The sequence below is a fragment of the Salmo trutta genome, chromosome 16 (genome assembly GCF_901001165.1).
Source record: "Salmo trutta chromosome 16, fSalTru1.1, whole genome shotgun sequence".
Lineage (NCBI taxonomy): Eukaryota > Metazoa > Chordata > Actinopteri > Salmoniformes > Salmonidae > Salmo > Salmo trutta.
Genome location: NC_042972.1, coordinates 24080198 through 24187221, shown reverse-complemented (window position 1 = coordinate 24187221; position 107024 = coordinate 24080198). Strand labels below are relative to the sequence as shown.

The following is a 107024-nucleotide window of genomic DNA, read 5'->3' as shown; positions in this document are numbered from 1 at the left end:
TCTGGGCTCTGGATGGGCCACTCAAGGACATTCAGAGACTTGTCCCGAAGCCACTCATGCGTTGTCTTGGCTGTGTGTTAGGGTGGTTGTCCTGTTGGAAGATGAACCTTCGCCCCAGTCTGAGGTTCTGAGTACTCTGGAGCAGGTTTTCATCAAAGATCTCTCTACTTTGCTCTGTTCATCTTTCTCTCCATCCTGACTAGTCTCCCAGTAACTGCTGCTGAAAACAATTCCCACAGCATGATTCTGCCACCACCATGCTTCACCGTAGGGATGGTGCCAGTTTTCCTCCAGACATGACGCTTGGCATTCAGGCCAAAGAGTTCAATATTGGTTTCATCAGACCAGAGAATCTTGTTTCTCATGGTCTGAGAGTCTTTACGTGCCTTTTGGCAAACTCCAAGCGGGCTGTTGTGCCTTTTACTGAGGAGTGGCTTGGTGGAATGCTGCAGAAATGGTTGTCCTTCTGGAAGGTTCTCCCATCTCCACAGAGGAACTCTGGAGCTCTGTCAGAGGGACCATCGGGTTCTTGGTCACCTCCTTGACCAAGGCCCTTCTCCCTCGATTACTCAGTTTGGCTGGGCGACCAGCTCTAGGAAGAGTCTTGGTGGTTACAAACTTCTTCCATTTAAGAATGATGGAGGCCACTGTGTTCTTGGGGACCTTGAATGCTGCAGACATTTTTTGGTACCCTTCCCCAGATTTTTGCCTCAACATGATCCTGTCTCGGAGCTCTATGGACAATTCCTTTGACCTCATGGCTTGGTTTTTGCTCTGACATGCACTTTCAACTGTGGGACCTTATACTGACAGTTGTGTGCCTTTCCAAATCATGTCCAATCAATTGAATTTACCACAGGTGGACTCCAAGTTGTAGAAACATCTCAAGGATGATCAATGGAAACAGGATGCACCTGAGTTCAGTTACGAGTCTCATAGCAAAGGGTCTGAATACTTGTGTAAATAAGGTATTTTTTAAATAAATGTTTTAATACATTTGCAACAATGTCTAAATCTGTTTTCGCTTTGTCATTATGGGGTATTGTGTGTAGATTGAGGAACATTTTGTATTTAATTAATTTTAGAATAAGGCTGTAACAAAATTGGGTGAAAGTCAAGGGTCTGAATACTTTCCGAATGCATGCATGGCATATATATATATATATATATATATATATAAATAATGATTTGATTATATAAAATCCCCATTCATCGACTAAAGATGAAATCAATCATTAGATATATCTATATATAACTTTTTTTTCCTTCCTTGCCAAGTTTTGGTGGTGGTTGTTTGATTTTCCTCACTGTGCGTGCCCATGATCTGCTGTGTACTGTTTTGGACATAAATGTTTGTTGGGATGCGGTTGTTCACTGGATGGTGACAGAAGTATCCCTGTTCACTGTAGACCTGGGTTCAAAAAGTACTTGAAAGCATTTGCTTGAGTCTGGCTTGAGTGACAGATGGGTGGGTTTTGCACTTGTGGGACTCTTCTATTGTGCCAGATAAGCTAAATCAAATACTATTTGAATCCAGGTCTGGTTCACTGTGCTGTTACCTTGTTTTGGTAGTGTGTACTCTACCAGTTTACTTCTGCCACCCATGGCTTTGATCAATCAGTCTGTTTAGGCCATATTAATCAATATTGTTATTTTTTTTTATCCCCACTGAATAGTGATGCTTTTCACACAGTGGATGGAGTAAAAATCAATTAAAAAAGGCCTGTTTCTTTGTGTTATTTATTGGATAAGTAAGAGACAATGCTGTTTTTAGAAATATGCTCATATGATATGCAACACTGGTGATCGCCCATACATGCTATTAAATTCATCTGGTGGTATTGGTTGTTTGTTTATCTCACCTGTTTTGGTAGTTCAATTTATAGGATGTTTTTATTGATTGCTTAGATACTTACCTGTGTTGTTTTCTTGTATTGTTATGTTGGTCTGTTGCAAAGTGCCTTCCCAATACTGATTGTGCACAGCAGTAGATTTGAAATGCGAGATGAAAACGGACCTATTTCTCTAAATGGTCAATCATGCGCAGAGTGACTTGCAATGACACTTTTGTACACATAACATGCACACAAAGAAGATGTACATTTGTATATGTATGTTGGTATTTTATCATTGTACTCGTCAAGATTCTTCAACTTTAAACGTTTTTAAGTTAAATGTTTTGTTATAAAACCTTTGGACATATTTCAATATAAGCATACTTTTCTATAGACGTCTGTTTTTGTACACTGTTTTTGAGTCTGTCATCTCTGTCTGATTGATACAGAGTTGGAGATTAAATAAATATGTATTTGAAACTGTTTGAGTGTGTTATTGTGCCATAGTTTTGGATGAGTTGACTTTGATTTACTCTTCATGTCACATGGTTCACTTATTTCGCCATATCACTATGACTGGATTCAAGCTCTTCATGTGGCCATAAGTAGAAAATCAACGCGATGTCACTGCAGAATAGATTAGTGCAGAATAAAACATTGTAGCGTAAAGGCTACATTATTGATGAAAAACAGGTTAGTGTAATATACATCTTTATATTTACTCCCTTCCAGACAAACTGCACAGACATCTGCTACATACTGGTGGTGACATTCGGGTGTTGGAAAGGACAGAGACAGACATGTAATTCTTTCCCAGGAACATTGTTTTGTTTTTAGTGTCATGTCATTGGGGTTGATGTCATGGCAGGTTTCAATAAGTTAATAAATACCACACTGACATCAGAAATGGTATTGATCTAATAGGTTTACAGTCAAATGAAATAGAGGGCCCTAATCTAGTGTCTTGTTATATAATCAATGATAATATACCATATTCAATCGACATGTTATATCAAGTAGTCCTTACCTAAACATATCTTTCACTTGCATTTCCGGACACAGATTAAGCAGAGCATGCATGCTTTTTAGTCCAGGACTAGGCTTCATCTTCCAGGAAACTGGTCCATTGTTTAACAGCTTTGGGCTTTCAGAAATAACTGTATAGTACATAAAAAAATATACACTACCATTCAAAAGTTTGGGGTCTCTTAGAAATTTCACAGAACAGCGCAAACTGGCCCTAACGAGAATAGAAAGAGTGGGAGGCCCCGCTGCACAACTGAGCAAGAGGAGTGTCTAGTTTGAGAAACAGACGCCTCACAAGTCCTCAACTGGCAACTTCATTAAATAGCATCCGCAAAACACCAGTCTCAATGTCAACAGTGAAGAGGCAACTCCGGGATGCTGGTCTTCTAGGCAGAGTTCCTCTGTCCAGTGTCTATGCTATTTTGCCCATCTTCAACTTTTCTTTTAATTGGCCCGTCTGAGATATGGCTTTTTCTTTGCAACTCTGCCTAGAAGGCCAGTATCCCGGAGTCGCCTCTTCACTGTTGACGTTGAGACTGGTGTTTTGCAGGTACTATTTAATGAAGCTGCCAGTTGAGGACTTGTGAGGCGTCTGTTTCTCAAACTAGACACTCTAATGTACTTGTCCTCTTGCTCAGTTGTACACCAGAGCCTCCCACTCTTTCTAATATGGTTAGAGCCAGTTTGCGCTGTTCTGTGAAGGGACTAGTACACAGCGTTGTACCAGATTTTTAGTTTCTTGGCAATTTCTCGCATGGAATAGCCTTCATTTTTCAGAACATGAATAGACTAATGACTTTCGGAAGAAAGTTCTTTGTTTCTGGCCATTTTGAGCCTGTAATCGAACCCACAAAGGCTGATGCTCCAGATACTCAACAAGTTTAAAGAAGGCCAGTTTTATTGCTTCTTTAATCAGCACAACTGTTTTCAGCTGTGCTAACATACTTGCAAAAGGGTTTTCGAATGATCAATTAGCCTTTTCAAATGATAAACTTGGATTAGCTAACACAATGTGCCAATGGAACACAAGAGTGATGGTTGCTGATAATGGGCCTCTGTACGCCTATGTAGATATTCCATTAAGAATCTGCCATTTCCAGCTACAATAGTCATTTACAACATTAACAATGTCTACATTGTATTTCTGATCAATTTGATGTTATTTTAATGGACAAAAAAAATATATATATTTCAAAAACAAGGACATTTCTAAGTCTACCCAAACTTTTGAACGGTAGTGTATACTGTATATACAAATGTTCTCAAAATGTTGTTTCCAAAACAAAGTCAGCCTTTTCGGTGTCTGTCCCCCTGTTCTTGTAGTGGAGTTTGTTAAAGTCCTCCATGATCTCCACCATGCTCTTTCCTTTGGTCTCTGGGATGAACATGCAGTATGCCACAAAGACCAGGAAGCAGAACTGGCCTAGAGCATCCTACATGGGCTCATGAATAATGTTAAAGATCAAACAGACAGTAGGATCTCAGAGATATAAAACCGTCAGGGAATAGTAGTCATTCGGATCACTGATATTATGTGTGTATGTTGACTTGGAGCAGTATCTTACCACTATGTAGGGGAAGAACATCCCGATGAGGAACAGGCCTAGCCAGTTGACGGAACCGCTGATGACGTAAGCGGACGGTCTCCAGGCCTGCAGGAAGAGATCTGCGGGGAGGGCCATGGACACCCCGGCTAGAAAGATAAGAGTACTATGACAACCAGGTCAGCCTGGCATTAGCTCACTCAATTCCAAATACTCCGAACTGGAATCGTACACACCAAAATGTGACATAATACATAAGACATTTATAAGCATAGAGTACTCACAAGGTCTTAGTCCATAAACACAGATGACAGAGAATATAAGGGTGATGTTAACATAAGGGACCCATGAAAACAGGTCTTGTTGAGAGAGAAAGGACTGTGTTAGTTCTCATGTCAGCTGACACAGAAACCCTAAATGTTGGACCTTTGTTTACCTTGATGGACAGTATAACAACAAGGATGGACATGATGACTCCCAACAACAGGTAGCCATAGCCCATCAGTATCTTCCTGCCCGCACGGTCTATCAACAGAGACTGGGACACAACAAGGACAGGAGGTCAATATGGCCACTAAAACAAATGTTATTGTATTGTTCAGTTACAGACAGTGATGTTATTCTCCACTATGACCTACAGTATGTTATGGTACTCACACAGAGACTGATGGAGATGAGTTCTGTTGCTCCGATGCCAATGGACAGGTAGTGCATCTTGTCCTCTGCTACTCCAGATTCACGGAAGATGTTGAAAGCGTAGAAATAAATCTATAGAACAAATTTTGGGTCAATGTGGAGAAGATGAGATGAAAGGAGAATGATAAGATAATATAGAGAATGAGAGGGCTCCCACTTGCAACAGTTACAAGCATTTCTTCTGAAAAAGGAAGGGAATGGATAACCTCTTAACTTCTACGTAGAATGCAGAATAACCTCATCAGGGAAATACAACCTACTGACATTGAACTCGTGACTAAAGGTAGATTCAGTAATGTTGCAGTAAAGGTAGATAGAGTAAAAACAGACTCACTGCGTTAATACCACAAAACTGAACACAGGCACAGGGGATGACCAGAGCCAGCACTTGCCACCTGACACAGCGAGAAGTCAGCACGTCCCACACTGTCTTAGACTTGGCTCTGCATGCTCTCCCTCTCCTTCTCCATGTCATCCATCTCCATCTTCAGGTCATCCTCCTGCCACAGCCACTGCAGGACTATGACAACAACATAAACACAAATCACGTTATACAACATCATATACACACCTCTTCTCGTCATCTCTGATGATATGATGTGTACTGATGTGTTATATTATATGTGTACTGTTATGTTGTACATTATGAAATGTATTCTGTGTTTGATTATTATATGGTCTAGATTTGATCCAGGGACATTCTTTCCCCAAAGCCAGCTTAACAGATAAAATAAAAATGTCTCACATTATGATATAGCCCTGGCCTAACTGCATACCTTTTTTTGAGCCCTCTGTGTCGCCTTTGTCGATGTACAGGTAGCGAGGTGCTTCTGGGAAAAAGAGCAGGGTCACAAATTTGATGATGGCAGGGCCACATGTCATCTGTACCCATCACCTCCCTACAGAGAGACAGGGAGAGAGTGACGAGAGACGGGGGACGGGGGAGAGAGACGGAGACGGGGGAGCAGAAAGACAGAGAGAGACGGAGACGGGGGAGCAGAAAGACAGAGAGAGAGACGGAGACGGGGGAGCAGAAAGACAGAGAGAGAGACGGAGACGGGGGAGCAGAAAGACAGAGAGAGACGGAGACGGGGGAGAGAGACGGGGGACGGGGGAGAGAGACGGGGGAGCAGAAAGACAGAGAGAGAGACGGATACGGGGGAGCAGAAAGACAGAGAGAGAGACGGAGACGGGGGAGCAGAAAGACAGAGAGAGAGACGGAGACGGAGGAGCAGAAAGACAGAGAGAGAGACGGAGACGGGGGAGCAGAAAGACAGAGAGAGAGACGGAGACGGGGGAGCAGAAAGACAGAGAGAGAGACGGAGACGGGGGAGCAGAAAGACAGAGAGAGAGACGGAGACGGGGGAGCAGAAAGACAGAGAGAGAGACGAGACGGGAGAGAAAGACAGAGAGAGACGGAGACGGGGAGCAGAAAGACAGAGAGAGAGACGGAGACGGGGGAGCAGAAAGACAGAGAGAGAGACGGAGACGGGGGAGCAGAAAGACAGAGAGAGAGACGGAGACGGGGGAGCAGAAAGACAGAGAGAGAGACGGAGACGGGGGAGCAGAAAGACAGAGAGAGAGACGGAGACGGGGGAGCAGAAAGACAGAGAGAGAGACGGAGACGGGGGAGCAGAAAGACAGAGAGAGAGACGGAGACGGGGGAGCAGAAAGACAGAGAGAGAGACGGAGACGGGGGAGCAGAAAGACAGAGAGAGAGACGGAGACGGGGAGCAGAAGACAGAGGAGAGACGGAGACGGGGACGGGAGAGAGACGGAGACGGGGAGAGAGACGGAGACGGGGGAGCAGAAAGACAGAGAGAGAGACGGAGACGGGGGAGCAGAAAGACAGAGAGAGAGACGGAGACGGGGGAGCAGAAAGACAGAGAGAGAGACGGAGACGGGGGAGCAGAAAGACAGAGAGAGAGACGGAGACGGGGGAGCAGAAAGACAGAGAGAGAGACGGAGACGGGGGAGCAGAAAGACAGAGAGAGAGACGGAGACGGGGGAGCAGAAAGACAGAGAGAGAGACGGAGACGGGGGACGGGGGAGAGAGACGGAGACGGGGGAGAGAGACGGAGACGGGGGAGCAGAAAGACAGAGAGAGAGACGGAGACGGGGGAGCAGAAAGACAGAGAGAGAGACGGAGACGGGGGAGCAGAAAGACAGAGAGAGAGACGGAGACGGGGGAGCAGAAAGACAGAGAGACGGAGACGGGGGAGCAGAAAGACAGAGAGAGAGACGGAGACGGGGGAGCAGAAAGACAGAGAGAGACTTGGTAAGAAATGACTCATTTCAACCATACTGTGTCTTTCTTCCATCCTCATTCCATCTTTGATACTTGAACATCAATATTACTCAAATTTCCCTATTAGAATACATTATTTGTGTTTCACATAACTTTTAAAATCCAGCTTCTGTCAAAATGATTTTTTTTTTGTCATAGAGAGCTTTGCCATACACTTGTAAATTGTGCTCCAGAATTATTCAATTTCTGGTAATTGGTCAGATGAGCTGTTCAGAATATGTACTTCTGCCCAGCTGGACCGGGACAGGGTAATCCAGTGCATATGACAGTGAGGCTGGTCCGAGGCTCAGCGTGGGTCAACTGGAACATTCAAATCAAATCACATTTTATTGGTCACATACACGTGTTTAGCAGATGTTATTGCGGGTGTAGCGAAATGCTTGTGTTTCTAGTGCCAACAGTGCAGTAATATCTAACAAGTAACATCTAACAATTTCACAATACACACAAATCTACTAAGTAAACGAATGGAATTAAGAATATAGAAATATATGGACGGGCAATGTCAGAGCGGCATAGACTAATATACAGTAGAATAGAATACAGTATATACATACGAGATGAGTAATGTAAAATATGTAAACATTATTAAAGTGACTAGTGATCCATTATTAAAGTGGCCAGTGATTTCAAGTCTATGTATATAGGCAGCAGCCTCTATAATGTGCTAGTGATGGCTATTTAACAGTCTGAAGAACTTGAGATAGAAGCTGTTTTTCAGTCTCTGTCCGGACCATTGACCGTCGCTGGAGGTCCCAGACCGTGGACCGCCGCAGGAGGTCCCAGGCCGTGGACCGTCGCAGGAGGTCCCGGACCGTGGACCGTCACAGGAGAGCTGGCACAGGACGTACAGGGCTGGGGAGGCGTACTGGAGACCTGGTGCGTGGAGCCGGCACAGATTTTACCAGACTGATAGCACGCTCCTCAGGACGAGTACAGAGAGCTGACTCAGGTGGCATCAAACTGATAACACGCTCCTTAGGGCGAATGTCGTGCATCATACACCAACACAACAACTCTCTCCTTTCTCTCTACTCCAATTTCTCCATCAACTCACTGAAGGTCTCTGGCTCTCTCCGTTCACTCTCCTCCAATTTCTCCATCTTCTCCCAGACTGGCTCTGGTTCACTCCTCGGCTCCGCTGACCACCCCGTGTGCCCCCCAGAAAAATGTTGGGGCTGTTTTTTGGGCTTTCGTTGTGGCCGCGAACCCCGGCGTCGTCACTGACCTCCCTTATCTCCTTGCGTCTGCTTCCAAGGAAGGCTTTCGTGTCCCTCCATGATTTCCTCCCATGTCCAGGATATCTTCTCCTCCTTGATCTCCTCCCAAGCCCAGGATACCTTCTCCTTCCTGTTGGGTGGATTACTTGAGAAATGTAATCAGTTACTGTTTACAGATTACATGACAATAATAGTAATTTGTCACGTAATTCATTGGATTACTCAAAATAAATAACATTATCTAATTTCTTTGGGAGTACTTCCTTCATTAACCAGCATCTGCCTCTTGAGTTTATGTTGCTGACCAATCAATTTCCTTTCTAACTCTGCCCAGCCAACTCCCCAGCATCTTTGGGTAAGTGCTGGCTCAGCTGCCTGCTACCTCTTCTTGATAACATGGCATCACTGCTAAAAGGTCAGCTTCACTGTCAAACAGATTGTGGTCAGTAAAAGAGTAAATGGTCGTTTGAATATCTTAGCCACCCTTACCATAAAAGGCTGGTATGATGAAGACTTCAATAGACACATGTAACAGATCCAAGAGAAAACAGATTATTTCATGAGTTGGATGACTTTTAAGTCTGTCGTTCTGAATTAAAGTGTTTCAAATTGCTTGTTGTTTTGGGTCAGTCGTTTGGAGTCCAACCGGCAGTACGGTACACAGCAGGTTACTTTGGGCATGTTGGCGTGCCGGGCTGTTGTGTCGGCTCAGGACCCCGCATTTCACCTCACTCAGTCAGTGTTTACCTCAGACGTTTTTAATTTACCCCCCTATCCATCCCAGAGTGCAACGCAGTGTTTACATTCTGACGTAGAAGTGAAGTAGGGCCATTGTGCAATACTGAATGTAGACTATTCTAATCTAGCAAAAACACATATATCTGTCTGCAGACAGACAGGTAGATTTTAGTGTACTCATTTCCACTGAAACTAGAGGTTTAGCTGAGTAAGCAGCTGATTTGTCATGTGTGTTACCGGGATGAATCTGTGTTGACAAACTAAAAATGTTCCATATTTCAAGATCCTGATTAAACATGAGATGATTCTGTTCTCAGTAAGCGGTGGTTTGATGTTATTTTAAAAAAAACTTTACAAATCTGTGAAAAGGAAGGTCGAGGAAACATTTTTTTACATTTTCTTTGGAAGTTATCTAATTTGGGACTCTGTCGCTATCAATTGAGGTAATCACATTCTGAAAAAAATATATGTTTAACTAAATTGATACTTGATGGTTCATATAAATGAGACTACAATGTCATAACATAAAATAGTCTAGACTTTTTCCCTATTTTATTATCATGAAATAGCCTACCCCAAATATGTCATGAGTCATGTTACACTATGTAGAATTGCAGTAAATTTGCTTCAAAACAACAAAACATTTCTTTGGGCCCCCAAATGAAATAAAATGATGATGCTATATTTAACGTATCTCAATGAGGAGTAATTAAAGTATGCCCAAATGCAGGGACCTGTCAGCATTCTTGACGTCCACTTCTTCCAAGTTTTGCTGGTGCAACTACTTATTTGAAATCTGATATGCCAAGTTGTGTCACGCCCTGACCTTAGAGAGACGTGTTTTTTCTCTATTTGGTTAGGTCAGGGTGTGGGGTGGGCATTCTATGCATTCTATTTCTTTGTTTTGGCCGAGTATGGTTTCCAATCAGAGGCAGCTGTCTCTCGTTGTCTCTGATTGGGAATCATACTTAGGCAGCCTTTTTCCGACCTGTGTTTGTGGGTAGTTGTTTTCTGTTTTGTAGTTTGTACCTGACAGAACTGTTGGCTTTTCTTTTTGTTATTTGTTGTTCGTGTGTTTCTTTGTTTAATAAATCATGAGCACTTACCACGCTGCGCTTTGGTCCACTCCTTCTGACGAAAGTCGTTACAGAACTACCCACCAAAAACGGACCAAGCAGCGTGCCCAGGAGGAGCAGGGATCCTGGGCCCGGGAAAAGAGAGAGTGGAGGACATCCTGGACCTGGGAGGAGGTAATGGCAGGGGACAAGACCCTGCCATGGAAGCAGGTGGAGACAGCGAGAGAGGAACGGCAACGATACGAGGAACTAGCACGGCAACGACGGAAGCACGATAGGCAGCCCCCACATTTTGTTTTGGGGGGGGCACACAGGGAGATTGGCAGAGTCAGGGTGGAGACCTGAGCCAACTCCCCGTGCTTACTGTGGGGAGCATGTGAACTGTCAGGCACCGTGTTATGTTGTGATGCGCACTATACCGCCAGTGTGCATTCATAGCTCGGTGCGCTCTGTGCCTGCGCCCCGCATTTGCCATGCTAGAGTGGGCATTCAGTCAGGATGAATTGTGCCGGCTCAGCGCTCCTGGTCTCTAGTATGCCTCCTCGGTCCAGGATATCCTACGCCAGCCCTACGCACTGTGTCGCCAGTACGCCTTCACAGCCCAGTTCGTCCTGTGCCAGCGCCCCGCACTTGCCGGGCTAAAGTAAGCATCCAGCCAGGACGGGTTGTACCAGCCATACGCTTCAGACCTCCAGTGCGCGTCCACGGGCCAGTATATCCTGTGCCAGCTCCGCGCACCCGGTCTCCAGTGCGTCTCCTCAGTCCGGTGAGACCTGTTCTGGCTCCACGTACGAAGCCTCCAGTGATGATCAATGGTCCGAAGCCTCCAGTGATGATCCATGGCACGAAGCCTCCAGTGATGATCCATGGCCCGGAGCCTCCAGTGATAATCCATGGCCCAGAGCCTCCAGTGATAATCCATGGCACGAAGCCTCCAGTGATGATCCATGGCCCAGAGCCTGTAGGGATGATCCATGGCACGAAGCCTCTAGTGATAATCCATGGCCCGGAGCCTCCAGTGATAATCCATTGCACGAAGCCTCCAGTGATGATCCATGGCAAGAAGCCTCCAGTGATGATCCATGGCGCGGAACCTGTAGTGATGATCCATGGCACGGAGTCTGCAGCGAGGGTCTCAAGTCCGGAGCCTCCAGCGACGTCCCCCAGTCCGGAGCCTCCAGCGACGGTCCCCAGTCCGGAGCCTCCAGCGACAGTCCGGAGTCTCCAGCGGGGGTTCCCAGTTCGGAGCCTCCGGCGATGATCCACGGTCCGGTTCCTCCTCCAAGATTAGATGCCCACCCGGACCCTTCCCTATAGGTTCAGGTTTGCGGCCGGGAGTCCGCACCTTTGGGGGGGGGGGGGTACTGTCATGCCCTGACCTTAGAGAGACGTGTTTTTTCTCTATTTGGTTAGGTCAGGGTGTGGGGTGGGCATTCTATGCATTCTATTTCTTTGTTTTGGCCGAGTATGGTTTCCAATCAGAGGCAGCTGTCTCTCATTGTCTCTGATTGGGAATCATACTTAGGCAGCCTTTTTCCCACCTGTGTTTGTGGGTAGTTGTTTTGTAGTTTGTACCTGACGGAACTGTTGGCTTTTCGTTTTGTTATTTGTTGTTCGTGTGTTTCTTTGTTTAATAAATCATGAGCACTTACCACGCTGCGCTTTGGTCCACTCCTTCCGACGAAAGTGTTGAGCGTGAAAAACCCTGGCACCTACACTACCATACCCCGTTCAAAGGCACTTAAATATTTTGTCTTGCTTATTTACCCTCTGAATGGCACACATACATAATCCATGTCTCAATTGTATCAAGGCTTAAAATTCCTTCTTTAACCTGTCTCCTCCCCTTCATCTGAGTGACATCAATAAGGGGTCATAGCTTTCATCATGATAAGCTGTAGACCATACTATTTACAAAGATTGTTTTCATCTAGATTTTTCGTAGCTGTCTATTTACCACCACAAACCGATGCTAGCACTTTTCAACATTTTTAGAAATTAGTTAAAAATGTAAAACTTAAATATCTTGAGTCAATAAGTATTCAACCCCTTTGCTATGGAGCACAAATTTGCTAAACAAGTCACATATTAAGTTGCATGGACTCACTTTGTGTGCAATATATGTTTAACATGATTTTTTAATGTCTACCTCATCTCTTGTACCCCACACATACAATCACCTGTAAGGTCCCTCAGTCAGTGAATTTCAAACAGATTCAACCACAAAGATTGTCCAATGCCTCGCAAAGAAGTCACATATTGGTAGATGGGTAAACATATTTAAAGCAGACATTGAATATTCCCTTGAGCATGGGGAAGTTATAAATTACACTTTGGATGGTGTATCAATACACCCAGTCACTACAAAGATACAGGTGTCCTTCCTATCTCAGTTGCTGGAGAAGAAGGAAACTGCCCAGGGATTTCACCATGAGGCCAATGGTGACTTTAAAACAGTTACAGAGTTTAATGTGTGTGATAGGAGAAAAGTGAGGATGGATTAACAACATTGGAGTTACTCCACAATACTAACCTAATTGTTAGACTGAAAAGAAGGAAGCCTGTACAGAATCGAAATATTCCAAAACATGCATCCTGTTTGCAGTAAGGCACTAAAGTAAAACTGCAAAAAATGTGGCAAAGAAATGAACTTTATGTTTGAATATGAAGTGTTATGTTAACTAAAAAGCAGCATTCCCCAAGAGAGGATGACTTCCACTTCAGCAGTGATGAATTCATGAACGTCTTAGACAAAAAGATCATGACCATTAGAAAGCAAATTACGGACTCCTCTTCGAATCTGCATATTTCTCCAAAGCTCAGTTGTCCTGAGTCTGCACAGAACTACCAGGACCTAGGATCAATGGAGATACTCAAGTTTTTTAATCCTGTATCTCTTGACATATTCATGAAAATAGTCTTGGCCTCTAAACCTTCCAGCTGCATACTGGACCCTATTCCAACTTAACTACTGAAAGAGCTACTTCCTGTGCTTGGCCCGCCTATGTTGAACAAACTAAACGACTCCCTATCCTCCGGATGTGTACCAATCTCACTAAAAGTGGCAGTAATAAAGCCTCTCTTGAAAAAACTATCGGCCTTATTCGAATCTCCCATTCCTCTCATTTATTTTTAAGAAAAAGCTGTTGACCAAGGCTCTGCATCTATTCTTGTGCTCATAGACCTTAGTGCCGCTTTTGACGCCATCAATTACCACATTATCTTGGAGAGATTGAAAACCTTAGTTGGTCTACACGGACAAGTTCTTTCCAGTTTAGATCTTATCTGTCGGAAATATATCAGTTCGTCTCTGTGGATGGTTTGTCCTCTGACAAATAAATTGTACATTTCGGTGTTCCTCAAGGTTCTGTTTTAGGACCACTATTGTTTTCAGTAAATATATCTTGGTGATGTCATTCGAAAACACAATGTCAACTCACACAGGTGTACATTTCAATGAAACATGGTGAAGCCCCAAAATTGCCTACCCTGGAAGCCTGTGTTTCAGACATAAGTAAGTGGATAGCGGCAAATGTTTTACTTTTAAACAGAGATGCTAGTTCTAGGTCCCAAGAAACAAAGAGATCAAGAGATCTGATCTGACAATTAATCTTGACGGTTGTACAGTCGTCTCAAATAAAACTGGGAAGAACCTCAGCATTACTCTGGATCCTGATCTCTCTTTTGACGAACATATCAAGAATATTTCAAGGGCAGCTTTTTTCCATCTTCGTAACATTGCAACAAATTTGACACTTTTAGTCCAAAAATTATGCAGAAAAGCTAATCCATGCTTTTGTCCCTTCTATATTAGACTACTTTAATGCTCAGATAAAGCACTAAATAAACTTCAGTTAATGCTAAATATGTCTGCTAGAATCTTGAATAGATCCCCAAAATTTGATCGTATTCCTCCAGTGCTAGCCGCTCTACACTGGCTTACTGTTAAGGCTAGGGGTGATTTCAAGGTTTTACTGCTAACCTACAAAGCATTACATGGACTTGCTCCTAACTATCTCTCCAATTTGGTCCTGCCGTACATACTTACACGTACGCTACAGTCACAAGACGCAGGCCTCCTTATTGTCCCTAGAATTTATTAGCAAACAGCAGGAGGCTTAAGCTTTCTCATATAGAGATCAATTTTTATAGAATGGTCTGCCTATCCATGTGAAAGACACAGACTCTTCTCTTCATTAGGTCCTATGATTGAGTGTAGCCTAGTCCAGGGGTGCTAAGGTGAACGGCAAGGCACTGGAATGATGAACCGCCATTGCTGTCTCTGCCTGGCCGGCTCCCCTCTCTCCACTGGGATTCTCTACCTCTGACCCTATTAAGGAGGCTGAGTCACTGGCTTACTAGTGCCCTTTACATGTCGTCCCTAGGAGGGGTGCGTCATGTCACGCCAGGCTTTTTTGCACTATACTCAACTTGAGTGGGTTGAGTCACTGATGTGATCTTCCTGTATGGTCTTGCGCCCCCTCGGGCTCGTGCAGTGGAGGAGATTGTCGTGGACTATAGTCAGCCTCGTCTCAGGGTAGTAAGTTAGTGGTCTGTTGATATCCCTCTAGTGGTGTGGGGGCTGTGCTTTGGCAAAGAGGGTGGGGTTATATCATGCCTGGTTGGTCCTGTCCGGGGGTGTCGTCGGATGGGGCCACAGTGTCCCCCGATCCTCCCGTCTCAGCCTCCAGTATCTATGCTGCAATAGTCTATGTGCCGGGGGGCTAGGGTCAGTCTGTTATATCTGGTGTAATTCTCTTGTCTTATCTGGTGTCCTGTGTGAATCTAAGTATACTCCCTCTAATTCTCTCTCTCTCTCCCTCCCCTCCCCTTTCGTAGGACGTGAGCCCTAGGACCATGCCTTAGGACTACCTGGCCTGATGACTCCTGGCTGTCCCCAGTCCACCTGGTCGTGCTACTGATCCAGTTTCAACTGTTCTGTCAGAGGCTATGAAAACCTGACCTGTTCAGTGGATGTGCAACCTTGTTCCAGACCTGCTGTTTTAGACTCCCTCTCTTTCTCTGTCTTGATCCCTTTCACTCTCTTTCTGTCTCTTTCTCTCTCTACAGCACCTGCTGTTGTGACATCTGAATGCTCGGCTATGAAAAGCCAAATTACATTTACTCCTGAGGTGCTTACCTGTTGCACCCTCTATAACCACTGTGATTATTATTTGATCCTGCTGGTCGTCTATGAACGTTTGAACATTTTGAATAACAATCTGGCCTTAATGGCAATGTACTCTTATAATCTTCACCCGGGACAGCCAGAAGAGGACTGGCCACCGATCAGAGCCTTGTTCCTCTCCAGGTTTCTTCCTATGTTCCTGCCTTTCTAGGGAGTTTTTCCTAGCCACTGTGCTTCTACATCTGCATTGCTTGCTGTTTGGGGTTTTAGGCTGGGATTCTGTATCAGCACTGGGTGACATCTGCCCATGTAATGCTTTGTAGGTTAGCAGTAAAACCTTGAAATCAGTCCTTGCCTTAACAGGAAGCCAGTGTAGGGAGGCTAGCACTGGAGTAATATGATCAATTTTTTTGGTTCTAGTCAGGATTCTAGCAGCCGTATTTAGCACTAACTGAAGTTTATTTAGTGCTTTATCCGGGTAGCTGGAAAGTAGAGCATTGCAGTAGTCCAACCTAGAAGTAACAAAGGTATGGATAAATTTTTCTGCGTCATTTTTGGACAGAAAGTTTCTGATTTTTGCAATGTTACGTAGATGGAAAAAGCTGTCCTTGAAACAGTCTTGATATGTTCTTCAAAAGAGAGATCAGGGTCCAGAGTAACGCCGAGGTCCTTCACAGTTTTATTTGAGACAACTGTACAACCATCCAGATTAATTGTCAGATTCAACAGAATATATCTTTGTTTCTTGGGACCTAGAACAAGCATCTCTGTTTTGTCTGAGTTTGCAGCCATCCACTTCCTTATGTCTGAGACACAGGCTTCTAGCGAGAGCAATTTTGGGGCTTCACCATGTTTCATTGAAATGTACAGCTGTGTGTCATCCGCATAGCAGTGAAATTTAACATTATGTTTTCGAATGACATCCCCAAGAGGTAAAATATATAGTGAAAACAATAGTGGTCCTAAAACGGAACCTTGAGGAACACCGAAATTTACAGTTGATTTGTCAGAGGACAAACCATTCACAGAGACAAACTGATATCTTTCCGACAGATAAGACCTAAACCAGGCCAGAACTTGTCCATGTAGACCAATTTGGGTTTCCAATCTCTCCAAAAGAATGTGGTGATCGATGGTATCAAAAGCAGCACTAAGATCTAGGAGCACGAGGACAGACGCAGAGCCTCGGTCTGACGTCATTAAAAGGTCATTTACCACCTTCACAAGTGCAGTCTCAGTGCTATGATGGGGTCTAAAACCAGACTGAAGCGTTTCATATACATCAATGAGTACAACTCTTCATATTGGTGGTTGCTGCATCATGTTATGGGTATGCTTGTCATCGGCAAGGACTAAGGAGTTTTTTTATGATAAAAAGAAACGGAATAGAGCTAAGCACAGACAAAATCCTAGAGGAAAACCTGGTTCAGTCTACTTTCCAACAGACACTGGGAGACAAATTTACCTTTCAGCAGGACAATAACCTTAACCACAAAGCTATATATACACTGGAGTTTCTTACCAAGACAACATTGAATGTTCCTCAGTGAGCTAGTTACAGTTTAGACTTAAGTTATCGCTACTCATTGTGTATTTATTATTCATTTTATCATTACATGTTATTACTTCTCAATTTTCTTCCTTTCATTGTTGGGGATGGCCTGTAAGTTAGCATTTCACTTTTAGTCTACACCTATTATTTACAAAAGCATGTGACGGATAAAATGAATTTGATTTTGATTTGATGTTTTAAAAGTTGAATGAACATTCAAATCTGTTGCTTGCCGGCTACAACTTGACAATCTACCCTGCACCTTAGAGACTGTTTTGCCCTGTGTACAGTCGTGGCCAAAAGTTTTGAGAATGACATAAATATTAATTTTCACAAAGTTTGCTGCTTCAGTGTATTTAGATATTTTTGTCAGATGTTACTATGGAATACTGAAGTATAATTACAAGCATTTCATAAGTGTCAAAGGCTGTTATTGACAATTACATGAAGTTGATGCAAAGAGTCAATATTTGCAGTGTTGACCCTTCTTTTTCAAGACCTCTGCAATCCACCCTGGCATGCTGTCAATTAACTTCTGAGCCACATCCTGACTGATGGCAGCCCATTCTTGCATAATCAATGCTTGGAGTTTGTCAGAATTTGTGGGGTTTTGTTTGTCCACCCGCCTCTTGAGGATTGACCACAAGTTCTCATTGGGATTAAGGTCTGGGGAGTTTCCTGGCCATGGACCCAAAATATCAATGTTTTGTTCCCCGAGCCACTTAGTTATCACTTTTGCCTTATGGCAAGGTGCTCCATCATGCTGGAAAAGGCATTGTTCGTCACCAAACTGTTCCTAGATGGTTGGGAGAAGTTGCTCTCGGAGGATGTGTTGGTACCATTCTTTATTCATGACTGTGTTCTTAGGCAAAATTGTGAGTGAGACCACTCCCTTGGCTGAGAAGCAACCCCACACATGAATGGTCTCAGGATGCTTTACTGTTGGCATGACACAGGACTAATGGTAGCGCTCACCTTGTCTTCTCCGGACAAGCTTTTTTCTGGATGCCCCAAACAATCGGAAAGGATATTCATCAGAGAAAATGACAACCCCAGTCCTCAGCATTCTAATCCCGGTACCTTTTGCAGAATATCAGTCTGTCCCTGATGTTTTTCCTGGAGAGAAGTGACTTCTTTGCTGCCCTTCTTGACACCAGGCCATCCTCCAAAAGTCTTCGCCTCACTGTGCATGCAGATGCACTCACACCTGCCTGCTGCCATTCCTGAGCAAGCTGGTGCCCCGATCCCTCAGCTGAATCAACTTGGCGCTTGCTGGACTTTCTTGGGCGCCCTGAATCCTTCTTCACAACAATTGAACCGCTCTCCTTGAAGTTCTTCATGATCCGATAAATGGTTGATTTAGGTGCAATCTTACTGGCAGCAATATCCTTGCCTGTGAAGCCCTTTTTGTGCAAAGCAATGATGACGGCACGTGTTTCCTTGCAGGTAACCATGGTTGACAGAGGAAGAACAATGATGCCAAGCACCACCCTCCTTTTGAAGCTTCCAGTCTGTTATTCGAACTCAATCAGCATGACAGAGTGATTTCCAGCCTTTTCCTCGTCAACACTCACACCTGTGTTAACGAGAGAATCACTGACATGATGTCAGCTGGTCCTTTTGTGGCAGGGCTGAAATGCAGTGGAAATGTTTTTTGGGGATTCAGTTCATTTTCATGGCAAAGAGGGACTTTGCAATTAATTGCAATTCATCTGATCACTCTTCATAACATTCTGGAGTATATGCAAATTGCCATCATACAAATTGAGGCAGCAGACTTTGTGAAAATTAATATTTGTGTCATTCTCAAACCTTTGGCCACAACTGTACATAGTCATTGAACACTGGTCACTTTAATGTTTACATGCTGTTTAACCCACTATATGTATATACTGTAAACTCTTAGAAAGAAGCGGAAGAACCCTTTTAGGTTCTAGATAGCATCTTTTTTTCTGAGAGTGTAGTCATTCATCTCTTATCCTGTATAACTACTGCTGTACACACCGTTTCTATTCATGTACTGTCCATACTGTATAGAGATATATAGACACACCATACTACGGACTCTGACATTGCTCGTTCTGATATTTCTTAATTTGACTTTTTAAATGTTTGACTTTAAAAAAAATTAATTGCGTATTGTTTTGTATTTCTAGGTATTATTACTACACTACCAGAGCTAGGAACACAAGCATTTAGCTGCACCTGCGATAACATATGCAAATCTGTGTACGCGACCAATAAACTTCGGTTTGACTTGACCCTGCTTATGATGGCTAAAGCAACATGGTATACTTCAAATACTCCAACAACAGTCCTGTAACCTCAACCCCACCATGTGTTCTTTCTGTCTGCTCACATGATATGACAATACTCTGTCGGATCTGTATAAATTGGATTGGAGAAAAAGCTGCTGCTGATGAACTGTTGATCACAGTGCTATCCATTAGAATTAGGTCACTTCCTCCTCTGGCTGGGAAGTGATAAGATATCTCCTTGTTCTCCTGGGAAACTGGACACTTTGTTTATGCTCTCACACTTTGTATGCACCCTGCTGTTTGCACCTTTTGGCACACACTCAATTGAAAAATTGCAATACTGTAATACTGTAGTGTAATTGTGACATATTCACGTAATAACAATAATAATAATTGCATTTTCTTACTGTAACGCTAATTTGTGCTCCTATGTGGCTCAGGCCATATAGGTTTTTCTTTGTGATATCTTTACAGGCTCAGTCACATGCCAATGTGAAATGGCTAGTTAGTTAGCGGTGGTGCGCGCTAATAGCGTTTCAATCAGTGACGTCACTTGCTCTGAGACTTGAAGTAGGGTTTCCCCTTGCGTTGCAAGGGCCGTGGCTTTTGTGGCGCGATGGGAAACGATGCTTCGTGGGTGTCAGTTGTTGATGTGTGCAAGGGTCCCTGGTTCGAGCCCAGGTTGGGGCGAAGAGAGGGACAGAACCTACACTGTTACATTGGTGCCGTGACCCGGATCATTGGTTGCTGCGGAAAAGGAGGAGGTTAAAAGGGGGGTGAGTGTAACCGATGTGAAATGGCTAGTTAGTTAGCGGTGGCGCGCGCTAATAGCGTTTCAATCAGTGACGTCACTCGCTCTGAGACTTGAAGTAGGGTTTCCCCTTGCGTTGCAAGGGCCGCGGCTTTTGTGGCGCGATGGGTAACGATGCTTCGTGGGTGTCAGTTGTTGATGTGTGCAAGGGTCCCTGGTTCGAGCCCAGGTTGGGGCGAAGAGAGGGACGGAACCTACACTGTTACACCAACAGGCAAGGAGGTATCAATCTTAAATCAGATTACATCTTCACTTTTATCCCTCAATGCTGTTCCTCATTATGAAGTTTATATTCAACTCCTTAGAGCTGATCATCAGACAGCTTTCTTACCTCTGCTGGAGAAGCCATGATGGAAACTTGCATCCCATATTAAAATGATCCCCCAATTCCCAATACCAACGTCAACAGGAAAAGCCTCCAGTACTGCACCAAGAATATAAACAAGGATGTCTTACAGTAACTAAGAATTCTAAACTGAGTTACGTCTCAATGAAACAAAGAGCAACATTACAGACATGATACAAGTTTGATAGAGTACAGTCAACAGTCAAATAAAGTTTTGTGCAAAGTTTTTAACTCAACAATTGTGTTTTTTTTATTGTAATTGTAGGATGTCTCTCAGTATAAACAACATAGGAGTAGAAATGGCAGAGTGCGAAGTCTCTTTTTTCAAAACTATTTATTGAATAATTTCAGTATGAGCCTCATCATCAATTATGTGAGTGATGTGTTGTTGTCTTACCAGATCATTGAGTACTTTTCCCATCTTTTCGTCTGAGGCTCCCTGGATGCTGGCTGGAACAGGAGAGCAGGTGGACAGTTGGTTGATCGCCTGCTGCTGCTGAGGGAGATGGAGGGACACAGACACCAAGGAACATTTAACCCCACCGATACCACGGTCCTATCCCCGAAACTGTTATTAATCACATCTTCTGGGTTGTAGTGGAAGAAAACCTTGTTGGAGAGGAGGAGGAGGAGAGAAAGAGAGAGGTGGGGGGGTAGAGAGAGAGAGCGCAGATTAGTGATCACTGAACAGTGAGAGGAACAAGACTGAACCAGGAACATCTTACTGGTCCAAACTGGATCTCACCAGATTCCTTCCCACTGATAACAAGCGTTGGCCTTATGACTCCATCATGTTTGTTTTTACTCCGGTTTGGTATTAGGTTTAATTTTCATAAGAGATGGACGGTTAGGAAGGTGTCTTGATAAAACAGGAATAACGTACTTATTGTTCCGTGAGTCACTGACTGAACACATCAATGTGGAAGCTGAACAGGACAGGCGCTGCCCAGTTCCAGTTTAACATTGAGCACTTTGTAAGGAATAAAGAAATCAGTCATTTCCAAATATTCTGGTTGATACTGTATGTTTTGTATTGTAAAAATATTGTGCATAGTTTTTAAGTTGCCTTTTCGTTTGTTTGTGTTGTTTTGATTACTGAGAATCAAGCAGTACATTGTTCTGTACTGGTGATTGCTATTGACAACATTGTCCTGTACTGGTGATTGTTATTGACAACACTGTCCTGTACTGGTGATTGTTATTGACAACATTGTCCTGTACTAGTGATTGTTATTGACAACATTGTCCTGTACTGGTGATTGTTATTGACAACACTGTCCTGTACTGGTGATTGTTATTGACAACACTGTCCTGTACTGGTGATTGTTATTGACAACATTGTCCTGTACTAGTGATTGTTATTGACAACATTGTCCTGTACTGGTGATTGTTATTGACAACACTGTCCTGTACTGGTGATTGTTATTGACAACATTGTCCCGTACTAGTGATTGTTATTGGCAACATTGTCCTGTACTGGTGATTGTTATTGACAACATTGTCCCGTACTAGTGATTGTTATTGGCAACATTGTCCTGTACTGGTGATTGTTATTGGCAACATTGTCCTGTACTAGTGATTGTTATTGGCAACATTGTCCTGTACTGGTGATTGTTATTGACAACATTGTCCTGTACTGGTGATTGTTATTGACAACATTGTCCTGTACTGGTGATTGTTATTGACAACATTGTCCTGTACTGGTGATTGTTATTGACAACACTGTCCTGTACTGGGGATTGTTATTGACAACACTGTCCTGTACTGGTGATTGTTATTGACAACATTGTCCTGTACTGGTGATTGTTATTGACAACATTGTCCTGTACTGGTGATTGTTATTGACAACATTGTCCTGTACTGGTGATTGTTATTGACAACATTGTCCTGTACTGGTGATTGTTATTGACAACATTGTCCTGTACTGGTGATTGTTATTGACAACACTGTCCTGTACTGGGGATTGTTATTGACAACACTGTCCTGTACTGGTGATTGTTATTGACAACATTGTCCTGTACTGGTGATTGTTATTGACAACATTGTCCTGTACTGGTGATTGTTATTGACAACACTGTCCTCTACTGGTGATTGTTATTGACAACTTGTCCTGTACTGGTGATTGTTATTGACAACATTGTCCTGTGCTGGTGATTGTTATTGACAACACTGTCCTGTACTGGTGATTGTTATTGACAACATTGTCCTGTACTGGTGATTGTTATTGACAACATTGTCCTGTACTAGTGATTGTTATTGACAACATTGTCCCGTACTAGTGATTGTTATTGACAACATTGTCCTGTACTAGTGATTGTTATTGACAACATTGTCCTGTACTGGTGATTGTTAGTGACAACACTGTCCTCTACTGGTGATTGTTATTGACAACTTGTCCTGTACTGGTGATTGTTATTGACAACATTGTCCCGTACTAGTGATTGTTATTGACAACACTGTCCTGTACTGGTGATTGTTATTGACAACATTGTCCTGTACTGGTGATTGTTATTGACAACATTGTCCTGTACTGGTGATTGTTATTGACAACACTGTCCTGTACTGGTGATTGTTATTGGCAATAAACTAAAAGAGAATTGATCATTAAAAAGAATAAAGAAACAGGCAAAGGCTTATCTCCAATTATGTACCATACTTCTGACCTGATATACTAACTCGAGATGAAAATAAAACATATACTTTATCATTCAGTCATTTTCATGTGGATATGACAAATATAGTGTATCTAGCAGTTGATTTTCATAACTATTATCTTGCGAATGCGATACCAAAGAATATTGAAAATATGTTTGTTATTATTGCTGTATGTACTGATAACTATTTAATGATCCAAATTAGATCATTTGATATTCTAATTGTTGGCATATGAATGCACTATTTATGATTTACAAAAACCTTTGTGATGCTAATGTACCTGACCGATAGTACAATTTCCTGCCATAATAAAGAATATGCAATGACATAGGGGTCTCCCTTTATGTCCAGTGTTTGGCATATTGTGTAATCAGTTAGTTTATATCTTACTCAGTGTTCTCTGCTGGTCCTCCATGTGGCTCTAATATGGTTCACATAGACAGATACCTTGCATGGTCTTGTTTATTTGGACAAATCTGGGGTCTTCATGTTCTTGCCATAACAAATGTGTTGATTGAGTTGTCTAAAGGATGTCTATGGAATGGTAGACCACTTGTGACCAAAGAAGAAAGCCTGTAAATACTTATTAACTTACAAGATCATTTATTTTCCAACATAACAGAATGATATTAAATTACAACAACAAGAAGATAAATCATCATTTATTGTCACAATCTATTCTAAACAATGAAATAGAACATACCATTTTCAAAACAACAGACAGTTGGATCATTTAATAATAATGATTTGTGAAATTATATATATATACAGTATAATATTTCTCTGAACATACAGCAGCTTTGGATAGAATTGTTTCACTTTGTTAAAATATCATCCACCATATCGTTATGATAACCCTATGATACATGGGGCAGCAGCAGTTGAACTGTACATTTACCTGAACATAATTTTTTCACCATTCCAAATTTGATAACAATATATTTTTTCTTCATTTTCATCACAAGGCAATTTCTGACTGATACAACTTTTAAAAATCCTTTCAAGATACATAGGACCCCCGACTAGAATATAGCGACAGGGTTATGACTGATTTCAAATATTTTTTTGGAGTATCTTCTTTAACAAAAACTGGTCACAGTAGAATTCAAGAACAGTATTTCATACTAGCTGCTGTACATGGTTCAAATTAACAAGTAAACAGAGCACATCCCTTAAAGCCAAATCAAATCAAATTGTATTTGTCGCATGCGCCGAATACAACATGTGTAGACCTTACCGTGAAATGCTTACTTACAAGCCCTTAACCAACAATGCAGTTGAGAAAATAAGATTGAAGAGAATATTTACTGGATAAACTAAAGTTTAAAAAAAAGTAACACCGTAAAATAACAATAACGAGGCTATACTGTATACAGGGGGTACCTGTACCCAGTCAATGTGCGGGGATACAGGTTAGTCAAGGTAATTGAGGCATGTAGGTAGGGGTAAATTGACTATGCATAGCTAATAAACAGCTAGTAGCAGCAGCGTAAAAAAAGAAGGGCTCAATGCAAATAGTCTGGGTAGCCATTTGATTAACTGTTTAACACTCTTATGGCTTGGAGGTAGAAGCTGGAAAGGAGCCTTTTGGACCTAGACTTGGCGTTCCGGTACCGCTTGCCTTGAGGTAGCAGAGAGAACAGTCTATGACTAAGGTGGCTGGAGTGTTTGACAATTTTTAGGACCTTCTTCTAACACAACCTGGTATAGAGGTCCTGGATGTCAGGAAGCTTGGCCCCAGTGATGTACTGGGCAGTAAGCAGTACCCTCTGTAGCACCTTGCGGTCGGATGCAGAGCAGTTGCCATACCGGGCGGTGATGTAACCAGTCAGGATGGTGCAGCTGTAGAACTTTTTGAGGATCTGAGGACCCATGCCATATCTTTTCAGTCTCCTGAGGGGGAATAGGCATTGTCGTGCCCTCTTCACAACTTTTTTGGTGTGTTTTGACCATGATAGTTTGTTGGTCATGTGGACACCAAGGAACTTAAAGCTCTCAACCTGCTTCACTACACTCCCATCAATGTGAATGGGGGCATGTTCGATCCTCCTTCCCTGTAGTCCACAATCAACTCCTTTGTCTTGATCACGTTTAGGGAGAAGTTGTTGTCATCGTACCACACTGTCAGGTCTCTGACCTCCTCCCAACAGGCTGACAATGTTTTAGCAACATGAAATCTTATTAAAATCTGTTCATATACACCACCAGAAAGAATATGATGCCTTTTTTCCTGAGAAACGAGCACTTAGATATGGTCATTTGGTTTTATATATATATATATATATATATATATATATATATATATACTGCTCAAAAAAATAAAGGGAACACTAAAATAACACATCCTAGATCTGAATGAATGAAATAATCTTATTAAATACCTTTTTCTTTACATAGTTGAATGTGCTGACAACAAAATCACACAAAAATAATCAATGGAAATCCAATTTATCAACCCATGGAGGTCTGGATTTGGAGTCACACTCAAAATTAAAGTGGAAAACCACACAACACGCTGATCCAACTTTGATGTAATGTCCTTAAAACAAGTCAAAATGAGGCTCAGTAGTGTGTGTGGCCTCCACGTGCCTGTATGACCTCCCTACAACGCCTGGGCATGCTCCTGATGAGGTGGCGGATGGTCTCCTGAGGGATCTCCTCCCAGAACTGGACTAAAGCATCCGCCAACTCCTGGACAGTCTGTGGTGCAACGTGGCGTTGGTGGATGGAGCGAGACATGATGTCCCAGATGTGCTCAATTGGATTCAGGTCTGGGGAACGGTCGGGTGTAACGATTGGCGTCGGGTGATGAAGAAGGGGACCAAAACGCAGCTGGGAGCGAACACATGTTTATTCTTACACTGACCTGGTGCGGGGAGCAGGGACGGGCCGGACTGGCCTGGGGACACGCACCACCAACCTGGTGCGGGGAGCAGGGACGGGCCGGACTGGACTGGGGACACGCACCACCGGCTTGGTGCGGGGAGCCGGGATGGGCCGGACAGGACTGTGGACACGCACCACTAACCTGGTGCGGGGAGCAGGGACGGGCCGGACTGGGGACACGCACCACTGGCTTGGTGCGGGGAGTAGGAATGGGCCGGACAGGACCGGGGACACGCACCACCAACCTGGTGCGGGGAGCAGGGACGGGCCGGATAGGACCGGGGACCTCTGGCAGCTCGGGACAGTCTGGGCAGTCTGGCCACTCCGGCAGTTCGGCGCAGTCTGGCCACTCCGGCAGCTCAGCGCAGTCTGACCACTCCGGCAGTTCAGCGCAGTCTGACCACTCCGGCAGTTCAGCGCAGTCTGACCACTCCGGCGACTGTTGACTGGCGTGCAGCTCCGACGACTGTTGACTGGCGGGCAGCTCCGACGACTGTTGACTGGCGGGCAGCTCCGACGACTGTTGACTGGCGGGCAGCTCCGACGACTGTTGACTGGCGGGCAGCTCCGACGACTGTTGACTGGCGGGCTGACGCACTATAATCCTGGTGCGTGGTGCTGGTACCGGATATGCCAGCTTGGGAACACGCACCTCTAGGCTAGTGCGTGGAGCGGGAACAGGATATATAGGACCATGGAGGCTTACTGGCGGTCTCGAGCTTAAACCTGGCATCGCCCTTTCTGGCTGAATGCCTACTACCCCCTGGCAACTGCGGGGCGCTGGTATAGCGCGTACTGGCCTAAAAACACTTGGCCTTGCCATAACACCCATTACCCCGAAGCATAAGACCTGTCCATTAACTGGCCTCCGAGAAACAGTCCGGGGATTTGGCCTGGGGCTCCAAACTTGCCCCGCCAAACTACCCATATGCCCCCCAAAAAAATTTTTCTTGGGGTTGCCTCTCGGGTTTAATCGCCAGTCGTGTTCCTCGGTAGCATTCCCGGTCTTTGCTCCATTTCCTCCATGTATCCAATCCAAATTCCCTCTGCTCCTTCCTCTGCTGCTTGGTCCTTTGGTGGTGGGTTGTTCTGTAACGATTGGCGTCGGGTGATGAAGAAGCGGACCAAAACGCAGCTGGGAGCGAACACATGTTTATTCTTACACTGAATAAAACACGTACACAAAACCAAGAAAATGCCTGATCATTAACTGCTCAACAAAAAGAGAGACAACAACCCACAAACATCGTGGGGGGAAAAGGAACTTAAATGTGATTCCCAATCAGACATAACTAGCGACAGCTGTCTGATTGGAAATCACCTCCGAGCACAACATAGAAATAAACCACAAAGAAAGGCTATAACAAAACATAGAAAATAAACCATAGAAATACCACACCCTGACCAAAAATAGCAGAGTTCTCCTGGTCAGGGCGTGACAGCGGGCCAGTCCATAGCATCAATGCCTTCCTCTTGCAGGAACTGCTGACACACTCCAGCCACATGAGGTCTAGCATTGTCTTGCATTAGGAGGAACCTATAATTTCCACCTGTTGTCTATTCCATTTGCACAACAGCATGTGAAATTTATTGTCAATCAGTGTTGCTTCCTAAGTGGACAGTTTGATTTCACAGAAGTGTGATTGACTTGGAGTTACATTGTGTTGTTTAAGTGTTCCCTTTATTTTTTTGAGCAGTGTGTATATATGTATGTATATATATATATATATATATATATATATATATATATATATATATATATATATATATATATATATATATATATATATATATATATATATATATATATATATATATATACATAATATATATATATATATACATACATATATATATATATATACATACATACATACATACATACATACATACATATACATATATATATACATATATATATATATATATATATATATATAATTTATAAGTCCAAAGGTGGATGTAGCAACTACAGATTGCCCCTTTAAGTCTATCAAAAGTGTGCAAGTTTGAGCATGTGTCCATCAGGCCTTTGGATTTTTTTTATCAACATGAATTAGACTGAGCAATAAATCCATTCATCACGACTCAGGATATGACCAAGATGCAGACACAGGAGGCAGATAGTACAGTTCTCAGATAATTTATTATAAACACGGGGCAGGCATAGGGCAGGTCGAGGACAGTCAGAGGTTCGTGATCAGGTCAGAATCAGGGAGGTACAGGACGGCAGGCAGGCTCGGGGTCAGGGCAGGCAGAGGTTCGTAATCAGGTCAGAATCAGGCAGGCAGGCAAGTGTGGCCTGAGGGCACACACTTAATGTTATGTAATGTAATGTTTGTTTTTTAATGTATATACAGTGCATTCGGAAAGTATTCAGACCCCTTGACTTTTTCCCAAAAAAATGTAAGTCACAGCCTTATTCTAAAATGGATTAAAACGTTTTTCCCTCATCAATCTACACACAATACCCCATAATGAAAATAGCACATTTACATAAGTATTCAGACCCTTTACTCAGTACTTTGTTGAAGCACCTTTGGCAGTGAATACAGCCTATAGTCTTCTTGGGTATGACGATACAAGCTTGGCACAACTGTATTTGGGGAGTTTCTCCAATACTTCTCAACAGATCCTCTCAAGCTCTGTCAGGTTGGATGGGGAGCGTCGCTGTACAACTATTTTCAGGTCTCTCCAGAGATGTTTGATTGGGTTCAAGTCCGGGCTCTGGCTGGGCCACTCAAGGACATTCAGAGACTTGTCCCGAAGCCACTCCTGCATTGTCTTAGCTATGTGCTTAAGGTCATTGAACCTTCGCCCCAGATCCTGACTAATCTCCCAGTCCCTGCCGCTGAAAAACATCCCCACAGCATGATGCTGCTGTAAGCATCATTACCCATCGCTCCACAAAAGCCATGGCCCTTGCAGAGCAAGGGGAACAACTACTTCAAGGTCTCAGAGCGATTGACGTCACCGATTGAAACGCTATTAGCGCGCACCACCGCTAACTAGCTAGCCATTTCACATCGGTCACACTCACCCCCCTTTTGACCTCCTCCTTTTCCGCAGCAACCAGTGATCTGGGTCAACAGCATCAATGTAACAGTTAGCTTCCGTCCCTCTCCTCACCCCTACCTGGGCTCGAACCAGGGACCATCTGCACACATCGACAACAGCCACCCTCGAAGCATCATTACCCATCGCTCCACAAAAGCTGCAGCCCTTGCAGAGCAAGGTGAACAACTACTTCAAGGTCTCAGAGCGATTGACATCACCGATTGAAACGCTATTAGCGCGCATAATTAGCTAGCCATTTCTCATCGGTTACACTGCCACCATCATGCTTCACCGTAGGGATGGTGCCAGGCTTCCTCCAGACGTGACGCTTGACATTCTGGCAAAAGAGTTCAATCTTGGTTTCATCAGACCAGAGAATCTTGTTTCTTATGGTCTGTGTGTCCTTTAGGTGCCCTTTCCAAGAAAAGTCAGCCTTTTCGGTGACTGAGTTCATCAGGTAGTGTATAGGGGATGTTGTTCCCACTGTGACATTAAAACCTACCCAAATCAAAAACCGTGGATAGATGGCAGCCTTCATGCAAATCTGAAAATGCGAACCACTGCATTTAACCACGGCAAGGTGACTGGGAATATGGTTGAATACAAACAGTGTAGCTATTCCCTTCGCAAGGCAATCAAACAGGCAAAAAGTTAGTACAGAGACAAAGTGGAGTTGCAATTCAATGGCTCAGACAGGAGACGTATGTGGCAGGGTCTACAGACAATCACGGACTACAAAGGGAAAACTACGCTCATCGCGGACACCGACGTCTTGCTTCCGGACAAGCTAAACACCTTCTTCACCCGCTTTGAGAATAACACAGTGCCACCGACTCGGACCGCTCCCAAGGACTGTGGGCTATCATTCACCGTGGTCGACATGAGTAAGACATTTAAACATGTTAACCCTCGCAGGGCTGCCAGTCTAGACGGCATCCCTAGCCGCATCCTCAGAGCATGCGCAGACCAGCTGACTGGAGTGTTTACGGACATATTCAATCTCTCCCTATCCAGTCTGCTGTCCCCACTTGCTTCAAGATGTCCACTATTGTTCCTGTACCCAAGAAAGCAAAGATAACTGAACTAAATGACTATCGCCACGTAGCACTCACTTCTGTCACCATGAAGTGCTTTGAGAGGCTAGTTAAGGATCATATCACCTACACCTTACCTGACACCCTAGACCCACTTCAATTTGCATACCGCCCCAATAGATCCACTGAGGATGCAATCGCCATTGCACTGCACACTTCCCTATCCCATCTGGACAAGAGGAATACCTATGTAAGAATGCTGTTCATTGACTATACAGTGGGGGAAAAAAGTATTTGATCCCCTGCTGATTTTGTACGTTTGCCCACTTACAAAGAAATGATCAGTCTATAATTTTAATAGTAGGTTTATTTGAACAGTGAGAGACAGAATAACAACAACAAAAAATCCAGAAAAACGCATGTCAAAAATGTTATAAAATGATTTGCATTTTAATGAGGGAAATAAGTATTTGACCCTTCTGCAAAACGTGACTTAGTACTTGGTGGCAAAACCCTTGTTGGCAATCACAGAGGTCAGACGTTTCTTGTAGTTGGCCACCAGGTTTGCACACATCTCAGGAGGGATTTTGTCCCACTCCTCTTTGCAGATCTTCTCCAAGTCATTAAGGTTTCGAGGCTGACGTTTGGCAACTCGAACCATCAGCTCCCTCCACAGATTTTCTATGAGATTAAGGTCTGGAGACTGGCTAGGCCACTCCAGGACCTTAATGTGCTTCTTCTTGAGCCACTCCTTTGTTGCCTTGGCCGTGTGTTTTGGGTCATTGTCATGCTGGAATACCCATCCACGACCCATTTTCAATGCCTTGGCTGAGGGAAGGAGGTTCTCACCCAAGATTTGACGGTACATGGCCCCGTCCATCGTCCCTTTGATGCGGTGAAGTTGTCCTGTCCCCTTAGCAGAAAAACACCCCCAAAGCATAATGTTTCCACCTCCATGTTTGACGGTGGAGATGGTGTTCTTGGGGTCATAGGCAGCATTCCTCCTCCTCCAAACACGGCGAGTTGAGTTGATGTCAAAGAGCTCCATTTTGGTCTCATCTGACCACAACACTTTCACCAGTTGTCCTCTGAGTCATTCAGATGTTCATTGGCAGACTTCAGACGGGCCTGTATATGTATTATTGAGCAGGGGGACCTTGCGGGCACTGCAGGATTTCAGTCCTTCACGGCGTAGTGTGTTACCAATTGTTTTCTTGGTGACTATGGTCCCAGCTGCCTTGAGATCATTGACAAGATCCTCCCGTGTAGTTCTGGGCTGATTCCTCACCGTTCTCATGATCATTGCAACTCCACGAGGTGAGATCTTGCATGGAGCCCCAGGCCGATGGATATTGACAGTTCTTTTGTGTTTCTTCCATTTGCGAATAATCGCACCAAATGTTGTCACCTTCTCACCAAGCTGCTTGGCGATGGTCTTGTAGCCCATTCCAGCCTTGTGTAGGTCTACAATCTTGTCCCTGACATCCTTGGAGAGCTCTTTGGTCTTGACCATGGTGGAGAGTTTGGAATCTGATTGATTGATTTCTTCTGTGGACAGGTGTCTTTTTTACAGGTAACAAGCTGCGGTTAGGAGCATTCCCTTTAAGAGTGTGCTCCTAATCTCAGCTCGTTCCCTGTATAAAAGACACCTGGGATCCAGAAATCTTTCTGATTGAGAGGGGGTCAAATACTTATTTCCCTCATTAAAATGCAAATCAATTTATAACATTTCTGACATGCGTTTTTTTCTGGATTTTTGTTGTTGTTATTCTGTCTCTCACTGTTCAAATAAACCTACCATTAAAATGATAGACTGATCATTTCTTTGTCAGTGGGCAAACGTACAAAATCAGCAGGGGATCAAATACTTTTTTCCCCCACTGTAGCTCAGCCTTCAACACCATAGTACTCTCCAAGCCTATCATCAAGCTCGGGGCCCTGGGTCTGAACCCCGCCCTGTGTAACTGTTTCCTGGACTTCCTGACGGGCCACCCCCAGGTGGTGAAGGTAGGAAACAACATCTCCACTTCGCTGATCCTCAACACTGGGGTACGTGCTCAGTCCTCTCCTGTACTCCCTGTTCACCCATGACTGCGTGGCCATGCACACCTGCAACTCAATCATCAAGCTTGCAGACGACACAAGAGCAGTAGGCCTCATTACCAACAATGACGAGAGAGACTGAAAAGAGAGACTGAAAAACAGCTTCTATCTCAAGGCCATCAGACTTTTAAATAGCCATCATGTGCAGGCTACCACCCGGTTACTCAACCCTGCACCTTAGAGACTGCTGCCCTATGTACATAGACATGGAATCACTGGTCACTTTAATAATGGAACCATAGTCACTTTAATAATGTTAACATTACTAATTTCATATGCATATACTGTATTTTAGTTCAAACCATTCCGACATTGCTGATTCCATTCCATTCTTTTACTTTTAGACTTGTGTGTATTGTTGTGAATTGTTAGATACTACTGCACTGTTGGAGCTTGGAACACAAGCATTTCGCTACACCCGCGATAACATCTGCTAAATATTTGTATGTGACCAATACAATTTGAATTGATTTGATTTGATCTTGTATTTGAGTTTGTTAAAGTCCTCCATGAGGTCCACCATGCTCTTGCCTTTGGTCTCTGGGATAAAGCAGAGCATGAATGCTGAGCTGAACATGCAGTATGCCACAAAAACCAGGAAGCAGAACTGGCCTAAACCATCCTACATGGGGCACACAAGTACCAATGTCAAACAGATCCAAACAGATCCATAGAGTTACAGTGGCCATCTGTCAAGGGACATGTATTAGACAGCATATGACAGAGAAAAGTAAGCCTTTCAGGAACCACCCATCACAATTCATGAGCATGTATCTATTTTCAGTAATATCCTATAAGGCAGGCTTATTGCTTTCTCCAGTATGTCCAGTGCATTCTACTGTTTGATTCACACTATAGGGGTGACCTGAACCGTACTGTGCTGGTTTGACATTTTTATTTTTACATTGTCCTTTCCAGCACGGCCTGAGCAATAATGGTGGATGCTAACCAGGTCCTACAGTGCCTAGCTCCACTCCCACTCCCCAGGTGCTCTCATTTGTTGACTTCTGTAACCGTAAAAGCCTTGGTATCATGCATGTTAACATTAGAAGCCTACTCCCTAAGTTTGTTTTACTCACTGCTTTAGCACACTCTGCCAACCGAGGTCTCCAGCGACGCACCTCGGCCCGAGGTCTCCAGCGACGCACCTTAGCCCAGAGCCTTTAGCAGTGGTCTACAGCCATGAGCCTTCAAGGGGGGTGGGCAGGTTAGGATGGGGACCTAAGCCGGAGCCTGAGCCACCTCCGTAGTTGGAGGATTGGGGGGGGTGAAGCACGGGAGCCTTTGTGGGGTTTTGTGTTTTGGTGCATCCGGGGTCTGCAACTTTGGGGGGGGGGGGTACTGTCACGTCCTGACCAAAAATAGGGGTTGTTTGTTATTGTAGAGTGGTCAGGGCGTGGCAGAGGGTGTTTGTTTTGTGTGTATGTTCTATATTGTCTATTTCTATGTGTTTATCTGGGTTTTCTATTTCTATGTTGGGGTTTTGGAACGACCTCCAATTAGAGGAAGCTGGTTGTCGTTGCCTCTAATTGGAGGCCATATTTAAGTGGGTTCATTTTCTCTTGTGTTTGTGGGTGGTTGTTTCCCTGTATAGTCTGAGCACCTTACGGGACTGTTTTTCGTCATTTGTTTTGTGTAAGTGTATTTTGCTTTTTCCTTTTAATAAAAAGAAGATGTTCACTATACCTGCTGCAGTTTGGTCCGCTCCCTACAACGACGCGTGTGACATTAGTTGTACGTGCCGAATACAAAAGGTGTAGACCTTACAGTGAAACGCTTACTTATGAGCCCCTAACCAACAATGCAGTTGAAAAAAATACGGATAATAAATAAAAGTAACAAGTAATTAAAGAGCAGCAGTAAAATAACAATAATGACACTATATACAGGGGGGTACCGGTACAGAGTCAATGTGCGGGGGCACCGGTTAGTTGAGGTAATATGTACATGTAGGTAGAGCTATTAAAGTGACTATACATAGATTATAACAACAGAGTAGCAGCGGTGTAAGGGGGGGGCAATGCAAATAGTCTGGGTAACCATTTGATTAGATGTTCAGGAGTCATATGGCTTGGGGTTAGAAGCTGTTTAGAAGCCTCTTGAACCTAGACTTGGCGCTCTGGTCCCACTTGCCGTGCGATAGCAGAGAGAACAGTTTAAGACTAGGGTGGCTGGAGTCTTTGACAATTTTTAGGGCATTCCTCTGACACCGCCTGGTATAGAGGTCCTGGATGGTAGGAAGCTTGGCCCCAGTGATGTACTGGGCCGTTCGCACTACCCTCTGTAGTGCCTTGCGGTCGGAGGCTTTGCAGTTGCCATACCAGGCAGTGATGCAACCAGTCAGGATGCTCTCGATGGTGTAGCTGTAGAACCATTTGAGGATCTGAGGACCCATGCCAAATCTTTTCAGTCTCATGAGGGGGAATAGGTTTTGTTCATGCCCTCTTCACGTCTGTTGCTTTGGATAGCTTTGGATAGCTTTTTTCACCTTGTTGTTACAATATAATCCACCATATCCTTATGATAACCCTATGACACATGGGGCAGCAGCAGTTGAACTGTACATTTTACCTGAACAGAACAAAGTTATCAAAAATGGGATTTCATATGAATATACACATGGCCAAAAGTATGTGGACACCTGCTTGTTGAACATCTCATTCCAAAATCATGGGCATTAATATGGAGTTGGTTCCCCCTTGTGCTGCTGTAACAGCCTCCATTCTTATGGGCTGGCTTTCCACTAGATATTGTAACATTGCTGCGGGGACTTGCTTCCATTCAGCCACAAGAACATTTGTGAGGTCGGGCACTGATGTTGGGCGATTCAACCTGGCTTGCAGTCGGAGTTCTAATTCATCCCAAAGGTGTTCAAATGGTGTGGAGGTTAGGGCTTTGTGCAGGCCAGTCAAGGTCTTCCACACCGATCTAGACAAAATATTTGTGTATGGACTTCACTTTGTGCATGGGGGCATTATCAAACTGTTACAACAAAGTTGGAAGCACAGAATCGTCTAGAATATCATTGTAAGCTGTAGCGTTAAGATTTCCCTTCACTTGAACTAAGGGGCCTAGACCGAACCATGAAAAACAGCCCCAGACCATTATTCATCCTCCACCAAACTTTACAGTTGACACTATGCATTGATGCAGATAGCGTTCTCCTGGCATCTGCCAAACCCATAATTTGTCCATCGGACTGCCAAATGGTGAAGCATGATTCATTACTCCAGAGAACACATTTCCACTGCTCCAGTGTCCAATGGCGGCGAGCTTTACACCACTCCAACTGATGCTTGGCATTGCAAATGGCGATCTTAGGTTTGTGTGCGGCTGCTTGGCCATGGAAACCCATTTCATGAAGCTCCCAACAAACAGTTATTGTGCTGAAATTGCTTCCAGAGCCGGTTTGGAACTCAGTAATGAGTGTTGCAACTGAGGACAGACAATTTTTACTCGCAACGTGCTTCAGCACTCGACAATCCCGTTCTGTAAGCTTGTGTGGCCTACCACTTTGCAGCTGAGCCTCACTGAGTTCTTCAGTACAGGCCATTCTACTGACAATGTTTGTCTATGGAGATTGCATGGCGGTGTGCTCGATTTTATACACCTGTCAGCAACGGATGTGGCTGAAAAAGCCGAATCCACTAATTTGAAGGGGTGTCCACATACATTTGGCCATGTAGTGTACCTTTTTCACCACAACACAATATGATTGAGATTGATACGGAATAAAAAGGCTCATAGGGATTTGGTAAATCCTTGTCGCAATAAAAATATTGGTCATAAAAACCCCATCATAACTTCCCTGATCAGTTTATATAGAATTCCCCATTAAGGCTTCATGTGGATTAACCCCCACAAGGTTCGAGCAAGCCCCCCCCCCCTTGCTTTTTAAAGCTAATTTCCTGTAATTCTAAAAATTTTGCCATGGCTTAATGACATGGATCATCAACAAATTTTTTCTGGAGCAGATGGTTGGGGACCGGAAGATAATTACAAATGATTTGTAGACTGCAAATTGACTGCATGAAGCCCAAACAGGCTTTTTAAGAGTTGCATGTCCTGTTGCTGTACCTAACTATACCTATCCAACCACCTGTTTCACCTCCACCTGCAAAGCATGTGTCACAGGGGTCGTTGAATGGAGACCAAGACGCAGCGTGGATAGTGCTCATTCTTAATTCTTTTAATGAATACGCCTCAACAAAAAATGACAAACGACCGATAACAGTCCCGTCAGGTACACAAGACTAAACGGAAACAACTACCCACAACCCCAAAGGAAAACAGGCTGCCTAAGTATGGCTTCCAATCAGAGACAACGAAAGACACCTCCCTCTGATTGGAAACCATACCCGGCCAAACATGGAAAAACAACACATAGAAAAAGAAAACTAGAACACTCCCACATAGAAACAGAAAACACCAAAACAACCCCTTGCCACGCCCTGACCATTTTACTATGGCAAATGACCTCTTTACCTGGTCAGGACATGACAGCATGAAGTAGAATCCCCCTTCCTAGTGGATAGAGGGATGTATTGTCACAACATGAAGAGGAATAAAAGACAGTGAGTTCAAAGGTGTATATTTACTTTTCTGCCTAGTACCAGTGTGTCACGGTCGTCGTAGTGAATGGACCAAGGCGCAGCGGGTTGAGTGCTCATTTTGACGTTTATTTTAAATAATCACAAACACTTCACAAAACAAGAAAACGGACGACAATATAACAGTTTGCAGGCTAACCTTAGCAGTGCAAAAACAACCTCCCAGGTATTCACATACCTGCTGCGCCTTGGTCTTCTCTCCATGACAACTTCTGTTACAGAACTACCCACCACCAAAGGACCAAGCAGCGGAAGAGGAAGGAGCAGCGTCAGGAGGAACGTAAGGAATGGACCTGGCAGGACGAAAGACAATTCTGGGAGGACAAGTTAAGGGAGCTAAGGGAACCCGAGAGGCAGCCCCAAGATTTTTTTGGGGGGGGCACACGGGTAGTTTGGCCAGGCCAGGGAAGAGCCGTAAGCCAGCTACCCGTGACTACAGGGAGGTGCGTATGAGGTGGAGGGCGCCATGTTACGCTGAGGTACGCACCATCTCGCCTATACGGACGCTCAGCCCAGTCCGCCCGGTACCAGCGCCCCGCAGGTGCCAGGGCAAGGTGAGCATCGAGCCGGAAGGGGTGATGCCAACCCTGCACTCAAGATCGCCAGTGCGCCCTTTCGGTCCGGTGTTTCCCGCTAGACGCACTAGCATGGAGGTGCGTGTCTCCAGGCTGGCACGTCCAGTACCAGCCCCACGCATCAGGAGTCTAGTGCGTCAGCCCAGCCTCGCCAGTCAACAGTCACCAGAGCTGCCTACCAGTCAAAAGTCACCAGAGCTGCCCGCCAGTCGTAAGTCGCCATAGCTGCCCGCCAATCAGGAGTCACCAGAGCTGCCCGCCAGTCAAGAGTCACCAGAGCTGCCCGCCAGTCAAGAGTCACCAGAGCTGCCCACCAGTCGTAAGTCGCCAGAGCTGCCCGCCAGTCAGGAGTCGCCAGAGCCGCCCGCTAGTCAGGAGTCACCAGAGCCACCCGCTAGTCAGGAGCCGCCAGAGCCGCCCGCTAGTCAGGAGCCGCCAGAGTGGCCCATCTGCCCGGAGATGCCAGAGTGGCCCGACTGCCCGGAACTGCCAGAGTGGCCCGACTGCCCGGAACTGCCAGAGTGGCCCGACTGCCCGGAACTGCCAGAGTGGCCCGACTGCCCGGAGCTGCCAGAGTGGCCCGACTGCCCGGAGCTGCCAGAGTGGCCCGACTGCCCGGAGCTGCCAGAGTGGCCCGACTGCCCAGAGCTGCCAGAGTGGCCCGACTGCCCGGAGCTGCCAGAGTAGCCCGACTGCCCGGAGCTGCCAGAGTGGCCCGACTGCCCGGAGCTGCCAGAGTGGCCCGACTGCCCGGAGCTGCCAGAGTGGCCCGACTGCCCGGAGCTGCCAGAGTGGCCCGACTGCCCGGAGCTGCCAGAGTGGTCAGACTGCCCGGAGCTGCCAGAGTGGTCAGACTGCCCGGAGCAGCCCGAGTGGCCCGCCTGTCCTCCGGCCCAGCCCGAGTGGCCCGCCTGTCCTCCGGCCCAGCCCGAGTGGCCCTCCTGTCCTCCGGCCCACCCTCCCTTCCCTCCCTTATTGTTTAGGGGTTATTGTTTATGGGTTTTTTGTTGGTGTTTTCTGTTGGTAGGTGCATTCCGGGGTCTGCACCTTGAGGGGGGGGGTACTGTCACGTCCTGACCAGCAGATGGAGCTATTGTATTAGTTTTGGGGTCAGGACGTGGCAGTTTTGTGTGTGTGAATGTTTGTGTTGTTGATTGGGACTTCCAATTGAAGGCAGGTGTGTTGAGTTGCCTTTGATTGGAAGTCCTATATAGGTGTGTGTGTTTTTCTTTGGGGTTGTGGGTAGTTGTTTTTGCACTGCATTTGTAGAGCCTGTAAATCTGTTGCTGTTGTCACTTTTATTGTTTTGTCAGTGGATACTTTACTCCTTTTTTAAAAATTAAATATGAGTATTCACATACCTGCTGTGCCTTGGTCTTCTCTCCATGACAACTTCTGTTACAGAATTTGACAATTTTTATGTCCTGTTAAGCATTCAAAATGTAACAAGTACTTTGGGTGCCAGGGAAAATGTATGGAGTAAAAAGTACATTATTTTCTTTAGGAATGTAGTGAAGTAAAAGTTGTAAAAAATATAAATAGTAAAGTAGACACCCCAAAAACGACTTAAGTAGTACTTTAAAGTATTTTTACACCACGGCCCAGTACACATCATGACAACCCAAGCATGACTGCAATGCAGATACATCAAGTTTGACTACTGTCCCTCCATTAGGATGAGTATGTTGTAGAGGTCGACCAATTAGTTAGGGCCGATTTCAAGTTCTCATAACAATCGGTAATCGGCGTATTTGGACACTGATTATGGCCAATTACATTGCAATCCACGAGGAGGCTGCGTGGCAGGCTGACCACCTGTTACATGAGTGCAGCATCAAAAGGACCTGTGGCTGCAAGGAGCCAAGGTAAGTTGCTAGCTAGCATTAAACTTACCTTATAAAAAACAATCAATCTTAACATAATCACTAGTTAACTACACATGGTTGATGATATTACTAGGTTAACTAGCTTGTCCTGCGTTGCATATAATCAAGGCGGTGCCTATTCATTTATCATTGAATCACAGCCTACTTTAACTTCGCCAAACGGGTGATGATTTAATGATAGTTTCCAGATTTGACCATATAAATGACCAAAGGCTCATATTTCTGTGTGTTTATTATATTATAATTAAGTCTATGATTTGATATTTGATAGAGCAGTCTGACTGAGCGGTGGTGGGCAGCAGAAGGCTAGTAAGCAATCATTCAAACAGCACTTTACTGCGTTTGCCAGCAGCTCTTAGCAATGCTTGAAGCAAAGCGCTGTTTATGACTTCAAGCCTATCAACTCCCGAGATTAGGCTGGCAATACTAAAGTGCCTATAAGAACATCCAATAGTCAAAGGTATATGAAATACCAATGGTATAGAGAGAAATAGTCGACGCGTCATAATGCCTAGAATAATGACAACCTAAAACTTCTTACCTGGGAATATTGAAGACTCATGTTAAAAGCAACCACCAGCTTTCATATGTTCTCATGTTCTGAGCAAGGAACTTAAACATTAGCTTTTTTACATGGCACATATTGCACTTTTACTTTCTTCTCCAACACTGTGTTTTTGCATTATTTAAACCAAATTGAACATGTTTCATTACTTATTTGAGACTAAATTGATTTTATTTATATATTATATTAAGTTAAAATAAAAGTGTTCATTGTTCATTCAGTATTGTTGTAATTGTCATTATTACACACATATATATATATATAAATCGGCCGATTAATTAGTATCAGCTTTTTTTGGTCCTCCAATAATCGGGATCGGCGTTGAAAAATCATGATCGGTCGACCTCTAGTATGTATGCCCATCACGGGCATGACGGGGGGGCAAGAGGATGACATAAGATAATATAATACCTCAAAACACAGAGCTATAGTGAAGACAATGGCCTAGCCTGTCATGAAAATGTAGCCTCCCATCAAAATAATCTTCCTGCTCTGTCGCTCGATCAGCAGGTTCTGAGCAGGGTGAAAATATAAAAATTCAAATCACATAATTTTCAGCCCTGAGGTTAGACGCGATAGAGGTGTGTTGACTTCTTTTACGTCTAGCCTTGTGTGAAAATACATGTATTTATTTTTTACATTCTAATCCGAACAGTATGTCGGATAGATGCTTTAACTTCTCGGAATTCAGGAAAAATTCTTACAGAGTGACTATTTCAAAGGTCTGGATTAAGGATTTAACGAGAGAGAGAGAGAGAAACAATCCCTCCTTGCCTCTGAGGTGGTTAGTTAGCTACCGATAGTTACATAACTGTCAGGTTGTGCGCTACTGGTAGAGAAGTCAGGTGCAGAAGAGCAGAGAGTTGATCAGGCGCACACTTTATTTGGCAGAAGCAACAACAGATGGACGCAACTGCGTCAAAACCTCCAGCCAAATAGCAAAAGTGAAAAGCGTGACAACATTCACAATAATGCAAATGTTTAACAATAAACATACTTCGGGTTAAACACGATACCCGGGGGAAAAACCAGCCTGGAGCGTCACACAAATCACATAACAAAAACAATTCCACACAAAGACATGGGGGGAACAGAGGGAATATATAAGTAGTGTGATTATGGAATGTAAACCAGGTGTGTGGGGGAACAAGACAAAACAAATGGAACAATGAAAAGTGGAGCGGCGATGGCTAGAAGACCGGTGATGTCGACCGCCGAACGCCGCCTGAACAAGGAGAGGAGCCGACTTCGGCGGAAGTGGTGACAATAACAACCATGTGTATTATAACTCAGGAATATTCACTCATATTGTACAGGCTGTGAATTCACATGTACCAGTGCATATGGTGATATACTGGATCATATCCAGAGAGAGGCCTCTTTAAACACATAATATGCATAGAAGTAGATATATTGTAGTAAAAAAGAACATCTCATACGTCAGAGTACTGAAAGAGTACAATGGCGGCTGTTTCAGTTATGATAATTTTTTTAAAAAACAAAGACTATACCTTTTCTATAGTTTTTCCTAGAATGCTACCCGTCCTTATAATTTACTGTCAGAGTACAGACAGACTGACTGAGCATCTCTAATCATTACGTCAAATTCAAATTGTGTTGATAATAAGCTGATTCAGCAGCAAAGCATTTTGCACATTACTGCTCTAATACCCAGTCAGCTCTTCCCCTAATGCGTCCAACTGCCAGCCTTCTGGTCTAATAATTCCCTGGAGAAAGGTACTGTAATTACACAGTCAGCAGTTTGGGTCTGTTAAATGTAGTATAAAAGCAACTAACTAAACACATTCTTCGCATGCTTTGAGGATAACACAGTGCCACCGACGCGGCCCGCTTCCAAGGTCTGTGGGCTCTCCTTCTCTGTGGCCGACGTGAGTAAAACATTTAAACATGTTAACCCTCGCAAGGCCCAGACGGCATCCCTTGCCGAGTCCTCAGAGCATGCGCAGACCAGCTGACTGGAGTGTTTACGGACATATTCAATCTCTCCCTATTCCAGACTGCCCTCCCCAAATGCTTCAAGATGGCCACCATTGTTCCTGTACCCAAGAAGGCAAAGGTAACTAAACTTAATGACTATCGCCCCGTAGCACTCACTTCTGTTATTATGAAGTGCTTTGAGAGACTAGTCAAGGATCATATCACTTCTACCTTACCTGCCACCCTAGACCCACTTCAATTTGCTTACTGCCCCAATTGATCCACAGACGATGCAATCGCCATCACGCTGCACACTGCCCTATCCCATCTGGACAAGAGGAATACCTATGTAAGAATGCTGTTCATTGACTATAGCTCAGCCTTCAACACCATAGTACCCTCCAAGCTCATCATTAAGCTTGAGCCCCTGGGTCTCAACCCCGCCCTGTGCAATTGGATCCTGGACTTCCTGACGGGCCGCCAAACCAGGTGGTGAAGGTAGGAAACTTCACCTCCACTCCGCTGATCCTCAACACTGGGGCCCCACAAGGGTGCGTGCTCAGCCCCTCCTGTACTCCCTGTTCACCCATGACTGCGTGGCCAAGCACGCCTCCAACTCAATAATCAAGTTTGCAGACGACACAACAGTAGTAGGCTTGATTACCAACGATGACGAGACAGCCTACAGGGAGGAGGTGAGGGCCCTGGGAGTGTGGTGCCTGGAAAACAACCTCTCACTCAACGTCAACAAAACAATGGAGATGATTGTGGACTTCAGGAAACAGCAGATGGTGCACCCCCCTATCTACATCGACAGGACCTCAGTGGAGAAGGTGGAAAGCTTCAAGTTCCTTGGCGAACACATCACTGACAAACTGAACTGGACCACCCACACAGACAGTGTGGTGAAGAAAGCACAACAGAGCCTCTTCAACCTCAGGAGGCTAAAGAAATTTGGCTTGTCACCTAAAACCCTCACAAACTTTTACAGATGCACAATTGAGAGCATCCTGTCGGGCTGTATCACCGCCTGGTACGGCAACTGCACCGCCCGCAACCGCAAGGCTCTCCAGAGGGTGGTGTGGTCTGCCCAACGCAATACCGGGGGAAAACTACCCACCCTCCAGGACACTTACAGCACCCGATGTCACAGGAATGCCAAAAAGATCATCAAGGACAACAACCACCCGAGCCACTGCCTGTTCACCCCGCTATCACCCAGAAGGCGAGGTCAGTACAGGTGCATCAAAGCTGGGACCAAGAGGCTGAAAAACAGCTTCTATCTCAAGGCCATCAGACTGTTAAACAGCCATCATTAGCACATTAGAGGCTGCTACCTATAGGCATAGACTAGGAATCACTGGCCACTTTAAGGAACACTAGTCACTTTAATAATGTTTATATATCCGGCATTACTCATCTCATATGTATATACTGTATTCTATACTATTCTACGGTCTCTTAGTCACTTAATGTTTACATATGTCGTTACTCATCTCATGTGTGTATAATGTTTTCTATACTATTCTACGGTATCTCATTTACTTAATAATGTTTACATATCTTACATTACTCATTTCATATGTATATACTGTTTTCTATACTATTCTACTGTATCTTAGTCCGTTACGCTCTGACATCGCTCGTCCATATGTATATAGTCTTAATTCATTCCTACTTAGATGTGTGTATCTGTTGTAATTTGTTAGATATTACTGCACTGTCGGAGCTAGAAGCACCAGCATTTCTTACACCCTCAATAACATCTGCTAATCACGTGTATGTGACAAATACAATTTGATCCGCTTAAGGATCCGCCTCTTTTTTTAAATTTTCGCCTGAAATGACTCAAATCTAACTGCCTGTAGCTCAGGCCCTGAAGCAAGGATATGCATATTCTTGGTACCATTTGAAAGGAAACACTTTGCAGTTTGTGGAAATGTGAAATGAATGTAGGAGAATATAACACAATAGATCTGGTAAAAGATAATACAAAGAAAAAAAAACTGTTATTTTGTATTTTTTTGTACCATCATCTTTGAAATGCAAGAGAAAGGCCATAATGTATTATTTCAGCCCAGGTGCAATATATTTTGGCCACTGGATGGCAGCAGTGTATGTGCAAAGTTTTAGATCCAATGAACCATTGCATTTCTGTAAAAATGTTGTATCAAGACTGCCCAAATATGCCTAATTTGTTTATTAATAACTTTTTATGTTCAAAATTGTGCACTCTCCTCAAACAATAGCATGTTATTCTTTCACTGTAATAGCTACTGTCAATTGGACAGTGCAGTTAGATTAACAGGAATTTAAGTCAATATCAGATACGTCTATATCCTGGGAAATTTTCTTGTTACTTACAACCTCATGCTAATCGCATTAGCCTACGTTAGCTCAACCGTCCCGTGAAAGGGACAGCGATCCCGAAGAAGTTTACCAAATCTGCAGCACCAGTGAAATGGCATGGTCTTGGACTGACTACATCTCTTCATTAAACCCTGAAATACAAACAACCCTTTATGTTCTCCTCCCTAACTCCCGCAAGCATTACAAATGTAAAGTACAACCGTATGTCATCATCACCAGAATGCATTTTTAACAAGGTACCGTACGATGAAATGTAAGCCCGTCTACTCGCGCTACAAAATTGGTAGCTGATCTCACATTTCTAATCAAGTTTGTTGTGAGGGAAGAGCCAGGAACAGGCTCTGTCCAGAAGTTAATTTGAGCTGGGCACATTTTGCTGTCAGAACAATCATGTACTTCAGAGGTAGTTAACTTTGATCCCAGATGGAGAGCTCTGTCAGAAACCCCCTGTCAGAACCAGAGAGAACCAGAACCCTGCTGACTCAAACCAAAACTGAACATCTGAGAAACAATGAATGTGGGGAGAAACCAAGCTTCAATAACAAGAGGAGTCTGCTGCTTACATTGTTTGTAAGAAAGAGGGTTAAAGGACATTTCATAATTCACCACAGATACACTATATATACACAAAAGTATATGGACACCACTTCAAATTTGTGGATTTGGCTATTTCAGCCACACCCGTTGCTGACAGGTGTATAAAATCGAACATACAGTCATGCAATCTCCATAGACAAACACAAACATTGGCAGTAGAATGGACTTACTGAAGAGCTCAGTGACTTTCAATGTGGCAGCATCATAGGATGCCACCTTTCCAACAAGTCAGTTTGTAAAATTGTGCCCTGCTAGAGCCACACAAGCTCACAGAACGGGACCGCCGAGTGCTGAAGTGCATAGTGTGTAAAAATCATCTGTCCTTGGTTGCAACACTCACTACCGAGTTCCAAACTGCCTCTGGAAGCAATGTCAGCACATTAACTGACAATCGGGAGCTTCATGAAATGGATTTCCATGGCCGAGCAGCCGCACACAAGCCTAAGATCACCATGTGCAATACCTAACGTTGGCTGGAGTGGTGTAAAGCTCGCTGCCATTGGACTCTGGAGCAGTGGAAACGCGTTCTCTGGAGAGATGAATCACGCTTCATCATCTGACAGTCCAACAGACGAATCTGGGTTTGGCGGATGCCAGGAGAACACTACCTGCCCCAATGCATGGTGTCAACTGTAAAGGAATAATGTTCTGGGGCTGTTTTTCATGGTTCGAGCTAGGCCCCTTAGTTCAAGTGAAGGGAAATTTTAACGCTACAGCACACAATGACATTCTAGACCAGTGGTTCTTAACCTTGTTGGAGGTACTGACCCCCACCAGTTTCATATGCGCATTCACCGAACCCTTCTTAATTGGAAAAATGGCTCTCTTCACCTTGAATTCAGCGAGCGTTGTGTTCTTGTATTGTCCATCTCCATGCAGCTTAAGGAAGTGTTCTCTTAGTTTTGCCGGTGCTAGACTAGAATTGCTCAACTTGGCATTGCAAATCATGCAGTTAGGACGCTGACTCTCATCACGTTCCGTTATACATGTGAATCCATATTGTACATATTCGTCCGACCACTTTCTTTTTTTGCTCGACATAGTTAGTATGAAGGGATTAAAATATTAAGAAAGAAATCACACGACGTACCATCACGACAGTCACAATTCGACTACTGAGCGCGCCAAATTCCCTGCAGCACAGATAGGCCAAGCGATGTTGCGTGATCACCTGCAGCCAATGATGGCCAAGCGGGGCGTGTCATCACGAATCATATGAGTCGGGTGTGTGTCTTGACCTCCGCCGAACCCCTGAGACTGACTCACCGAACCCCTGGGGTTCGATCGAACCCAGGTTAAGAACCACTGTTCTAGACGATTCTGTGCTTCCAACTTTGTGGCAACATTTTGGGGAAGGCCCTTTCCTGTTTCAGCATGACAATACCCCCATGCACAAAGCGAGGTCCATACAGGATTTCTTTGAGATCAGTGTGGAAGAACTTGACTGGCCTGCACAGAGCCCTGACCTGAACCCCATCAAACACCTTTGGGATGAATTGGAACGCAGACTGCAAGCCAGGCCTAATCTCCCAACATCAGTGCCCGACCTCACCAATGCTCTTTTGGCTGAATGGAAGAGTCCCCGCAGCAAGTGGAGGCTGTTATAGCAGCAAGGGTGGACAAACTCCATATTAATGCCCATGATTTTGGAATGAGATGTTTGATGAGCAGGTGTCCACATACTTTTGGTCATGTAGTGTAGTATTTGTGATTTTATGCGACACATGTAGTCTAGTTAATGTATTACAAATTAGGAACAAATGAAGTTCCCTGTTGAAAAAGAAAGTTCTTATAAGTTCTTTGAACCGAGTTCTGAGTTCTAATATTTTTGCAGAATCGAGTCATTGCCACAGAGTTGCATGGTGCTGCTGATGGAGTTCACCTGCCAGCGGACGTTACGGTCAGCCAACAGCTCCCAGGGTCTGCTGGCCCTCAGGCCTTTAACCTCAGCCTGCTCCTGGAGGATCTCATCCAACTCTGACCGCTGGATCTCACAGCCACGCAGACACCGCAAGGCTAACACGCATGCACACACACACACGAGCAAAATGCATTACGTAAATACAAACAAATGATTAAAAAAAGTACACAGATGCATGTAATTGATACAAAGACTGCCCATCCCTGCTGATGCAGAATAATGAATAACAGCAGCAGAACTTACTCATGTTTTTACTGTATATATCTCTCACACCAACTCACATATAAGAGGAACAGAGCCATGTGGCTCAGACAAGCAAGTACTGCACATAAACACAGACTAACACAGGCCATGGTCTGGCTCTCCTCCTACCTACCATCGATAGGCCTCCTTTTCCCCTGGTCTATGAGGAGGTATTGAGAGCTTTCTGGGAACAATGGGAGAGTGAGGAGCTGGATGAGGCCTGGGATGGCATTACTGGCCAGTAGGTATTGCCATCATGGCTCACTACCCAAGATCTCCCTGGAAACACATGACCACCATCAAATGAAATACTGACTTAATTAAACAAAGTTTCAAACTGCAATTATTTCCCCAAACAAATCACACAATCTTTTGTAGGTGCTAGATTGATGTGTAACACTAAACTGCAAGCTGATTTCGTAGCCTCCGAATGTTACAACCTGTCCTAACACCACTCCAAGCGATGTGAAGATGGCTGACGACAGGGAAGCAGCCCCTTGCAAGTGCTTGGAAGCACTCTCTCCAAAATACATGGGTTGTACATTCATACTGATCCCTGTGAAAGGAGTGGATAATTTCTCTACTGTCGGTGGTTTCATTTTCCAACATCAAACATAATACTGTAATTGTACAGCTGTTTGTCTCATTTGTCTTATTATGTATAAATACACTGTTTATGCCATTGACATTTAAAGACCTAAGAAAGCAACAAACATACTACAAGTATTACAAATATTTCTCTATTGTAAAACCCCAAAACAGTAATGCAGTCAGTGGCACAATGAGCATGGTTTGATGACATAAGAACCCCCAACTAAGAACCCTCTGGTTGAATATACAGTACATACCATATACAGTACATACCATATACAGTACATACCAGCATTGATTCCAACCAGGACCCTGGAGATGATGATCATTTCAAAAGACTTGGCAGCTCTGCTGGTCAACGCTAGGAGTGAACTCAGCATCAAGAAGATATTATACAACAGCAAAGTCTTCTTCCTGTGAGAGCAACACAGTGGGTTTAAAGTAGAGTAGAGTACAGGAGAATAGAATAGAGTGGAGACAAGTAGAGTTAAGTAAATCCTGAATATCAAGGAAGTAATTACAATAATGCACATAGTACTCATATAGATATCGTATTATGCTCTGGCGCCAGCCTGCAAGGTTCAGAGATCTCTATCAGCCTTGAGAAACAAACACCTCCACATTTTTATTGACTGACTCCACTGTGAGGAGGAAACATGAAGTAAAGGTAGCCCTGCTGTCTTCATAATAATAATTCAGTGGGTGCTTATATTTGTTTCACAAGTGTGTATTATACACGTGTGAAATGGAAATGTGTTTTTTTTGCCTGTTCCAACTCACCCTGAGACACCCTCGGAGAGTGGGGTCACGGCCAGGGTCAGCCATTATCAACGGCAACCCTGGAGCAATTAAGTGCCTTGCTCTGGGATTCAAACCAGCGACCTTTCAGCTACTGGCCCAACACTAACTGCTAGGCTACCTGCCACCCCCAGTATTCAGAGATCCTGTATCTATGCTCTCTTCAATGCAACCTCTCCTTTCACATCTGACCCATAAATAGGTGATCATTTGCTCATCAGTAAACAATTCATTTTGAGATGTTATATCACTGATAATATTGATTTTTAAAGCACATACATTTTTTTTATTTAACCTTTATGTTACCAGGGAGTCCCATTGAGACCAAGGCCTATTTTTCAAAGGAGGCCTGCTTGAACACAGTTTATGTGTCGGGGGGCTAGGTTCAGTCTGTTATATCTGGAGTATTTATCCTGCCTTATCCGGTGTCCTGTGTGAATTTAAGTATTTTTTCCCCCTCTCTCTCTCTCCCTCGGAACATGCCTCAGGACTACCTGGCCTGATGACTCCTTGTTGTCCCCAGTCCACCTGGTCGTGCTGCTGCTCCAGTTTCAACTGTTCTGCCTGCGGCTATGGAAACCTGACCTGTTCAACGGACGTGCTACCTTGTCCCAGATCTGCTGTTTTCAACTCTCTAGAGACAGCAGGACCGGTAGAGATACTCTGAATTATCGGCTATGAAAAGCCAACTGACATTTACTCCTGAGGTGCTGACCTGTTGCACCCTTTATAACCACTGTGATTATTATTATTTGACCCTGCTGGTCATCTATGAACATTTGAACATCTTGGCCATGTTCTGTTAAAATCTCCACCCGGCACAGCCAGAAGAGGACTGGCCACCCCTCATAGCCTGGTTCCTCTCTAGGTTTCTTCCTAGGTTCCTTTCTAGGGAGTTTTTCCTAGACACCGTGCTTCTACACCTGCATTGCTTGCTGTTTGGGGTTTTAGGCTGGGTTTCTGTACAGCACTTTGTGACATCAGCTGATGTAGGAAGGGTTTTATAGATACATTTGATTGATTGATTGATAAAATTGGCAACATTCAAAAATACAATGTACAAATAAAACGTAATAAGCTTCTCAGTGAGGACAACATACCATGGTTATCAGACATCCTTGTGTAAAAAGCTGATATTGACATTAATAACATTGCCTTCCAAAGTAGGCCAAAATGTATTAATCAAATAAGTCAAATTACCCTCCAAAGGTTATGTTCATGGGTCCAGCTATAAGAGCTCTGGCAGCCCTCCCAGGGAGTAGATGGAAATGATGCAAGTCCAGAACAGGGTGACCTGTTGAACAGCTGAACATCCTAACACTCCCGAAACATCTTGTTCACAAACTTCTGAATCAACTGAGAGGAAAGGTAGAGTGAGCATACTGTATGTACACACATGGGCACATAGACACACACACACACACACACGGTTTACTTTCAGAATAATTTTACTATGGTGGGTGCATTCATTATGGCAAGGTTATAGCCATACTGACGAGTGCATCCAATGGCACAGGATGTCACCATTAACATCATATTTAAATCATTGCCCTGTTAATAGAAACAAGTATAACATACAGTATTATAGGCTACTACCAACATTATTGGCTAATACTGATCAGCCTCTTCAAATGTTGCTGTCCAGCCAGCAGATGGTGCTGCATTGAAGGCTTATGAGTAATTGCATTTGATGAGTTTTCAATACAATACTTCAAAGTAAACACAGTTGTAAAATACCAGGGTGGGTTGCACCAACATGAATGAACACTTAAATTAAGGTTGATATATTAATCATGTTGCATAAACGTTAAACCTAGTATTGAATTAGTCCTAGTTACATTTAACCCTTCATCTAATCTAAATTTAAATTTTCACTTTGAACCAGGATCAAATTTACTCTTGTTTCAAAATCAAATTTAAACTTAGATTAGGGCTTAATTATAAACTGCCACTGGAGGTGGTTTAAGTGATCAAATTACATTGCATGTGCTGTATTTTTGGTATGATTACCAATTTTAGCTCTTGTGGCTTATCATGTTTGTAAAAGTCAACTAGCCAGATATCTAATTTATTAATCTAATAATTTAGCCAGCAGTGACAAATCAGGGTGGGTTGCACCAACCAAAAATTAGGTTAAACTGGGTTAAACTGGGTTAAATCAAGACTGATTCATTAATCATGCTTAACAAAACTTCCTGGTTAAATTCAACCCTTTATCTAATTTTAAGTTGCACTATTACTGTTGTCACTTTTGGACATTACCACAATGTACTATTTATTTTTGAACCCATTGAACAAAATGTTTTTTTTTAGCTGTTCCCTCATTAACTTTCTGGTGGTAAATTAGTGTATCTCATAATAACTCATCTCCAAACAGACAATTCTCTCTGACATGTGTCAATATTATGCTTCCCAACAGACCCCTGTAGATGCAAAGCTCTAAGACAACTGGCAAACTGCAGAAAGTATCGAATATAATTTTGTAGTGAATAAGTGTGCAGAAATATAGTGGAGCAAACATTTACATTATGTGTCAAACACTTGGTGTCATGGGGCAACGTGTTCACACATTATAATGCAATTACAGGACTTCACAACCGAGCACAGTAAAGCATGATGACAATTCTGGTGACCCACTACCAATCTTCCCTTTAAAAGAAATTAGGCACTGAGCAAATTTCAAGTCTGCTGAGCCTAAACTTGAAAGTTTACTGTGAACACTGAGGCTGCACAAGCTTTAAGTTACAGACAGTGATCAAGTAGGCTACTGAGGCTATTTGATCATAAAGTAGGTCTACCAGAGTGGCCTACCATCAAAAACAATGGAAAAAAATGCATCCAATAACATTGTAACATGGAAATAGCTGTTCTATCATTCAGCCTACAGTAGTGGTGTCACGTCCTGACCAGTAATAGGGATTATTTGTTATTGTAGTTTGGTCAGGACGTGGCAGGGGGTATTTGTTTTATGTGGTTCAGGGGTTATGTGTATGTAAAGGGGTGTTTTATTTATATGTTCCGGGGTTTTGGTGTATGTTCTTGTTTTGGTATTCTAGGTTTTTCTAGTTTGTATATTTCTTTGTTGGTCTGTGTGGCTCTCGATCAGGAACAGCTGTACATCGTTGTTCCTGATTGAGAGTCATATATAGGGAGCTTGTTTTCACCTGGTTGTTTGTGGGTAGTTGTATTTTGCACTGCTGTTATATTTAGCCTGTGAAACTGGCGGTCTGTCATTTATTGTTTTCGTGTTCACTTTAATTAAATAAATTAAAGTATGAGTATTCACGTACCTGCTGCGCCTTGGTCCCCTTCTCTCTTCAACAACGACCGTTACAAGTGGTGGTGTTCAATGTAGGCCTACATTCCATGAGCCTATCGAAGAAAAAAAACATGTTGGGATTGACATTAACCTGTTTATCCACTTGTCCTTCAGACATGGAGGTGACTGAAAATGTTGTTTGATGCAAGAAACCACTTTACAAAATAAAATGCATTATTATTCCCATACCATTATAACAGAGAATCAGACAAATTATGCTACCCTCTGCCTATTGGCTACTTAGCTTATTCAAGCCTGTCTCAAAATACAATATTGCCCCTTTAAGACAAAGAAAAGAGCTTTTCAAAAAGGTCTAGAAATGTACACATTTTGTGCTCTTGTAGAAAGCAATCACTCTCCCCATTGCTGACTATAAATGATCTATAACTGGGCTAATAACTCACTAACTAGTAAAGGATATGAACAAATGTCCACACATGGCTACAGTACATGCAGCTTTGATCTCAAAACAAGCACATCTACTCATGCTGTAAACACAGTCCAGTTCAAAGTGAATGGCACAGATCCATATATGGCAATGGTCTATTTGCGTATCGGCCTACTGCAGCTCTGATTGGTTATGCCACACCAGTCTTTTTAGAGTACTGGCTAAGTCATGTGTGTCAATGCAATAGAAACCTACTCCAAAGCGTTCTGTATAGTTCGTTTTGTTTCGGTATGTTCCACTGAACGCTAATATTGCGTTGATTCGATCACAATTTCCACAGTAAAGGGAAACTTTGATAATGTTAACTTAAGGGGAACAGGGCCGGTCCTTACATTTTTGCCACCCTAGGCAAGACCAAAAAATGCCGCCTGGGATGTAGCCTACCATGTTGGACAGCAATGGAATTTGATGAATGCCCATCCATGTGGTAGGCCCACCATTTGTAAAACAGGCCATTGCATTGGCTTACTTTGTCACACCCTGATCTGTTTCACCTGTCTTGTGCTTGTTTCCACCCCGCTCCTGGTATTGCCCATTTTCCACATTATCCCCTGTGCATTTATACCTGTGTTTTCTGTTTGTCTGTTACCAGTTTGTCTTGTCTCGTCAAGCCTACCAACATTTTTTCCCCGTACTCCTGATTCGTGTTAGTTCCTGTTTTCTAGTTCTCCCGGTTTTTGACCATCCTGCCTGCCCTGAGCCTGCCTGCTGTTCTGTACCTTTTGACACTGCCCTGGATTTACTGACCCATCCCTGCCCTGAGCCTTCCTGCCGTTCTGTACTTTACGGACTCTGACCTGGATTACTGACCTCTGCCTGCCCTTGACCTGTTGATTGCCTGCTCCCTGTTTTGTAAATAAACGTTTGTTATTTCGAACTGTCTGCATCTAGGTCTTATCTTGAGTTCTGATATTATTAGTCTTGATTCCTGTGACTAATCAATTTAGCTATTTAAGCTCTGAATATCAGCTAACCAACATTATCAGGCGTTATCGTGAGCCTATTTGCAATGTGTTTACACAGCAGGAAAGTATTTTTTCTGTTTTGCTATGATCAGCTTGTCAAAAATGTACAGAAACAAACTTGAAACCACTGATCATGACAATTGGGTGAAACTCCAGGACAACAGTTGTGATTGTCCATTCCATATTCATTTTATTTTGACCTTTCCTGTTTTAGGATACGTTGTTTGTTAAGCTGACAGCACGTTTTATTTGATTGGGCGCCATTTTAGGTTAGGCTATTTGATCAGAGAAACCTGCAAGATGTTAAGTGTCCGTTCAATACATTGCCATACATTTTATCTCCAGCCTGTAACTACAGAAAAGGCCACATACTCTTCTACCATATCCTGTATCTGCTACATGATTCATTTTAGATAAAAAAAATGTGACGGAATGTTGGTGGAGCGTCACAGCAATGCGTCTTTCCAACAGCATCCTGGAGAGGCGCATTGGCAGCACTGCCTTTGACAAAGTGGGCATTGGTTATCACAGGGCGGCATCAGCGCTCAACTAAAAAGCCCATTATGCCACTGGTTGAGAGAAATTGTCATTGTTTTTGGGCAGAATTACGTGAGGTTTTATGTGTTGTTGTTGGAGGTGCATCTTGGACACTTTAGCTCAGAAAATGCCGCCCGCCTAATCCTGCCTAATGAGTGGGCCGGCAGTGAGGGGGAAAACTCTAGAAAGTTGAGTGAAGTTCAATCTCGTGCTTCTCTGCACAGGCTGATATTTCTTCTGAGTGGCAGTCCCTGCGCATTTGTGCAGCTTAAATGGAACATTGCCCACTACATAACCTCAGGTGTCAAATAAATGCAGTGTATCAGGGAATACCATTGTTTAGTGACTAATAGGTTATATTAATGTAACACTTGTAGGCTATCCATTATCATGCAGATGGATATGAATTAAGTATTTTGATGTTTACTATTTCAAGACCAACATCCTTTTAATTTGGTTTGGAAATATAATAGAACATGCTCTGCATCTGGAGTTTTGTGAGTTTCAAGGTGCATGGGTGTTGTTGGATCAACATAAAGGGAATGTGCTCATTAACCTTTATCAGTTTTATGCTGATTTGTGAGTGTATTAAGTGGAGTGGAGCCAACTGTTATTGCCCTATGGAAGCATAATTAGGCCTACAAAATTGGGCAATATGAAGTATGCAGACATTAATTCTGTAAAATCTGTCCATCTGTAGGCCCATATGGGTGCACCAGACTTAGGCTACATACACTAAATAAAAATATAAACGCAGCATGCAACAATTTCAACGATTTTACGGAGTTACAGTTCATATAAGGATATCAGTCAATCAAAATAAATTAAATAGGCCCTAATCTATGGATTTCACATGACTGGGAATATAGATATGCATCGGTTGGTCAAACATACCTTAAAAAAAAGGTAGGGGCGTGGATAAAAAAAACAGTCAGTAGCTGGTGTGACCACCATTTGCCTCATGCAGCGTGACATCTCCTTCGCATAGAGTTGATCATGCTGTTGATTGTGGCCTGTTGAATGTTGTCCAGCTCCTCTTCAATGGCTGTGCGACGTTTCTGAATCTTGGCGGGTACTGGAACACGCTGTCATACACGTCGATCCAGAGCATCCCAAGCATGCTCAATGGGTGATATGTCTGGTGAGTCTGCTGGCCACTGAAGAACTGGAAAATGTTCAACTTCCAGGAATTGTGTACAGATCCTTGCAACATGGGGCCATGCATTATCATGCTGAGGTGATGGAGGAGGATGAATCGTATAACAATGGGCCTCACAATCGCGTCATGGTATCTCTGTGCATTCAAATTGCCATCAATAAAATGCAATTGCGTTTGTTGTTCGTAGCTTATGCCTGCCCATACTACAGTATAACCCCACCACCACCATGGGACACTGTTCAAAATGTTGACCGCTTGCCCACACAAAGCCATACACGTGGTCTGTGGTTGTGAGGCCAGTTAGACGTACTGCCAAATTCTCTAAAATGACATTGGAGGTGGCTTATGGTAGAGAAATTAACATTCAATTATCTGGCAGCAGCTCTGGTGGACATTCCTGCAGTCAACATGCCAATTGAACGCTCGCTCAAACTTGAGACATCTGTGGCATTTGGTTGTGTTACAAAACGGCACATTTTAGAGTGGCCTTTTATTGGCCCCAGCACAAGGTGCACCTGTGTATTGATCATGCTATGTAATCAGCTTCTTGATATGCCACACCTGTCAGGTGGATGGATTATCTTGGCAAAGGAGAAATGCTCACTAACAAGGATGTAAACAAATTTGTGCACAAAATTTGAGAGAAATACGCTTTCTCTCTGGGATCTTTTATTTCAGCTAATGAAACATGGGTCAACACTTTACATGTTGCACTTATATTTTTGTTCAGTATAACTGCCCATATAAAAGCCACCACCAAATTGAAATATGAAAGCCGGTCATTTGAAGATTGAGTTATCATTACAAGATTCTTGTGATAAGTTTAATTTTACTCTAAAACATTCCCTAAAAACAACCTATTTTAGGTAACTGGAAGTGGGCCGACAGAGAGAGCAAAGACAGAATGATATTGAATACTCACTGGCTCTTTCTCAATTCAATTCAAAAGGCTTTATTGACATGGGAAACATATGTTTACATTGCCAAAGCAAGTGAAATAGGTAAAAAAAACTAAAGTGAAATAAACAATTAACAGTAAACATTACTCACAAAAGTTTCAAAGGAATAGAGACATTTCAAAGGTTATATTGTGGCTATGTACAGTGTTGTAACAATGTGCAAGTAGTTGGAGTACGAATGGGAAAATAAATCAACATAAATATGTATCACTATCTCACGCCGCTCTCTCTCTCCAATTACATGTGTCCCGTGATAGAGCTCCTCAGGGTACGCTACTGACAAGATTACGTGTGCCGTGCGTGAAAGGGTTTATTTCGACAGGAGAGTGGAATTGTTTAGGGCATGGACTTAACGTCTCCGTTTAAATGTAATAAATATTAATCGAAACGAAGTATTTGAAGACTTGTTGGTTGATACACTTTATTGATATATCAGGCACGTCAACTCAGTTTGCACATGGCATTGGACAATAATGAAGTTGCTGAATAGCGACGCACTTGCATTGTTTGAGACATTTCTGAAGAACGTCAGTAGCAGCCTATAGTGGAGAAGCAGAAAGTTTATTTTTTTATTTTTAGACGAATACATTTCTCTCGCCTGACTGACGGATGCGTGCGTAGGCCTACACAAATATTTATGGAATTGAGCAGAGAACATTCGAATTACGGAGGATTACCTTGATAGACAGCCATCATCATGATGAATCGGGCTTTCTGGGATGCGATATTTCTCATTACTGGTGAGTTCAATGAAAAAAACAGTTGGTAAAATATTTTAATGTGTAAAATGTTAAATGAAAAATGGATTTGAGTGAATTGGAATTTACTATACCATAAGGGAAAAGGTCCTTATTATTTCCTAATAAACTAGCTTTGCTTCTGTAGACCCTTTTCCTTACAAATACAATTCCTTACAAATAAAACCTCAACTAGGGGTCCCTGAAAAAGCAGGGAGAAACGACAATTATAAATACAAAATATCAACAGTAACCTCTATCTCTCAAATATTTTCGTGGGTATCAGAAAGGACAAAGTTGATACTCCAGGCCTATATAGCCTAACCTAGCCTACTCATACGCTGGGAATTTGGTTTCCAGGTTTGATTGAATATGGCCCCAATTTGTGAATTCTAACCATTTTTGTGGCTATCCCTCAGGGTCAGTGACATTTCACCTTTTCTATGAGAAAAAAAGATGGTTGGCCTACCAATGAGCCACCGTTGGTGTTTGATGTAGCATGCATTAACTGCCAGTTCAGACCTATTCATAGGTTTCTAATGGCCTCATCCTTTTAGTAGGGAGGGAATACTTGACCCTGCTACTGTTATTGGTTGTTCAGTCACACTAGGATATGTCCAAAATATAACCCTATTCCCTACACAGTGTACTAATTTTGACCAGGTGTCTTAGTGCACTACTTTTAACCCAAGCCCTATGTAGGGAATAGGGTGCCATTGGGGATATTCCCTGCATTGACACAGCATTCATCTGCCCTCTCTATTTCTGGACTTTGTACCTTGTTACGCTCACAGTGTCCTTAGCAACATCACAGGGATGTCACCCATTTAACTGACGCTCAGTGTTTTTTTGTTTTTTTAACCATCATTTGAAATCTCGGAAAGGGAAGAGCTTGCAAGAAAATGGCCCTTCCTGAAACCCTTATGACAGACTGCAACCATCTCTTATCTATCTGAGCAGTATGGTGATGGCTAATTTGGTACTCAGCACTTTCATTGTCTGAGTGGCGCAGCGGTCTACGGCACTGCATCTCAGTGCTAGAGGCGTCACTACAGACCATGGTTTGATTCCAGGCTGTATCACAACCGGCCGTGATTGACAACAAGATGGTGCCGAAGAACATGGCTGACGTTTTACATTCTCCCAACCAATTGTGCTATTTTTTATTTTTTACTTATTGTGTACATAATGTTGCTCTTATGCTTGAAAATAACTTATTCTTGAACTGCACTGTTGGTTAAGGGCTTGTAAGTAAGCATTTCACGGTAAAGTCTACACTTGTTGTATTTGGCGCATGTGACAAATAAAGTTTGATTTGATTGGGAGTCCCATTGGGCGGCGCACAATTTGCCCAGCATCGTTAAGGTTTGGCTGGGGTAGGCCGTCATTGTTAAGAACAAATTCTTATTTACAGACTTGCCTAGTTAAATAAAGGTTCAATAATAAAAATACATTTCTCCATATCACTGAATAACAATCGTGTCTCATTAGGTGCCTTACAGTATTCTAATTGTGTGGTCTCTCTCCCAAGATCTGTCAATATTAAGACCAGCCCAGCTTAGTCCTATTATAGACCCATTGTAGTGTGTTAATCCTATTGCCATTCTTGGACTACTCAACTGGCAAGAGGAGTTTCAAACATAATGATAAATGTGAGAGTTATGAGTACAGAACATGCCTCAGCATGCAATCCACAACGAGCCCAGTGCAATATAAAAAAGAGAAGTGGTTAATTAGGGTCAAGTACTAGAAATAAGATCATATAATACGATTGCAGTGCAATGATATGTTAAGATCTCCTGGCAAGAGCCAAGCCATCGAACAGAAGAGGGAGGTGGAAAGCAATCGTGGAAATCCTATCCTCCCAATGGGGCAAAGTAGTTTAAGTCAAGTAAGTTTAATATGTGAACATGTACTGTAGTGGTTTGGAAACAAAAAACAAAAATCAGTGTACTTACGTAGTACCCCCATGGCTACGTTTACACAGGCAGCCCAATTCTGATATTTGTTTCACTAATTGGTCTTTTGACCAATCGGATAAGCTCTGAAAAAGTGATGTGGCTGCGCAAGTGGGGATCTAATTAATGTCACCTTGTTTTGTGTTCCAAGTGGGAGATTAGTTATACTTTAAGAGCAACAAGTAATCTGGAGACGGCCTGTTTCTCTGATTGTCAACTATTAAGGCCAACTGGAATTTTGTTTGTTTCTTTTGCTATTCGTTCTTGACATTATTACTGATGTGTGTACTTTTATCATTTCATAATCTGTTTCTTCCAATAGGTTCCCTCTTTACATATGGAATAGGCCAGGATAATTCCACTATTGCTACTAATTCTACAATGACCACCACACCTCCTGTAACTACCACTGTAAATGTTACTACCTCTTCTACTACAACCACCAGTATCACCACTACAACCACCATTCCAGTGAAAAGTATGTATTTGTGTGTGTGTGTTTTGTCTCTGTGTGTGTGCAGGTGACACACATTTTATAAATGCCTTTATAAAACCTCTCTACAGGGTGCTCCAGAGAATTGTTCACCTCTTCAGACTCATTGACTGGTGCCAATGTTAATTCAAGGCTTTTCTAGTGAAGTCAGATGGCAACAGAGAATGTATTTCAAAAGTGGACACATTCTAAGCTATACATTAATTAATTGGCTTATTTTTTCATAAATCTAGTTTCTCAGCCTGGATAGAATGTAGCAAAACAATTAAAATCTCAGCCTGGATAGAATGTAGCAAAAAAATAATCAAGTAGCCTAAATCCCAGGTTACCAACTATCATATTTCCGTCATTATCTGCGAGGCACCATGTAAAATCCAGAAATGCCCTAATGACTAATTTCCATTCCTCTTAAATGTTATCCTCGACTGACTGCCAAAATCACATGAAGAGAGAGATGGATCTGTATCCCAAATAGTGCACTATGTAGGGAATAGGGTTCCATGTTTGACCAGAGCCCTATGGTCCCTGGTCAAAAATAGTGCACTATAGTGAATAGGGTACAATTTGGGACTCTGCTAGAGAGGGGCTGAGGGGTAGCTGGGGCAGATGCCTCGGGGAAGAACAGAGAGCTTTATACAGACTCTGAAAGAGAGAGGGGAGAAAGAACAATGCATGTAGGCTGGAATCCAACCAGCCATTTACTAATGGAATGGAGTGTGTTATGGTCGGCTGTACTGCAGCAGTCTATCTGTCTGTTCATCCTCTCTCTCTTTCTCACTCACTCCCTCTCTTCCTCCCTCTCTGAATGCCACATTGTGACATCTGTTTTGGCTGCCCGAGAAAAGATACTCAGACTTTTGTTTGGGCCAGTCAGGTTGGAATTTGGAACCCTGACTATAGTTGATGAGTAAGAAATTCGTCCAGCCTTAAAAATGTGGTTACCGTGTTCTTCCTGAGTCCTGACCCCTTCAGTTCATCCCAATGTTAATTTATTTCAGAAGATTAATTATGTTATTCTAGCCATAATAAATCAAGTTTGATTGGATGTAAAGGGAAGAGGAGAGAGGCTGTGTCTGAAAAGCTTACTAGCTGTCAAATCCTTGTCTCCTCTGTCCTTGTTTCCTGAATTCCTCTCAAAGCTCAATAGAGTAGAGCTCGGAAGGAGGGACCTTTTGATCCACTCCATAAGGAGGAAGCAAGGACATGATGGCTAGTAATCTTTTCAGACACAACCACGGAGTGAACAGGGTGAGAGTTTTACTTCCTGGCTTCAGGGATGTGCATTCTCCAGACCTCTAATGGGTTTGATGATGGACAGATGTTTTGTTTGCTGTGGGATTTGACATGGGGTTAGACTTGTCCCTTGGAGGGCCCTGTCCCTGATATAAGACAAAACCCCAGTCACTCAGAGATGTAACAAAAGGCTTAGAATAAGTCTCCTCTGCCTCAGGAACTTCCACAACTGGAGGCGTGGGAGTAGATTTTGACATTGTTTTCCAAGAGTTAAGTTATTTTAGATCTATGACACTGACTGACCTATGGAGTTTTGGTAAGGCGTATGGCCAGGTTATTGGGCTCTTTTACAGTATAATCCTACAAAGAGAGAAACAGCATGTTGGAGGGGATCAGTTTGAGCAAAGCGAAGTGCAGAATTTCTGATCCTCATCACATATTGAGTAGTTATTTGGAATACAAGGGGATTTGTAAATCATTGAGTATGCACAATCTGACTGCAATCCAGTTGAACAATGTTTTGGACTTTCAGTACAGACCCCGTGGCTGTTTTAGAAATACCCTTAAATGTCATTCTTTCTCTCTGTCAGAGTTTGTTGCAGCAGCTGTTCGATCCCACTTCGATGACTGTCCTGACTCCCACAGCCACTTCTGTTTCCATGGCACCTGTCGTTTCTTGATTCTGGAGGAGACGCCTGCATGTGTGTAAGTTCAACTTCTTTCTCTCTCGCTGATACACGCACCCACATAGTTGAAATAAGGCTACGTCCTACAGTAAGGCATTGTCGTCATTATTTCAAAATCAGGTGAATCATTGTGTTACTCTGTGTGGGAAATTGTTCTTCGATAATGAACTTGTGACCTGTCCTTGCTGGTGACCTGTCACAAGTAAGCTGTAAAAAGTTAGCATATGTCTTAATTATTTTATTTTGAGTGGTCACCAGTTAGTAGGATTTATGGCGAGTTTGTTGGGTAAGCCACCCAGTTTTAGGTCTGTCTGTGACATCCAATTGCTTATCCCAGTTACTAATAATCATGCACCCATTAAGAAAATGACTGTAAAAACTGTTAAATCCCTGTGGATTGATGAGTAATTGAAAAATTGTATGGTTGAGAGGGATGAGGCAAAGGGAATGGCAATTTAAGTCTGGCTGCACAACCAGTTGGCAAATGTACTGCAAATTGAGAAATCATGTGACTAAACTGAATAAAAAGAAGAAACTACTACACTATGAAACAAAGATAAATGACAAAGAATGATAGTATAAAGCTTTGAAGCACCTTAAATGAAATATTGTGAAAAAACACAACCTCAGCTCCTCCATTCATTGAATCAGATGGCTCATTCATTACAAAACCCACTGATATTGCCAACTACTTTAATGTTTTTTTTTCATTGGCAAGATTAGCAAACTTAGGCATGACATGCCAGCAACAAACGCTGACACTACACATCCAAGTATAACTGACCAAATTATGAACGACAAGAATTGTCATTTTGAATTCTGTAAAGTGAGTGTGGAAGGGGTGGGGGGGGGTGGTGGTGTGTATTATCTATCAACAATGACAAGCCACCGGGGTCTGACAACTTGGATGGAAAATTACTGAGGATAATAGTGGACGTTATTGCCACTCCTATTTGCCATATCTTCAATTTAAGCCTACTAGAAAGTGTGTGCCCTCAGGCTTGGAGGAAAGCTAAAGTCATTCCGCTACCTAAGAATAGTAAAGCCCCCTTTACTGGCTCAAATAGCCGACCAATCAGCCTGTTACCAACCCTTAGTAAAGTTTTGGAGAAAATGGTGTTTGACCCGATACAAGGCTATTTCACAGTAAACAAATTGACAACAGACTTTCAGCACGCTTACAGGGAAGGACATTCAACAAGCACAGAACTTACACAAATGACTGGTGATTGGTGAGTGAAATTGATGATAAAAAGATTGGGGGGCTGTTTTGTTCAGATTTCAGTGTGGCTTTTGACATTATCGATCATAGTCTGCTGCTGGACAAACGTATGTGTTATTGCTTTACATCCCCTGCTATATCCTGTATAAGGAGTTATCTGTCTAACAGAACACAGAGGGAGTGGAAGCCTCTCCAACATAATCCAGGTAGAATCAGGAATTCCCCAGGGAAGCTGTCTAGGCCAATCTTTACTAACAACAGTGTGTCTATGTATGCGGTGTATGAGTAAAGCCAGTGTGTCTGTATGCAGATGACTCAACACTATACACATCAGCTACTACAGCAACTGAAATGACTGCAACACTTAACAAAGAGCTGCAGTTAGTTTCAGAATGGGTGGAAAGGAATAAGTTATTCCTAAATATTACAAAAAAACTAAAAGCATTGTATTTGTGACAAATCATTCACTAAACTCTACTAAATCTTGTAATAAATAATGTGGAAATTGAGCAAGTTGTGACTAAACTGCTTGGAGTAACCCTAGATTGTAATGGTCATGGTCAAAACATATTGACACAACAGTAGCTAAGACGGGGATAAGTCTGTCCATAATAAAGTGCTGCTCTACCTTCTTAACAGCACAATCAACAAGGCAGGTCCTACAGGCCCTAGTTTTGTCACTCCTGGACTACTGTTCAGTCGTGTGGTTAGGTGCCACAGAGGGACTCAGGAAAATTGCAATTGGCTCAGAACATGAATAATATGCATGTCAATCTCTCCTGGCTCAAAGTAGAGGAGAGATCGACTTCATCACTACTTGTATTTATGAGAGGTACTGACATGTTGAATGCACAGAGCTGTCTGTTTAAACTACTGGCACACAGCTCGGACACCCATGCATACCCCACAAGACATGCCAGAAGAGGTCTCTTCACAGTCCCCAAGTCCAGAACAGACTGGGAGGCACATAGTACTACATAGAGCGATGACTATATGGAACTCTATTCCACATCAGGTAACTGATGCAAGCAGTAGAATAAGATTTTAATATTTTTAAATACACCTTATGGAACAGCGGGGACTGTGAAGCAACACACACATAGGCACAGACACATGCATATATATACACACACGATAACATACGCACTATACACACACGTACACATTTTGTGTTGTAGATAGTGGAGTATTGACCTCAGGGCACACACTTAGTGTGTTGTGAATTCTGTAATGAAATGTATTGTCATGTTTTTAAAAATTGTTTAACTGCCTTAATTTTGCTGGACCCCAGGAAGAGTTAATGGGGATCCATAATAAATACAAATGCATCCAAAGTGTGTTTAGGATCTGTTCTGTCAGTGCTATGTTTGTACACTGATTCGCTGCAGTTCGTAGAGCTGGTCTGATCATGATACGAATTACACTGGCCTATGGAATTGGAGCGCGACAGTTCACTTCTCACTGGGTGAGATGAGTAGAAAAGGGAATTCTGTCCAGGGTTAGGCTCTTTGACCAAAGCCGTTTACTAAAATGCTCTTTAGTAGCGACCTCTTGAGACACTTTATGGCATGTTCATAATACGAAGGGTATTGTATGGGTAGCAATATAATGCAGAATAGTTTTGCAGACTGAACTATTCTTTCTGAAACGTAGGATTAATAGTTCTACTTACCTGTTCTACTTCATTCATCTCTACCTCCTATTAGTCTCTTCCATAGAGATACAATATATTTATAGATGTAATATTTAATGCTGTGGTCTCTCCATTGCAAATGGAGTCAGTGAGTTTGTCAAACAGCCTTGAAGGATCAAGTCCATGCTGCTGTATGAAGTTGTATGTCCTTTCTCCACTTCATGTTTGACAGGTGTCACCAAGGCTTCGTAGGGATGCGATGTGAACACGCCGACCTGCTAGCTGTCGTGGCCACAAATCACAGGCAACAGACAGTTGCCACGGTGCTAGTTCTGTGTGTGATTGGTTGCGTCTTGACGATGCTGCTCTGCACCCTTTTACAGTAAGTACATGATGTCTGCTTAATAGGAAAATCTCTCCATGACTTATCCCATTTACTGAAATGGCATATCATAAAGACAACTACGTGGTTGATTAACCAACCACACTGTGCTTAACCAACCACACTGTGCTTAACCAACCACACTGTGATTCTACTCAATGTGCTGTCCACAAGAGAACAGCAATCTCCCTCTGACACTGCCCATTCACTGAGCCTACATACTTTGTGTAGACATCTGCGTCATTACACTGTGATTAACCAAACATACTGCACATGCTACCACGATGAGTTTGTCCATGAAGTAAGATTAAAAACCCTCCACTGGTCTTTAGAAGGTCATTTGGTGTGTTGACCTGAAATCATTTGTCATGAAGAGTTTGTCTCCTCTCTCCCAGTTGCTGGTGGAGGCGGGACGGTTTGGGGCGGAGGCACAGACTCCACTGTGCCCCAGAGAAACAAGGCAGTATGCTGAAGGGCCGAGGGTCCTGCTGTCACTCTGAAAGTGGTACAGACTTCAATTTACTTTTCATTTTGTACTTTTGCCTAGTTTTGTCTTTTGTCTGTTTCACATTCCCAACTGTCATCATGTTTGAAATGTGAAACTACAGGGGTTGTAATTATGGTAATCGGTATGGGGTATTTTTGTAACCAACTGGAGAGGGTAGATGGCTATGAGTCTTAGAGTTTGGTTTAATGGCCTACTGTGTCCAATCTGCTGAAGCATACTGAACCTTTCTCTGTGCATATAGGACCCATCTGGTTTGATCATGACAGTATTAAAGGCTCACGCTGTGTATGGGAACCATTGAGGTGTTACTGACACTGCTGTAGCTAATTTATGTTTCCTGTCCTTTACATCCATAGACATAGAACTCTCTAACTTGAGGTCTCTACTCTAGCTCTCACACAAGGTTATGAGAACGCTATACTGAGAAAAAAATGTTATGCCCATATTAGAACAGAGTTCTCTATAGACTATGCTATTAAGGCTATGCTTAGTACTGCAATCTCTCATGCTGTACGAACTTTGAATGTTCTTGACTCGTGTTTTGGGGGAAGTACACACTAACAACATTATCATCACACCCAGACCGCAATGTCAATCAAATTATAAACCACCTTCCTCCATAGATATACTGTACTGTAGTTAGATGCTTGAAAGACTCAGGTCTTCTCAGTGTCCTCTCTTACCCTGCAGTGGCATGCTATGGGTCTATCTGATGGTTATGCAAACCTAGGACCAATATTTCCTTAACTTCTGCCCCCTCATGTAAGTTTCCTATATCATGTAGAAATTTGACTTCTTCTGAAACACAATTTTAGAATATAATGTACTTTTCTGATATAATTGAATAACATGTTCTGTTTCTACTTTGTCCTCACATCCCTTATTCACAAGGTACCATTGGGATTGTGTTTTGTTGTTTTTAGGTGGCCTAGACTACAGACCATCTCTGTTTGGTGGGATAGTGTGTTTTTATTGTAGTCCAGATCAGAGGTTATACACACAATGGTTGGAAACTCATCTCTCATTTAAAACGGCGATCAGACAATTGTCATGGAATTGTCTCCAAACCTTAGTGCATAGAGTAGACTGTAGTGACTTTGAGCATGACTTCTGAGTCTCCATACCACATTGTCCTTTTTACAAAATGGGTTGATATGGCGATCTGATTTCCTTATTTTTTTATCTTATCATTTCCCCTCAGTGGTGTAAGAGAAGAACTCCTGCTTGGAACGCCAGAGATTTTCATGATGGGCTGCCTTCTCTCTCTTCCTCTGTCCATTCAACCCTAAAGACTGCTGGGACATTTGGATCATACCTAAGATGGGCATCAGACACCTGGCTAATAACATCCTCATAAGACTGAGAGGGAGGAGAGACCCCCTCTATCTCTATTACCAGACCAACAGAGGCCCATTTGATGTGAGAGTTTCATGTTGTTTCAGAACCTCCGCACACTTGGAATACTGTGATCTCACTACCGTTTTAATGCATGGAGGAGAAGAGATGTGAACTGACTGGTCAGAAATACCAAGTTCTCTGGAACAGCTCTCTGGAACTGGACTCGTGAACAGATACTCTCTAAATTGTGAGCGCTCAGTGTGACATCATCACTGTAAAGATGAGGAAGTCAAGGACTTGACCAGGAACATGCTGGACATAAGAGAAATACTTTTGACAACTTGGTGTCCTGTGGGGTTTTTGGCACATGAAAGCAACTATTTCAGATTTCGATTTGAGGTATAACTTTTGTTTTATTCACTCAAACTCAGAGGAACTCAAAATTCTTCAATTTGTGTCTTTTAAGAAGCTAAACACAAGCTAAAAACACAATGAACAATTGTTTCATCAAAACTTAAAGCGCACAGAGATTTAGGTGGGGCAAGAACATTTTAGTTTCTGTTTTAAGCAAGGGATATTGACACACCTCACCTGACAAAAATGGGAGATTGCTACTGGGACTCTTTAACCCCACTGTGGATTAAGGACCAATGGTGGGACATAGATATGGGAGAAATTAAATGCATGCAAAAGAGTAGATTTTAGAGGACTATAGTCTCCAAAAACATTGCCAACCTATAGTCCCTTAGTAACTTATCTACCACCATGTATCATTATTCCTGATATGACAGACTTTCTATGAGTGTGCACATTGCATTGTACCTCAGATATTGTAGTGTTGGTTGTTTCTTTCCATTCCTGCACAAAACCGGCATTACATTTTCCTCTGCCTCAGAGGTTTCTAATTGAGTGAGTGATGCATATACAAACAGACATTGTTGTGTTCTAGCACTTGTTTTATGCACATATGTTATTGGCAACATTGTATGCATGAGATTCTTATCATGACCTATTCTAGATGTACACTTCATTGTATAGTAATGTTTTCTTGGGGTACACGTCATAGCAAGCTTGCTCACTATTGCAAAGCACACTTCTGCACTTAGGTTGCTGTTACTTCACATGTGAGAGATGCCAAATGGACCTGAAGATCTTACATGTCTGATAGAGCACAGAAAGACTCATGCGACAAGCGTCAGTTCTGGGTAATAACACTGTAACAGAATGATTGAGACTCAAGATTTTTCACTTTAAAATATATGTCAAGGAAAAACCAATAATTGCAAAGTTAAACAAACCATATGCACAGATCTACTTTGAACAATTTCCACAGGAAATTTTACAACACATTTAATTGAAGAACAGTGCAGATGCAAAGTTTTGTAACAATGATGGTTTGTGCTTTTTGTGCCGTCATTCTTTTACCAAACTTTATCTGCACTGTTATTCAATGTATTTGTATGTAAAAAAATGTAAAAGTAGTCCTTGTACATAGTTGTATGGTTTAACTTTGCAAACAGTTTTTTGTTTGACATGCATTTAAAGTGAAACCTCTGTACTAGCATCGCTGTTACCATGGAATTGCCCTTCTATAGAGCACATCCAGCCATGCATACACAAGACCCTGTTTCTATTTATGAAACATATTAGACAACACAGTATTTGTATTATTGCACACCACAAATATGCACAAAATACAGCTTTAGCTGGAATGACTTGTTTATTAACTGGAAATTGTGCAACACTTTTTATAGAGCATCATTTTTAGAAACTGTTAAAACCACACTTTACAGATATGGTACAATAGATGTCTGAATAAGAAAATTTGGTGAAAGTAGAGCTGAAGCGTATGAATGGCAATTTTGTACAGTTTTGGGAAAAAACTAATTGCTGAAAAACAAATACTTGGGGAGAAGTAGGATGGTGACCTGCTTTATATTTATTTATAAATGTATGTATTTAATTCAGACATTTTGTCTATGCTTATTATACCATAAGCCTACCATTTGGTGGAAATAGAAAGCAGCCCGAAACCACATTTTGAAGTAAATAAATGTTTGGAGCTTTCAAGTGTATTAAAAATTTGCAAGAGATGGTGAAAGAGAATCGAAGTAGGAGGGGTAAGCATGGAAAACACACCTACTGAACAATGTTAAGTTCTAAACTATACAAATGAAATATCCATGTACTCTCAATGTTTTAATTTGAAGAGAATAAGGATCATGGACTGTACAGTATTAACTTCAGACTTGACCTTGTCAATGATTAACCTCTTGGATATTCATCAACAGTACATCTGTACTGGATATTCTCGTTGGAACTAACCAGTTGTATGATGATGATGATGATGATGATGTCCTTGACTTATGTTTTTTCTTTTTCAATGAAGACTGAAATCTGTGAAGGTGGCTGTCTCCCTGCTGTTTTCTGTTGCACAGTAACATAGCAAGACGTCTACTCGCTAACAGAGGAGAAAGGGTCAACAACGAGAAGCTAGTGGATTGTTGGAACGCAGTGATCCTCACTTGACTTTCTCTCTTCCTCCATATTCTATCCATCGCGTGCTGCCTCTTTTCACTCGCTACTGTCACCTCTCCTCTTACGGCAGTTGTCCTCTTTATTCAGAGCCTCCCCCGCCCCCCCTCCCTTCTACTGAATATTTTAAAAGGCAGAATAAATGAAAAAAAACTCTAAACCTCAGGCACAATTGGGGAATAAAGAGCCTCGGTCCTGAGTGCTTTTTTTTTTTTTTTAGCTGAGGGAAGGAAAGGTTTTATTCTATTTGTTTGCTTGTCCCGTTGGGTGAGAGTAGATGTCGCTACAAGAGGTTGAAGAAACTATGCCTGTACTTGTTCAGTGCATGAGTATAGCCTGTGTGACGTTGACTCACTATCTTCATTCATTTGGCTTTTTCTGTTGCAGATGTATTTTGCTTGACCACCACCACTCGTATTCATCTTTTGCTCTACCCTTCCTGTTTCTCTCTCCATGTGCTTCGTTTCCCAATCCCATTATGTTAAGAATTGGATTTGTGTGGAGTCCTTTAGAGCCGTTTGGCTGAGCTACTAAAACCAGCTTTGAATTAAGAAGCTCTTTTGGGGCATCCCTCCCTATGGATACCACAGGAGGCTGGTTGCTATTTAATTGGTGAGGATGGACTCATTCTAATGGCTGGCATGGAATGATATCAAACACATGGTTTCCACGTGGTTGATACCATTCCATTCACTCTATTCCAGCCCTTATTATGAGCCGTCCTTCTCTCAACAGCCTCCTGTGATAATGCACAAAAGGCTTACTGTGTGATAGAGAGGAAGAATGGATAGAAAGAGGAGGATGATCAGATGGAGGAAAAGGGGAAAAACCAAAGGCCAAGCTCTAATTCAGCTGTTATGGCCCTATATTGGAGACAATGATTTTGCCTGAAGCTCTTTGGTGCCTCTCAGGGCCACCTTTTCTTTTGGTGTCGGTTTTGAACTTCTGACCCTCCTCTCTGATCCTAACCCAACATTCCCAGCATCTGCCTTGGCATAGATGGCTAGGAATATCAGTATTATGGTTAAGTGAGCAAGCTCCAACTCCCCCACCTAGCTGTCCATCCTCCCAGCCCGACGTTCCCTCTCTCCCCCTCGGATATAATCGCTGATTGTGCTCATACACATCATCATGATCACTGCACTCAACATATGTAAACGCAGACGCTCTTCAATGGGATATTTCTTTGTAAAAAGGGATCTACTGTTCTCGCATTAACGGCTTAACCATGCACTGCGTCAATAGAAGAGGTATGTCGTGTCTTTGGCATCATTAAATTGAAGACTTACTTTATCAAATCAATTCTCTGTAATTATTATTACGTGATTAAACTAATTATGTAAATGTAACTAACTAGGAAGTATGGACACCGAAGAAAATCTTCAGATTACAAAGTTATAATTCTCCTAATATAACCCTTCAGATATTTTAATATCTGATCAATTAGTCTTCTAATTAATGAATTATTCTTTACCTCACGTTTGTCTCATTCCAAACATCGTACATTGTTGGTTATCTGCACAAACTCAGCCTTTAATATGAATCATCCAGACATTGTCTTAATAAATAAATGATTAACTAAATAAATAATCAAATGCATAAACAAACAGTAGATATGGTTACAAGGAAATGATAGGGGAGGTTCCCTAGTGGGCTAAACCGATATGACGGCTTGGTGGACAAAGGGAAGTGGGTGTGGACTGAGAAGGGCGGGAAAGACATGAGTCACTACACAGTTGATAATTATATTAATTGAAATGCTAATCCTTTGCACATGAACGCTCACTCATTCGGGAATAATTGCAATCAATATATATTTACGCTCAGTGTGTCGTCGTGATCTCTGTTGGAATCGTCCGTCTTTCTGTTGGAAAGTTCATCCAAGCGTCTCTCTGCTTCCCTGAAGTCTCGTGGTTAGAATGGATACTTCAGAGTACCATTCAGAAATGTTCTTATAGAATAGATGTTTCGGCAGTTGTCGGTCTTTGCATCCCAGGTTAACAATTTCTAGCTGCAGACTAGTAATTAGTATCTAAGATTTGCTCTTATTCTGTTGGGATCGATATTCTCAGAGTTTAACCATTTCCCGCCGTGTAGCCAATGCGCCACGTGGTATGGTTAGGAATTCAACAACCATTACAACCTTAGCTTATACTGAGGTTTTTGTCGTCTCTACTCAAACCTTTGCCCCCTCAGCTGACCGAGGTAAGCATGGTCTGAAGAGGAATTCTTCAGGTGGGCGTTTTATTCGTAACAGTAGAGAAGGGCTGTTCCATGACGCCAGATCATGTCTGTGCTCATGGGGGCAGGCCAATGACTTAGTTAAACTTTAAAGGGAATACAATTCTCACATTAACATCATTTCACAAATAGTTTAATCTTTACTCATTCATTTTACACAATAATTAGACGCAAACCTCATAACAGAGGCACCTGTATAAACAGAGTTATGGTAATGTAGCTGTATTGTCTTTCATGAGGTCACAAACATAACAAAACGGACCGGGTCGTAGCTGGCTTCTCCACCCACTGTTTACACATTCTCCAAAACATGGATAATTGTTCAGTTCTCAAGTTCTGTGATGTAGAAGAAGTTCCTTTGTTCTACTGTGAAACTCTCTCTATACTGCATGGCCAGGAGGAGTCTCCTCCAGGAATTTACGACCTGAGATAACAGAACCTGGGTGTAGGAGAGGGAGGGGTTTGCCACGCTCTATACCCAGAAAGGGCCATGTCATGACAGTTATATAGCAGATGTCAAACTCATTCCATGGAGGGCTGAATGTCTGCAGGTTCTCTTCACCCTTGTACTTGATCAATGAATTAAGGTCACTAATAATTAAGGAACTCCCCTTTCCTGGTTGTCTAGGTCTTAAATTGAAAAGAAAAACAAAAAACCTTATGTTTTGTAGGATTTTGTCACCACAATCAGAATCATATTACAACTTTTTTTCTTTATTGAACCCATTATGTTCGTTGTCATTTGATCCAGTACAATACATTCATTTTAATGTTATCATTGATTGGACACCTTTTTCAACAAAACTCACTTGAGTTATTTGATTCTTATTCATGCCATGTCTTTGAATTAGACATTACAATATAACATACAAATAAAAGAAATGTGGTACAGTATCAAAGATATGACCATTTTTCATTTAGTATACAGTATAATAGTCAGCTATGCATACAAAGAGAGAATGTACCCTTTACCCTCTCTTGGGATAGCGGGGTCTCATTATCTTTAGGTTAATGAGACACCCCCCCCCCAAAAAAACACTATCCCTCCCAGGATTGTACCCCCCCTCTCCCTACCCAAATCAACACCATTATCCCAGGAACCCTAGACCCACTCCAATTTGCATACCGCCCCAACAGATGACACAATCTGTATTGCACTCCACACTACCCTTTCCCACCTGGACAAAAGGAACACCTACATGAGAATGCTATTCATTGACTACAGCTCAGTGTTCAACACCATAGTGCCCTCAAAGCTCATCACTAAGCTAAGGACCATGGGACTAAACACCTCCCTCTGCAACTGGATCCTGGACTTCTTGATGGGCCGCCCCAAAGTGGTAAGGGTAGGTAACAACACATTTGCCCCACTGATCACCGTCTGGTATGGCAACTGCTCGGCCTCCGGCCGCAAGGCACTACAGAGGGTAGTGTGTACGGCCGAGTACATCACTGGGACCAAGCATCCTGTCATCCAGGACTTCTATACCAGGCGGTGTCAGAGGAAGGCCCTAAAAATTGCCAAAGACTCCAGCCACCCTACTCATAGACTGTTCTCTCTGCTCCCACACGGCATGTCTAGGTCCAAAAGGCTTCTTTACAGCTTCTACCCCCAAGCGATAAGACTCCTGAACAGCTAATCAAATGGCTACCAGGACTATTTGCATTATTGCTCTTTAATATTTATAATTTTACCTAGGTTTGTTTTAGTAAATACTTAAACTTATTTTTCTTAACTGCATTGTTGGTTAAGGGCTTTTAAGCATTTCACTAAGGTCTACACCTGTTGTATTCAGCGCATGTGACACATTTTTATTTGATTTGACCTACAGTGAATTCGGAAAGTACTCAGACCCCCTTGAATTTTTCCATTTTGTTGTTACAGCATTATTTTAAAATTGCTTTTTTTCTCTTCAATTTAATCAATCTACACACAATACCCAACAATGACAAAGCAAAAACATGCTAAGACATTTTTGCAAATGTATTAAAAAGAAAAACAAATCACATTTACATAAGTATTCCGACCCTTTACTCAGTACTTTGTTGAAGCACCTTTGTCAGCGATTACAGCCTTGTCTTCTTAGGTATGACGCTACAAGCTTGGCACACCTGTACTTGGGGAGTTTCTCCCATTCTTCTCTGCAGATCCTCTCAAGCTCTGTCAGGTTTGATGGGGAGAGTCAGTGACCATCGGGTTCTTGGTCACCTCCCTGACCAAGGCCAATCTTCCACGATTGCTCAGTTTGGCCGGGTGGCCAGCTCTAGGAAGAGTCTTAGTGTTTCCAAACTTCTTCCATTTAAGAATGATGGAAGCCACTGTGCTCTTAGGGACCTTTCAATGCTGCATAAATGTGTTTAGTACCCTTCCCCAGATCTGTGCCTCAACACAATCCTGTCTCGGAACTCTACGGACAATTCCTTTGACCTCATGGCTTGATTTTTGCTCTGGCATGCACTGTCAAGTGTGCAACCTTTTTATATAGACAGATGTGTGCACCTTTCCAAACCATGTCCAATCAATTGAATTTACCAAAGGTGGACTCCAAGTTGTAGAAACATCAAGGATGATAAATAGAAACAGGATGCACCTGAGCTCTATTTCGAGTCTCATAGCAAAGGGTCTGAATAATTATGTAAATAAGGTTTGTTTTTTTAGTTTGAATACATTTGCAAAAATGTCTAAACCTTTGTTCACTTTGTCATTATGGGGTATTGTGTGTAGATTGAGGAAAAAAATAATTTAATTAATTTTATAATAAGGCTGTAACGTAACAAAATGTTGAGAAAGACTAGGGGTCTGAGTACTTTCCGAATGCACTGTATACAATCAGCTGACCTATAGACAAAGGAACTTGTATCTTACTCTATAATTATATAGCATGTGTTCTCTATGACGTAACAAAGTATTTAATCACATTTAAAGAGACGTTAATTTGGCTCCTTGACTTGCATACTGCTAGGCTACTGCTTTTTCAGCTCCAGACAACAATTATCTGTAGAGAAGTTGTAAAAATATTCTCTGAAGATGGGAATTTCCTCACTGCAGGAACAATAGGCAGTGAGGTGTGAGCCTCATTCTGGTACACGCTTAATTTAAGTTTGTTGGGGAGGATGGGCTCATAGTAACACTCAGTGTTGAAAATGTTAACTCCTGAATCAACACAAAGAATGTTACATTGAAAAGGTAACACTGGCCAATTTGCTGTGTAACAAAAGAGCTATACTATAATGAACAAAGAATTCATGCCTTTTAGGCCAAAACTACACAACACTGAAAATAGGCTTAAGATGGATAGCGGTATGCTTTTCACTGGGTTGTACTGAATGGCGTGACGGACCACCCATGCAAACAAATAAAGACTGTTTCCTGCCCCCAGAGTGGATGCACTTTGGAGTGCTTCTCTCGATCACGTGCAGCCAGTCATAGCTTTTTATGTCAGATAACGGTTTTGACTGGATGGGATGCAGTTAATGTCAGAAGTGACTAGCAGGTTAGGAGAATTAGGTTAAGGTTAGGTAAAATGCAAAAAAAAATCTTCCTGATGCGACTCAAACATGCAACTTTTGATATCACTTTGACATTAGCTGCATCACATCTAGCCACGACCATAAATAACTGGCCCGATTCCTCCTTTTCTCAGCTCAAGTGAGGTGAAATCTAATGCTGTATTAAAAAATCTATTCATTTCCAAAAGAGGAGTTAAGTCGTAGAAGAATGTAGCACTGGCTGTAGAACAGGCATTTTTATTTATTGAACATAATCCATTAATTGGAGGGTGTCACAACGTGATATAAAACGTATTGGCGAAATAAGTTACGAAAACATTACTTTTTTCCCCTCACTGTATAATTTATGTATTTGATCCCCTGCTGATTTTGTACGTTTGCCCACTGACAAAGAAATGATCAGTCTATAATTTTAATGGTAGGTTTATTTGAACAGTGAGAGACAGAATAACAAAAAAACGCATGTCAAAAATGTTATAAAATTATTTATTATTGCATTTTAATGAGGGAAATAAGTATTTGATCCCTCTGCAAAACATGACTTACCACTTGGTGGCAAAACCCTTGTTGGCAATCAGAGGTCAGACGTTTCTTGTAGTTGGCCACCAGGTTTGCACACATCTCAGGAGGGATTTTGTCCCACTCCTCTTTGCAGATCTTCTTATGGTTTCGAGGCTGACGTTTGGCAACTTGAACCTTCAGCTCCCTCCACAGATTTTCTTTGGGATTAAGGTCTGGAGACTGGCTAGGCCACTCAAGGACCTAATTGTGCTTCTTCTTGAGCCACTCCTTTGTTGCCTTGGCCGTGTGTTTTGGGTCATTGTCATGCTGGAATACCCATCCACGACCCATTTTCAATGCCCTGGCTGAGGGAAGGAGGTTCTCTCCCAAGATTTGACGGCACATGGCCCCGTCCATCGTCCCTTTGATGCGGTGAATTTGTCCTGTCCCCTTAGCAGAAAAACACCCCCAAAGCATAATGTTTCCACCTCCATGTTTGACGGTGGGGATGGTGTTCTTGGGGTCATAGGCAGCATTCCTCCTCCTCCAAACACGGCGAGTTGAGTTGATGCCAAAGAGCTCCATTTTGGTCTCATCTGACCACAACACTTTCACCCAGTTGCCCTCTGAATCATTCAGATGTTCATTGGCAAACTTCAGACGGGCATGTATATGTGCTTTCTTAACCAGGGGGACCTTGTGGGAGCTGCAGGATTTCAGTCCTTCACGGCGTAGTGTTACCAATTGTTTTCTTGGTGACTATGGTCCCAGCTGCCTTGACATCATTGACAAGATCCTCCCGTGTAGTTCTGGGCTGATTCCTCACCGTTCTCATGATCATTGCAACTCCACGAGGTGAGATCTTGCATGGAGCCACAGGCCGAGGGAGATTGACAGTTCTTTTGTGTTTCTTCCATTTGCGAATAATCGCACCAACTGTTGTCACCTTCTCACCAAGCTGCTTGGCGATGGTCTTGTAGCCCATTCCAGCCTTGTGTAGGTCTACAATCCTGTCCCTGACATCCTTGGAGAGTTCTTTGGTCTTGGCCATGGTGGAGAGTTTGGAATCTGATTGCTTCTGTGGACAGGTGTCTTTTATACAGGTAACAAGCTGAGATCAGGAGCACTCCCTTTAAGAGTGTGCTCCTATTCTCAGCTTGTTACCTGTATAAAAGACACCTGGGAGCCAGAAATCTTTCTGATTGAGGGTCAAATACTTATTTCCCTCATTAAAATGCAAATCAATTTATAACATTTTTGACATGTGTTTTTCAGGATTTTTTTGTTGTTATTCTGTCTCTCACTGTTCAAATAGACCTGCCATTAAAATTACAAACTGATCATTTCTTTGTCAGTGGGCAAACGTACAAAATCAGCAGGGGATCAAATACTTTTTTCCCTCACTGTATGTACGTCTTTAGATAATCTAAAAGTGGTCATTGCATGTGTTAAGTTTTGGGGCTAGTTTCACTGCCATAGATTAAGGCTTGGATTTTATATATTTTTTTTATACTTTAATGTCAAGTGCAGTGAAATGTTGGCACAGTGCGGTTTGTTTGAATCCTGGCTTGAGTTTACTTGTGTAATAGATAACATTTAGTCCATATGTTGCTGGAGACGTGCAGGTAGCTCCTCCAGGGTCTTTAATCGATGCTGTGGGGGAACATCAGGGTATTTATTCCTGCCCTGTCTGTCCAGCAAGTACCCATGGAGGCCCAGTAACCGAGAGGTCACATAGTCATTGACATAATGGTCCCCAATGTGAGCTACACTCGCGGCTGTTACGCCACATTTCTCTAGTGCCTGGTGGAAGATTGCTGGGTTAGGCTTGGCTATACCGGCCTCCTCTGAGGTGAGCAGGAAGCTGAAGTGAGACAGCAGGCCACAGTCTCGTAGAATCCCCTCCAGGCGATTGTCAAAGTTGGACACCACACCCTGCTTCAGTCCCAGGGAGGATATGCTCTCCAGGGTCTTCGCCGAGTCTGGAAATACCTTAGGACGGAAGATACAGGCTATTAATTTGACAATGTGGCACAATTGTTCCAATTGATAGATATTGAGGATGGTTTACAATTAAACTATTTTAATTAATGCATGTAGGTATACAAGATCATTTTGCACAATCATAATATCAAATTCCTGGAGATGTTACATGAATTATACAACATACTGTAATGCTGATAGAAACAATTATTATACTCACCTCCCAGTTATTAGGGCTGCAGAAGCCATGATACAAGTTGTGGGCCAGTGTGTCCAGTAGGGCTGCGTCCTGTACTCTACACTGGGCAAAGGTGTCCCGAACCACTCCCATCCACCAGGCCTTCCCCCCCAGGCCCTGGGCCGTACCGTAGTTGGGGTAGAGTTTGGAGTACTGATGGAAGGACTGGCGGAAGGCAGCCTCCACCTCTGTAGGGTTAAGACTGAAACCTGCTGTTCGCTTGACCTCCTGGCAGTACTGCTCCCCGACAGACCTGCGCACCTTCAGCAGGGTGTCTTTCACATCCCACAGCACCCAGTGCAGTGGCACACGCATCACACCTGGCACAGAAATACACACATCTCATGTTGTAGATGGAGGAAATCAGGAAAAGTATGAAAAATGGGTAGGCTACTTTCACTGCATTGACAAAAAGAAAATTTGACAAAATAGCTGTGGCTGCAAAATAAAGCACAAAAAAGCTCTGGAAGGTGCAAAGTCCAGATACTGTTTTATTTCTAACTGAATGATAAGACACTGACTTTTTTGTTAGTTGCTCAATGATAACACCACATAGTAGAGGTCGACCGATTAATCGGAATGGCTGATTAATTAGGGCCGATTTCAAGTTTTCATTACAATCGGTAATCGGTATTTTTGGCCACCGATTTGCCGAATTTGTTTTATATTTTTTTTATAAGGCAAGTCAGTTAAGAACACATTCTTATTTTCAATGACGGCCTAGGAACGGTGGGCTAACTGCCTTGCTCAGGGGCAGAATGACAGATTTTTACCTTGTCAGCTTGGGGATTCAATCTTGCAACCTTACGGTTAACTAGTCCAACGCTCTAACCACCTGCATTACATTGCACTCAACGAGGAGCCTGCCTGTTACGCGAATGCAGTAAGAAGCCAAGGTAAGTTGCTAGCTAGCATTACTCTTATCTTATAAAAAACAATCAATCAATCAAATCAATAATAATCACTAGTTAACTACACATGGTTGATGATATTACTAGTTTATCTAGCCTGTCCTGCGTTGCATATAATCGATGTGGTGCGCATTCGCGAAAAAGGACTGTCTTGCTCCAACGTGTACCTAACCATAAACATGAATTTCTTAAAATCAATACACAAGTATATATTTTTAAACCTGCATATTTAGTTAATATTGCCTGCTAACATTAATTTATTTTAACTAGGGAAAATGTGTCACCTCTGCAACAGAGTCAGGGTATATGCAGCAGTTTGGGCCGCCTGGCTCGTTGCGAACTATGTGAATACTATTTCTTCCTAACAAAGACTGCCAACTTCGCCAAACGGGGGATGATTTAACAAAAGCGCATTTGCGAAAAAAGCACAATCGTTGCACGACTGTACCTAACCATAAACATCAATGCCTTTCTTAAAATCAATACACAGAAGTATATATTTTTAAACCTGCATATTTAGCTAAAAGAACTCCAGGTTAGCAGGCAATATTAACCAGGTGAAATTGTGTCAGTTCATTGCACGCAGAGTCAGGGTATATGCAACAGTTTGGGCCGCCTGGCTCATTGCGAACTAATTTGCCAGAATTTTACGTAATTATGACATACATTGAAGGTTGTGCAATGTAACAGGAATATTTAGACTTAGGGATGCCACCCGTTAGATAAAATACGGAACGGTTCCGTATTTCACTGAAAAAATAAACGTTTTGTTTTCGAAATGATAGTTTCCGGATTCGACCATATTAATGACCTAAGGCTCATATGTGTTTATTATATTATAATTAAGTCTATGATTTGATAGAGCAGTCTGACTGAGCGGTGGTAGGCACCAGCAGGCTCGTAAGCATTCATTGAAACAGCACTTTTGTGCATTTTGCCAGCAGCCCTTCGCAATTCTTCAAGCATTGCGCTGTTTATGACTTCAAGCCTGTCAACTCCCGAGATTAGGCTGGCAATACTAAAGTACCTATTAGAACATCATGTAACCGATGTGAAATGGCTAGCTAGTTAGCCGGGTGCGCGCTAATAGCGTTTCAAACGTCACTCGCTCTGAGACTTGGAGTAGTTGTTCCCCTTGCTCTGCATGGGTAGCGCTGCTTCGAGGGTGGCTGTTGTCGATGTGTTCCTGGTTTGAGCCCAGGTAGGAGCGAGGAGAGGGAAGGAAGCTACACTGTTACACTGGCAATACTAAAGTGCCTATAAGAACATCCAATAGTCAAAGGTATATGAAATACAAATCGTATAGAGAGAAATAGTCCTATAATTCCTATAATAACTACAACCTAAAACTTCTTACCTGGGAATATTGAAGACTCATGTTATAAGGAACCACCAGCTTTCATGTGTTCTCATGTTCTGAGCAAGGAACTTAAACGTTAGCTTTTTTACATGGCACATATTGCACTTTTACTTTCTTCTCCAACACTGTTTTTGCATTATTTAAACCATATTGAACATGTTTCATTATTTATTTCAGGCTAAATTGATAGTATTTATGTATTATATTAAGTTAAAATAAGTGTTAATTCAGTATTGTTGTAATTGTCATTATTACAAATAAATAAAACATCGGACGATTAATCGGTATCGCCTTTTTTTGGTCCTCCAATAATCGGTATTGAAAAATCCTAATCGGTCGACCTCTACCACATAGTGGTGCCTGGAGAAGTGAGTATACTCTAATTGAGCAAAAACTGTCCCAAATGGCCTGCCCGTTGAAGGAAAGATGCTCTGTGTGAAAATGTATGAGAAACAGTGACATGCACTCTGAATAACCTAAAATTATCTTTCACAGTCAGGCCAACCCAAGCTGTACTGTGCAGGTAGGCATACTAGTGAAACAGATAAATTGAGGCTGTCAACTAAGCCAGAAATTTGCAGGTTTCTGATTGGTAATTTTTTTTTCTTCTGGTTTTTGCTCTAAGTCACACTTTTTTAATAGAAAAAACAACTAAATAGGATGTTCTATGTCCATAACAATGCTTAAACCACATCAGGAGACCACTAAGGTCTGGGAATTTTATTTTTTGTTGTGTAGTTATCGTTTAATTTAAGTGGCAGGCACCTAGAACTGCTGTTTGGTTAGCAGTGTTTCTGAGATGTAGTTAGCAAAACAAATGGCCACTGGATTGATGCAAATAATCATGATATCATTCTGCCAGGTAGGCAAAAACTACTTTGTAGTTAGTTAACATTTTAAATTGAGAGTTTTTGGGAAAGCCTTTCCATCTACCAGAAGACGGTTAGGCCTACCATTAGCATTGCTATATTTTTCCTTCCTTATGTTTTACTTCATGACATTATGAGGCATGTTTTGCCTTGCTTCATAGTAGTCTACAGCCAAAATCCCACCATAGAAACATGGAGACAAGTATTTTATAAAGACCTCAATGTTCTCCTGTTCTATTGGTTTTCTTTCAACTTTATTTCGTTGTCTAGCAGCCAAAGGTATGATCTTAGTCATATTAGCAACCCATGATAGTTGTAAGTTGTCGCATCTTTAGAGCTCCCTTCTTTCTAAAATGTCTAATGGATATTTCTATCTCTGTCTATGAAACTACTTTCAGGTATGGGTGGTGCACATTTTAGAATGCTTTTCCTGTAAATTGCATTTTGGAACATTCGCATGTAGGCCTGCACCGTGTGCACATTGCTGCACCTAAAATGTGAAGAAATAATAGTTAATCAACATTTTAAGCTAAACATTCTGATATGTTCCATCAGCCTTATTAATTGATATGACATATACTTCCACTAGACCACTAAACTAGGCTACTTTGATATGCATCGAGGGGATTAAGAAGTGAGTATACTTAATGCCCATTGAAAAATAACTGGGTATACCCTCCACTACACCACTGACAACACGCATAGGGGTAGGTGTACCGAGACTGCTTGCGTTACACGCGTTATTACATGCTGACGTTCGTCATGGTGTATACTTTTTAACCATGAAACAAATCTAATTTTATTTGTCACATACTTCGTAAACAACAGACTAACATTGAAATGCTTACTTACGAGCCCTTTCCAGCAATGCAGAGAATACAAAGAAATAATAGAACAATTATAACAAGAATAATAAATACACAATGAGTAACGATAAGTTGGCTATATACACGGGGTACCAGTACTGAGTCGATGTGCAGAGGTAGTTAGCGACACCGTGTGCTATGAGGGGTGATCAGGGACATAAGCCTTGGCAACCGTACCACCTGACATGATACCAACGCCTTACAAACGTCTGTGTGACTCCTGCGTTACGTGTCTGACTGACATGACACCAACGCCTTACTAACGTGTGCGTGATGCCTGCATCGCGTATTGATGAAAGTCATCATGTGCATAGTTTATATTAATTAAATCTCAACTTTAAATGTTAGAAACGTACAATTTTTCCCGTGCAAGCAGACATTCCAACATAACCACATTGAACTACAGTGTAGCCTACGGCTTGTGTATTTCCTGTTATTGCTAATGGCCTAGAAAAGATGATGCCCAATCTATAGATAATCTGTTTTTCCCTCAACACCTCATGGCATGGTATGTTATCTTATCTCGCTGTATACAGATCTAAATGTTGTTAGCCAATCACAGACTGTGTTGTTACCAGTTCCACAGACAACCAATAACAGTTGTCAACGGCTTTCAGATGAGTTCATAGGTGCTATTAGGGATCCTTGGGATGTCCCTTCAGTCGAATAGAGCACTTCACAGACTTTCCCAGAGGGTTTGTGCTAATCGGGTTCCTTTGGGATGTCCCTCCCTCTATCAAGTACAGAGGGAGCCCCTGAACAAGGCAGTTAACCCACTGTTCCAAGGCCATCATTGAAAATTTAAAAAAATCTTAACTGACTTGCCTAGTTAAAAGGTACACAATAGAAAAGTAGAATAATGTAAATTGGTTAAGTTTAGTGTTAGTTTAGGGTAAGGACGTTCCCCGGAATTCGGATTGCAGTGACCATTCATAGAATGAGAGACTGGCACGGTATTTGAGAGCTCGGCGGCGACACATTCATTCATTCTTGTTTTTTTACAAGGGACAGAAGCGATTTGAGTGTCTGCCCCAGATAGTTTCATTAGAAACGATGAAAATAATTACCAAGATGTACTTGATCCAATTAAGGAGTAAGTAGGCTTTACTTAAGTTGTGATATCGTTAGGAAATATTTAGGCCTACTGTGTTAAGGCAAATTTGGTTTATTTGAAAATAATACTTTTTTGTTGATAACATTGTCGAAAGCACGTAGGCAATATTATTTACTGAGGAGTTCATATGCTTTCCCAGAGGGTCCGTGCTATTTGGGCTTCTTGGGATGTCCCTATCAAGTATACATTTATAAAATGGTAAAATTTAGTGTTAGTTTAGGGTTCAGGGTAAGGACATCCTAAGGAATTCGGATAGCAGTGACCGTTCATAAAGTGAGTGACTGGTACGGTATTTGAGAGCTAGGCGGCAACACAGACATTCAGTTGTTTGTTTGTTTTTCTACAAGTGGCACAAGCGATTTTTGAGTGTCTGCCCCAGATAGTTTCCTTATTAGAGAAGATGAAAATAATTACCAAGATGTCCTTGATCCAGTGGAGGAGTAAGTAGGCTATATTTAAGTTGTGATATCGTTAGGCAATATTTAGGTCTACTGTGTTAAGGCAATTGTGGTTTATTTGAAAATGATTTTTTATTGATAACGTATTGTCGAAAGCACGTAGGCAATATTATTACTATGTCTATAGCAGAGTAGGATAGTGTACAATAACGTAATTTGATGGGCTAGTATTATTTATTTATTGGATTAATTAAATAACTACTTTTCACTGAAGGGAAACGAGGTACAACATGCAACTTCGATCGAAGACCTAAAATCACGCCTGACAATATCACAACGGTATCCTAATATAGTGTGGATACAGTAGTAGCCTATTCTACAATCTAACTGTATGTGCTAGTATTATTTATCTAATTTATCAATTAAATGTGGATGGGTACGCCATTTCATTCCATGATTACGTTATTGTAGATACAAGAGTAGTCTATAGCCTACAACAATAATGTAATTGAATGTGCTATAGTATAATTTATTTAATTGATGAATACAATTGTACATGGGGATGGGTAGGCTACTTCATTCAGTGAATACATTGCTATCTCTGGGAGTATGTTAATGAAGGCTTTTCAGCTGTTGAACTATGGCAATGTCTAACTCATTTCTAAATCTCTTTCTTTTAGTGAAGATGTGATGAGCCAGAGCACCCAATCAGCTTCACTGCAGATGCTCAACCCACCCACCTCAATGTTCTCCCTCCACAAGTAACCACATCCTCTTCTCCTGTTCAACTACTTTGCCACCACACTAAAAATGACTGTACATATACCCCTGTGCCCATCTCAGTGTAACATGATCCATCCAAGGCCTCAGCTGGATGCCTAAAATGTGAGAAATGTAAGCAAGATGCTATTGTGTGTGTGTATGGATGGATGGAGTTCCAAGTAAAGACATGAGAAGATGGCAAAGGAGATAGTGATGAGAGTGAGAGCATACAGTATGAAAATGAAGACCCCTTGGGATCGAAAATGAGTGTAGGGTGCCTCGCCTGCATTTTGTCCGTTTGAGCATACTACAGTCACCCCTGGTGGAGGTTCTTGGAACACTGTGATTTAAGTCTGAGCACAGGTTGACAAAAACCTTCAAAAGGTGGTGGTGCTATGTTGCATGTTATCTTGAATACCAGGCAGATGTTTGAGTACAGAATCAAATGGTGTAAACTTATCAGGCTAAACTTGTTGAGTACACTCTTTGAGAAACGGGTTCCAACAGGGTTCTTTGGTTGTCACCAAAGGAGAGAACTTTTTGGTTCCAGGTAGAACCCTATGTGGAATGGAGCCAAAAAGGGATCTACCTAGACACAGAAGGGGTTCTACCTGGAATCAAAAAGGGTTCTCCTATGGGGACAGTGGAAGAATCCTGTTAGTTTGTAGATATCACCTTTTTAACTGAGTGTAGGCCTGTATTGCAGTTGTGGTTCTGTGGATATCTGTGAAAAATAAAATTAATTGGTGGTGGTGGTGAGTTAAGATAATCGGAAATACTATGAAACATCCCCAGTTTTAGCACACATTTGCAAGCAGGCAAAGTAACCTGTGTGTGATCACAACATCGACAGGACCAACAAAAAAGACTTGCTTGGGACTCCCGAGTGGCGCAGCGGTCTAAAGCATAACTACAGACCCTGGTTCATTTCCAGGCTGTATCACAACCGGCCGTGATTGGGAGTCCCATAGGGTAGCGCACAATTGGCCCAGTGTCGTCCGGGTTCGGCTGGGGGTAGGTCGTCATAGTAAATAAGAATTTGTTCTTAACTGACTTTCCTAGTTAAATAAAGGTTTAATTTAAAAAATGAACATGCAAACAAAAGATAACATGTCTAACTTGCACCGTTATGCAATTATTATGAGACTAGATACAAAGCTGCTACTGCATTGCCCCCCACCTCTCCATTTGTTTTGTATACTGTGAACCATCAGATCCTCCTCTCCACCCTCTCCGAGTTGGGCATCTCCGGCGCGGCCCACGCTTGGAATGCTTCCTACCTGACAGGTCGCTCCTACCAGGTGGCGTGGCGAGAATCTGTCTCCGCACCACGTGCTCTCACCACTGGTGTCCCCCAGGGCTCTGTTCTAGGCCCTCTCCTATTCTCGCTATACACCAAGCCACTTGGCTCTGTCATATCCTCACATGGTCTCTCCTATCATTGCTATGCAGACGACACACAATTAATCTTCTCCTTTCCCCCTTCTGATAACCAGGTGGCGAATCGCATCTCTGCATGTCTGGCAGACATATCAGTGTGGATGACGGATCACCACCTCAAGCTGAACCTCGGCAAGACGGAGCTGCCCTTCCTCCCGGGGAAGGACTGCCCGTTCCATGATCTCGCCATCATGGTTGACAACTCCCTTGTGTCCTCCTCCCAGAGTGCTAAGAACCTTGGCTTGACCCTGGACAACACCCTGTCGTTCTCCACTAACATCAAGGCGGTGACCCGATCCTGTAGGTTCATGCTCTACAACATTCGCAGAGTACGACCCTGCCTCACACAGGAAGCGGCGCAGGTCCTAATCCAGGCACTTGTCATCTCCCGTCTGGATTACTGCAACTCGCTGTTGGCTGGGCTCCCTGCCTGTGCCATTAAACCCCTACAACTCATCCAGAACGCCGCAGCCCGTCTGGTGTTCAACCTTCCCATGTTCTCTCACGTCACCCCGCTCCTCCGCTCTCTCCACTGGCTTCCAGTTGAAGCTCGCATCCGCTACAAGACCATGGTGCTTGCCTACGGAGCTGTGAGGGGAACGGCACCTCCGTACCTTCAGGCTCTGATCAGGCCCTACACCCAAACAAGGGCACTGCGTTCATCCACCTCTGGCCTGCTCGCCTCCCTACCTCTGAGGAAGCACAGTTCCCGCTCAGCCCAGTCAAAACTGTTCGCTGCTCTGGCACCCCAATGGTGGAACAAGCTCCCTCACGACGCCAGGACAGCGGAGTCAATCACCACCTTCCGGAGACACCTGAAACCCCACCTCTTTAAGGAATACCTAGGATAGGATAAAGTAATCCTTCTAACCCCCCCCCTCCCCTCCCTTAAAAGATTTAGATGCACTATTGTAAAGTGGTTGTTCCACTGGATATCATAAGGTGAATGCACCAATTTGTAAGTTGCTCTGCATAAGAGCGTCTGCTAAATGACTTAAATGTAAATGTAAAATGTATACTGCTGCTACTCGCTGTTTATTATCGATGCATAGTCACTTCACCCCTACCTACATGAACAAATTACCTCAACCAACCTGTATCCTCGCACACTGACTCGGTACCAGTACCCCCTGTATATAGCCTCGTTATGTTATTGTGTTACTTTTTGTAATCGCTCATTTTATTTTTTACTTTAGTTTATTTGGTAAATATTTTCTTAAACTCTTCTTGAACTGCACTGTTGGTTAAGGGCTTGTAAGTAAGCATTTCACGGTAAGGTATATTGTTGTATTTGGCGCATGTGACAAAGTTTGATTTTATTTGAAAGAGCTAATCCTGGCTACCAATGTTCTAGTATTCATTTATTGAGGCAAGCAGATCATAGATGCCAAGATGGTACTCAAGCATATGCCATGTGTATATGTGACACATATATTGAAGTCGGAAGTTTACATACACTTAGGTTGGAGTCATTAAAACTAGTTTCTCAACCTCTCCACAAATTTCTTGTTAACAAACTATAGTTTTGTCAAGTCAGTTAGGACATCTACTTTGTGCATGACAAGTCATTTTTCCAACAATTGTTTACAGAGATTATTTCACTGTATCATAATTCCAGTGGGTCAGAAGTTTACATACACTAACTTGACTGTGCCTTTAAACAGCTTGGAAAATTCCAGAACATGATGTCATGGCTTTAGAAGCTTCTGATAGGCTAATTGACATAATTTGAGTCAATTGGAGGTGTACCTGTGGATGCATTTCAAGGCCTACCTTCAAACTCAGTGCCTCTTTGCTTGACATCACGTGAAAATCAAAAGAAATCAGCCAAGACCTCAGAAAAAAAAATTGTAGACCTCAACAGGTCTGGTTCATCCTTAGGAGCAATTTCCAAATGCCTGAAGGTACCACGTTCATCTGTACAAACAATACTACGCAAGTATAAACACCATGGGACCACGCAGCCGTCATACCGCTCAGGAAGGAGACATGTTCTGTCTCCTAGAGATTAACGTACTTTGGTGTGAAAAGTGCAAATCAATACCAGAACTACTGCAAAGGACCTTGTGAAGATGCTGGAGGAAACAGGTACAAACGGATCTATATCCACAGTAAAACGAGCCCTATATCGACATAACCTGAAAGGCCGCTCAGCAAGGAAGAAGACATTGCCCCAAAACCCCCATAAAAAAGCCTGACTACGGTTTGCAACTGCACATGGATACAAAGATAGTACTTTTTGGAGAAATGTCCTCTGGTCTGATGAAACAAAAATAGAACTGTTTGGCCATAATGACCATTATGTTTGGAGGAAAAAGGGGGAGGTTTGCAAGCCGAAGAAAACCATCCCAACCGTGAAGCACGGGGGTGGCAGCATCATGTTGTGGGGGTGCTTTGCTGCAGGAGGGTCTGGTGCACTTCACAAAATAGATGGCATCATGAGGATGGAAAATGATGTGGATATATTGAAGCAACATCTCAAGACATCAGTCAGGATGTTAAAGCTTGGTCGCAAATGGGTCTTCCAAATGGACAACCACCCCAAGGATACTTCCAAAGTTGTGGACGGCTACCCGAAACATTTGACCCAAGTTAAACAATTTAAAGGCAATGCTACCAAATACTAATTAAGTGTATGTAAACTTCTGACCCACTGGGAATGTGATGAAAGAAATAAAAGCTGAAATAAATCATTACTTTTACTAAACTCAGCAAAAAAATAAACATCCCTTTATCAGGACCCTGTCTTTCAAAGATAATTCATAAAAATCCAAATAACTTCACAGATCTTCACTGTAAAGGGTTTAAACACTGTTTCCCATGCTTGTTCAATGAACCATAAACAATTAATGAACATGCCACTGTGGAACGGTCGTGAAGACACTAACAGCTTACAGACGGTAGGCAATCAAGGTCACAATTGTGAAAACTTAAGACACTAAAGAGGCCTTTCTACTGACTCTGGAAAAACACCAAAAGAAAGATGCCCAGGGTCCCTGCTAATCTGCGTGAACGTGCCTCAGGCATGCTGCAAGGAGGCGTGAGGACTGCAGATGTGGACAGGGCAATAAACTGCAATGTCCGTACTGTGAAACCCCTAAGACAGCACTACAGGGTGACAGGGAAGACATCCTCCTCCCTCATGTGGTACCCTTCTTGCAGGCTCATCCTGACATGACCCTCCAGCATGACAATGCCACCAACCATACTGCTCGTTCTGTGCGTGATTTCCTGCAAGATAGGAATGTCAGTGTTCTGCCATGGCCAACGAAGAGCCCGGATCTCAATCCCATTGAGCACATCTGGGACCTGTTGGATCGGTGGGTGAAGGCAAGGGCAATTCCCCCTAGAAATGTCCGGGAACTTGCAGGTGCCTTGGTGGAAGACTGGGGTAACATCTCACAGCAAGAATTGGCAAATCTTGTGCAGTCTATGAGGAGGAGATGCACTGCAGTACTTAATGCAGGTGGTGGCCACACCAGATACTGACTGTTTTTTTTATTTTGACGCCTCCTTTGTTCAGGGACACATTATTCCATGTCTGTGGAACTTGTTCAGTTTATGTCTCAGTTGTTTAATCTTATGTTCATACAAATATTTACACATGTTAAGTTTGCTGAAAATAAACACAGTTGACAGTGAGAGGACGTTTCTTTTTGCTGAGTTTATTATTCTGTTATTTCACATTCTTAAAATGAATTTAATGTATACAATTACTGCCACTAGGGGAGCTGTGACATCAATGAAGTGAGTTAGTGAGATATTTAACATTTCTTCATCATTATGGAGAATGACTAGTTCTGAAAATGAACGTTTCTCCGCCTCATCACTTTAACTATTAATTCAGGTATGTAATGTGCAAAAATGCAATATGACTCAAAATATTGAGGTAACATGGTTAATTACATAGTCCATGAGTTTGGTGATGTTTGAAGGCAGTTTTAACTGAGTGAAAAACTGGTTTGTATTATCCCCATTGTAAGTAAGTTAATGGAATTAGGCTAGGTTGCTAATGGTTTACATTTATTTATTTTTATTTTACCTTTATTTAGCCAGGTAGGCAAGTTGAGAACAAGTTCTCATTTACAACTGCGACCTGGCCAAGAATAAAGCAAAGCAGTTCGACACATACAACAACAGAGTTGCACATGGAATAAACAGAACACAGTCAATAATACAGTTGAATAAAATCTATAAAAATCTAAATCTACCTCTATGAGGTAAGAAAAGGGAGGTAAGGCAATAAATAGGCCATGGTGGCAAAGTAATTACAATATACCAGTTAGACACTAGAGTGATTGATGTGCAGAAGATGAATGTGCAAGTAGAGATACAGGGGTGCAAAGGAGCAAGATAAATAAATAAATACAGTATGGGGATGAGGTAGTTGGATGGGCTATTTACAGATGGGCTATGTACAGGGGCAGTGATCTGTGAGCTGCACTGACAGCTGGTGCTTAAAGCTAGTGAGGGAGGTAAGAGTCACCAGCTTCAGCGATTTTTGCAATTCATTCCAGTCATTAGCAGCAGAGAACTGGAAGGAAAGGTGGCCAAAGTAGGAATTGGCTTTGGAGGTGACTTGAGAGATACACCTGCTGGAGCGGGTGCTACGGGTGGGTGCTGCTATGGTGACCAGTGAGCTGAGATATGGCGGGGCCTTACCTATCAGAGACTTGTCGATGACCTGAAGCCAGTGGGTTTGGCGACGAGTATGAAGCGAGGGCCAGCCAACGAGAGCGTACAGGTCGCAGTGGTGGGTAGTATATGGGGCTTTGGTGACAAAACAGATGGCACTGTGATAGACTGCATCCAATTTGTTGAGTAGAGTGTTGGGGGCTATTTTGTAAATGACATCGCCAAAGTCGAGGATCGGTAGGATGGTATGTTTGGCAGCATGAGTGAAGGATGCTTTGTTGCGAAATAGGAAGCCGATTCTAGATTTAATTTTGGATTGGAGTTTCTTAATGTGAGTCTGGAAGGAGAGTTTACAGTCTAACCAGACACCTAGCTATTTGTAGTTGTCCACATATTCTAAGCCAGAACCGTCCAGAGATGTGATGCTGGGCGGGCAGGCAGGTGTGGGCAGCGATCGGTTGAATCACGCATTTAGTTTTACTTGCATTTAAGAGCAGTTGGAGGCCACGGAAGGAGAGTTGTATGGCATTGAAGCTCGTCTGGAGGTTAGTTAACAGTGTCCAAAGAAGGGCCAGAAGTATTGCTGTGTAGGGTGCCGGGCAGTTGACCGGGGTAGGGGTAGCCAGGTGGAAAGCATGGCCAGCCGTAGAGAAATGCTTATTGAAATTCTCAATTATAGTGGATTTATCGGTAGTGACAGTGTTTTCTATCCTCAGTGCAGTGGGCAGCTGGGAGGAGGTGCTCTTATTCTCCATGGACTTTAGTGTCCCAGAACTTTGAGTTTGTACTACAGGATTCAAATTTCTGTTTGAAAAAGCTAGCCTTAGCTTTCCTAACTGCCTGTGTATATTGGTTCCTAACTTCTCTGAAAAGTTGCATATCACGGGGGCTATTCGATGCTAATGCAGAACGCCACAGGATGTTTTTGTGCTGATCAAGGGCAGACAGGTCTGGAGTGAACCAAGGGCTATATCTATTCATGGTGCTACATTTTTTGAATGGAGCATGCTTATTTAAGATGGTGAGGAAGGCACTTTTAAAGAATAACCAGGCATCCTCTACTGATGGGATGAGGTCAATGTCATTCCAGCACACCCCGGCCAGGTTGATTAGAAAGGCCTGTTCGTTGAAGTGTTTTAGGGAGCGTTTGACAGTGAAAGGTGGTCGTTTGACCGCAGACCCATTACGGATGCAGGCAATGAGGCAGTGATCGCTGAGATCTTGGTTGAAAACAGCAGAGGTGTATTTGGAGGGCGAGTTAGTTAGGATGATATCTATGAGGGTGCCCGTGTTTACGGATTTGGGGTTGTACCTGGTAGGTTCATTGATAATTTGTGTGAGATTGAGGGCATCAAGCTTTGATTGTAGGATGGCCGTGGTGTTAAGCATGTCACAGTTTAGCCTAGCCTAGCAGCACAAGCTCAGAAGATAGATGGCGGGGCAATCAATTCACATATGGTGTCCAGGGCACAGCTGGGGGCAGAGGGTGGTCTATAGCAAGCGGATACGGTGAGAGACTTGTTTCTGGAAAGGTGGATTTTTAAAAGTAGAAGCTCAAATCGTTTTGGTATAGACCTGGATAGTAAGACATAACTCTGCAGGCTCTCTCTGCAGTAGATTGCAACAACGTCCCCTTTGGTAGTTCTATCTTGGCGGAAAATGTTATAGTTAGGGATGGAAATTTCAGTTTTTTTTGTGGTTTTCCTAAGCCAGGATTCAGACACGGCTAAGACATCCGGGTTGGCAGAATGTGCTAAAGCAGTGAATAAAGCAAATTTAGGGAGTAGGCTTCTAATGTTAACATACATGAAACCAAGGCTTTTACGCTTACAGAAGTCAGCAAATGAGAGCACCTGTTGAGTAGGAGTGGAGCTAGGCATTGCAGGTCCTGGATTAACCTCTACATCACCAGAGGAACAGAGGAGAAGTAGGATAAGGGTACGGCTAAAGGCTATAAGAACTGGCCGTCTGGCACGTTCGTAACAGAGAGTAAAAGGAGCAGGTTTCTGGGCACGATAGCATAGATTCAAGGCATAATGTACAGACAAAGGAACGAGAAGGGATTAACATGGCACCCAAACGTTCTGTACTTTTTTTTCAACGTTTTAGATCCAATTTGTTTTATTTTCTATGAACAAAGGCTCAGTTCACTTTAGGTAAGACATGTAAATATGTGACGTCACCATAAAATATGTTAGTGTTAATATTTGTATGAAAATAGTGTAACAGTTCGCTAGCTTGATGCTAACCAAATTTACCTTGGCTAAGCACAATAGTAGTTAGCTCTAGCCTAGTTGGTTTTAGTCAATGTCAGCTTAATGTAATGGTTGTGGTATTGTTTTGCATAGGCGCCCAGTAATTTAGAGTGTTTTATAAATTGACACTGATCGTACAGTGAGTTATATATAATGTGAATGTGTAGATGTATGGTGACTCCATGTTTGGATGAATGGACCAACGGGACTGCCATGGGCAAGTCCCTTGACAGGTACCAGGAATGGTGGAAGGACAATCTGAAGGTAATTATCTTTGCACACAACACAGCAGTGTCCAGGCCTCCAGAGTATTCACTCTATCGCCTGCTATATGGAGGGGAGCCGCAGCAGTTATAACATTATTGCATATACTGTAGTATAATTTTTTTTAAATTGAATTTGTCTTTTCTTTTGCATAACGTACTTTGAGGTCACTGATACTCCACCTGATGTGGTGGAAGTTGTTGAAGCAGATCAGAATGCCTTTGAAGACCACCTTTAGGCACGGACTGAGAAGGATGTGGAGGTTTTTGACCAGGTACAAATTATTGTCCACTGTTAATTTATTTTCTGGCCTTACAAGAGATATTTGTAATAATTGCATTTATTTATATTATCAATCAAGGTTAGACTGAACATGGACAGGGCGAATGAGAAAAAGGAGAGCCACCTGAGAAGAATCAAGGGGACCAAGTGCTTCGACATCTGGGTGAATGACTTGGAAGAAGGACGAAAGGAAAGCGAGACCCGGCCATCCGATAAGGTGAATATAAAAATCTCAGATAACTATTTGCTGCCTCGTGGTGGGCGGCATCACCATGCTGTCAGCAGTACCAACACTGGCCCAGGGGTTTCTCCAAATAGTCAATCTCAAGGCTAACCACTGGATCACGTTAAGTAACCGCCACTTCCAGGTAGGTATGTATGACCCCAGTGGTCATGACACCACCCTGGAGATTCTCTCACAACTCATCACTCTATCTTTTCCAGGGACCACCCCTTACCAACCCCACTGACATCAAAAATTAGACAGGTATCCTTTCTTTTCGGTCTGCCATTAACATTATTGCATGTCTAATCAAACATTTAAATTAAATCATTCGATAACTGTATTTTTACATACCTGACAATCATTTAACCTGTGTGCTTGCTTGTTTACCTCTGTCTCCTACCCTATTCCCTTTACACTGCTCCTGTTCTCCAGGACCTAGGGGTTATGCCTAACACCCAGACATGGATCCACCTGATGTCATCCTTTACCAACCACCCATCCACACAATACACACCCCCTCTCTATTCAACCTCCCATCCACACAATACCCACCCCCTCTCTATTCAACCTCCCATCCACACAATACCCACCCCCTCTCTATTCAACCTCCCATCCACACAATACCCACCCCCTCTCTATTCCACAGACCAGAATTCTGTATTTCAGTCTGATTGCCATGTGAGTGTACAACAAATCTGAAAGTAAATTGACACACATGTACCAAAAAAAAATATCAATGGTTATGCATTTAAATCTAAAATATTGCTAGATTGGTTTTCACAGCTGTTTCATAAGGTGTTCATTATTGTAAATTGTAACGTATCCCTTGATGGTATTTGTTAGTTCAACATTAAATTGGATCATAAGACATACAATAGATATATATTCAACCACAAAGGTGTACTAATGAGCTATGCTTTTTTTTTAAATCATAATTGAGGACTAAAATTATTTCAGTTTAGATAAGGGAATGCCTGTTTAAAATTAAAACATGCCAGCCAGACAAGCCAGTGTATGAATCAAACGTAGTTGCATGTGAATGTGGTGGAAATTAGCTCACTTTGTGATCTTTAAGGTAAGTATCATTAATGTGGGGAGGGGGGGGTATTGAAATTAGCTGGATAAGCTGGCACAGTGTCCTTCGCTCCCGAATTCTAAACACCAGCCCTCGGCATCGTTAACAGAACTGCAGGAAAACAGTGCCCGTTGTCACCCCGCCCCTTCTTCTGTGGGTTTAATCGGCGGCTGGCATCCAACGTTATTGTTCAATAACGCCACCTACTGTACTGGATCGCTTCTGCCTTCCCTAACCTAAAAATGTACTTATAGAAGTATAAAGAGGGGTTCCTGCAGATACAGGAATGCAGGTCGAAATTGCACCCTTCTCTTTCTCTAAGGCCTAGACACATCATTACTGTGGGCGCAAGACGAGCAAATAATCAGAGGCGCAAGCAGTAGTTTTCCCACGGAAATGCTAGCTAGCTTGTGTTGTAGTAGTGTGACAATGGCAACAGCGGCTCTAGCAGCTGTTCACTTCAAGGTGGATGTTGTTGCTAATTTGTTAGCACCACCCTTTTAACTTTCAAACTTTGTTTACAAATGATAATCTGGTGAATGGCACTTTTTTGCAGCTCACTTGATGTTTGCGATCTCTGAAAATAATGACTATGAAACATTGCTGCATTTAAACTTTAGATCACTGATAGTGTGATGAAGGTCATAAAATAACTTTGGTCCGACTACAGAATATATAATAAATGATACAATGTTTTATGTTATTTTCTTGATTTGAGTTTGATACAACGTAATGGAAGATTGTTGGTCCCTCTGAAGACTAGGGCCATAGTTACGGTTCGCCACTGATTTATAGGTAGGGATAAAGTGACTAAGCAACAGGATAAACAGTAGCAGCAGCATATATGACAACATTGGAGTTAAATTATATGTCAAGGAAGATAACCGACAGGTGTGTATCGTACCTGATCACTCTCGACGCTACAATCAAAGACAGAAGAAGGGTTAGTTACCAGTATATTTGCTACAATGCAACGAGAGGTATACCCTTACTGGCAGTCGGTCCTAGGGTGCAGCACTTCAAATATCACCACGGAATCTCTTGCACAGAAGGAAGGGTTCCATTTGAGTCCTGCATTCAAACATGTAGCCTACCGTGTAATGTTTGTTGTGTAAATCCTTAACATAAATGTATTATAATATTGAGGTTGGACAAAAAGTTACAGGACGTTCAAAATAGAGTGAATACATTCTAAATTGTGACAAATAACTTTGCTTGTGCTGCCATCTTATGTTGGGATAGCCCAATATGTACTTACTCTTAATAAGGAGCCTGCCTTAAAGGTTCAAGGACCTTGTATGTTATTTTAGATGTAGACTGACTCTGGCAGCAAAATATTCTATTTAAACGTGAATCGATTCTCAATTGCGATACGGTTCTAGAAACAAAAGCCCGTTATGTTCGTTCATATAACATCCAAATAATTTAACGCAAAATATACACTTACTGTACACTGTTTACAGGCTTTATCATAGTTGCAGCCGACAGTATTTTTCCGTGACGACACGTTTCTGGTGGCCTTTTCCCATTACATACACAGGCGTTCAGCGCACGATAGATTGCTAATTAGCAGAGGTGGTCAGTCTGTCTTCCAAAAACACGCGCTGTAACGTAGAGATATGGCCGTGTGGGAACACTAACCCTAAAAAGGTGTATCAATCTAACCTTTTCTTTTTTAAACTTATTGCTTGCTGATATGAAAGATAAGGTCCTTATGTTTCCAGAACTGTACTGCAAGCAATGCGTGTTAATGTTCAAAACAAGCGTCAGGGATCTTAACAAAACCCCTATACAGAAGATGCCTTCACCCAATGACGTATGTGTAATGTAATGGAAATGAGAGTCATGATCAAGGGCTAATGTTGGGATGCTCACAAGCTACTCACTGGTGTTTCTTAGAACTAAGAATATTTATTAGCTTATTTCCCCCTACAGATTGAGATGATCACATAATTTGGTATATTTTAATTTATAAGAACAGACACTGAATGACACAAACAGGTCATACATTTTACATTGGGATAAAGAAAGCTGACATTGCACATGAAAAAGAAAATCATCGGCTTTCCAACAGCCACATCTTCATTAGCCTTGGCTCCAGGCTTCGCACTCCTAGGTGAGGTGAAAGCCTGTGGCAGAGGCTACATCTTCATTGACTAAAACCAGTATGTTTTGAGGCTGATGTAGCTTTCAAGGATATCTATTCCAAGGACATCAAGAGCCAAATGCTTTTGAGGTCAATACAGAGTGTAACCGGTGGGAATCACCTGTGACTGCTGCTTCTTCTGCCATTTCCTGTCTCTGACTGGCTGTTCCTGTATCCTTCCCTGGCTGTGTGTGCTTGGCTTTGCTAGCCTTTCTGGAAGAGCGGTACTGTCTGATGGCCTGTATGACATCTGGGGAAGTCCAGTGTTGATGGGTCAAGGCGTGTTGTAGGGTGAAGGGTCCGTCTCGAGTGCGGCGCACTCCCTTACATACGGCCGTGCTGCGGAGCTCCAAGCCCACTTCATGCAGGATTCTGCACAGGTACCGCTGGGTTTCATTCAAACACTGCACCTCTGTGAGAGGGAGAAAACTGGATAATGAAATGTACCAAACTGAACTAGCAAGTTTCAAGTCGTATTAGTCGTATGTACGGGACACGCATGGTATACATTGTCCAACGAAATGCTAACTTGCAGGTTCCTTCTTGACAATGCAATAACAATATGAAATAGTACAAAAATAAGAAAATGAACATAAAATAAATGGCAGTAGAATAGAATTAACATTTGAGCATATGTATAATACAGGAAGGCACAATTTATAGTGCCATATTTACACATATATTGGTAAGGGGGAGGGGAGTGTATACATTGAATTGAGCACTGGGCAATTTCACGGTAACAGATTTGATGTATAGTACAATATTTACACATGTATTGGGGAAAGAGGGTCAAGTGTAAAAATTGAAGTATAAATTGAATTGAGCACTGGGCAGTTCCACAGTAACATAATACTGTATGTCAAACAAAAACCAATGATTGCAAAGTTAAACAAACCATACAACTATGCACAATAACTACTTTTAACAATTTATACTGTAGTTCTTGTGTATAGAGTTGTATGGTTTGTTTAACTTTGCAATCAGTGGTTTTGGTTTGGCATACATTTTAAAGTGAAAAATCAGTCTCCGTGTCACTCTGTCATCATGGAATTGCCCCACTATTCAAGAATACCGGATATGAATCTAATGCAACAAGGTGTCTGTTGCAGTTCATCAGTTAGAAAGAGCCATGTGCCAAGTCCTATTGCATGCGAGTGTGTCCCTGTGTCTTTGTGTGTACTGGTACTATGTGTGATCAAGTGTCTATCAAGTGTTGTACAGTACAGGTGAAACTGGAGGTGGCAATACATTTACCCAAGGTAAAACGGGGTGGTTGGAAGTGTAATAAACGCAGGCCTGTCATAATAGGGGGAGACTTCCCGTCGGGACGCAGTTCCCCCTTCACAGCCAGCTCATAGGCCTCCTGGGTGCTCATGTCCACCTTAGAGTACCTGCCAGAACAAACAGTTATCCTACACTGCTCCACACACGAGGTATAGCAAAAATAACAAATAAGCTTTCACTGGCACTGACAACAACTGACTGGCACTTATATCACAGCATTAGTTTGGTAAGTAATGGGGTTGAATTGGTACAGGTCTATGGGAATGCTCTAATTGCAATAAACCTTGGTTCAATGAGTAGATCAAGTAAGGTGAACAGAGAGGGATAAGAGGTGGACCACAGAACTAGAATGAATGGTGGACGTACGTGAGCAGGGCCTTCTGATTGGATCCTTGCATCATGGCCAGGACTCTCTCCAGCTTGTCCCGTGTGATGTGATCTGGAGGGCATGTCAAGGGTTGCTACACAGTCAAGATAATGTTTTTATAGATTCTGTATTTATTACAATAAGGTGCAAGGCAGAAAAAAGAAAGTGCTGCTGTACCTACCATATGTGGTCCTCTCTATGAGGCGGCCTGTGTGAGAGAAATTATCTGTGGCCATCCCCAATTCACCTTCCAATGTATAATCCTGAATAAATTATCGAAAGTTGAACAAGAAATGCATCATGGCAATCTCAGCATTCTATCAGAACGATGCCATATGGATTTTCCACCTCCAATAAACTGTATGCTCTTTTACTTGTAACATAAATAGAGATGAACGCTTACTCTAGTGACATGAGATCTGTAGAGATCAGTCAGAGCCTTGTTTGCCTGGCCAACACCAAGAACTGAGGAGAAACAGATGCCATGATGATGTACATGATCAAACATGAAAACTTATATCGGTGCAGTAATGCAGGCCCGATGTGGTTCAAATGAGCATATCCCTCAGCAATATATACTGCTCAAAAAAATAAAGGGAACACTTAAACAACACATCCTAGATCTGAATGAAAGAAATAATCTTATTAAATACTTTCTTCTTTACATAGTTGAATGTGTTGACAACAAAATCACACAAAAATAATCAATGGAAATCCAATTTATCAACCCATGGAGGTCTGGATTTGGAGTCACACTCAAAATTAAAGTGGAAAACCACACTACAGGCTGATCCAACTTTGATGTAATGTCCTTAAAACAAGTCAAAATGAGGCTCAGTAGTGTGTGTGGCCTCCACGTGCCTGTATGACCTCCCTACAACACCTGGGCATGCTCCTGATGAGGTGGCGGATGGTCTCCTGAGGGATCTCCTCCCAGACCTGGACTAAAGCATCCGCCAACTCCTGGACAGTCTGTGGTGCAACGTGGCGTTGGTGGATGGAGCAAGACATGATGTCCCAGATGTGCTCAATTGGATTCAGGTCTGGGGAACGGGCGGGCCAGTCCATAGCATCAATGCCTTCCTCTTGCAGGAACTGCTGACACACTCCAGCTACATGAGGTCTAGCATTGTCTTGCATTAGGAGGAACCCAGGGCCAACAGCACCAGCATATGGTCTCACAAGGGGTCTGAGGATCTCATCTCGGTACCTAATGGCAGTCAGGCTACCTCTGGCGAGCACATAGAGGGCTGTGCGGCCCCCCCAAAGAAATGCCACCCCATGACTGACCCACCGCCAAACCAGTCATGCTGGAGGATGTTGCAGGCAGCAGAACGTTCTCCACGGCGTCTCCAGACTCTGTCACGTCTGTCACGTGCTCAGTGTGAACCTGCTTTCATCTGTGAAGAGCACAGGGCACCAGTGGCGAATTTGCCAATCTTGGTGTTCTCTGGCAAATGCCAAACGTCCTGCACGGTGTTGGGCGTTAAGCACAACCCCCACCTGTGGACGTCGGGCCCTCATACCACCCTCATGGAGTCTGTTTCTGAACGTTTGAGCAGACACATGCACATTTGTGGCCTGCTGGAGGTCATTTTGCAGGGCTCTGGCAGTGCTTCTCCTGCTCCTCCTTGCACAAAGGCGGAGGTAGCGGTCCTGCTGCTGGGTTGTTGCCCTCCTACGGCCTCCTCCACATCTCCTGATGTACTGGCCTGTCTCCTGGTAGTGCCTCCATGCTTTGGACACTACGCTGACAGACACAGCAAACCCTCTTGCCACAGCTCGCATTGATGTGCCATCCTGGATGAGCTGCACTACCTGAGCCACTTGTGTGGGTTGTATACTCCGTCTCATGCTACCACTAGAGTGAAAGCACCGCCAGCATTCAAAAGCGACCAAAACATCAGCCAGGAAGCATAGGAACTGAGAAGTGGTCTGTGGTCCCCACCTGCAGAACCACTCCTTTATTAGGGGTGTCTTGCTAATTGCCTATAATTTCCACATGTTGTCTATTCCATTTGCACAACAGCATGTGAAATTTATTGTCAATCAGTGTTGCTTCCTAAGTGGACAGTTTGATTTCACAGAAGTGTGATTGACTTGGAGTTACATTGTGTTGTTTAAGTGTTCCCTTTATTTTTTTGAGCAGTGTATATATTTTTTTTTGTAATTTGGAGGACATGACAGAAAGTCCCACCTAGAACTCCAGAGGAGAATACGTCCAGGCGATGTCCCACTCCTACTCCTATGTGCTGGAACTCAGGTCCACTCACTGACATGAAAACAGTAAGACCGTTATTGAATTCACACAAATCCAGCATCATTACGATATGGAGAGCCTCACCTTTAAAATACAAGTTAAGCACTTATAGGTTGTGTAAGGGACAGGTCATAAAAGACTTGGAAATGATTGTACAGTGAACCTGAACATACCCAGAGGGTGATGAGCCAGAGCTGGGACAGAGGCTGCAGACAGGGTGAGCTCATTGGAACCCTCAGCCACAACACTGGTGGGCTCAGCCAGGAACTGGACCCGCTGACGAGGGGCTGGAGGAGAGGCAGCATTTATCCCTTTGGAGAGAGATTGCATCAACATCATCATCGGTCCCGTCTGACTCAGTTAGTAGAGCATGGCGGTTGAAATGCCAGGGTTGTGGGTTCGATTCCCAGGGGGACCAGGACAAATATTTTTTATGAAAATCTATGCTCTCTGGATAAGAGCGTATGCTAAATGACTAGAAATGTAAGATGTAAAATTATTCTCTAATTTCCTTCAACTACACTGCTGTGAATGAACTGGACATGTGACAGGAAATCCCTTGCTGGCATTTCTTGTCAAGTGGTAAACCCATTAGGTAACAGCAGTAGCAACTCAACCATATAACGTTACTACTAAACATTACCGGCTCTCTAAAACGTCGGGTAAACAATACTTTCCTGTTGATAGTTTGTCTCAAATTACGAGCAGCTATAGTGCAAACCGCACAGACAACAGGTAGAGTAAGCTTAAATGTAATTTTATTCAACATTCTGGCTTGTAAGGTACATTTACACGATTTTGCAGGCATTATTTCCAGGCTGAATATACCAATTAATTGTGTATTACAGCCTGATCAATCAAACTACAATTAAGCATGCAATTATCAAAATAACAACGTGGGGGATTATGTTGCATTTGTAGTGCAAAAGTAAATACTAGTGTCAGTAACGTTATAGTACCTTTGAGCAGGTTTGTCTCGACGGTATCCCGGACGAGTTTCCAGTGGACACCGGGGGGTTTGTAAATGGAAAACAATCCCTCTAGTTTATGAAACACGCGAACAGATGGCGTCGTCATGACGCTAGATCTCAACAAATATTGTCCAGCATTTGTTACCCATAAACGTTAAATAACGCTGTACTTCGTCAAATTTCACATAAACGCAGTTCCAACGTGGCAATGTTTCACATCTCGACAATGTCAACATGTCGAACTAATGCGCACACGTAGATGTGACTTAGATATTCCAGAACACTGCCACCTAACGAGCTGGAGTAGTTACTTCACTTGCCTTGGCCACATTAACAAATGTTTCCCATGCCAATAAAGCCCTTGAATTCAATTTAAATTGAATTGTATTTATTTAAACCTAAACCCAAATAAATAAATGTTAGAGTTATCAAAATAATAGAATAAAACTGTATTGTTCATCCAGGATGGACATTTTTCTTTGGCATCACCTTCCAATAAAAGGATCATATACACATACATTTTCACACCATACACACCAGTCATGTTGCATACACTAAAATCAGAGGACACTGATACATTCACTCAGAACTGACTGCTGTCTCAACTGCACTGGATAGATATGTATATATACTGATACAATTTACTTTGCATTTAGTAGTCCAACTGCACAAGGAACGAATGCTTGAACACGTTCTTCTTGGCCATGGGCATTCTGAAGCACCGGCCAGAGGGAAGCCTCTCCAAATGAGGGTGTAGAGGGTGGGAGGGGTTGCCAATGACAGCCAGTGCCTTCTTTTTGGTTGCTTTGTGGAACAGACTGCTCAAATGTGCCTGTGGTCGACCAATTACTTTGCTGGCTACATTTACTATTCTGTTCAGTTTGCTTTTGCTCCTCACGCTCAGATTACCATATCAGACTGTCATGTTGAACGTGAGGATGCTCTCCACCAAGCTGCTGTACACACTCTCCAGAACATCCTGGATGACCTCAATTTCCTGATTAAAAACAGGCGCTGGCTTGCTTTAAAAAAAAATACAGTCTGCAAAACTCAGCTTGTTATCAATTTGTGTTCCTAGATATTTGACTAATCTCGACTAACCGGTGCTCCCGCACATTGACTCTGTACCATGTACCCCCTGTATATAGCCTCGCTATTTTTATTTTACTGCATTGTTGGTTAAGGGTTTGTAAGTAAGCATTTCACTGTAAGGTGTACACCTGTTGTATTTGGCTCATGTGACAAATACAATTTGACTTGATTTCAAACACTTAACCACATCCACAGGTTGGTTGTTCGGAGAGAGTGGTTGGGACATTGGCAAGTTGTTGCCATTGATGATCAGATCCTTTGTCTTTTCCACATTGATGTGGAGGGCACTTGACCGGCACCATTCATGAAGGTTGTTGGTCTGTTTAAATTAGCTGTCCCCATCTGACTTAGCATCTTTAAAAATAGAATCCTACCAGAGCCATGTCATCCATGTACTTGAAAAGGGTCACATTATTTCATTGGATCTTCATCTCATTAGTGTAGATAGAAAACAACAGCGGTGAAAGGACACACCCCTGGGCGCCCCTGTGTTCAGGGTCAGCTCATCAGAGAGGGCCCCATTCATGAGGACCCTCTGTGGGCTGTCAGTTAAAAAGTCCTTGATCCGTTGACATTCAGGTCCAGTAGTCGTTTCAGGAGTGTTTGTCTTTGCATTGTATTGAAAGCTGAACTAAAATCAATAAATACATGTGTGCATATGATTTTGCATGTTGAAAGCCACCGTGTTTACCGAGGTCAGGGTAGCATCCTCAGTCGTTTACAAAGGATGAACAGTCTGCACTTTTATTGTTCTCTCTTTTCCTTTCTCTTCCCATCATTGAATTAAGCCCTTCCCATGCTTGTCTTGGACTGCCTGTACAGAACCGCTGCTCCACTTTATCCTTGAAGTCCTTTTTAGCTTTCCCCATTTTGACCTGAATTCATTTTCTTTCTCCTTTACAGCATCAGTATCTCCTTTCAGGAATGCAAACTTCCTTTAATTGAGGCTCATTTTCAAGTCCTTAGACACCAGGGTTTGTTGTTTGGAAATACTCTGAATGTTTTTGTGTTAATGACAGTATCCTCACAGAACTGGATGTATGATGTGATGCTGTCTGTCAACTCGTGGGGATGCCTGCACGAGTCAAAGAACACCTTCCAGTCTGTGACGTCAAAGCAATCATTCTCTCTACTCTCTGTCCATACCTGAATGGATTTCTCTACGGGTTTTTCGCGTTTCACCTGCTGCCTGTATCTCGGTAGGAGATGAATAACGTTGGTATGATGGTATGATTTCCCGATCAGTGCTCTGCACATTGCCTTGTATGCATCCTCTACCTTGACATAGCACTGGTCCAGGATGCGAGTTGAGCGAGTTGGACAGGTGACATACTGTTGCAGAGTGGGGAGGTGCTAGCAGAGGGAGAGTGTATTAAAATCCCCAAACACAAATAGCGCAAGTATTATCTACAAAGATACATAGCCCCACGGCCCCACCTATTGATTTACAGTATGTGATGTTCTTTTGTCTCGATCTGCTCTAATAACAGCGTATCCATCAATGTTCACGTCAATATTGTCCTGCTTGAGCCACGTTTCTGTAAAGCAGATTCAATTACTAATCCTAAAATCCTCTTCAAATGTAGCCCTTGCCGCTAACTCATCCAGTTTATTATTTAGTGACCACACATTTGACAGGGTTATCACCGGGAGCAGGTGAAGGCTTCCCCGCCTCCATATTCTGTTCCTAACACCATCTCTTGAGCCTCGCTTCTTAGTTTCCCTTTTTGACTTTGTAGAACAACCATAATTTAAGGCAATGCTGTTTTTGAGAGTGTGAGCTTTGTCTCGGAAAGTGAGCAGAAACTCACGGGAGTAGGTGATGGTGGTTGATTTACTCACTGAATCCATACAACCCCCTGTAGTGATTGTAACGTTTTCTGCATATTATGGAGATTAGGATTAAGAAGGTCACACACCAAATCAAATCACATTTTATTGGTCACATACACATGGTTAGCAGATGTTATTGCGAGTGTAGCGAAATGCTTGTGCTTCTAGTTCTGACAGTGCAGCAATATCAATAAGTAATCTAACAATTCCACAACAACTACCTAATAAAGGAATGGAATAAGAATATATACATCTAAATTTATCAATGAGCAATGACTGAGCTGCATAGGCAAAATGCAATAGATGGTATAAAATACAGTATATAGTGTATATACTGGCGGTTCTAGCTTGTATGGCTCCCTTGGCGAACCCCCACTTCAGCCCCCCCATAAAGCACCATTCTGCACTAACTGTAATTTTTATTCAGATATTTGGAACAACATAAATAAATAATCATAACATTTAAAACTATATAAATATAAAAATATGTACAAAAATAAGACTCATAAATATAAAAAATAAGTAATAGAAACAAATTTCTGTTGATTTGGCACTCAAGCATCAATACATCCCCCCCCAACACTGTCACCCAAGAGTCAAGACTAAACCAATTCACCTTTGGTGGTGTGCAGACTGGTTTTATATTATTCTTAACGATTTTACACAAACCAGAAAAAAATGCGACAATATGTCTGTGAAAATGTATGTTCACAGTATTATGAAGAATTGTGGTTTATTTGGTAGCATTTCATAGTGTGACTGATTTACAAATTTATTTAGCACTGTACAAAGTTATAGGTGCACTATTTGATAGATTCCCCGCTCCCCCTACCTCGGGCTTCCAGTGGGGAGACCTGAGGTCCCCACTGCCCCCCTCCCCATCTCGTACTTCTGAGTGGGAGACCTTCCCAGGCAGTAGCATGCCTAGCTCACATACTAGAATCAGGGCACCCACTCCGGCAAGGTTAATTGATCCACAGTCCCACATGGTCACATGATATCATTGACATAATGTGCAAATGAGCGATAGAAAATTGATTGTGCAAATGTCACCATTCCAAATGTTTTTGTGCGGGCGCCCCGTGCCACCCCCGGGAAGATGCCCATGTCGCCTATACCTAAATCCGCCACTGTAAACATATGAGATGAGTAACGCCAAGACATGCAAACATTATTAAAATGATGTTATTAAAGTGACTAGTGATCCATTTATTAAAGAGAGTGTGTACAATCCACTTTCTAATTTGCGACGCACTTGGATTGAGACAAAACCAAACAAAATTTAACGATATAACCAGGTGCGCAACTTTGGCTTTAGCAGTATTTGTGCTTAGCATATATTTACATTTACATTTAAGTCATTTAGCAGACGCTCTTATCCAGAGCGACTTACAAATTGGTGCATTCACTTTATGATATCCAGTGGAACAACCACTTTACAATAGTGCATCTAAATCTTTTAGGGGGGGTTAGAAGGATTACTTTATCCTATCCCAGGTATTCCTTAAAGAGGTGGGGTTTCAGGTGTCTCCGGAAGGTGGTGATTGACTCCGCTGTCCTGGCGTCGTGAGGGAGCTTGTTCCACCATTGGGGTGCCAGAGCAGCGAACAGTTTTGACTGGGCTGAGCGGGAACTGTGCTTCCTCAGAGGTAGGGAGGCGAGCAGGCCAGAGGTGGATGAACGCAGTGCCCTTGTTTGGGTGTAGGGCCTGATCAGAGCCTGAAGGTACGGAGGTGCCGTTCCCCTCACAGCTCCGTAGGCAAGCACCATGGACTTGTAGCGGATGCGAGCTTCAACTGGAAGCCAGTGGAGAGAGCGGAGGAGCGGGGTGACGTGAGAGAACTTGGGAAGGTTGAACACCAGACGGGCTGCGGCGTTCTGGATGAGTTGTAGGGGTTTAATGGCACAGGCAGGGAGCCCAGCCAACAGCGATTTACAGTAATCCAGACGGGAGATGACAAGTGCCTGGACTAGGACCTGCGCCGCTTCCTGTGTGAGGCAGGGTCGTACTCTGCGAATGTTGTAGAGCATGAACCTACAGGATCGGGTCACCGCCTTGATGTTAATGGAGAACGACAGGGTGTTGTCCAGGGTCACGCCAAGGTTCTTAGCACTCTGGGAGGAGGACACAAGGGAGTTGTCAACCGTGATGGCGAGATCATGGAACGGGCAGTCCTTCCCCGGGAGGAAGAGCAGCTCCGTCTTGCCGAGGTTCAGCTTGAGGTGGTGATCCGTCATCCACACTGATATGTCTGCCAGACATGCAGAGATGCGATTCGCCACCTGGTTATCAGAAGGGGGAAAGGAGAAGATTAATTGTGTGTCGTCTGCGTAGCAATGATAGGAGAGACCATGTGAGGATATGACAGAGCCAAGTGACTTGGTGTATAGTGAGAATAGGAGAGGGCCTAGAACAGAGCCCTGGGGGACACCAGTGGTGAGAGCACGTGGTGCGGAGACAGATTCTCGCCACTCCACCTGGTAGGAGCGACCTGTCAGGTAGGACGCAATCCAAGCGTGGGCCGCGCCGGAGATGCCCAGCTTGGAGAGGGTGGAGAGGAGGATCTGATGGTTCACAGTATCAAAGGCAGCAGATAGGTCTAGAAGGACGAGAGCAGAGGAGAGAGAGTTAGCTTTAGCAGTGCGGAGAGCCTCCATGACACAGAGAAGAGCAGTCTCAGTTGAATGCCCAGTCTTGAAACCTGACTGATTAGGATCAAGAAGGTCATTCTGAGAGAGATAGCAGGAGAGCTGGCCAAGGACGGCACGTTCAAGAGTTTTGGAGAGAAAAGAAAGAAGGGATACTGGTCTGTAGTTGTTGACATCGGAGGGATCGAGTGTAGGTTTTTTCAGAAGGGGTGCAACTCTCGCTGTCTTGAAGACGGAAGGGACGTAGCCAGCGGTCAAGGATGAGTTGATGAGCGAGGTGAGGTAGGGGAGAAGGTCTCCGGAAATCGTCTGGAGAAGAGAGGAGGGGATAGGGTCAAGTGGGCAGGTTGTTGGGCGGCCGGCCGTCCCGAGACGCGAGATTTCATCTGGAGAGAGAGGGGAGAAAGAGGTCAAAGCACAGGGTATGGCAGTGTGAGCAGGACCAGCGGTGTCGTTTGACTTAGCAAACGAGGATCGGATGTCATCAACCTTCTTTTCAAAATGGTTGACGAAGTCATCCGCAGAGAGGGAGCAGGGGGGAGGGGGAGGAGGATTCAGGAGGGAGGAGAAGGTAGCAAAGAGCTTCCTAGGGTTAGAGGCAGATGCTTGGAATTTAGAGTGGTAGAAAGGGGCTTTAGCAGCAGAGACAGACAGAAGAGGAAAATGTAGAGAGGAGGGCGTGAAAGGATGCCAGGTCCGCAGGGAGGCGAGTTTTCCTCCATTTCCGCTCGGCTGCCCGGAGCCCTGTTCTGTGAGCTCGCAGTGAGTCGTCGAGCCACGGCGCAGGAGGGGAGGACCGAGCCGGCCTGGAGGATAGGGGACAGAGAAAATCAAAGGATGCAGAAAGGGAGGAGAGGAGGGTTGAGGAGGCAGAATCAGGAGATAGGTTGGAGAAGGTTTGAGCAGAGGGAAGAGATGATAGGATGGAAGAGGAGAGAGTAGCGGGAGAGAGAGAGCGAAGGTTGGGACGGCGCAATACCATCCGAGTAGGGGCAGAGTGAGAAGTGTTGGAT

General features: G+C 43.0%; 4 protein-coding genes across 7 annotated transcripts; 1 reads left to right on the top strand and 3 right to left on the bottom strand.

Annotated features, from left to right (window-relative positions):
- Positions 1-4093: 4093 nt before the first annotated feature.
- LOC115151197 (solute carrier family 2, facilitated glucose transporter member 11) lies at positions 4094-54923 on the bottom strand. The gene is given in 13 exon segments (XM_075074235.1): positions 4094-4294; positions 4427-4554; positions 4690-4764; positions 4832-4943; positions 5063-5173; positions 5436-5541; positions 5543-5621; positions 5878-5983; positions 46064-46071; positions 47214-47257; positions 47384-47534; positions 47859-47983; positions 54913-54923. Coding segments are annotated over 13 exon segments (1227 nt in total). The 3' UTR covers positions 4094-4123.
- Positions 54924-56008: 1085 nt separating this feature from the next.
- Positions 56009-68348, top strand: tgfa (transforming growth factor, alpha). The gene is made up of 6 exons (XM_029693555.1): positions 56009-56494; positions 58772-58927; positions 60766-60880; positions 63949-64098; positions 64494-64603; positions 65808-68348. Exons 1-6 carry the CDS (start codon positions 56452-56454, stop codon positions 65813-65815), a joined length of 582 nt encoding a protein of 193 aa, XP_029549415.1. The 5' UTR covers positions 56009-56451; the 3' UTR covers positions 65816-68348.
- Positions 68349-76228: 7880 nt separating this feature from the next.
- hdhd3 (haloacid dehalogenase-like hydrolase domain containing 3) lies at positions 76229-95218 on the bottom strand. Of its 4 annotated transcripts, none has more exons than XM_029693551.1 (3): positions 94857-95218; positions 76935-77272; positions 76229-76723 (listed from the first exon to the last, which is right to left on the bottom strand). In XM_029693551.1, exons 2-3 carry the CDS (start codon positions 77265-77267, stop codon positions 76328-76330), a joined length of 729 nt encoding a protein of 242 aa, XP_029549411.1. In that variant the 5' UTR covers positions 77268-77272; positions 94857-95218; the 3' UTR covers positions 76229-76327. The 4 variants fall into 4 exon arrangements, with proteins under 4 accessions (XP_029549411.1, XP_029549413.1, XP_029549414.1 ...); XM_029693553.1 differs by lacking the exon at positions 94857-95218 and adding an exon at positions 94362-94811; XM_029693554.1 differs by lacking the exon at positions 94857-95218 and adding an exon at positions 94402-94811.
- A 143-nt stretch (positions 95219-95361) lies between these two features.
- On the bottom strand, positions 95362-100691 carry trub2 (TruB pseudouridine (psi) synthase family member 2). The gene is made up of 8 exons (XM_029693549.1): positions 100426-100691; positions 99640-99777; positions 99404-99478; positions 97610-97671; positions 97388-97469; positions 97206-97278; positions 96810-96946; positions 95362-95967 (listed from the first exon to the last, which is right to left on the bottom strand). Exons 1-8 carry the CDS (start codon positions 100541-100543, stop codon positions 95624-95626), a joined length of 1029 nt encoding a protein of 342 aa, XP_029549409.1. The 5' UTR covers positions 100544-100691; the 3' UTR covers positions 95362-95623.
- Positions 100692-107024: the final 6333 nt, after the last annotated feature.

Coding starts and splice junctions, on each gene's coding strand:
- hdhd3 (XM_029693551.1), bottom strand. CDS start 77,267: ATGCGTGTGCCACTGCACTGGGTGCTGTGGGATGTGAAAGACACCCTG. Junction 76,724..76,934: donor GCAGCCCTAATAACTGGGAG/GTGAGTATAATA, acceptor TTCCGTCCTAAG/GTATTTCCAGACTCGGCGAA.
- trub2 (XM_029693549.1), bottom strand. CDS start 100,543: ATGACGACGCCATCTGTTCGCGTGTTTCATAAACTAGAGGGATTGTTT. Junction 99,479..99,639: donor TCTGGCTCATCACCCTCTGG/GTATGTTCAGGT, acceptor TTTTCATGTCAG/TGAGTGGACCTGAGTTCCAG. Junction 95,968..96,809: donor ACCACCCCGTTTTACCTTGG/GTAAATGTATTG, acceptor TCCCTCTCACAG/AGGTGCAGTGTTTGAATGAA.
- tgfa (XM_029693555.1), top strand. CDS start 56,452: ATGATGAATCGGGCTTTCTGGGATGCGATATTTCTCATTACTG. Junction 58,928..60,765: donor AACCACCATTCCAGTGAAAA/GTATGTATTTGT, acceptor TCTCTCTGTCAG/AGTTTGTTGCAGCAGCTGTT. Junction 64,099..64,493: donor CTGCTCTGCACCCTTTTACA/GTAAGTACATGA, acceptor CCTCTCTCCCAG/TTGCTGGTGGAGGCGGGACG.